The sequence below is a fragment of the Ceratotherium simum genome, chromosome 6 (genome assembly GCF_057802395.1).
Source record: "Ceratotherium simum simum isolate JZ-2026a chromosome 6, ASM5780239v1, whole genome shotgun sequence".
In the NCBI taxonomy this organism is placed as follows: Eukaryota; Metazoa; Chordata; class Mammalia; order Perissodactyla; family Rhinocerotidae; genus Ceratotherium; species Ceratotherium simum.
The window spans coordinates 76,990,242-77,134,420 of record NC_141905.1 but is presented as its reverse complement, the minus strand read 5'-3'; the positions used below and the strand labels follow the sequence as shown (position 1 = coordinate 77,134,420).

Sequence of the window (144,179 nt, the reverse complement as noted above, 5' to 3'; positions counted from 1 at the left end):
TGGGCTGGTGGTGCATGGGCACCGTGGGCTGTCCTGCAGCTCCTCTGCTCCCCCAACCCCTGCCCCCCATGGATGCGAGGGGAGGCTCCCCAGTCTGGCCTTCTGTCTGTAGCCTGATGGTATCGTTACTGTTTCCTCCTTGGCTGTTACTAGGGGAGGAGGGAGCAGAGGAGGAAGAGGGGGAAAAGGAAGGGGGGGGGTAGAAGGGAGGGAGGGGGAGGAGGAAGAGGTGAAGGAGAGGGAAGGGGAGGAGGGGAAGGGGAGGAGAAGGGGGAGGGAGAGGGGGGAGAGGGAGGAGTCACTGACTCCTGTGGAACACTGTGGTGGGAAAACTCCTCACTCACTGAGCTGTGACACTAGAGTGACTGTTTCAGTTTGCCTGGGACCAAGGGGATTCCAACAGGCAAGACCGTGAGTTCTAAAGCTGAGAAAGTCCCTGGCAGGCTGGGGTGAGTGGGTCAACCTACGTGGCAAGCTGGGTTCAATGGGGCTGCAGGCAGCACCTTCCTGTCCTGGAAGAACAGTGCTTGCCTCCCTGCTCCCCTGAGCTTCCCCAGAAGGCAGCTTTGCGGTCACCTGGCTGTGTGAGCCTGGGTGTGGCTCTTGGGGGATGAGCTCTCCTCTTCATTTGCCTCCACTCAGAGTCCCTCTGGTGAATTTCAAGTTCCAAGAACTGGCGCACTTGGAACCTTGGCAGTGCCCTGAGAACGAGATGGCCCCACTGCACTGGCACCTGCCCATCCCCGGGCTGGGGGCCCAGATCCTGTCCCTGAGAGCTGATGGTGTAAACTGGAGAAGCAGACGCACCGTCAAATCCAAGGGTGGGGGTGGGAAGGGAGGGCGTCAAGGACGTCTGGAGCGTGAGACAAAGCCAGGTCAGGAGGTGAGAAAATCCAGAAGCAAAACGGGTGAGTGGACCCTGTGGGCCATGAGAGGAGCAAGAGAGGACAGGCAGACGGCCCTGGCCAGACTTCACAAGTCACACTTTCACATATGGCTGGACTCGAGAGGACGCACGCAGGCTAGCAGACGGTGGTGAAGATCAGCTGTGTGCCAGCACTGTGCTAGACAATGTGTAGGATGCAGAGGAGGACTCCACGGATGCAGGCTTCACGAAGCAGAGAATCTGCCCATCTTTTTCATTCCTATTTTCCTAGCACCAAATAATACTAGCTAACACTTATTGAGGGCTTAATATGTGCCAGGCATTATTTGAAGCCATTTTAAAAACAGCTTTATTGAGATATAATTGACATACCATACAATTCACTGATTTAAAGCATACAATTCAACGGCTTTTAGTATATTCACAGAGTTGTGCAATCAACATCTCAATAAATTTTAGAACCTTTTCATTACTTCAGAAGAAAACCTTGTACCCATTAGCAGTCACTCCCATTTCCCCCTCCCCCAGCTCCAGGCAACTACTAATCTTTCTGTCTTTATAGATTTCCCTGCTCTGGATATTTCATATCAATGGAATCACACAATATGTGGTCCTTCATGACTGGCTTAGCATAATGTTCTCAAGGCGCATCCTTATTGTAGCGTGTGTCGGTACTTCATTCCTTTTCGTTGCTGAATAGTCTTCTATTGTATGGATGTACCACATTTTATTTATCCATTAGTTGATGGACATTTGGATTGTTTCTACTTTTTGGCTGTTATGAACCTTTCTGTACAAGTTTTGTGTGGACACATGTTCTCATAAATTTATATATATCATTTAATCCTCAAACCCCGATGAAGTAGGTAATATTATTATCCCCAAGGCTCAGAGATGCTAATTAACTTGCCCAAGGTCACACAACATGTAAGTGGCGGGTGGGGCGGAGAGAGGAATCCAGGCAGTCTTGCTCCAGAGCCGGTGCCCGTAACACCCTGCGACATTACCTAGAAGAATGCCTGGCACAATAAAAAGTATTTGTGGAGTGAGTGGCTGAATTAGACGGGCCCTGCTCTCAGGAGACTTATAATGTGGTTGCCTTCTTGCAGACAGCTTCTCTCTAATTAATCTCTGCGGTACTCTTGGGGCTGGAAACAGGGAGAGAAGGTTGGCTGGAATCAGCTATTAAAAAGCTGGATGTGGTGGGTGCTGATTGCTTAAAGGGACACTTTCAGCCGGGGGTGAGGCTGCAGGTTCCTAAGGGAGAGAAGAGCCAGCACTGGGGCCTGAAAGATTCGAGAAGTTACAGAAAACTTCCTCTTCAGAGAGGCAAGCAGGAAATCTGCTTTTTTGGTTTTTTTTCAAGTGAGTAACATTGAAGCTCTTTTGCGTGCCTGGTAACATCTCCGCCTGAGGTCCTGGACTGCCTTTTCCATGTTACCTGTCACAGGATGAGCAGAGGGCTGATTCAGGGGTGGGGTCTGGGGGCAGCTGAGCTGAGTCATCTAGGACAGCTACCCGTGGGCAAGTGCGGTGGTTCACGGCCAGAGAGATGGAAATCCTCCTCCTGGCTCCAGGTGAGCGGGGAGCTGATTCTCAGAGACAAAGGCCACGTCACACCCCAGCAGTCCACGTTCCCCGAGCCCAGCCCTGCCTCCCTGCTGCACCCTCTGCACTCCCACTGTCGACTTGGCTCCCCAGGCTCATCCCAGCACCTCCTCCATGGGCACTTCGATGTTTTTGGGAGGTGACGTTCACTTTTACAAACCAGACTGTCATCAACATGAGTCTCAAACACGGCTCTGACCCTTTTCTCCCAGACTCAAAAACTTTCAGGTTCGCAGAATTAAGTGCAAACCTCTCCGCCTGGCTCTCAGCACTCTCAGGCCCAGCTCGTCTCCGCTGTCAGCTCTAACCTCTCAGCTCTCTTGCCCACCTCTCCCTCCACCCATCCACCCCTTCACCTAGCCTTCTGGGTCTCAGACTCTCCACCCTCCTTGCACAAGCCTGTTTTTCTTCTGCTCCCCAATGTTTGCTCAAGCTGTTCTCCCGGTCTGGAAGAGCCCCTCTGGACTGCCCCAGATCATTCCCACCTCCTCCAGGAAGCCTTCTGTCCCTCTGGCCATAGAGAATCACTCCCTTCCTCCCTAACCATGTTACTCCCACCTTTCTTAGCACTTCCCTCTCGCCTGCAGTTGTGAGAGTTATTTATGTGTGTCCTGTTCCAGGGAGGCAGGGACAAAAGTGCATTTGTATCTGCTCTTTCCCCAGGCCTGTCACATGTAGGTCTTAGGAAGTGTTCCGTAGATGGGTTGTTGGACTGAATTGACGATCTCTAGTGTCGTGTAATCTTTGAAGTCTTTTACTTTCAGTCTGTATAGATCTACCTCCTTGTTTTTAATCACTGCAGAGTGGTCTATTGTATGGAGGGACCAAAATCCACTTGCCAGACTCCGCTGACTGAAAGTCATTTAGGTTGTTTCCAACTTTTGGGGGTTATAAAGGCCTGTGCTGTCTCAATGTACCTTGGTGAGTATACCCATAGCAGGGCAGCTAGCAGAACTCCTAAGTCAAAGGGATGTGCATAAAAGATGTCCACAGAGATCACTAGAAAGGTGGCACCTGTAACTCTCCCCCCAGCAGAGTAGGAAGGCGTGGCTGGTTTCCCAGCACAGGTGGGACTTGAAACACCGTAGCCCTTTTTCCTGGGCTGTCGGGGAGCTGTTCGCCTCAGCCCCCACTCATTCCTCCTGCCCTGCCTCGGGCTCCATCTCTGGTCAGGTCTCAGGGCTGCCAAGCCACCAAATGATAGGCGGCATATTCAGGCGAGCTCATTGTGTGGCATCAAAGACGCTCAAAATCGAATCAATTCAAAAGTTGCCTGAATTCATGTGTTCCTTTTAAGCTGATCTAATCAAGTCGATCTGGTGGGATTTATTCAAATTTCAATACCTTCTTAATCTCTGTGTAGAAAGGAGGAAGAGATACTCATTTGGAGAAATTTCTAGACTTTTAGGGGAAGATGTGACTCAGGGCCACTTATGCAAACATGGCAAGACTGCAATATGTAACGGAAGGTGGATGGGGCCAGGGTCAGAGGGCCATGAGAACACAGGGGCTTCTGTGGCCCTGCAGGGATAAGGCGACACCATGACACAAGGCTGTCCTGTGTGAGTGGCCCCTGTCCCCCTCGCCCACCACTGCCTCTCTTGGGCTCTCCCCCTCCCCTACATGCCCCAGACGAAGACATTCTCCCAGTCTTTGGTTAGACCTCCACCCACGCTGTGTCTCTCTCTGGACCTCTCTTGTCTGCTCTCCACATGGCTGACTCCTTCTCACCCTTCGGGGCTGGGCCTAGGGGTCATCTGCCCAGAGAGGCTGTCCCTGACTCTATGTAAGTATGCCCCTGCCCCCGTCTTCTGAAGAACTCTCTGTTTAATCTCTTCACACCACCAGTTGGTCATTATTCGTATATGTTTGTTTGTTGTCTACCTCCCCCACCTCAAGGGTGTCAGCTCCACGAATGTCAGTGCATTGCCCAGTGCCGAGCATGGGGTCCCAGTTGCTCAGCAAATGGTCGTGGAATAAGTGGATGCATCTACGAATGAATGACCAAATTAGGAAAAGTGGGAGGGAACAGGTTGTGGAGACCTGCAGGGAAAGTAAATGAGTCCCTTCACCAGGCAGCAACAGAGGGGGCTCTGCTCCTGCTGGGAACAGGCGACGTCAGCAACCGCCACTCCTAACCTAGGAGTTCCTCGTCCCTCTGGGAGGCAGAGCTGGCAGGAAGGCAGCTCCCATGGAGTCGGAGCTGAGAGGTGATTCCTGGCTGCTTCTAGATGATGCCAAGCAGGCATAGAGAAGTAGTAAGCATAGGAGATGGACACAGGAGTTCACAGGTGCCCAAGGCCTCCAGAACGGCCCGAGAAGTGAGCAAAGCATTACGGGTTGTGCCTGGGAGGAGGTTGCCAGGAATTCTCAGCATCAAGCAGGAGTCTACCCACCTAATGTTTGGTACAAGTGTTAGAGGGTGTCCTCAGCCAGACGACCAGAGAAGCGTTGTGTACACTGACACCCTAATCTGCCTTTCCTGGAACAAATTTAGACTGTCATGCACCAGCTACTGAAAAAACAATGTGAGCTCCCCCGAGATGGTGCTGCCCACCAGGCAAGAGTTCACTGTTAACGGTCACCATTTTTGTTCAACAGTACAGGTGCGACTCTTTCAAAATTTCATTGCATTTTGGCTGTGTTGTTTTAAAAGACGAGTGAAAGTAGAAAAAAGGAGAAAGTGCTAATATCAGAGATAGGCACCTATCGCTTGCTTCGAAGATGGAAATCATCGCCCAAAGTGGCCAGTCTATGGCTGCATTTACATGCTCATCCAATTTAAGTGGATCTACTATAGACTCAATAGTAAAGGAAAAGAACAACATGAAAGAAAATGCTATCAACATTTGATTGGAATTTTAAAACGGTTTTTAACCTCTCAGGATTAGGGCCACTACTAGCCGATATGGTGTCTTGTGCAAATCAGAAAAAGAGACTCCTTTTTTCCTGGATAAATACAGCTCTGCACCAGGGTACACAGCTGGATTTCAGTCCCCACTTATCCCCTAGGCGAGGTGCCCTTGTACAGTGCATAATCTGCCCAACTGTACAGTGCTGTTTGGGATGGATCAACCACTTGTAATGTGTAAGTCTTTTGCTTCACTTCTATACAGTTACTTTTATATACATTTTCACATTTATAAAAGCAGAGGACTGCCTATATATAGTATTTCCTGTTCATTTACTCTTTAAGTTACGCAACTTATTTCATATTCTAGACTTTCCCTAGGAAAGTCGAGAATGCAGGACCATGAAACTAACTATGAAAACTGCCTGAAGGGGGCTGCTCTACTGGGGTTCACGCTCCCCTCCTTCAGCAATACTACTGCCCTTTTTAATGCAGGAGCCACTCTTCACCTTGTTTCTTAGTTATTTGTATCATTTTTTCTTCCTTCTACGGATTGTCAACTCTCTGAGGACAAGAGCTATATGTCTTGTCTCTTTATGTTCAGCAAACAGCACAGAGACCTGTGAGAGTTTGCTGGTTGTGCCTTGACAGAAAATAAAAAGAATTGCTGGAATAATTATTGTTGTCATGCGGAAGAACTGGTATATTTTCTCTAGGTACTTGCACCTCTGGGCTCTTGGAGCCTTTTGAGAACACGTGACACTCGACAGATTGATTTGCTTCCATTTCTTCTTCCTTCCAGTGGCTGATGGGAAAACCTCTGCTGACACCAACAGGGCTTGTGGATCATGAAGATTGTTAAGTATCAGATCTTATTTAGGATTGAGTCATGCCTTCTCTAAAGGATTGCCTTCAGGGGCTGGTTGATTCTAGCACTTTCCTTGAAGAGGGGCGCTGTATATTTTCTTTAGTTGGTTCCTTTCTAGTTGCACCAACGAGTGTGGGCTGAGCTTTGGGATGAGCCGAATGAGGGAAAAGGTCAGGTGTGGGGAAAAAGTAGAAGCCACAGTGGCAGTAAATGTGATAGGCATGTGGGCAGTGCCACAGACAGTGGGATGCAATGGACACGCCCAATTAATTAAGGAATAACTCTGGGATACACTTGAGAAAGCTGCAGGACCCTCTCAGTTTGCCACACAGTGGAGCCGTACCAGCCCGGATGCCGCCCCAAAGAGGAGTGAGTTGTGTTGATTTCCCTCATGTTGGAAAAACAATGACTATTCCTGCACACTCTCCCAATTTCCTGAAAACTTTGATTTTTTTTAGGATATTATGAGAAGTGTAAAAACCCATAGCTGCTCCTTCCAAGCCTGTTTTATGCCACAGGCCCTGAGGTAATGTTTCCATTTCTCCCCCATAGAACACCACTCATTTTAGTTTAATGCCTTTGTTGTTGACATTGTCCATCTCTTCCTCCTGTCTCAGAGTCGGGGGAAAAAACTTACCTCATTCAGGAAATGGGGCGCTGGCTCTTGGGGTGGGGGAAACAAATTCGCAATGCATCGGTAAACTTCACGTGGTTGTTTTGGATGAGGATTTCTTTGAAAAGTGAATCTCTCATTGAACTCCACCGGGAGGACTGTGTTCTGTGTCGCCTTTCTCAGCAGCTGTCTGGATCTCTGTGGGCTAGGAGCAGCCCCTCCAGGACTCATCCTCCTCTTCTGTAAAGCAGGCAGGAGCTCCAAGTCTCCTATAGCCTTGCTATTCAGAGTGCGGTTCTGGGACCAGCTGTATCTGTAACACCATGGAACTTGTGAGAAACTCACAAAAATCTCAGGCTCCTTCCCAGAACTACTGAATCAGAGCCTGCATTTTGACACGATCCCAGGTGATCCATTTGTACAGTGAAGGTTCAGAAGATCTACTCTGAAGCCCTGTCTGGCTATAAAGCTTTATGATTCCATAGGAAGGTCTCCAGTAACAACAGCCCAAATATATTGAGCCCTTACTTGGTGCCAGGGCCTCTCACACGATCTCGCCTCATTCTTGGCACAAGCCCGAGGCAAGGGCGATCATGATGAGGATTTTACAGGAGAGGAGGCTGAGACTTGGCTCAGAAAAGCTGGGTACCTCAGCTGAGCTCACCTGGCTGACTAGGGACAGAGCTGGATCCCAAATCAGGTGGGCCTGGCTTCAACTACCCCTCGTGCAGTGTGGCCTTGTGGTCCAGGCAAGGCTTCAGAGAGGAATTGACATTGGAATTTTGCATTGCCAGAAGATGAGGAGTCTGCCAGGCAGTAAGTGGGAGAGAGAGATTCCAGGGGAAAAAAAAGAACAAGGGCAGTGGCCCAGGGATGGGAGAAAGTTTGGCAAGTCCGGAGAGTGGCCTGAAGTTTTGTTTTAACCAAACGAACGATAATTTGGCATGAGCTGGTTTCTGCTGAGTACAGTGTGGGAAGAGGAGGAGACAGTCAAGTTACCTAAGTTATCAGCAAGTTTAGATAAACCTAATGACATTTTAATGTGTTTCTGAAGGTACTGTCTACTGAAGTGAAATGTATCACACTAAGCAAATGTATTATATGCTCGTTGTGCCGGAGAAGGATCATTCTTGTGGGTTGAATTTGCTTTGTATAATTTAGCTGCCACTACTTAAAAAGGGTCAATTTCACCCTGGCCACATAAGGGTAATAGACCCTGGGAGTCCCTCTTTGGAAGGAGGGACTGTCACCAAGGAAACATGCTTGTTGAAATTCTTCCTACATTTACCTATCAGCCTAATGTTCTGAAGTTGTCCTCCAAGGGGTCCTCACATCACTGGGCAAAGCATCAGAGAGTCGCATGGTGAGGTCAGAGTCATTTCATGACATATTGTAGCTATGGTGAAAACCCTCCAAATCAAACTTCGGAAGCATCCACTGGAGCATTTTTTAAGCCCATCTTTAAAGATTTTGTTCGAGGCCTTGCCCCAATGATGAATCACTTGATAAAAACATAAGAAAGAAAAGAAAATCAACACACCCTTCTCTTTAACTTGGATTTTCCTCTTCTGAGGAAGGATCTGAATCAGTCAGGAAGAACTGCACTGTAAGGAACAGAAACTGTGAGGAGACACGGCCTAAACAACAAGGACACGCAACAAGAAGCCCTGAGTTAGGGCAGCTCCAAGGCTCGCCGTGGGCTGGCTCCTCAGTGACATCTGGGATGCAGGCTCTTCCCAGGCTCTGTCCTCCTCAGAATGTTAAATTTGTCCTGTTGTCAGCTCCCTTCATGGTCCTGGAATGGCAGCAGCAGTTCTAAAATTCTAGTGGCATAAAAAAAGGAAGCACCATCTCGTGAGTTTCTTTTCAAGAGGAGAGAAGCCTTTCCAGAAAGTGCGTAGCAGACTTCTCACATTTCCTTGGCCGTAACTGTTATATGCTCTCTCCTAAAGCAATCACCAGCAAACTACAGTTGGCTTAGGTTAATCAAGACTTGCTCCCTGTGGCTGAAGAGGACACCTTCCCTGAGCACTTGTCTGGGCTGGGCAGAGGGTGAACTCCTGAGAAAGTCAGGGCTCTCCAAGCAGGAAAGAATGGCAGGAGGTGTGGATTCAGGGAGGTAACTAATAGGTTATTGCTATTAATAATCACATATTCGTGGTAATGAAAACATTCTTGAAATGCTGAAAACAGGGGTTGTGATAGTCAAGTACTGGCACAAAAGTGCTGCTTAACAACCAACCACAACATTTCAGAGGCATCAAAAAATAACCATTTATTGAACTCATGCATCTGTGGGTCAGCTGGTGGTTGTCTGATCTAGACTGTGTGTGGCTCAGCTCCACCTGACTCTCATCCTCCTCCCGTGCCCAGCAGACTCTCCTGAGCATCTTCTTCTCGGCAGAGGTGCAGGAGCCCAAGCCCAGTGAATGAGCCTGTTTCAAGCCTCTGCTTGCATTGTATCTGCTCATCTCCCATTGGCCAAAGCAGGTCACGTGGCCAAATTCAACATCAAGGGGCTCCACCCATTTAGTGGGAGGTGCTGCAGAGTCCAATAGCTGAGAGCATGGGTACAGGGAAGGGTGACAAATTGGAGTCAATAATGCAATCTACCACAAGGGGAAACAAAATAATAAGTCAAAAAGAAAATTAAGGTAACTTTAAAAGTACTCCTGTTTTTAAACAGCACTTTAAATATTCAAAGCCTATCTTTAGAGAATAAAAGAATTTGGGGATGGTCAGGTGAATATAAACATTAAAAAATTGTGTGTGTGTGTGCATGAATTGTAAAGGGCCTCAAAAAGCGGGTTTTTCTAGCTCTGAATGCCACCACCATCTGTGGTTGTGTTAACACCATGTATCAAGGTATCAGTATCCACAGAGCGAACTACTCACATTGCCCCCCTCCCTCTCTTAAAAAGCAATACTATAGTCTGTACTAAGGCCTTAAATGAAGCCCACTTCATTTATGAGAACACCAGCTATTTATTTAGAGCAGAAATTCAAAGGCAGGCAGGGGAGTGGGAAAGCTTTACAGTGAAGAAAAAGGCAGACTTCAGCTGTGCCCTGCCTGGAGGCTGTTGGCCTGGGGCAGCTAGAGGCGAGTAACTGGAAATGGGGAATTTTATGTGCTTGGTCCTGATTTGGAAGCAGGGTGAAAAATAGAGAAGCTACAGGCATTGACGGAGTCCTGACCTCTCTGGGCAGGCTGCTTCAGAGGCTGTGGTCAGAGTTCTGCCGTCATCTCTGGCCTGGCCATTGTCCATTTGTATATTCAGTCTCTCAAGACCCATCGGAGAAAACTCCAACTTGACTCCAAACAACCTTTCTGCCCCGCCCCCCCCCGACATCAGCGCCACCAGCGCCCCCCATAGACACACACAGCTCCTCCCTCACCAACCCAGCCACAGCGGGACCCCCACGGTCCCAGGACAGAGAGTGTCTTCCTCATGCCATGCCTCCCATTGCTTCACACCTGTCCATCGGGGTCAGGCTCATGTGCCCCCTCCCCAAGCCTTTTCCCAAGCTCTTTTCCTCTTTTCCACCTCATCTGGCTCTGCCCCATGTGGAATTAATTGTTCCTTCCTCTCCATCCCCCAAACGATTCATCTGAGCATTTGTTAGGATGGGGATGGATCACACTGTGTGAAAGGCGTTGGTTACCAGTTTGTCTCCTGCCCTGTGCTGTGAATACCTTGAAGGAAAGCATTATGCTTGATTTGTTCCTAGTAAAGTACTCTGCAGAGAGTGGGCTCAAAACAAAGGCTTTTTGGAAGGAAGGAAGTAAATGAGGGAGGGAGGAAGGATACAGGAGAGGAAGAGAGGTAGGGAAGGTCATAGGTAGGGTTGACAGATAAAATGCAAGACATTCAGTTAAATTTGAATTTCAGATAAATGAATAATTTTTTAAATATAAGTATGTTCCATATATGGCATTTTAAGTAGATTTTAAAATATTGCTTGGGACATACTTATACTAAAAAACTACTCATTGTCTATCTGAAATCCAAATTCAACTGGGCTTCCTGAATTCTTATTTGCTAAATACAGCAACCCTGAGCATAGGGCCAACACCTGGTTAAACTTGAATGTGGTTTGACTCTGGGGCCAAGAGGAAATCTCCCCAGTCCACTCTTCCCTTCCCTGTCAGCCCAGATTTCTGCCCCTGGGGCTGGCCAGGCTTTGCTGCTGTTGTGCCCACTAATAAAACCCCAGATGTGTGGCTCCTTCCCTGGAGAGCAGAAACCAAGCTGCTAGTGTCCTAGAGAATGCTTTGAAGAGTCCTAGAGGAGAAGAAATACATGGAAATAGCAGTGGAAAGACAGGAGGAAGGAGCCTTGATGGTCCTTAAAGGGCAAGAAATTGCTTTTCTAAATTGCAGTCATTTCCTTCGCTTTGGAAAACATGAGTGAATTGTCAACAACAACTAGGATGTGCTTCGTTGCAGGGGGAAGCCTTCTGTGATGAAGTGTGGTGTTCAGAGAAGCCCTGCCTGGCCACGAGAGAGGAAAAGACAGAAGCTGGTCCATGCTGTGCCCCGACTCTCCTGGGCCCCACCTCATCTGTTAAAATCATGGGGAGGATGTGCGCAGTGGGTTGTCTGGGGACCCTCAAAACCTGCACACGTGACCTTATTTGGAGATAGAATCTTTTCAGATGTAACTAAGTTAAGGGTTTTGAGATGAGGAGATCATCCTGCACTATCTGGGTAGGCTCTAAATTCAATGACAAATGTCCAGGTAAAGGACACACAGAGGAGAGGACAGGCACATGGAGGAAATGGCAATGTGAAGACAGAGCAGAATGACACAAGCCGAGGATGCTGACAACACCAGAAGCTGGAAGAGTTGAGGAAGGATTCTCCCCTGGGGCATCCAGAGGGCCACACACTGATGCAAATACGAAGTAGCCTTTCTGTGGTTTTAAGCTGCCAAGTTTGTGGCGATTCGTTATGACAGCTGCAGGAAACCAATATCACACAGGACTGGAGTCCTAAAGCCCAGGGCATGGTCTCCGGGAGGGAGTTGAGAATGTCCTCCTGGAGGGCCAGACACTGATGCAAATATGAAATAGCCTTTCCAGTTTTTTGTGAGCAAATGGCCCACAATCCCATAGACTTTCAATTTTATGTGAGACCAAGCCCTACTCGCCAGATACTTTAAATTAGCTATTCAGTTGTTACTAACATTGGGCATAAGGCATTGTTTTAAATTTGAATATCACATGCAAAACCTCATATTTGTCTTTGACAAAGCAAATCAGTGGTCTCTAAATAAGAGCGCTCAACACAATCCACTGGGTTTTGGGAAAAATAGTGGAACTTTGGGGGAAAAAAATAAGAATGCAATTATACTTTCCTGATCTTTTAAGATTGGTACTAGTAGCTTCCTTCGGGATATGTCAGAGGGTCCTATGTCACCCACAGCACAGGTGGGCCCTTGAGGGCTCCACAATGTGGGGGCCACTGGTGGTTACCTCACCTATGCATGAACTCTCAGGGGAATTTGAGGTATTATGGTTTACATGCGCTTGGGTAGGTGGATTTATAAACTACACTATCTAGTTTTACCTAAACTAATCCCCACAAAATGGAAAAATGGTTTTAATAGATTATTGTAGACAGACTGAGGATTAAAGACAATGCTAATAGTAGAAGTCCAGGTGATAAACAAGAAATTAGCAGAACTGATGTAGCTGGTATGAACTCTGTATTAGCACATTATGAGGTAAAAATGAGATCTGTCAAGAAGTCAGTCCCCTTGCCCCCCAAAAGTAAAATTATCAAGAAGGTTTCTTGAAAGATGGATTTACATTCACCGTCATTAATGATAAAACTCACCCTTACTGTATGTTGTATCTTGGAATATTAGTTATTAATAGTAAAGTGTCATCAAAATTAACACAAAGTATTACTTTTCACATTTAATTTATCTACTTAAATTTTCTATTTAATGGAATGTATATGTAATGTATACATAAATATGCATATATTGCAGATTCAAAAGAAAAAAAAATTAGGGATTGCTATGGACTGAATTATGTCCCCCCCACCATGTGTTGAAGCTCTAATGCCCAGTGTGACTGTATCTGGGGTTAGGGCTTTTAGGAAGTGATTAAGCTTAAATGAGGTCATGAGGATGGGGTCCTAATCCAACAGCATTGGTGGCATTATAAGCAGAGGAAGAGAGAGAGAGAGAGCTCTCCATGCCCACACCGAGGAAAGGCCATGTGAGCCCATATCAAGAAGGCAGCCGTCTGCAAGCCAGTGAGAGAGCTCTCACCAGAACCCGATCATGCCTGCAGCCTGATCTTGGACTTCCAGCCTCCAGCACTATGAGAATAAATTCCTGTTGTTTAAGCCCCCTGGTCTGTGGTGTTCTGTTATGGCAGCCTGAGTCAACTAATACAGGGATATGTGATCAAAAACATTTGGGGACCACTGAAGTACATACTATGTACTTATTGTCAAATTCTTTTTCGTCTGGAAAGTGGGAATAGCTCAGCGTGGTTGACTGTGGCAGTGATGGCCCCATTTGTTTTTGCTTGTTCCATGCCCTTGGGTCCCCTCCTGTGCAGACTTTGGGCTTGGCCTTGTGACTGGCTTTGGCCAATGGAACCATAGCAAATGTGTCACAGGCAGAGGCTTGGAAAGTGCTTGTGAGTTGGAGGTTGCCTTCTCTCTTACCCTGGGACCTTCTGGCACCTAGTGAATAAGCCCACCATGGCCTCCTGGAGACTGAGAGGCCACAGGGAGAGTGGCTGCAGACATCCCAGCTGAGGCCTGGGACCTGTGCGTGGGGCTGTCCTGGACCACCCAGGCTGGCCCAGACCAGAAGTGCCCAGATAACCCACAGGTCATGAGAAAGTAGAAACGTTCATCGCTGGAAGTTTTGGGGTGGTTTATTACATGGCAAAAGCAAAGTGATACATTAAATCATAGGGTCCTTCACCCAGTTTAGAAGCACTGCACTCTAGAAACTGGATGGTCACCAGATGAGATGACTTTCAACAATCCTTCCACCTTTGTTATTTGTTTTTGCATTTCCAGATCCTAGAACAGGGCCTCCCTCATATTAGATGCTCCAAAACATTGGTTGAGTGAAGAAGATGCGTCATAGTGAACACACATGAACATTTCCTACATGTGTTTACACAGATGATTTTACTTATTCCTTCCCCCAGATATGAGGTAGGTACAATGATTGCCATGCCCATTTCAGATGAAGCAACCAAGGCTTAGGGAGGTGACATAACTTACCCAAGACCAGACAATTGGAAACAGCTGATCTCTCCCATGTCTGCCTTCAGAGTAGCTGCTTAAGTACCATGCAACACCACCGATTCTAGACTGCCTGCCTTGCTATACTGAATGAAATTCTAAGGATGAAAGCTAGGAATTTTCCGAGTCCCTCTGTTGCTTACATTGCCCTCAGTGCTCACATCCAGCCCCTTCAGGCACAATGGTGGATGGGGTTTGATCTCTTAGCTCTGAGCACCAGGTTTCTCATGATGGTGGCAGCTGTGGGCCTGGGGGGCCCTGCCTGATTGGGAAGAGGTCACCAATGGAGGTCTTTAGGAGTAAAAGACACACAGCCCAGGAGCTGGCGGCTTCCAATGCCATTACCTGGGAGGGAGCCAGGTGCCACTCCAGCTTGGGCTCAGTGAGAACTAATTGATGCCAGTTGCCTTCCCTGGGACCCAGGTGGTGCCCATTATGCAAAGGGACAAAGCCAGCTCCATGGAGGTTCTGTGCCAGGCAAGGTCTGCAGCCAATAGCTCTCCCTGCTGGCAGTCTGTATGAGGCCTGCTGTCTGTCCATCTCCCCTCCCTCCGTCCTCAGATGGATAGAAAAAGCACAGATTGGATTATCCTGGTAGACGCTATGCACAAGTGGCATAGCTAGGGGAGGGGGGACACCTGAGCTTTGTTAATGGCAGGCTTCCCTTTGAGGAGAGCGTGTCTGGCAGCTTCCAGGCGAGGACTATGATGGTAACTGGTGAATGTGCTCAGAGCTTTATATCAGGTTATTCTTTTAGTCGTTAGAGGGGTTGATTTCCTAGTTCCCAGTGCTCCCACACTCTGTTATTCTCTGTTACAGTAAACTGTTTACTGTGATTATCTTGTTTGCTCATTTGTTTGCTTTCTTTATCATCTCTCCATCACTGGACTTCAAGCCCCCTGAAGGTCGAGGTCTTGTGTGTCTTTTTCTCCATGTTTTCTCTAGCATAGTGTCATGCAGATAGGTATACAATAAAAATTTGTTAGGTGAACTCTTCAAGACAGACATTATTTCTCTTATTTATAAAACAGGAAATGAAAGTTCAGAAATGTTGGGTAATTTGCTCAAGGTTACACAGCTAGTGAATTTTAGAAACCAAATTCTAATCTAGGTTCAACTGATTTTTGAAACTTGTGAGGTTTCTCTAAAGCATGAGGCAGGTACCACCTGTGGTAGGAGAGAGAATTTAAGTAGTGCACAAACACATTTAAATGATATTGAATCATAATGTATAATTGGCTGTGAGAGGCAGAAAGCTTGAAAATATTGGTTGAATGAGTTAAGGTATCTTCCTTTCTCATGTAAATGAACCAGAGACAGACCAGCCAGGGTTAGAAAGGCAGTTCCATGATTGTCAGGAACCCAGGCTCCCACTCTGTTGCTCTGGCACCTTTATCATGTAAAGTCTACTTTATAGCCCAAGATAGTTGCTGCAGCTCCAGCCATCATATCCACCCTCTAGCCATCAGGAAGAAGGGAAGATCCTGTCCCTTTCTTTAAGGGCAACTTCCTGGAAGTCATGCACAGCAATTCAGTTTATATTCCCTCGGCCACTGGAGAACTGAAGAAGAAAGGAGGGGAGAAAGGAACCAATAATTTTATTCCTATTGTTCTGTTAGGAGCCTGACTTTCAAAATGTCCCTGAGCTCATTGCACTTGGCAGAGCCTCCAAGCCTGGAAGCTTTGATCAGAAAATCAAGCAGTGCTTGGTTGTTGGACAGGCTGTGGAGTGGGCCTTGCCCTATGGCTCTGGGCCCCAGGCTGACGAGGACGGGGAGTCACTCTGGTACTAGGCTGTGTGATGAGGGCCACTAGGGCAACTTCCTTTCCTCCTCAAGGTGTGTGGGGGGAGAGGGAGGGGCTGCTCCTTTGTGCTGCTTCCCTCATTGTGCCACCAAGCCCAGTGAAGGGGAAAGTTTGCAAAAGAATACCTTGTAGGGATTGGGGTGCCCACAGGAGGGGAAGCCTGTTACTCAGTCCGATCAGATAGAGCTCAGGCCCTGGACGTGCTGATCTCCAGACGAGCCTCACTGAGTGGGAGAGGAGAGGGCTGGAGAGAAAAGGCAGGGCGAGGGCAGGCACCTGTCTATCCACATGTGCCCTGAACAACCACCTGCGTGAGTTTCTCAGGTGTCCAGAGGATGTGGTGGGAGGTGGCTGCCTCTGGGCAAAAGGACCTCAGCAGCAAGAGGCTGTGGGTGTAGCTGCCAGTGGGGGCAGCTTAGGTGTGTGGTTGAGGGATCGCTCAGTCAGGGAACTGGCACGCGGAGGCCCCCTTGGATCCAGGGGACCTCCTGCCTGCCCCCACAAGGCACCAGCATACAAGCCCCCCATCTCCTCCCCTCAGTGAGGATTAGCCAGGCAAATAGCACCTATGAACTGAGAGAGAACTGCAATGCCCCAGCCACACCAGGAGACCTCTGTCCTCTCCCGGAATTGCTGACGGCTGGCCCCCATCCCCTGAGAAGCTGGAGAAGGCAGGGTTTTCTCAAAGACAGACCAAGCTCCCCTTCACTGCCAGGTGCGGGTGTGCGGAGGAGGGGGAAAGCAGACTGCCTATCCCCACTCAAGTCCCCAGAGCCCCAAGCCCAGTCATGGTGGGGAAGGAGTGACCTTGGAATCAGATAAGACATTAGCATTCTAAACCAGACTGGGCTGAGTTTTAGTAAGGAAAGGGATCCGAAAGCTCTGAAATATGCCCAAGATCTAGTTAAGGGATGGGAAAGGGAGATTTGGCAGAGGCTGGTTCATTCTTGTATTCACCGCATGGACCTTCCACCTACTGTGTGCTGCCGCTGCCGGTGCATAGGTCCTTGTGCTCATCAGGGAGTGCGGGAGACAGACGATGGAAAATAAACACACCCTCCCAGGTTGGGAGTGAAAAGTGAAAAGGGTTGTGAAGGACTAGGAAGGAGACGGAGGGAGCAGCACCTGTGAGGAGGGGCTCTTGAGCAAGGGCTTGAAGGAGCGAGGGCGGAACTCTCGCGACTGCAGGGGATGACAGCTTTAGGCCAAGATCGGCATTTTCTCCCTATTTTCTATTGGAGGTGGCCTAGCCAGCCTGGTGGGGTCTCCCCAAAGGTGTCAAAGCTGGCCGATTACTAGAATCTGATTCCCAAGCCCAACCCTGGGATTCTGATCAGTTGCATGGGGGAGGGGCCAGGGACCTTTCTGAAAGCTCCTCATCTGATTCTGAGCATCTGAAGGTCTGAGAACAGACTGACTCAACGATCTCATCTGCTACTCACCAAGCACCTGCTGGGCCGAGGAGGGGGTTAGAACCACAAGAAGTGAGAGCTTGCACTGTGTATCAGGAAACCTACTAAGCACTTAGCTTGCATTGTCTTTTTAAAAAATGTATAATATTTGCAAGAACTCTGAGGTAGGTACTATTATTCTACCTATTTTGTAGATGAGAAGACTGAGGCTCAGAGATATTAAATCACCTGCTTGAGATCACAAGATGACACCTGGGAGTGCTGGATTCCTACCCAGGTGTGAAACTGTGGCCCTGCCTTCTGCCTGCAGGGATAAGATAACACTCACTGAAAAGGGAACCGGCCACACAGGCAATAATTCCAGGAGACAGATGGACGTGGACCATGCGCAATTTAAGATTTCAGAGGTAACAAAGAAGCCAGTGAGGTCGGGATATTCTGGAATAAGGGCTGGACCACCTCCAGTGGGGAGTCAAGCCTGGGTGAAAAGAAGCAAGCAGAGGACGACAGTCTGCAGGACGGAGCATGGCACAGTCACACGGAGAGAAGCAGAGACCAGAGACCACATGGGCCCTGGATGAGGAAGTGGAGACAGCACTTGCCTTGGCTCCTTATGGCAATCTGGACCCTCATCCTAGCAGAGGGAGATAAATGGAGCCTGCGGGCCGGAGTTTGTCTGGAAACAAATGTCAAACACAGCGAAACTAGAGGTTTCGTGTTCAACATACCTAAAAATAGTAACTCAGTGCAAAACTGAAATAGGAAAGGTCCTCTACCTGCATCTTTGTGACACCCCCATTGACTGGCACTCGGGGACCTGTGTCCCCTCTGCCCTTCCCTCTTGCTATGTCTCTGATCATTTGCATGAGACTTGGCTGTACTTTGTTTTCTGTCTCCAAAGTCCATGAGATCTCAGTAGCCTTGTAATAAATCCTTCTTTTGCTTCAGCTAGTTTGAGTGGTCTCTGACCCTTGTAATCAACGTATCCCTGTCTAGACAGAAATGATGAATCTGGTTTCTAATACAGGCCAGTTGAGATGTGGGGGTGGATCATACAGGTTAAACTCTAACAGGAAGCTGGAAATTGAAAGATGGAACTTGAGTGATGTATTAGTTAAGATAATGCCAGCTGCTATGACAGATACACCCTGAAACCTGAGTGGCTTAACACAATAGAAGTTTATTTCTTGTTTATACCATGGTGACTTGGGGTTCCTGTTCAAGCAGCCTCCATCCAGGGACCCAGATCCCTCCACCTTGCGGCTCCTCCCACCCGTACAACCTTGGAGTCCCCTGTGGTCAGCCACAAGTGGTCCAAGACCATGGGGAAGCACTCCTTAACAGATATGACAAAGATCCTTCCACTCACTTGTCATTGGTGAGAATGAGTCATCAGTCACATGATCCCAACAAAATGCAAGGGGGATGATGCTATGGAAAATAGTATGGTGGTTCCTCAAAAGTTAAACATAGAATTACCATATGACCCAGCAATTCCACTGTTAGGTATATATCCAAGAGAAATGAAAACAGATGTTCAAACAAATACACGTACAGGAATGTTCATAGCGGCATTATTCACAATAGCCAAAAGGTGGAAACCGCCCAAATGTCCACCACAGGTGAATGGATAAATGAATTGTGGTATATCCATACAATAGAATATTATTCAGCTGTAAAAAGGAATGAAGTACTGCTAGATGCTACAACATGGATGAACCTGAAAACATTATGCTAGGTGAGAGAAGCCAAACACAAAACATTACATATTAAATTATTTCTTTTATAAGAAATACCCAGAATAGTAAATCTATAGAGATAGAAAGCAGATTGGTGGTGGGCAGGGGAGAGGGAGGAATGAGGAGTAATTGCTTAATAGGTACAGAGTTTTCTCTTGGGTGATAAAAATGTTTTGGAACTTGATATAGGGAGTGGCTGCACAACATTGTGAATGTATTAAGTGCCACTGAATGGTACACTTTAAAATGATAATTTTGTGTTATGTGAATTTCACCTCAATTAAAAAAATACAAGAGGGCTGGGAAACTCATCCCCGGCAGGGCAGCTGCTGCTCCCTAGTGACAGCTCCACACTCCAGAAGGAGTCACGTATCCTTGGTGACCAGCTAAATATCTGTGTGCACCTTTCTTTCTCCTTCCCCAGAATGCACTCAGCTCCTCCCCCGGGAGGTAATCCCAAGACCTCTCGGATCATTGTCTCCAGCTCAAAGCCAAGATGTACAGTCCTCTCTTGAGTGTAGATGTGACTCTCTTGCTTTGGTGACATGTAAACTAAAAGGACAAGTAATCTGAATCACCCCACCTCCACACCCAGCACACAGAGTGGAGCAGAAACAGCATGACAGCAATACAAACTTGTATTCAGAACGGGGAAGACTGGCAGATAGAGTGACCACTGTCCCCTGGCAGTTGTGAGCTCCTGCAGGGCAGGCACTGAGGAGCTGGGACCCATGAGTGGAGAAGTTCCTTTGCTAGATCCCATTCTGATTTCTGGGAGGAACTCCCTGGTGCATTATTCTTTATGGCCCTGAATCCACCCTCTGGGAGATTTCTCCTTGAACATTATCTCCTGGGCCACACCTAAAGCGAATGTTGGGGAGTTTGCCCTAGTTAGAGGTTGCCCAGCTTGTACAAGCCGACTTCCTGCCTGTGCAATCTCAGGGCCCCAAGGGTTGTTTAATGCTTGAAAGGTCAAAATCTTTGCCAGTCTGGGCTGGTCATTTCTTTGGCAATAAAATGGCCTAAAAATTGTAGTAGCCTTCTTACTAGACACAAAAAAAGTGCATTGTGTATGATTTTAGTTATACGATGTTCAAGAACGGGCAAAATGAATCAGTGATGACACTTGGTGTTTGATTGGAATCCTACAGACAAGAAGACTCAGAGGGGCTAAGTGCCTCACCTAAAGTCACACAGCCACTTTGAGCAGAGGCAGTACTAGAACCCAGGTCTCCAAATGTAAGGCCCAGGGGGCTCCCTTTCACATTTGGCTCTCATAAAGAGTGAACAGACACAGCAGTTTCCAAATGCAGCTTTTTCTCTTGGTGCTTTTAATTAGCATATATGAAATACACTGCCAATCTAATTTAATTATAATTGGGTAACCAGAAGTCTGATTACGTTGTAAATTTAGATTAAAGAGCTGTTGTTTTCAATTAGGTTTGATTGTAAAGTGCTTTGACACTTTACCCGGCCTCAAGGAGAGTTCATGATATAACTTCCCACTTACTCACTTGCATTTTGCCCACAGGTCTTGGGGGGTAATAACTGGACTAAAGTTCCCAGGGCACCCCCAGTCTGGTGCAAGTTTGACCTGATTCCTATCCCATTGGTGGCAACGGCCACCAGATGCTACTGGTCTGTCGTATCAGGGTGCTTTCAGCTGGGTGTAATAGAGGATCTGACTGAAAAAGGTTCAAACCTCAAGGGTCTTAAAGCCTCACACAACAAGAAGTATGGAGGTACGGTAGCTCCAGGGTTGGTCAATTTGCTTTCAAAACATCCTTGAGGATCCAGGCTCATTCCATCTTCCTGCTCCACCAACTTCAGCATGTTGGCTTCTGTCCTCAGGCTTGTTGCTCAGTGGTTGTGTGATGGTTGCTGCAGCTCCAAGCTTTCCCATGTCCCCAGAAGAAGACGTTCCTTGAGCCTCCAGTAGATTTCTCATGACTCCTTGGCCAATTCCTAAGTCAACCACTGTCATCATCTAAGGAATCACCATGATTGGCTTGGGCAAATCACGATTCCTCCTGTAGAGTCTTTCCCAGAGCCTGTGGTTGCCTGATGCCCGCCAGCACATTACTAGAGGCTAAAGGGACAGGGAGTGGCTGTTGCCTAGGCTACCAATGGTCCATATCTGGAGCCAGTGTGCCCACACCCTAGGCAGATCTGGCTGAACCCAGTTTGGGTCTGCAATATCATGACCCGAGGAATCCAGCTGCAAATAATTGCATTTTGACTCTCCATCAGATAGCTGCCATCCCTATGTTCCTGTCGTAAGCACAGAAAAAGGATGAAAAGAGAGGACCTTTTAGAAGATGATGAAGGAGGCAAGCTGACTGGAAGATGAGAGAGAAGGGCATGTGGCTGTGGGAGTGGCCAAGCCCGCCCAATTGTCTCTGGGGAATATTGAGAGATATGCCTTGGAAAGAGGGTGTCAGAGAGAATGGGCCAGGCCCTCTGCACCTCAGGTAATGCTCTCAGCAGTCTTCTGAGGTGGGTATTACTTGACTCAAACTCTACTGTTCTGTTGTACTAGGCTGCCTCCAGAAGTGACCATCTGCTTGCTGGCCAGCCACCTGAAGCTCCTGCTTCCCTCTGCTGCCTTGTGTGGCACTTCTGGACAATGGAGTTGGTGGATGGGTCCTGGAGTCAGACTTCCTGTGCTCACATTCCAGCTCCTCTCACCCCTGACCTTGGGAATTTCTTTACACTCTTTTAGCCTCAGTTTCCTCATCAGAAAAACTCTACCTCATAGGGTTCTTGTGAGGATTAAATGAGATAATCCATAGAAAATGCTTAGCACAGTATCTAGCAATTAGTTAACAGCCAATGAGTATTCACTATTATTATCACTTAATAATATTAATATTATTATTATTGATGGTATTCACGGGCCACATGGAAAAGCTGGCTAATGCTCTGGCCGTCACAACCCCTAGATTCCTTTTCAGCATTGGTTTTAAGGGTAGTTCTGAGGCCAGAGGAAAGGCAGCACGTGCAGGATGGAAGAAGCCCCTAGTATGGGCCTGGCACACAGGAGGTGCACAATGACTCTTAGTTGCCTCTCTGCCTTAGAATTATACTACCAGCTCAATGCCCTCCCGTTTTTCCTCCTGTCAAGCCTCCAGAGTGATGCTTAAACTGTCACCTTGGAGACACTGTGCTCCAGAGAGAGGTTTCCATTTTGGATCTCTGATGACTGCACAGGCAGCCTCCGCTTCCTTACAAAACGTGTTCATCAAAATGTTGGGAAAACTGAATGCATGAAAGTTGAACAACAGATCTATGTAGTTATAAGAGGCTGTTCCATTCTCAGACAGCTAAAAATATTATAAAATCCTCTATCATTGGGCCGGCCCCGTGGCTTAGCGGTTAAGTGCACGTGCTCCGCTGCTGGCAGCCCGGGTTCGGATTCTGGGCGCGCACCGAGGCATCGCTTCTCCCGCCATGCTGAGGCCGTGTCCCACATACAGCAACTAGAAGGACGTGCAACTATGACATACAACTATCTACTGGAGCTTTGGGGGAAAAAAAAGGAGGAGCATTGGCAATAGATGTTAGCTCAGAGCCAGTCTTCCTCAGCAAAAAGAGCAGGATCAGCATGGATGTTAGCTGAGGGCTGATCTTCCTCACACACACACACAAAAAATCCTCTATCACAATTGTTCTTTTCGACCGTCCTTGACAGTATTTTGTTGCCTAGTGAACTCAATTTTGTTCATTTATTTTGCAATTAAACACATGAGTACCTGGCTGAAGTCCAGTGAACGGCCGACAGAGAGTAGACTGTTTGCAGCACTCCTAATGGTTTCCATCTGCGTCTAAATGGGATTAACTTGACAGCTTTTTTTAAAATCACTGGTATCAGTTCACCCGATTTTCCATTTTCTACTCATTTTTACAAAAAAAGTAGGCAAAAACACGCAATTTTCATATAACAGATACTGTTGACCAGATGATGACAAGAAGCTGCCAAAACTGACCAATTGGCTGGCAGGAGGCACCGCTGCGCCAAGGCTGGAAGTGTTTGGGTGTAGCATATGACAGGCAATCTAGGGTTTAATGTATGAAAGTGCTGATTGTGTGTGAAGCAATGGGAGTTGTGACCCATTTGTATCTGCCCCTTTTTAAATATGATAAGATAGATACCAACTCCTACTAGATGATCAGTATCGCCTTTAAAAGGCTCTGGCCTCTGCCCAGGGCTAATCCATTGAGAGTGTTGCCCCAAGATCATGAAGCATCTTGGTCCAACCACCTGGAATGCCAATGAGAATTGCCTGGATTGACTGGCCATGAAAAACCAGGTGTTCTGTGCTCACTGCTGCCAACCACGGATATGCCCACGGCACCTGCCAATGCTGGCTGATGGCAGAAGGCCAGTCCTGAATTTCAACCCCAGGAAGGGCCTCACTTCCAGGCCACAGCTGACCTGTGTTAGGCCCAGGTGTTCCCTCCTCTAAGACTCCATTGGGATTGGTTGCTCTGGATCTTTCAATGCTGTTTGATCACTCAAAGTACAAATAATGACTTTTAATAAACTTCTGAATTCTCATCTCCAAACTTCTCTGTAACATTCTCCTCCGACACAATCCTTTACCCCTTTCCTCCTTCACAATCCCTTTCACTGCTCCGTGATTGGCACATTCTTTTATGCATGTTTTCTTCAAATATTCCCTGCAAGTCTTTGCCTTCACACAAATGTAGCTGTCCCCTGAGCACAGCTTCCTGTGACCTCGCAAGGGGACGTTATTTCTTATACTCTGTATTCCTCCGATAGGGAGGAGGTGGTCCTTGTTCCATTCCATTCCTTCCCTTCTCCCTTGTGAGCTCCATTGAGGCTCACACCATCAGAGTTGTCCACCTCACCTCCTCATAGTGACCATCTCCTTGTCATTACTACCCCCTCGCTTTCATCCCTGGATGAGCTTTATCTCCACATCAACTGCTGCCATCATTCGCAGGAGGGAAACTCCAACATCCACGTGGATGGCCCTTCCAGTCCTCTGAACTCTTGTGTCCCTGGCCTCCTCACCAGGTCCAATTCTAACATTTGCAGCAAGAGTGCAAATGGAGGCTAATCTGTATGTCCAAATATCTAAATGTTATACGTCTAGCTAACAAACTGTTAATAACACATATCCTCTCCCCCTTTCTTGATAAACATACCTCTATATGACGACAAAAGAAATATATGTAAAGTTATGGTAAAATATCAGAGATGACTGAATTTAACTATTTTTGTGTATATCTGGGTGCTCTTTCCATGAACTTATTTTAGATATGTAATAAAATAAAGCCATACATAATTCATAAATTATATTTATTCCATAAATGTTAATTTTCTTGCCTTCACTTAAGACAATTACTAGTTTTGTTGTTATAATCAAGACTTTCACATAATTTGTGTGCTATTGAGAGTAATGACTAACTAGACAACCTTCTGGGGACCTTGTGGTTCTTAGGGTGTTTTTCATTAATCTCAAAATGGAGAAACTATGTTTGGCTGAAGTGGAGCAACTAGGACTGTCAATTACATTCCTAAAGCAATACTTAGATTGGAAATGAACCATGAGTTTAATATATCATGTTCATACGATCATGACATATCATGAGTTTAATATATCGTTTTTATTATGTAGCATTTTGATGGGGTTAGGTTGTATATGATCAATTATTGTCACAGAAAATAGTACAAAATATTTTAATTTCATTACATAAATTGCTTTCACCAATATCATGAGTTTTACCTTAAAAGCAATTTCCTTTCCATTTCTTCAATGCTGAGATGTAATAAGAAAATTAACAACAGCAGCATGTTATCTAATTTCTTAAAATCTTCCTCCAGATTATATTTTGATCTATAATGGCCAAAAATAGTCTCTATAGAAATTAGTTTTGGGGAACTTTGTATGAGTCTCTTCATAGTAATGCAAACATTTTTGTTTCCTCTAAAATTTTCTTTAAAAATTAAAAAATTAATGCTTTAAGAAGTGAAATAGACAAACAACTCTGTATGGTTTTCTTTTGTAAGCAACAGTTCATACCAAATACCTATGGATAGTGCAAATACGGAAGTAATTTCATTTTCCAGTAAAGACTACAATTCACTCATATTTGAAGATCTTTATTGTTTTACTTAACTCTTCAAGTGCATCTCATCTATCTTGTCTAAATTAAGTCAAATTGCTTTAACACAGCAAGTAGATCCAAGACCACAAATTAGAACATGAAAATGGACACTTGGCACAACTGGACAATGATACTTGGTTATGCAAGACTCTATTGCATTCATGCCAAGTGGAAAGGATTTTAGAAGTTAATTAATTTGTCTTCTCTTTCAGTTAAGTGCTTCTGTTGCTCAAATCCTCCCCGTACTCTGATATATTGCTGTCTCGTATGTCAGTGGTGGACACCACCCAGAAACCTTCATGGCATCCAGAAGCAGTCACTTGTTGTTTTGAGGAAGTGGGGTGTAGAGAAGCAATATTGAACTGCTAATTCCAACATTCTACCTTTTAGTTATCACCTATCCTGCTGGTTTCTTGATTAAGGACAGACATCTTTGCAATAGCTCTTCAACCTTATGAAGACCTCTCATCCATAAACAACTTTACCTTCTCTCTAGCTGTCTGCCCCGTCTGTCTTTATTTTCTTGTCCAGCTTGGAGTCCATGGCTGATCCATGATTTCCACCGCTCACCCAACTCTCCTCCCATTGCATGCATCTGATAAAACGCCAGCTTTGGATGAATATGATCATCTATCCAGGTCTATATCAGAGCAGCTAAGTCATCCTTGAAAGCTTTCTTTCCCTCACCTTCAATATTGAATGCATCGTCTTGTCTATCCCAACTCCAAAATAAATCTGTCGTCTACCACTTCTTTCTACGCCCACTACCATCCCCCTAGTCCAAGCCACCATCATCACCTGCTTGAAGTGTTGCCAGAACTCTCTATTGGTCTCTCTGTTTACTTTCCTCTCCTACAGGCCACTCTCCTCAGGGCAGTTAGACGCCCTTATACAATGTAAGTCACATCTGACAGCACTTCCTTTACCTCTTTTCCATTCAAACAGAAACACAAAATCCTCAAAGGACTTACAAGGACCTGCATAACCTGGCTATTTCCTACCTTTCCTCCATATGCCATATCCCTTTCCCTCTCCTTCACTCCATTTGAGTCTCATTACTTTTTTCAGTTCCTAGATGATGTCAAATGCCTTCTGTCCTGTTGCTTCTTCTGCCTGGAATGTTCTGTCTCTAACTTGTTGACTGACTACCTTCTACCCATCCTTTCATCTTAGCAGAAATATGCTTTTTCAGAAAGATTCTCCTTGATGACTCAAAGTAAAATAATTTTCTCTGTTATGTCTTCTCATGGCATCTAGTATTTTCCTTCATACTGCTTGTCATGCTTGGCTCGTGCGGTTAAGTGTTTAATACTTAGCACCTCAGGGGAATGGAAACTTCATGAGAGGCAGAAACTCTTTTTGTCTGTTTACTCCTGTAGCCCCAGCACAGTGCCTGAACACAGAAATATCTGTGAATGACTGAGTGACAGGGACAGGCCTGCAACAGGGTGCTGGTAGGAAAACCTTTTTTTCTACAGCCTCCTTCAATCTAAAGTCATTTCATTCAGCTCCTAAATTCACCAGGTTTACAGAGAGAATCTGCATCATTATATCTGTTCCCTTCATAAGATGGAATTTAGGATTCAGATGCTAAGATGTAAAAGGAAAGAACAAAATCCAACATGGAAAGAAATACCGAATAGAGAACACTCCCCCGAGTGGCTACACATCTTCACTGTAAGCAGTAATCTCAATGTGCAAGTATTGAGGCTTGAGTTATTTACATGTCTCTAACCCTCTTACCTTCTAATCAAGATCATTCTAAGAGCTTTGCATTTAGACTTCCAATTGCGTTAAGCAGCCACAAGTCATTCCTTTGTCAAATGCTGTATTGGTACCATTATAATCTCCTAGGGATTAAAAATGCATTCATTCTTTTTTATCCTAATGTAGTTTATCTCTATCAAAGTTGTGTTTTTGTTTTCCATGCTAATGTCTTCACAAAATTGATAGTAAATTCACAATAAAATAGAAATTAAAATAAATCATCTATGTCTGTATGTTGTCTACCACAGTCTTCTTTTATTCAATTAGTTTTTGATTGACTACTTAGAGGAGGCATGTGTAGTTTGTGGATTTTTTTCATATAATTTTTCTTCTCTTCTTGCTCACCTCTGAGCAATTTTATCCTTTATTAACAATGCAAGAATTAAGAGGGTGGGATAGATGAAAAGATATAAAAATGGCAAGAATAAACTTTGCTTTCTCTTAGGGAAAAATGTATCTCACTGTACAGGTTATGTTTTAAGAGTTGACTAAAGAAACAAGGACTGTTGATGTGAAATAAAATTTCAAGTAGATTTAAGCTAGTCATGCATTTGTTCATTCAAAAATATTGAATAATTGCAATGAAGTATTATGTGGGAAAGGTGACATTAAGGCATTTAAAGCCATTCAAAGAGTAATTCTTAGTGACAAAGTCTCTGTGCCCCCACCCTCTCCAAGTTTTAACTATTTTAGACAATTAGTTACATATTTATTTTGTAATCAAATAAACACAAGTTATGTCTTTCTTGATTCTAATCAGTATATACACAATTTTGCATAAATACACTGATCAGGGAGGTATTTATGAAGTGGGGGAGTGGAGAGGTTGGGATGAGGTTATTTAAGGGATGGGTTTCAGAAGATTAGGTACTTGGGCCTATAATGGGCATTGTTGCCTATCCAGTACCCATTTAAACCTCCCAACTTGACCCCAATTTTGTTTTTGTATCCACCCTTCACTTCTCAGCCAGTGTACTTATGGAGAAACTGATCCCACTCTGAGTTCCAGGGGTGGGCCTTATTTTCCAGGAATAAATCTATACCTTTTCCAGTAAATGGCTCTGGAATGCATGCACATCAGTTCAGGAATGGGCCAATGAGACACTGAGAGGAAGTTTGCTGAGGGCTTCTGGGAAAGAACTTGCTTGCTCATAATAGCTACCCGAAGTCCTGGGCCTCTTCTTCTTGGCGTTGTCTGTGTATATGAGGCATGGGGCTGGGGCAGCCATTTTGCCAGCAGCCTGAGGATGAAGCTTGCAAAAGAGATCAGGTCAAAGAACATGGCAGAGAACAGAGCTGGAGCCCTGACTGAAGCACGCCTCACCTTTGCCCTTCCTAGACCCTACCAGTCTGTTAGTCAATGAATAGCCTTGATTGTTCAGCAATTTTTACTTGAGATTTCTGTTTCTGGAAGCCAAAACAAACATTTTAAAGTATAGAATCCCAATTTGTACTTCCTTTATCTTGTTTTTATTTTTTTAACCTTTAAGGTTTGGGTTTTTTTGGATTATGAAAATAATACATGCTCATTGTAGAGAATATAAAAAACATTGAAAGATACAAAGAAGATTAAAACCATCCACAAGCCCATTCTCCTTAGATAACTGCTACTAATGTTTTGAATTAGTCTTCACTTTACATATACAAACTTACATATATATATTTATCCTGCTTTAATGAAACTCATAGGCTGGTGGGAAATAGAAACAAAAAACCAGAGCCAGCCCTGATGGTCTAGTGGTTAAAGTTCAGCGTGCACTGAACGTACTTTGGTGGCCCGGGTTTGGTTCCCGGCCACAGACCCACACCACTCATCTGTCAGTAGCCACGCTGTGGTGGCGGCTCACATATAATAACTAGAAGGACTTACAACTACAATATACAACTATGTACTGGGGCATTGGGGAGGAAAAAAAAAAAAAAAGAGGAAGATTGGCGACAGATGTTACCTCAGAGCAAATCTTTCCTAGCAAAAAAAAAAAAAAGGGGAAAAAAAAAGAAACAAACCAAAAAGTCAAACAAACAGATTAGCATCTGAGACTACTGAAAGTTGTAGTAAATATTAACTTACACTATAACTGTCCAGTGTTGGGTCAATGGTTGCTAGTAATGTTATTCCCCATTTCCATATCCCAGAACAAATCATTAAAGATTTTAAGTTAATAACTATTACAATACAATATGCTTTTAAGTGTAATATAATAATGTCTCATAATGTCCATAAAATCAACCAGTTATCAACATGTTCATTTGGTTTCCCTTCAGTGGGTGGTGTTTCTTCTTATTTATGGCAAGTTGCACCCTGTCAGTGACTGCTTTGGCCCAATCATCATTAGGTTTTTCCATAACGGTGTGTCTAACCAATTACAGCTAAAATGAATGTCTTATATTGATCATTTTGTCAGTACACATGTGAAGGGTTGTGTTCACCAGTGTGTTGGGTAAAACTCCCTGGAGTAGGCCCTTACTAGGATGGATGTTATATTGCTATGATAGTACCAATCCCTTCAGTTCTAAATGTTTTCTAATTTCCTTTATGATTTTCTGACCCATGAGTTGATTGGAAGAGTAGAAATGTGGGGTTTACTAGACTTCTGTTGGTTATTGATTTCTAACTTAACTACATAATGGTCAGAGAATGTGGTTGCTATGATACCAATCTTTAGACATGTAGACAGACCTGCTTTATGACCTAGTATGTTCAATTTTTGTAAACGTTTCACATATTCTTGAAAGGGATGTATATTCTGCAATTGTTGAGCGCAATGTTCTACATGTATTCATTAAATCAAGCTTAGTAATTGTGTTATTCTAATCTTCTAGTCCCCTAAAGATTTTTTGGTCCCTTTGATCTATGTATTACCTTCCTGTGGCTGCTGTAACAACATATCACAAACTTGGTGGCTTTAAACAACAGAAATGTATTCTCTCACAGTTCTGGAAGCTAGAAGTTTGAATGAAATCAAGGCATTGGCGGGATTGCATTCTCTCTGGAGGCTCTAGGGGAGAATCTATTCTTTGTCTCGACCAATTTTGGGTTGCTGTTGGCACTGGGGTAGGCGTGTGGCTGCATCACTCCAATCTCCGCTTCTGTGGTCACATTGCCTCCTTCTCTTCTCTGCGTCTCCTCTTTTGTCTGTTTTCTCTTCTGTCTCAGCTCTTTCTCTGCCTTTCTTTTATGAGGACACTTGTCACCAATTTTATGGCCCACCTGGATAATCCAGGAAGATCTCATCTCAAGATCTTTAGCTTAATTACATCTGCAAAGACTCTGTTTCCAAATATAGTAACATTCACAGGTTCCAGGGATTAGGACACGGACATATCTTTTTGGGCGCTACCCTTCAACCCACTGCAGTCTATTAGAGAGAGGTGTGAAAATTACCAACTCTGATGGTAGATTTCTCTTCTTGTACTTCTGTCAACTTACGCTTCATTTATTTTGTGACCATGTTATTAAAAACACATTTATGACTCTTGTATCTTCCCTGTGTATTGAATCTTTTATGTAGAGATCTGTCTTTATGCCCAGTCACACTCACTCACCCACCTACCTAAAAAGTCTATTGATGACAAACTACCAGTTGTTGTTTGTCTAAAAAAGACTATAATTTGTCTTCCTTCTTCCATCCTTTCTTTTGCTGGGCATAGAATTCTAAGGTTACATTTTTCCCCCTTAGCATTTCACTCAATTGTCTTTTACTTAAAAAATTTTCTTTTTTTTATATTTCCAAAACATCCCAGGCCCAGAGAATTAAAAACGGGTGCTGAGTCAAAACATATATGCCATTAATTAACATGAGGGAGCATTTTCCAAAATGAAATCATTGTAAGTGACTGGTAAAAACGTTCCATTAAGTACAGTGCAGAATATTTTGGGAAAACACACGTAGAGAAGCTGAAACAAATGTGGACGCTGAAGTACATCAGAGAACAATTTCTCAGAAGCTGAAGTGATTCTCCACTCCACACTAATTACATATCTGTGGAAATAAAGATTCATTATCCGCTAGCTTAAATGTAATAAAGGGTTTTTCTACAAAGCTTTATCACTAGTAGCCAGAATGAGCTCCACAATAAACGATTATAACATATATTCTCATATAAAATACCACTGATACAATTTGAGAATGCAGAGGAATAAAAGAAATTATAATAGGCTTATACAGTCTTTCTTCTTTGCCTCTCAAGACTCTCACACATCATCTCCAGTTTGTAGTCAGTTTTGTGAAACAGTGCACAAAGCTTGGTATTTTTAAGTTTAAAATTTCTGGCCTCAGTGTATGGAGGAGCTAAGAAACTTAAAAAATCTATGAATAGATCAAATGCATTTATTTTTTTAGCCACCGTGCTATATTTCGGTTTTCATACTCGGTTTTCAGGGTTTGGGTCCTGTGGGCTGAGGCCCGCGAGCAGTCCCATCAAGGGCCGCCCAGAGCGGTCCCATCCGTTCACAACGTGCGACCCGGGCCTTTTGTGGTCCCCTGGTTCCATCCTCAAGCAGATGCCAGGGATGCGAGGCGCTCTGTGGTGCGAAAGCCCGGCAAACCCCGCGAGCGCAAGAAGACCACCACCAAAACGGGTGGCTTGCGACACAGCCACCGCCAGCCCAGCTTTCAGCGCATCTTCAAGAGACTGCCCCGTTCCCCGTCGCCCTGGTAACCTGACTGAAAACGCGCCTGCGCAGGTAACTCCCTTATCACGTGAGGCCGCCAGGGGGCGGGGCCGATGAATGCTCGTCCGGACCTGTCGCCCCTCCCCTCTCAGCGCGAGGCCAGCCGAGGCGGGGCGCACCTGCCCAATTGCGCAAGGGTGACTCAAGCTCCCGCCCCTTTTCGCTTTGCTTTCTCGCGGCTGGTGCCTCGCACCACGTGCCCTCCTGGCCGCTCCCCCTGCTGCCCTTTCCAACTGCCTGTTGGAAGCTGCTGTAAAATGTCGTGAGGGGAGCTTCCGCTTTACGGCTGCCTCTCCCAGACTTGAGCCCGGGAGCGCCCACCGCCGTCAGCCCCGTCTCTGAGAGTCGGCCCCACGGAGAGTGACAGACCCGGCGCGCTGCTGCCCTCCCCGCCGCGTCCGAGCTGGCCTCCGGCAATGTGAGCTCGAGGAGACTGCGGTGCCCCCTGGCCCGGGGTTGAGACGGGCGGCAGGTGCCTGTGAGGCGGGCGGGTCCTGGGGGCCTGCAGGATGGAGGAAAGCATGGAAGAGGAGGAGGGGGGCAGCTACGAGGCGATGATGGACGACCAGAACCACAACAACTGGGAGGCCGCGGTGGACGGCTTCCGGCAGCCCCCGCCACCCCCGCCGCCCCCCTCGTCGATCCCAGCCCCGGCCCGAGAGCCTCCGGGGGGGCAGCTGCTGGCGGTGCCCGCGGTCTCTGTGGACAGGAAAGGCCCCAAGGAGGGGCTCCCGATGGGGCCGCCGCCACCGCCCGAGGCCAATGGGGTGATCATGATGTTGAAGAGCTGCGACGCGGCCGCCGCCGTGGCCAAGGCGGCCCCCGCCCCCACCCCCAGCTCCACCATCAACATCAACACCTCAACCTCCAAGTTCTGTGAGTCCAGCCTTTCCCCAGCAGCCTGGGCTTTTCTTCTCCCCACCCGGACGCCGAATCCACCCGCTCGGCCAGCCCCGCTTCCTTTGTTTCAGGCCTGGGTCTCTCCTCCCCTCCCCGTCTCCCTCCTCCCTCGTTTGGCGTCTGCGGCCAGCTCCGGGGCGGCCCTGGCTTCTAGTGTTACCTGGCCTAGAGAAGCAGCCAGGGACGCACACAGCCCCAAGTTCTGCAAACGCGATTGTTATCACAACTGTCTCTCTCTCAACAGTAGGAAGCTCTTTTCTTCTCCGTTCCCCGTTAAAGTTTCACCCTCGAACGTGAGGGGAAAAGAAAGCTGCCTGAGTTTGGTTAGGGAGAGGCCTTCAGTCTTTCTTTTGCAGCCAGAGAGAAAAGAAATCTGCCAACTTGTGTTCTTGTGCTTTTAGCCAGGCTGCGTTAAACAAGTCAGGAATTAGAAAGTTGACCTGTGTCTACACCTCGGTCTTTCCCTTCTCCACTGTACATCTTCTGCATCCTGATAGCGAAGTGTATGAGTGGCTTCTTGAGTAACACCAATGCAGTGGGAGCTGCGACATCCGTTTTGAAGCTAATAATGTATAAAATTACTTTTCAAAGCCTACACTCATAAGAGTAAGCCATTCAGCATGTGTCCAAATCCAAGATTCTGTTGAATGTTGAACTTTATGTTAGTGATCATCCTTAACGCTCAATTGCAGGCAGAAAGATGTAAGACCATAGTCTGTTTTGGAATCTGAAACTGTTCCCAACCAGGATGTATGCTTCCATAGCTAGGAAAAAAAGTGCTTTTGCTCTGAGTGGGTTTTTTGGCAAGTGGTGGTGGTGAAAATTGACCATCACAGCCAGATTTTTCTCCCCTATTAATAACTGGCAAGTTTTGAATGGCATGTGGTAAACCAACTGCAGATGTCATTTGTAGTTACTAATTTTATCAAGCTGTACCAGTAATTGTCCAATTAGCTGTGCAGAGAAAATATCTTCCTTGATTCAGATATATAGTCACAGCCTTACACTTCTTTTTGTGTGGGAACAAGCACATTACCTTATTTGCCTTCGAGATAACTGCTTTAGTCAAAGACGTTCATATGTAGGTATGGTTGGTAAGATTTGTATATGATTTTTTCCTTGTTATGCATACATAAGAATAATGTTTATATTGTATAGTTTGTGTGTTGAAGTCTATGTAGTGAAACCAGACTTTGGACAGAGTGGCAGGGTGACTTACCTAATGCTGAAGGAAACTTGCTTTAGTGCTTAGACAAAATTCATTTGAAGAGTTCAGAAAAGATCGTAAATTTAAGAGCAGAAATCAGTGAAATTAGGAACAAAAGGAAGATTTGCCCAACCAAAAGATTATTCTTTGAAGATTAGTAAGCTAGACGGACCTCTAAGATTGATCAAGAAAAAAAGATGCAAATAAGTGAGAATGGGAAATAACTACAAACATGAGATTTTTAAAAAAGAATTTTGTGAATTGCTATAGGTTAATAAATTGGAAAGCCTAGATGAAATGTATAATTTCTTAGAAGACTACAAACTGAAAGTTGGTATCAGAAGTAGATAACTTGAATTGACTAATAAATATTTAATAAACTAAAATGGTAAAGACCTCCCATTGCAAAAACTGGACTGAGATAATCTAATAAGTGAGCTGCATCGAACTTTTAAATAACACTTAATTCCTTTTTACAAGTTGTTCTGGGAAATAGGGGAGAAAAAAAAGATGCCAAGCTCATTTTATGAGGTTAGTTAAATCTTGATTCTAAAACTAGATAAGGACAATATGAGAAAATTATAGATCTGTTTCAGTTACTAATATAGATATGAAAATCCTACACAAAATACTCATCAAATCCAACAAGGTGTTAAAAGAATCGTGATCCAGAGTTTGTTTTAGGAATGTAAGTATGGTTGAACATCTATCTATTAATGTAATTTATCTCATTAATAGACTAAAGGAGAAAAATCATGATTATCTCGATACCGTAAAATCGCTCAATAAGGTCCCGCACCTATATATGGTAGAAACTCTTAGCAAACTTGGAATACAAGATAACTAGATAAAGGTCATTACCAAAAACCTACAGCAAATAATAATACTTAATGGAGAAATTTTAGATACATTTGCTTTAAGATTGGTAAACAAGATAAGGATGCCCTCTATCACTATTACTGTTTAACATGATAAGAAAAGTCCTGGTTAACACTACAAAGGGAAAAAATAAGAAGTATTAGAATACGAAGGGAAGCAATAAAACTCATTATTTGCAGATAATACCCCTTACCTAGAAGAACTATTAGAATCTAAAGAGAAGGTATTAGAACTAGTCAGAGTTTAGCAAGGTTACTGGATTTAAGATCAACCTACAAAAATTAACAGCATTTACTACACTAGCAATAACCAAGTAGTAAAGGTAATCAAAAGGAAATACTATGTACAATGATAGTAACAAAACTATAAAAACTCTAGGAATTAACACAAGAATACACAAGACCTTTAAGGAGAAAACTTTAATAAGGAACTAGAAGACGATCTAAATAAATGGAAAAACTTTGCACGCTCTTGGGATAAGACTACTTATTATAAGAATGTCAGTTTTCTCCATTTTAATCTATAAATTTGATTCAACTGCCGTTACAATTCCTGTTGGTTTGTCTGACAAACTCAATAATCTAAATCTAAAATTTATATGGCAGATAGGATAAAGTTTGTGAATAGCTAAATCAATGTTAAAGATTTGTTTTCGTGGGGGCTTGCCTTAGCAGAAGTTAAGATACTGTTTCAGGGCTGTAGTAATAAAAACTGTAGTATAAGTGCAGGAACAGAAACATAGACCGGGGGAACAAATTAGAGAGCAGAGACTTACCTGTATATGTTCAGGAACTTAAGATAAAGGTGGCATCATAAGTCAGTGGAGAAAGGAGGCAGGCATGTTTTTAGGAAGAGTGGCTCACTATATGGAGAAAAAACAAACCTAACAGGGTGGACAATCGATAAATTAAAGACCTAAATGTGAAAGGGAAAATGATAAAAATTAATGGAAGACAACGTTGAAGAAGCTTTTTCCCTAGGGGCAGAGAAGGACTTCTTAAAGGTTCAAAAACTTATAACGGTGAAAAAGTAATGACTTTGATTATATAAAAATTAAAGATTTTCATTCAGTGAAAGAATGAGAGAAAATATTTGCAGTGCCTAAAATTGACCAGGGCTTAATATCTAGAGTAGAGAAGGAACTACACATCAATAAAAAGAAGGCAGCAACCCCTGTAGAAAAATAGGCAAAGAATATTAATAAGTAATTTACACAGTAGAAAATCCTAACAAGCCTAGAAAGAGATGTTTGAAATTACTAAATAATCAGAGACATGCAAATTAAGAGAGTAATGCAATGTGTTTTTCCGCCTATTAGGTTGGCAAAAAGTAGAAAGCTGGATGGTACCAAATGTGGGTGGGGATATGGGGATACAGGATTCGCTGGTAGGACTCACAGTGTAGTGGACCTGTGAGGTGTTGAGATGCCAATCTCTCTGGACCAGATAATGAAAGATAGCTGTAGTGTTGATGAAGCCCTGAGCTGTGATGGGGAAGGTGTACTTCTGGACTGTTAAGATGAAAACAGCTTTTGGTGGTCTGTTTTTGGAAGAGATTAAAAAAAAAACATTTGTTATCTTAAGGGATGCATACTAGGTGCCAGGGACTGTTAATTTGTCCCAGTGAAGAGACTGTATCTGGAACAGCAGCTACAGTTGTAGTCGCCACTTGATTTGATTTACTATGTACTCTACGCTTCTTCTCCAAGACCCATCTCCTCTGCACTGGCCACAGAGGCTAGTGAGATGGGAATGTCCTAACAGTCACTGTCCCTGTATCTTTTAAGTCTTTGCAGTTGGCGCCATCCCCGGCTGTTTCCACAGGGCTGTGCTATTGTTTTGGGTTTATTGTTTTGGTAGGAAGGGGCACATCTAGGGGATCTTACTTGACCCTTCCTACACTGATAACCCTTACTGAGTAGTTTAGGGAGGCTTTAACTGCATTCAGCAACTAGGGAAGTTACAGGATGGGTCCATGGATCCACTGGGCCCACTATGAGATGGATTGAGGCCGAAACACGATTGATCAATGTGACATCTATAGCTCCTGATCTGACTAGTTTACCACAGTGACATTCTGGTCCCTAAGAGTTAGTATTGGCTTAGAGTCAGTGTTGATTAACCCCTAAAAAGCCTGAGTGATTCTCTTTCTCAAATGCACCGTCTCCTTGTTTCATAGCTGCACGCTCTATTGGAAAAGGCTAGGAGGAAGCTTTAAGTATGCTCTTGATGCAATTTTATAGGATCCTTCCTCAGTGGAACCCATTTTCTCCTTTATTCCAGGAATTCTGTATCTGTGAACAGGCTCAGTCTGGGTATTAGGTGAGGTGCCATAACTCTCCATTGTGGCCACTTAAGTCAGGCCTCTGTTTGATATACCTGGAGTTTTTTGTTTTTTTTCTTTTTTCTTCTCATTATACAGATCAAGTAATACCTTAGTATACTGCCCATCTGTTTTTCCTAAAGACACCGTGGTGAGCCACCACCAGAGATCCAAGTCATTCTGATAACTGGTTTGGCCCTGCTGCCTATTATAATAACCATTCCCACTTTATATCTGAGGAGTTAGTGTTTCTGCTTACCCTTTGCCACTCTGTGAATCCCATTATCCCACTGAAATCAGGGAGCCCCTTTTAATGGCAGTATTGCCTGTCTTTAACCCAGAACTACAGAGGACAGCCATCACAGCATTTTGTTTTTATTTTATTTTTTTGGTGAGGAAGATTCGCCATGAGCTAACATCAGTTGCCAGCCTTCCTTTTTTTTTTTTTTTTTTGCTTGAGGAAGATTAGCCCTGAGCTAACATCTGTGCTAGTCTTCCTCTATTTTGTATGTGAGTCATCACCTCAGCATGGCTGAGGAGTGGTGTAGGTCTGTGCCTGGGATCTGAACCTGCAAACCCGGGTGCACCAAACTTAACAACCACTATACCATGGGGTCAGCCCCAGCCACAGCATTTTATAAGGATATTAATGCATCCTTCACCGATATATTTCTCAATTCCTTGGTGAAGGGTCTTCTCAGAGGGCAGTTTTAAGAGTGTGTGTGTGTGAGTGGGCTGGATATGATAAAAATACTCTAATATTTGTGTATTCATAAGTCTGGATTCATTCCTCTGCATATTAAGGAATTTCTGCTGTCTTGACCTCCTCCTCCCTCCTTCCTCTTCTTCCTTACTCTCCTTCCCTTCCTCCTCTTTTTCCTCCTTGTCCGTTTCCTTCTTTCTTTTACATTTTTTCTCTTCTCCTTCTTCCTCCATTTATAGTCAATGAAGTTTACCCATTTTAGGTATGTAGTTTGATGGGTTTTGACCCATGTAACGGTTTGATCTGGGATTTGAGCAAGCTAAAAGCTAGCCAATTATTGTTATTACTGGATGCTGGCAGAAGCCAGGAGACTTCTGGGTCAGAGAAAGAAATATATTGTTCCTGGCACAGCAAATAGCATGAGAATCAGCAAATTTCCATAGGTTCCCTCTCCCCTTAAGTCCTCCAGGGGCGACATAGTATGGCCAAGATGGATGCTCCCTCAGTGGGTTTGTGTTGCAGCTGAAGAATATTGAACTTGGGGAATCCACTGTTGTTATAGAAAGCAGTAAGCAAGCCTGCTGCTCTTTGTCCAGGGGAAGATACCACCTCATCTTTCAAGGTTACCAGCTGTAGAATGGCCCAGGTTCAAGGGTGATTGGTCTGGCCTTGCAGTCTTTGCTCACTCAGCAAGACATGTAGGAGTGTAAGAGGCCCAAGGAGAAGGACTGTTTCTCTAACAGTAACCACTACAACAATCAAGTGATAGAGCATTTCCGTTACTGAAATACTTATGCTTCTTTGCAGTCAGTATCGCTGCCACTAGCCCCAGGCATCCAATGATCTGCTTTTTGTCGCTAGGTTTTCATATAAATGGTATCATACAATCTGTATTATTTCATGCTTGGCTTTTTACCTTCACCCTGTTTTTCAGATTTATCCATATTCTTGCATGTATCAGTTGTTAGTTTTTATGGCTGAGTACTATTCTCTTTTGGGATATACCACAAATTGTATATCTATTCATCTGTTCATGATCATTTGGGATGTCTCCAGTTTGAGTTATTATGAATAAAGCTGCTATGAACAATCATGTGGAAGGTTATCCTTTCCTCACTGAGTTACTTTGGCAACTTTGTTGAAAATACTGACCATATATATATATGGGTCTAAGTTCTGTTTCATTAATCTGTTGTTTGGTGTATCATATTTAGGATTGGTATATCTTCTTCTTTTTTTTTTTTGTGAGGAAGATCAGCCCTGGGCTAACAACTATGCCAATCCTCCTCTTTTTGCTGAGGAAGACTGGCTCTGGGCTAACATCTGTGCCTGTCTTCCTCCACTTTATTTGGGACGCCGCCACAGCATGGCCTGACAAGCGGTGCATCATTGCGCACCTGGGATCCGAACCTGGGCCGCCAGTAGTGGAGCGCGAACTGCTACGCCACGGTGCTGGCCCCTGTATCTTCTTGATGAATGGGCTGTTTTATCATTATGGAATGTCTATCTTTATCCTTGGTAATATTCCTTACTCTGAAGACTGCCTTTTCTGATGGCCGTTCCAGTTTTTTCAGAGTTATTGTTGCACGGGATATCTTTTCCTGTCATTTTATTTTTAACCTATTTGTAGTGCATTTTATTTTTAACCTATTTTAAAGTGCATTTCTTGTATACAGCATATGGTTATGTCTTGCTTTTTTTAATCTAGTCTGACAACCTCTCCCTTTTAATTGGTGTATTTAGACCATTTACATTTAATGTAATTAGTAATATGGTAGGGTTTCAGGCTATCGTTTTCCTATTTGTTTTCTCTTTGTCCCCTGTTCTTTTTTAATTTCCTTTTTTCCTGTCTTCTTTTTGATTATTTTTTATGATTCAGTTTTGTCTCCAGTTTGGCTTATTAGCTTGCTTTTTTTTTTTTTTTAGCACTTACTCTAGGGTTTACAATGTGAAAATTTAACTTATCACAATCTGTCTTCAAATAATAGACCACATATAGTGTAACAATCAGTATACTTCCATTTCTTCCCTCCTATCCTGTATGCTATTGTTGCCATACATTGTCATAATTTTACTTCAATGTGTCATAACCCCCCAAATATACAGTTGTTAATTTTGCTTAAGATAGTCATTTATCTTTTAAAAAAAAATTTGAGGTGAAAATTCATGTAACATAAAATTCACCATTTTAAAGTGAATCCTTCAGGGGCATTTAATACATTCAGTATTGTGCAACCACCTCTCTATCTAGTTCCAAAACATTTTTTATCACCCCAAGATAACATCTGTTACCCATTAAGCAGTTACTCCCCATTCCTCCCTCCCCCAGTCTCTGGCATCCACCAATCTGTTTTCTGTCTCTGTGGGTCTTCTTATTATGGATATTTCATGTCTGGCTTTGAATTATTTTTATATGGTAATTCTATAAGTTGCAGGATCATTCTCTTTCAGATTTTGGGCTATATCAACCCTGTACCTGTAAGAATTAAGAGATTCTTTTATGGCAGTCATGGATGCTCTTTGGCCCTCTGTTCATTGAGTTAATAATTTTTTAAAGCTTTTAGCTGTTATCAGAATCAGACAGCCTGCTCAGTCTTTGTATTTCTCGTTTCATCATAACTGCCAAAGCAGTCTGCCATGTTGTTTTCTCCAAGAAGAGCTTTATTCCAGGTTTCTACAAGTGATATTTTAAGTGACTTTGTGCTGCTACATGCCATGTATTATTAGTATTATACTATCTAATGGTGGTAATGTCATCATTGCCTTTAAATCCAACGAGATTGTAAAACCGAAGCCAGCTTCCTAGCTTTTGAGAGTCTGTATCCTATAACTACTGTGGTACCAAATACTTTATCAGTCACAGTTCAGTGCAAGAAACCACTCTAAGTATCCAAAGGGAGAAGAGATTTAATACTGGAAATTAGGTCCTTTTTAAATTGTTGGAAAGGTTGGAAGTAGTGGGAGTCAGTGAGGCTGCTCCACTACAGCTGCATTCCAGAGGGCAGGCAGCTGCTGCTGCTGCTGCTGTCACTGCCATTCTTACATCATCACAGCTGCCTCCCTCATCCCTGAAGTTGGTGACCAGACACTGGAACTTGGAGTTTGGCTGCCACAAACTCAACGTCTCTAACCTTACTTGCCAGAACCACCAGCGGCAGTAATATGTCCTTTGCCTCACCTTGGCCTTCCAAATCGCAGTCATATGTATCTCATTGGTAGAATCTAATTTGGAAAATGTAGTTATTTAGTTCAACTTTCCATTCTACATTAGTCAACTTTCTATGATAATAATCTCCAAATCTCAGGAGCTTAAGGCACAACAAAGGTTTATTTCTTGCTCGTGTTATCTTAGTGGCTGACAGTTGGCTGTGGCTCTTAAAATGTCATCTCATTCTGAAGACAGAGGATGAGACAGAAGCTCTTTTCTGGGTCCTGTCACTCTTGGCAGAGGCAAAGAGAAGAGAGTGGACAGAAACAGAAAATGGCTTTTAAAGCTTCTGCTCAGATGTGGCATATGTCACATCTGCTCATATTGCAAATTTATTAAAATAGAATGGTTGCCTGTCTGAATGTGTTGGGGATGGGGGCAGGTGGGACTGGGGTATGAGGATAAAAGGCAATGATAGATGGGTGGAGAGAGGGAGGGATCTTGCATTGACTGATAATACTGTGCCATGATCGCAGGAGAATTATTAACCCAGTGCACCACAAGGTTCTCTCCTCCAGATGAACAAAAGCTTCACAATAGTTTATTTTATTTTATTGTTTTAATTTTTTGTTTATTGCAGTAACATTGGTTTATAACATTGTATAAATTTCAGGTGTACATCATTAGACTTCTATTTCTGCATAGATTACAATCATGTTCACCACCCAAATGCTAATTACAACCCATCACCACACACATGTACCGAATTATCCCTTTCACCCTCCTCCCTCCCCCCTTCCCCTCTGGTAACCACCAATCCAATCTCTGTCTCTATGTGTTTGTTTATTATTATTATTATCTACTACTTAATGAAGGAAATCATACGGTATGTGACCTTCTCCCTCTGACTTATTTCACTTTGCATAATACTCTCAATGTCCATCCATGTTGTCACAAATGGCTGGATTTCATCATTTCTTATGGCTGAGTAGTATTCCATTGTGTATATATACCACATCTTCTTTATCCATTCATCCCTTGATGGGCACTTAGGTTGCTTCCAAGTCTTGGCTATTGTGAATAACGCTGCACTGAACACAGGGGTGCATGTATCTTTATGCATTGGTGTTTTCAAGTTCTTTGGATAAATACCCAGCAGTGGAATAGCTGGATCATATGGTAGTTCTATCCTTGATTTTTTGAGGAATCTCCATACTGTTTTCCATAGTGGCTGCACCAGTTTGCACTCCCACCAGCAGTGTAGGAGAGTTCCCATCTCTCCACATCCTCTCCAACACGTTTCCTGTCTTGTTAATTATAGCCATTCTGAGGGGTGTGAAGTGATATCTCATTGTAGTTTTGATTTGCATTTCCCTGATAGTTAATGATTTTGAACATCTTTTCATGTGTCTGTTGGCTATCTGTATATCTTCTTTGGAGAAATGTCTGTTCAGGTCTTTTGCCCATTTTTAATTGGGTTGGTGGTTTTTTTGTTTTTGAGATGCATGAGTTCTTTATATATTTTGGAGATTAAGCCCTTATCAGATGTATGGTTTGCAAATATCTTCTCCCAGTTGTTAGGTTGTCTTTTCATTTTGTTGATGGTTTCCTTGGCTGTGCAGAAGCTTTTTAGTTTGATGTAGTCCCATTTGTTTATTTTTTCTATTGTTTCTCTTGCCCGGTCAGACATGGTGCTTGAAAATATGTTGCTAAGACCGATGTCAAAGAGCGTACTGCCTATGTTTTCTTCTAGAAGTTTCATAGTTTCAGGTCTTACATTCAAGTCTTTAATCCATTTGGAGTTAATTTTTGTGTATGGTGTAAGGTAAGGGTCTACTTTCATTTTTTTACATGTGGCTATCCAGTTTTCCCAACACCATTTGTTGAAGAGACTTTCTTTTCTCCATTGTATGTTCTGGCTCCTTTGTCACAGATTAGCTGTCCATAGATGTGTGGGTTTATTTCTGGACTTTCGATTCTATTCCGTTGATCTGTGTGTCTGTTTTTGTGCCAGTACCATGCTGTTTTGGTTACTATAGCTTTGTAGTACATTTTGAAATCAGGGAGTGTGATACCTCCAGCTTTGTTCTTTTTTCTCAGGATTCCTTTACCTATTCGGGGTCTTTTATTGTTCCATATAAATTTTAGGATTCTTTGTTCTATTTCTGTGAAAAATGTTGTTGGAACTTTGATAGGGATTGCATTGAATCTATAGATGGCTTTAGGAAGTATGAACATCTTAACTATGTTAATTCTTCCAATCCAAGAGCACGGAATATCTTTCCACTTCTTTGTGTCTTCTTCAATTTCTTTCAGCAATGTTTTATAGTTTTCCGTGTACAGCTCTTTCACCTCTTTGGTTAAGTTTATTCCTAGGTATTTTATTCTTTTTGTTGCAGTTGTAAATGGGATGGTATTCTTAATTTCTCTTTCTGCTACTTCGTTGTTAGTGTATAGAAATGCAACTGATTTTTGTATGTTGATTTTGTATCCTGCAACTTTACCATATTCGTTTATTACTTCTAAAAGTTTTCTGTTGGATTCTTTAGGGTTTTCTATATATAAAATCATGTCATCTGCAAATAGTGACAGTTTCACTTCTTCCTTTCCAATTTGGATCCCTTTTATTTCTTTCTCCTGCCTGATTGCTCTGACTAGGACTTTCAGTACTATGTTAAATAGGAGTGGTGACAGTGGGCATCCTTGTCTGGTTCCTGTTCTTAGAGGGATAGCTTTCAGTTTTTCACCATTGAGGATGATATTAGCTGTGGGTTTCTCATATATGGTCTTTATTATGTTGAGGTAGTTTCCTTCTATACCCATTTTATTCAGAGTTTTTTATCATAAATGGATGCTGTATCTTGTCACATGCTGTCTCTGCATCTATTGAGATGATCATGTGATTTTTATTCTTCATTTTATTAATGTGGTGTATCACGTTAATTGATTTGCGAATGTTAAACCATCCCTGCATACCTGGAATAAATCCCACTTGATCATGGTGTATAATCTTTTTAACGTATTGTTGTATGCGATTTGCTAGTATTTTGTTGAGGATTTTTGCATCGATGTTCATCAGTGATATTGGCCTGTAATTTTCTTTTTTTGTGTTGTCCTTGTCTGGTTTTGGTATCAGGGTAATGTCGGCTTCGTAGAGTGAGTTAGGGAGCTTCCCCCCCTCCTCAATTTTTTGGAAGAGTTTGAGAAGGATAGGTATTAAGTCTTCTTTGAATGTTTGGTAGAATTCTCCAGGGAAGCCGTCTGGTCCTGGACTTTTATTTTTGGGGAGGTTTTTGATTACTGTTTAGATCTCCTTACTGGTGATTGGTCTATTCAAATTCTCTACTTCTTCTTGATCCAGTTTTGGAAGGTTGTATGATTCTAAGAATTTATCCATTTCTTCCAGATTGTCGAATTGGTTGGCATATAGCTTTTCATAGTATTCTCTTATAATCTTTTGTATTTCTGAGGTGTCTGTTGTAATTTCTCCTCTTTCATTTCTGATTTTACTTATTTGTGCCTTCTCTCTTTTTTTCTTGGTGAGTCTAGCTAAAGGTTTGTCAATTTTGTTTATCTTTTCAAAGACCAGCTCTTGGTTTTATTAATTTTTTCTATTGTTTTTTTGGTCTCTATCTCATTTATTTCAGCTCTGATTTTTATTATTTCCCGTCTTCTACTGATTTCGGGCTTTGTTCTTCTTTTTCCAGTTCCTTTTGGTGCATTGTTAGATTGTTTATTGAGATTTTTCTTGTTTGTTGAGATAGGCCTGTATTGCTATAAACTTCCCTCTTAGACCCGCTTTTGCTGTATCCCATAAATTTTGGCATGTCATATTTTCATTTTCATTTGTCTCCAGGTATTTTTTGATTTCTTCTTTGATTTCTTCGTTGACCCAGTCGTTGTTCAGTAGCATTTTGTTTAATCTCCACGTATTTGTGGCTTTTCTGATTTTCTTCCTATAGTTGATTTCTAGTTTCATACCGTTGTGGTCAGAAAAGATGCTTGGTATTATTTCAATCTTCTTAAATTTATGGAGACTTGTTTTGTGTCCTAATATGTGATCAATCCTGGAGAATGTTCCATGTGCATTTGAAAAGAATGTGTATTCTTCGGTTTTTGGATGGAATGCTCTGTATATATCTACTAGGTCCATCTGTTCTAGTGTATCATTTAAGGCCAATGTTTCCTTATTGATCTTCTGTTTGGATGATTTATCCATTGGTGTAAGTGGAGTGTTAAAGTCCCCTACTATTATTGTGTCACTGTCTATTTCTGTTTTTATGTCTGTTATAATTGCTTTATATATTTAGGTGCACCTACATTGGGTGCGTAGATATTTACAAGTGTTATATCCTCTTGTTGGATTGTTCCCTTGACATTATGTAATGTCCTTCTTTGTCTCTTTTTACAGTTTTTGTTTTAAAGTCTATTTTGTCTGATATGAGTACTGCTACCCCAGCTTTCTTTTCATTGCCATTTGCATGGAGTATCTTTTTCCATCCCTTCACTTGGAGTTTGTGAGTGTCTTTAGGTCTGAAGTGTGTCTCTTGTATGCAGCATATATATGGGTCTTGTTTTTTTATCCAATCAGCCACCCTATGCCTTTTACTTGGAGCATTTAGTCCACTGACGTTTAAAGTAGCTATTGATAAGTATGTACTTACTGCCATTTTTTAACTTTTTTTTTCTCAGTGTTTTAGTAGTCCTTCTCTGTTCCTTTCTTCTTCTATACAGAATTGATGGTCTCTTTAGTTTGACCTCTGTCTGAAAGCTCTACTCTTTAACTCCCCTCCTCCTTCCTTTTATGTTTTTGATATCATATCTAACCTTTTTTTTGTGCATTTGTATCCATTACCCTCTTATCATGGAAACAGATAATTTTTCCTATTTGTGGTCTTCTCTTTTCCCCTTAAATCAGTCCCTTTAACATTTCTTGTAGCACTGGTTTCTTGGTGACAAACTCCTTTAATTTTTGCTTGTCTGGGAAATTTTTGATTTCTCCTTCCATTTTGAATGATAACCTTGCTGGGTAGAGTATTCTTGGCTGTAAGTTTTTCCCTTTTAGCACTTTAAATGTATCATGCCATAGCCTGTAAGGTTTCTGCTGAAAAGTCAGCTGATAGCCTTATGGGGTTTCCTTTGTATGTAACTTGGACTTTCTCTTGTGGCTTTTAGGATTCTGTCTTTATCTTTAATTCTGGACATTTTGATTATGATGCATCTTGGTGTGGGCCTCTTTGGGTTTATCTTGTTTGGGGCTCTCTGTGCTTCCTGTACCTGGATGTCTGTTTCCTTCCTTAGGTTAGGGAAGTTTTCATCTATTATTTCTTGAAATAGATTCTCTGCCCCTTTGTCTCACTCTTCTCCTTCCAGGACACCTATAACACGGATGTTAGTGCGCTTGATGTTGTCCCAGAGGTCCCTTAGACTGTCCTCACTCTTTTTAATTCTTGTCTCTTTTACCTGTTCAGCTTGGGTAATTTCTTCTAGTCTTTGGTCCAGCTGACAGATCCGTTCTTCTGTATCCTCTCCTCTGCTTTTGAGTCCCTCTAGTGAATTTTTCATTTCCAGTATTGTATTCGTCATTTCTGATTGGTTCTTTTTTATATCTTCCATTTCTTTTTTGACATTCTCACTGTGTTCATCTACTCTTCTCCCCAGATCAGTGAGCATCCTTAACACTCTTTGTTTGAACTCTCTGTCAGGTAGGTTGCTCATTTCTGTTTCACTTAGTTCCTTTTCTGGGGTTTTGTCCTGTTCCCTTACTTGGAATGTATTCCTTTGCCTCCTCATTTTGCCTCTTTCCCTGTGCTTGTGTCTACGTATTAGGTAGGTCAGCTACGTCTCCTGCTCTTGGATAGGTGGCCTTATGTAACTGATGGCTTAGGAGGCTTCCAGTGTGCTTCCCTCAGTTCTCAGGGGTGACCCCTATGTGGGCTACGTGTATCCTTCTGTTGTGGCCTGTTTGCTCTCCCTGTAGGCGCCCAGGGAGGCCGAATTATGCTCCCAGCCAGCTGTTGTAATGCTCAGCTGCTTGTAGTTGTCGTGGGCCCTTCAGTCTCTTTATCAGGTGTGGGGAGCCCCAGCACAGTTGGCTGCAAGTTCTAATACCACATTTGTGTTGCAGTATTTCTTTTAAGTGAGTAGGCCCCCAGCGTGGCAGGTTGTTAGGCTCAGGGCCTTACAATTGCTATAAGCCTCCAGCCTTTAGGTCTCTTGTCAGCTCTCTCAGGATTGCAGCTGGGTGGGGCTGGCCTCAGGCACAGGAGCACCCAATTGTTTCAGGCTTTGGAAGGTGGGGCAAACCCCCTATGTGGGTCTTTGAGAAGCACAAGTCTTCTGCAGCTGACAAGCCCTGCCACCCAGAGGTCCACACACACAGTCAACACAGTCCTGCCCTGTGTGCGCGCCCCGACCTCCCGAAGCAGACCCAGTCTTCTCCATGGCGGGAGCCCCACGCTCTCCACCCGCTCCTTGTGTCCGCCCTGCCCCACTGAAGTCGGCTCAATTGCCAGGCTGCAGAGAATCCAGTCACCAATCTATGCAGGCCCACAAGTTGCCTGAGGGCTTGTTGTTGGGTGGGGCCAGTCTCTAGGGTGGTCTGCCTGCCCTGGCTGAGCTGGATTAAATCGGTGCTCTAGCGAGTGGGGCAGACCCTGGGCTAGCAGGCCTCAGGGGGAACTCCAATGGCATCTGTGTCAGCATGCCCACACCAGGCCACAACAATGGCCGCCGCCAATGTCCCAGTCCCTGGAGAGGTCTTACCTCTCACCGAGATGCACACAGGGCCTATTAGGTGAGTCTCTTTTCACCAAAGCACTGTGCACCTTTCTCTCGGGTGATTTTAGGATGCTTTCTGAAACAGCTGCGTTTGCGCGTGGGCCCTTTAAGAGCCGGTTTTAATTTCTTTGTGAACCAGGTTTTCTGGGGGTGCTCCCCAATGCTTTAGTAGCAGGCAAAGTCAGATATTATGCCACTCGTCTCGATTGTGCTGGGTCCACAAAATGCCGACAGCGGGGGCGCTCCCGGCTCGGGGACCCGCTCCTCCAGGGAGGCTGCGTACCTTTGGGCTGCTCCTGGGCAGCTGTGAGGCGCTGTGGCTTGTGAAGGCGGTGCTTTTCCTCTCCAGAAGGAAGTTTCTGCCTCTTCTACCTCAGTTAGGATTGTCCCTTGTTGCAGGAGTTCCTCTTATCCAGTTTTCAGTTCTGTCTCAGGGGTAATTTTTCCATGAGTAGTTGTAAATTGGCTGTGTCCACGGGAAGAGGTGAGTTCAGAGTCTGCCTACGCCACCATCTTGACTTTCTCTCGCTTCACAGTATTTTAAATTGAACTCAGTGAAATTATTCTGTTTTTTAAATTAATGATTCAAAAGTGTGTTAAAATTGACTTGAAGTGAATGAAAGTGTTAACTGTTTTTAGTAAATCTTGATAAAGTTGCCCTTTACTTGATCAGATCCTATCTGCCAGTTTCCAGATTGATTGATTGTTTTACAAGTGGATCAGTTAATGTATTCAGGTCTTAAAATATGCACTTTTTGCAGAATCTGTGGTGGTGATTTGGTATCTTTTTGCCTTCCGGCTTAGTGGAGTCGTGTTGCAGCCAGCATCACTGTGATATTGATTGATTGGCCGAATTCTCTCACTGGGGATCTTATCTTGCTATCTTTTGACATGTATTGCTCAAAGTGACATTGACGAAACTGTAAGAGACAACCATTGTAACGTTTATGTAAGGCTCAGTCCCAAATTCCTAAAGAAGATGAATGCTGTTTCCTTCCTCTTTAAACTGTAACTCTATAAGCTGTAGACCATATGTAATCACTTTGTAAACTGTTAAATAGTATATAAGAAATTAATGATATCCTTTTGTAATGTCTTGGCAGCACAAACTGGGCTTCCATTTTTCTTCCTACTTTTTTAGTCATTTGGCTATTAGCTGCTGTAGATAGAGTTATAGATCTGTAATTTGTAGTTGCAGGTGTGCTGACTAGACATCGGAATGGCATTTTATTCAACAAATATTTATTGAGTGTCTTCTGTTTACCAAGGTAATATTTTAGCCTCTGGTGGTGAATGAGACAGAGTTTAGTGTGGGAGATGATGGACAGATCATTATGATACATTATGATTAAATGCTGTAATAAAGTTATGTGTATACATGGTAGCATAGAGGAAAAAGAGAATCTTTATGAAAATGAATAAAACTTTGTCCGGAGGATTGAGGAGGCAGGGTGGGGCTCAAAGAGACCTCGTTTACAGAGGGGGCAGCCTGTTCTAAAGACCCAGAGTTGAAATTATTATTGGAACACAGGGTGTGAGGAGGGTGTGGCCCACATTAAACCTAGATAGATAGAAAGGTCTAGATATGAGGGGCATGCCATGTTAGAGGTAGGATTTTCTTCTGTAGGAGTAGGAGCCACTGAAGTGTGTTAAGGGTCTCAACTTAGTAAAATTGGTCTTAGTGTGTTCAGATTAGAAGAGAGAGAGAATGGAGGCTTAGAGACTAGTTAGGGGGTTGTAATTATTGTAGTCTAGACAAGAGATGATGACCTGAACAAATAAAGCATTGAAAGAGAGGTTCAGGTTTTGGAAATATTTGGAGAATAGATACAAAATGTGGGAGTGAAGGAGGAAGGATATGGATATGGGAGGAGTATAGGTGTGTGTGTATGCACATGTGGTGTCTGTCTTTTTTGAGGTGTCTGTGGAACATTGAGGTAGAGAGGTTCAATAGGCGTTGGTAAACTCTGAGCTTTCTTATTCCCTGTGCTTTAGAATATTGGAAATACTGAAACAAAAATTGAATTTCACTAGATTTGTTTTTCCCTTTCTGAGGATTTGAGATTCACCAAACTCTTGGGCCTTAAAACAAAACAACACAAAACTTTACTCTTATTAAAATACAGGTTTATAATTTAAAAACTCAAAGTATGAAAAGACACATAATGAAAATCAGTGATCCCCTCCCTTGCTCCTTCTCATTCCTAGACATGTGACCCAGAGTCAGTCACTTTTAATTTACTTAGCTGTTTCTGCTGGTATTACCTGCACATTTTAATGTTAACATTGTTATTCCTTAATTTATCACTTTTATATTGTCTGTTGACTTCCTGTTATTAACATGAGGTTTTAGTTCTCTTATACTTCTAAACACCTTACCTCTTCAATTCTTGTAATACTATAATTTTTGGTTCAATTAATAAGCCATATTTACCTTATGTTACTATGTAATATTCACTGAAGGACCAGGAGTGTCTCAGATTACATTTTCTTTCACATAGAACTTTGTTATTAGTTGCACTGTTTATACTTGTATAATTTTTGTTAAAGTTATTTTTAAAACTTTTTTTTAAAACAACAGCTTCATCATATCCACCATATACCTGTCACTGGTATTTTTGAAATGCTCAGTTAATTAGTATTTTCTTTTTGTCTGCTTGTAAAGCTGTTAGACTTCTTGTTCCTATTTATTCTTTAGGGCCACTGCATAGTTGCCACTCAGGGACTTCCCAGATTGTTGGAATGATTGTTACTTGATGTCTTCCTTTTTATTGGTGTAGTCCCATGCACGCTCACGTGCGTGTGTGTGTGTCTTTGTGTGTGTGTGTGTGTAGAACATATCTTCTTGTAGCCTCCTGAGAAAATGTGTGTGGATAGTAGTGTCAGCTCTTGCATATTTAAGAATGGTGCTTTCACACTTGATTGACAGTTTGACTGGATATAGAATTCTTAACGGAAAATTTTTCTTCCTTGAAATTTTTCAAGTATTGCTTCATTGACTTTAAGCTTGCAGTGGAGAATTCAGCTGGATTTTAATTCTTGTTCTTTTGTGTGTGGCCTTTTTTCCCCGGGAGAAAATTTCTGGGATATTTTCTTATATTATTGTGTCAATATTTTTCTCCCTTTACATTTTCTCTATTCTCCCTTTTCTCTGGAATTATTGGTAATCAAATGTTGAATTTCCTCTTTTGATCTTCTAAGTCTGCTAACTATTTTTTGCTATTTTCTTTTTCTCTTGATGTTCTGGGAAAGTTCCTTGATGTTTTCTTCTTTCTTCTATTGGATTTTAAACAATGGCTCTATTTTTAATTTTAAGAGCATTTGGATTGCTTTTTCTTCATGACTGTTTTTAATTTTTATCTTATGTCTCTGAGGATGGTAATTATAGGGTTTTTTGTTTTGTTTTCTTCTTTTAATTATCTTTGTTTTTATCTTTTCAATTTTTGTTTTGATCTCATGTCTGAGACTTTGCAAATCTTGGTGATCCTTAGCTGTCTATTCATATTTAAAAGTGAAAAAGGCTAATGTTAGCTCTATGTTTACAAGGGGCCTTGCCAAGTGTAAGTGTTGGGTTTCACTTCAGGCTAATTGGATGCAGAGCTGCTATTTTGTTGGGGAACTGCCAAATATTAGTATGTGGATGGCTTTTCTCTGGGACCTTTCAGTTTCTCTGGGGAAGGATCTTCCATTCTAGGTGGAGCAGGAAGTAAAGTGCATTTCTGCTGGCTGATGGCATTCCGGAATTCAAGAGAAGGAACCAGGTTAGATGTTTGAGCATTCCTTATGTTGATTTTTGACTGTTACTTAATCCACCAGCCCTGTGCTTCGCACACACACACACCGTGTGTCTGTGTGTCAAGAGTCCCAAGCTTTTATTTTTCAGTTTCTGTGCAAAATAACCCTTTTTTACTGTTTACTCTACAGTCTTGCATCCACCCCCTACCCCCACCTCCCCACCCACTGACACTGCTTCTAATCCACACTGGTTGTATCCTGTCCTCAAGTCCTGGAGGTCTCAGGGTCCTGCAGGGCACAAGATGAGCTCACTTGTTGGTCTTTCCCCTTCAGGACACGTTGCCTTGTGCTACCACCTCAGAGTTACTTTCCTGGTCTTAATGCCATGGAGAGATCGACCTGTTTAAATCTTGCAGGAAGTCACAGAGTTTTAAAACTATGGCAGATCTGCCATTAGCATGGTTTACACCTATGTAATCTCAATTGAGCAGACACTTTATATTTGAATATTGTGCAATTTTGGATTGGTTGGAGCCACAATGGATGTTTTGATAGCTCTTGACCTTTTCATGTACGTGCTGTCATGACATGTTCATTTAGGAACTGTGTCACAGGCTCAAGTGTGATGTTGTAATTGTCGAATAATGTTGTGCAGTAACTTCCACAGGAGTATAGATTTCAGTCTTGCTGGTAGGCCACTGCAGCTAATTTTCATTTTTTTAAGGTAGCAGATGAAGGAAGTTTCTACTATTCTATTACATTTCCTCAAGCTGAGAAATGTGTGGATTTCTAAGCAGTAAAACACCAATGGAATGTATTTTCTATACAAGTTTTACAGTGTTTTGGGGAAAGAATGTTATTTGAAGCAAGGCAAAGCAGGTTATATAGTTTCATGTAGTTAATATGTTACAAGCCTTATCTGGACCAAAATGTTTTCTTTTTGTAGGGGAGAGGATAAGGTGGGGTGGGAAGCACAGAACCGTTAAAGAATATGTTAATGAGAACTTATATAAAACAAAAATAAGACATCGGTGTTATCTGGTTAGTTGAGTGTAACTTCATGTTTACATGGTTGCGACATTATATTCACAGTAGACATTTTAAATTGTACATAGTGTTTAAATTGAATTATGCGAACCACAAACCCTGAAACTTAGAAACTCCCCAAACAGACACCTAAAGCGTGCAGCTTTAAAAAGTTTTAGCCTACTTGAGAAGCAATTGCTTCATTAGGCCTTAACAGTAGCTACCCTCTTCTATTGGCAAATCAAAATATATGAGTAGGTGCTGCAGGTTTTGTTTTTTTCTACTTATAAGAAAAAGGATATTTAAAAGTATTTGGTAACTCACTTTACTATTTTTTTTTTAACTGGGCAGTTCTCTTAGGAGCAGCTAAGTATCACTATCTCTTTTGCTGGTATCAAGTTATTTTCCTTTTGAGAGAAATGAATAACTGGGATTTTTTTTTAAATAAAGATTAAAACCCCGTTTATTTACACTACCTTGTTCTGATTCTCCTCTTCACTCTGACTATTCCTTGTCTTTATCCCCAAAGGCTTCCCACCTTCTACAGGCTTTGATCTTGGTCTTCAGCTTATCTGTCTGTTACTTGAAAGATTTCAGTCATCGCCTTATGCTGGAGGGAGCAGAAAGTTCTACCATGTGGTAGTTTGGAACCACACAGATTTGCTAGATTGTTGTTGATAGATGGGCACACTGTGGCAACAAGAAGTCATAATTTTTCTCTTAGATCACATACACTAGCCAAAGTTAAATAGAAAATCCAGAGCTTTTTTCTCCTAGTCCATTTTAGCAGATTATCTAGTTGTAGTTAATAATAGTTCATCTGAAAAGTCATTATTTTGAGACATACTTGAGCCTGTTAAATTTGGCTTAATCATTTATTTCATAATTGCTATCACTATATTCTTAAGGAATCAATTCTAAGTGAAGGTGGCTTTTTTGGTGGGGAGAAGGGATATGAAAGAGTGGAACCTTAATGAGTCTTTTATATGAAAACAGTTCCTAGCTGCCCTTTAAAAATTTTTCTTTGCTACATTTACTCCTGTATTTGACTCCAATTCAAGTTGTTTAGAACAGGAAAACCATGTGCTGGCAATCGAGAACAGAGGAACACCTGTGACCCCTGAAGTAGTAGTATTAGGCAATGGTTCTCAAACTTTAGCAGGCATAAGGATCACCTGGAGCGCTTGGTAAACAGATTCCTGTATCATGTGGTGGGCAGACCTCCCCCCGGCCCCAGCCTTATAGGCATTTGAGTTTGTAATGCCTTCTTTAAACAGTTTAAAAAGTAGTGCATGGGCCGGTCCCGTGGCTTAAGTGGTTAAGTGAGCGCGCTCCGCTGCTGGCGACCTGGGTTCGGATTCCGGCCTCGCACCGACGCGCCGCTTCTCCGGCCATGCTGGGGCCGCGTCCCACGTGCAGCAACTGGAAGGATGTGCAGCTATGACACACAACTATCTACTGGGGCTTTGGGGGGAAAAAATAAATAAATAAAATCTTAAAAAAAAAAAAAAAGTAGTGCATTATTTTCAAGCTGGAAAATCTAACCTAGATAAAATTTAGTAATTTAATGGTAATTTCATTTTTGTTTCGGTTCCATACTTTGTATTTCTTTTGGTCAGTCAGAACTGTTTTGTGGGCAAAGTTGAGAGCAGTAGATTGCATTTCTTTAATGAGAGGATCTAGTTTTAAAATTCAGGACTACATACATACACTGACTTTGAGGCTATGTATGTCAAATGTTAAATAAAACAAACAGCTAATTTGTTTGTTTTGTTTTTAAATCAGGGATTAGGTTGAAATTAGCGAGGAAGTAACAAATATTGTAGAGGTTCCTGGATTGTCATTTTAAGAGTTGACCACAGGGGCTGGCCTGGTGGCGGAGCGGTTAAGTTTGCGCTTCCGCTTTGGTGGCCCGGGGTTCGTGGGTTCAGATCCTGGGCACGGACCTATGCACTGCTCTCAAGCCATGTTGAAGTGGAGTCCCGCGTAGAAGAACTAGAAGGATGTACAGCTACGACGTACATCTATCCACTGGGGCTTTGGGGAGGAGAAAAAAGGGAAAAGAGGAAGATTGGCAACAGATGTTAGTGCAGGGCCACTCTTACTCAAAAAAAAAGAAAAAAAATGCATTAAGGGGGGAAAAAAAGAGTTGACCACAGATTGGTATGAAAAACCTTCCTGATCTTTGGCTCAGAGTATATACCAACTAGTGCTCATTCTTCAGACTACCTCCAGCTCTGCAGATGCTTGTCTCTGTTCTGCTATTTTGCTACTATGGCAAAGATTGGCTGGTCTCCTGAGAAGAAAATTATGTTAGCTAGTGTCTTAGTCTGTTCAGGCTGCTATAACAGAACACCATAGACTGGGTGGCTTTTTTATGTCTCACAATTCTGGAGGCTGGGAAGATCAAGATTAAGGTACTGGCAGATTCGGAGTCTGGTGAGAGCCTGCCTCCTGGTTCATAGAAGGCCATCTTCTCACTGTGTCCTCACATGGCGGAAGGGGTGAGGGAGCTCTCTGGAGGCACTGATCCCCCTCATGAGGACTCCACCCCGTGACCTAATCACCTCCCAAAGGCTCTACCTCATAATACCACCACACTGGGGGTTAAGATTTCAACATATGAATCTTGGACACAAACATTCAGTCCATAACAGCTATAATGTATAGTCACCTGAATTAGCAAAATATATGTGGAAATAGATGTATATTATATACGTGTGGAAGTAGATAAAGCTTTTTTTGGATGTGGAAATAGGCTTTAAGATTCTCTACTGTGATTCATGCCTTTTTCATTTTGGTTTTAAAGTCTCTTTTCAAAGATATTTAAAAGCAGAGCATAAAAAAAAAATACCATGTGAAAGACACCTGAGAGGCACTAGAAATCACTGCTTCTGTAGTGGGACTTCGTTCTGTACTTCCAGCCGCAGGACTTCACATTTTAGGTTCTTTTCCCCCTTCGTGTCTTTGACTTGGTGATGTGCTAACGTGTGAAGCCTGTGCTTGAGAAATAGTCATGCTCCCCCACTGCAGCCACAGGGTGTAATTCATTGAACAGAGTGAGCATCGAGGAGCCCATGGGATTGGTGTGTTAATTCTTGGCTTTCCGGTAGTTGGAGTTTTCTTTCTGAGCATATCACTTACCTTCTTTAAGAGTCAACTTCTGGTGTAGAGCAGGTGTATGAGGTGGTTTAGGTGATACATCTATAGGGAGGTTTAATAACCTAGAATCACATAGTGAAAAAGTTATTTCTTTTTCAGTTATTTTCAATTTTTTTTCCAGTTTTTTTAATCCTTCTGAAAGCAGAATGGTAGTATTTTGGAGCTAATGTGTAACACTGCTCAACATCTGCCCATCTCCCTTTTTCTTAAGGAAAGAAAGCAAGCTTCAGGCTCAGGACCTTTAAAGGCGGTAGGACTTAGCTAGAATTTAATAACATTGTCTTTATATCTGTATTGCTTTCTGTTTAATGGCCGATGACACTGCTTTTCTATTTTTGATCAATTCCTTTTTTTTTTAAGCCCAAGTAGTTTTAATTAAGCACAAGGGGTGATTCTAGGAAGCACCTGCAGGGAAGAGGAGACGTGAGACAGAGGCAATAAGGAAGCTAGTGAAGAAGTCACCCCTGTGGTCACCTGGAGCATGATTCCAGTGGGGAACTGTGGGAGACAGTGTAGCACACGTGCCTCAGCCTTATCTCACCCGAGAGTAAAGGGAGATACCAGGGTATTGACACCAAATTCTCATTAGTCATTACCTGGAGGCGGCTTCCTGGGGGTGTTAATTGTCCAGAACTTCCAACTTGCCCGTCCTTTAGGCAGAGCAGCTCTGACAGCCAGAGGGAACACTGAGGCCAATAATGGTAGATGTTGACAGTGGCCTTTTTGGACAGAGTAAGTGGATGGGGTACCAACAGTTTCTGCTACACTTCCAAACATGCTAAGCTTCTCCTACATCTTCCTCATCTTATTAAACAGCAACCCCAACTTTGGTGCTCAGGCCAGAAACTTTGGAGTCCTCCTTGACCCTTCTCTCACATCTCACCTCCAAACCATTAGCAAATCTTGTTGGCTCTCCCTTAAAGTATATTCAGAATCTGACCTCTCCTTTCGCCCTCAGTGCCACCACCTGGTTCAACCCCCCGGCATCTCACGGCCTCCTAACTTAGATAATGCCTAACGCAGCCTCTACAATGATCCATAGAAAACTTAAATCAGATCATGTCATTTCTCTGCTCAAAACCCTCCAGAAGCCCCTCTCTTACTCAGAGTAAAAGCTCAAGTCTTTACAATGGCCCATAAGGCCCTCCTCGACCTGGCCTCCTCCTGCCTTTTGGGTGTGTATGCGTGCACGTGTGTGTACACTTCTTTTTGTTTTTAGCCGTATATGTGGTCAAATGTTCCTTTCTTCCCCATTCCCTTTAGTGCAGGTTATGTGATTCATTTGCAAATTAGATTCATTTGTCTCAGTTTGCATTCCATCTTTACCACTACATTCTGGTTGATTTTTTTTTTTTAAATTTTCATACAGTAAATTTGCTTTTTTGGTGTATAGTTCTGTTGGTTTTGACAAATGCATGGCATGGTGTATCTACTCCCACAGCTCTGTACAAAACTGTTCATTGTCCTAAAAATTCCCCCGTGCTGTACGTTTGTAGACTGTCCTCCCCACCTTCCAGCCCCTGGCAACCACTGATCTGTGTTCCTCCCCATAGTTTTGCCTTTATTGGTGTCATATAAGTGAGAATCTTACAATGTGTAGCCTTTTTGGTCTGATTCTTCCACTTAGCAAAATGCATTTAAGATTATTCCATGTTGTGTAAACAATGGTTCATTCCTCCAGTGTCCTTTAAAATAAATTTATTTAAATTGTTCAGTATTTTCTTTAAAAGTGATTTGATTTAAAGAAAATACTGAACAAAAATGATAGAGGTGATACATAGATATGAGAAACATCTTGAACCCAAATTACTAAGATTTGGAAATCAGTAATGTGATAGAAAGATGCTAGGTAAAGGCTTTGCTTTACTTGGTACCTCTGCTGGTAATTAGCCATGTACTCTTGGGGAAGTCAACCCTTTGTTCCCCAGTTTCTGGTAAAATAAACAGTAAAATACCTGATCTAGTAGTTGTTAGGCCCATCATGGTTCATAAGACATAAGACGTATCTTAGGTGCTTCGGGTAGCTCTTTTTAACATTAGCATTTCATTCTTGTGAAGCACCTGTCACCCCTGGATTTCCGAGTTGTTAGGACCAGCTGTTATAAATACTTTATTAACCCTATAGTGAAGGAATAGGAGCCAGCCATGAGGAATGACGTAAGCCTTCAATGTAAGGCTCCAGTTCATCGACATTTTTTCTGTTGGGCTTATCTAAAGTGTAAGATAGTGAGAGCCTTAGAGCTGTAGTAATGTCCAGGAGGTACTGGTGCTGCCATAAATCTCTGCAAGTTTCTAGCAACCTCTTTTGTTACTGTAGCATTTGAACTTTAATCCCCACAGTTTTATCCTTAGGTAGATTTTCCCAGGGGTATCTATAAAGATTGATTGTTGGAAGTCATAGTTTCCCAGAACTTTATTGTGGTTCACGGATAGGCCATCTTGTCACATCATTGACAATGTGTATTTGAGGGTCAGTGCATGTTTGAGAACGCTCCACTGAAAGCTTACAGAATCCAGGAAAGGAAACCGGTGTATTTGCTTGTTTTGTTTTATTTTTATTTTTAAAGATGGACAGATTCATAGTAATTCCTTTTTAAATCTTAATTAACGGCTGCTTAAAATTCCTGACCAGGTTGCTTTTTTAAAAATTGGAAATGGGATAGTGATTGAGTTGTATTTAGGTGATAGAGTCTCAATGTGAAATCGGAGAGTAAGTGAGAGGAGTTTGAGTGCAACATTGCTGTGATTTGTGTTTGTTTTACATGTGGCACATAGTAATATTAATTTTACTTTTTACTTTTAGTAATGAATGTTATAACTATTGAAGATTATAAGAGCACATACTGGCCAAAATTGGATGGTGCCATAGATCAGCTTTTAACTCAGAGTCCTGGTGACTATATCCCCATATCCTATGAACAGATATACAGGTAAGTCAAGATTTAATTTGCCTGGGTTTGAGAAGGTAAATTGAGGTTCACGGCAACTTGAATTATGATAGTATGTATGTATATGATATATAATACATAAGATGAGGCTCTGTAAGTTATTTGTATGTTACACACTTGTGGATTGGAGATTGCCTTTATACTTTTTGCTTCAGAATTGGTTTTCAAATCAAGATAGTGTTAACCCCACTCGATTAGACTTCTCTCTCCTCAGCCTGCCACCCCCACCATACATAATGCAGAAATTATGGAGGTCAGTGAAAAAGGCGAGAAAATATGTATTTTTAGTCTCACAGGAAGGCTCTAGCTTAATCTGTTGATGTTTATTGACATAGTTCTATCTTTGGTTATTTTGTTTCCCAGCTCCTGGTAAATGGAAGCAGCGAATTAGTGAGGAACTGGGTTGGGATATGAGATCAGCCTGGTCACAAGAGGAGGAAGTGACAGCTGTGTTGTTCCTTCCACACAAGTGATGCATAAAGGGATTACATTGCAAATGTTTTTGTGAGAAACTTTCTGCTAATTTTCACTCTCTCTTCCTTATTTTGACATCCATTAAAATGAGAGTGAGAGAGAAGCTGGTTTATAAGTGGTTATCATAGTCAGACTCTCAGATTATTACCCAATATTAGATTATCTAGTACTGATAAAATGTGTAATAGAGTACTCAAAAAGCTTATTTGTAACTGGTAGTAATGTCTCTTCCATCTGAACACTGATTGGGGCAGGATACATTTTTTATTTAAAAGTTCTGATTGGTCACTTTTTTTTAGGCCTGAATGAATTATTTGGCCAGTGGCTGTATGCTTTAACCTTAGGTTGAATTAAGTGCTTCATTGTTAACTTGTTTTTTCTGTTTTTTTTTCCCCCCACAGTTGTGTGTATAAATGTGTGTGCCAGCAGCACTCGGAACAGATGTATAGTGATCTGATTAAAAAGATAACTAATCACCTAGAGAGAGTCTCAAAGGAGCTGCAGGTAAGGAACTGATTGTACTGATTTTTGCTTCTTTGGGATTTTCTAACTGATTAGAATTAGTCTGTATGATATACATTTGGAGGGTTGTTAATTTGCTTATGATATAAATTTATAAATATTTTCTAGATGAATATTGACCAAGTCATCTAATCTTTGGAATAGATTGTTAATTTGAAAACTTGGCGTAAATTGTAGAATTTTTTTTTTTTTTTTTTTTTTTTGCTGAGGAAGATTTGCCCTGGGCTAACATCTGCTGTCTATCTTCCTCTTGTTTTGCTTGAGGAAGGTTAGCCTTGAGCTAACATCTGTGACAGTCTTCCTCTGTTCTGTATGTGGGATGCCGCCACAGCATGGCTGATGAGTGATGTAGCTCTGCGCCCGGGATCCGAACCTGCGAACCGCGGGCCGCTGAAGCGGAGCGCGTGGAACTTGAACCACTTGGCTGTGGGGCTGATGATCCCTGGAAATTTTTAGATAGAATTTATTTTAGACTTTTAACTGATTCCATTTATTACCATGTCAACATTTCTTTTATTTCAAACTTTTTTTTTCTGTTAAGCTTCAGTATTTGGTGACTTTTATTATATAAACGTGTATATTTTAATTTTTTTCTGGAACTTTTTTTAAAATTATCTTTGAATTGTGGTTTGTCTACCAGTTTCTAATAGTTGCTAATATAAGCGTCTGAAGTCAGCATTTTGTTGATAATCCCTCTGTAGATGAACATCATCCCAACTGTAGAATCTGGGGCCTAAGTTTTGGGAAATGTTCTATGTGAGGAAGCACTTGGCCTCTTGCTCCCCACCCCGCCCCTCCCACCTCAGCAGAGTTTCCAGTGGTTGAAGGTCAGGTGCTATCTTTATGCCAGGGCCAGATTGAATTTTAGTTCTGGTGTAGAAGTTACACGATGTGTAGAAAGGGCACTCAGCAATAGATCACCAGGGTCCACCCACAATCACGAAGTGCTCCAGCAGTTCTGAAATATCCACAGTTTCTAGCAAGTGCTGGGGTGTGTTTTGGATATCGTTCCTCACTAACTTTGTGGGCCGAAGTATCTTAGTCTTGTTTACCCCAAACAGTTGTGGCACTAAGTAGCTTTTTTTTTCTTTTTTTTAATTATAGCCAGAGCTATGTTTATCATAGCTAAATATGTACTTTTCCTGTTGTTAGCGTAAATTGTTTTCTTCATCTTTTTGCCACTAAATACAAAATCTTTATTCATTTAACGAGTATGTTTAGTGCCTAGGCATTGTGTATAAATTGTAGATGAAACTTAAGATCTGTGCATTATAGCTTTGAATGATTTGCTTACTAATTCTTGATTCTACCCTCTCCATGAATTTCCACATCCAATTTATTACCAAATCCTATTTACTTCCTCTTTCTCTCTTGGCTTTTATCCACTTCTGTTTAGTAGCCACTGCTCAGTCCAGGCCACCATGGTCTGCAGTGTTTTAATGAAATGCTCATCTTGGCTTGTTGTTCTGCCTGTAGTCTTAACACCTCTAACTTATTCTTGCATTTCAGTCAGAGTGACTGTTTCTGAAGCACAAATCTGATTATCATATTCCTGTTAGAATAAAGTCTAAACTTCTTAATGTGGTTTAGGAACCCTTTTGTTATCTGACTCCTGCTTATTTCTATGTCCTGATATCTTACCTCTCTGCTCCTGCATACTGAACTTATTTTAGTTCCTTGGACATTTTGTGTACTGTCTCACCTCTTGACTTTTGCTGTGATAACTTGACCACCTGCAACATGCTTCCTTTTCCTCTGCCCTCTTATATTTTTGGTCAATGTGAACTTAACATTTAGGCTGCGGCTTAGGCATCATTTGTTTTGGGAAGCATTCTCTGATACCTTGTTCCCCCAAGTCTGGGTTTGGGGGCCCTTCATCTGTGCTTCTGTAACACCCAGTACATTATCGTAGTTCATTATGTATTATAATTTCTTGTTTAGCTGTTCCCCTTCCCCACAACCCCTGCCCCACACTGTGTTCTGAGAGGGCAGAGGGTCTTTGGGGTGCAGGGAGTACCAGAGATTTCATTAGATCAACAAAGAACTCAGTGACCTCAAAAAGGATTGTTTTGCTATTATTGAAATAATGCTCAATGTTCTTCTAAAACAGAAAGCAAACCATTTCAGTTCAAATTGTAAATACAAAATATATTTCTTGTCTTGCTTATAAAAATGATCTAGGAGCCAGCCCGTGGCGTAGCGGTTAAGTGCGTGCGCTCCGCTGCTGGCAGCCTAGGTTTGGATCCCGGGTGTGCATCGATGCACCGCTTGTCAGGCCATGCTGTGGCGGTGTCCCATGTAAAGTGGAGGAAGATGGGCACGGATGTTAGCCCAGGGCCAGTCTTCCTCAGCTAAAAAAGAGGAGGATTGGCATGGATGTTAGCTCAGGGCTGATCTTCCTCACACACACACAAAAAATTATCTACGAAATGTGAATTAGAAATGTTATAATATGTATTACACTTGTGCTCTGCCTTCACATGTAGATCATTAATTTGACTGATAGAATTGTGATTTGCTAAATTCATTGTCATATTGCAATTTCTGCTTGTGTAGATTTTTCTTGTATTTAGTTTTGTAAGCACTGTAAGAGCTCTTTTCATTCTTACAGTTAGGATATTATCATAAAATATTTTTAAAGTTAGAGGGCACTATAGTACTGTATTATCAAGCTCAGTCTAATTGGTAGTTTTGGAAGGCCACTTGGCTGCATTTTCTGGCATGAGTTTGCTTGACCAATTATCAGTAATGTGAGGGTACCTGTTACTTGCCCAGGCTGGGCTGCACAGGGTACTAATACTTGGAGTCACTGAGGTGCAGAGAGTAAGTTTGAGGTTTTGGAGAGTGGTCTCTGTCAGTGTATAGAGCTCCTTTATTCGTTATCATGAATGCATAATAGTTCACTGTACCTTACTTCACTGATGTACCTTAATTTATTTAACCATTTTTTGACTGGTGAATATTTAGGTTGCGTCCAATCTTTGGCTGTTACTAACAGTGCTACAGTGAATAATCAGTCTTGTGAGTAATGTCATTTACTACGTCCATGTTGTGGTTCACAAAAGTTGTACCACCTTACATTCCCACCAGTTCTGCATGTATCTGAGTGCTTGTTTCCTCTCATCCTTACTAATATAGTGTATTAGAAGACTAAAGAATTTTTGCGAGGCTGGCCTGGTGGCGTAGCAGTTACGTTTGTGCATTCAGCTTTGGTGGCCTGGGCTTCACGGGTTCGGATTCTGGGCATGGATCTGCTCACCGCTCATCAAGCCGTGCTGAGGTGGCATCCCACATAGAGGAACTAGAAGGACCTACAACTAGGATATACAACTATGTACTAGGGCTTTGGTGATAAAAAAAAAAAGGAAAAAGAGGAGGAGTGGCAACAGGTGTTAGCTCAGGGCCAATCTTCCTCAAAAAAGAAGAAAAAAAACTTGCAATCAATATTCAAAGTTGGATTTGGAAAAAAAAAGAATTTTTGCTTTATCTTAGTATAGGGATAATTCTTTTAAAAATTAAAACATAAATAAGGATGATATCTCTTTTGATGTTAGTATTTAAAAAAACCATATCGATAGATGTAAAGGTAATATATAAAAGCAGGGAGTTTAGTTTATTTTTAGAATCAATACATGTCCTACTTTGAGTTCAGCAGTATGGGCGTATAAAAAAAAATCTCACTCTGAAAAGATCTCTCTTGTAGGATGGTAAAGTCTAACCATTGTTAAATCGCAGGGTGGAGTTGGTAAAAATAAGGGAACCTGGACCTGGTCTCAGCTCTGCCGCACCAGCTTCTTGATGAAACATGCTACTACCATCTTGTAAATTTTCTCCATATTAAAATGAAGTGGCTTTACTAAAATATCTCATTCCTTTAAGTTAAATTCTAAGATATTTTTTCTTCTGCTTCCAGCGTGGCAAATGCTTCTTCATTCTTTTCTCAGGCTTAAACTCATTTGTGGCCACCTGTGTAAAATCTTCCTGGCATCCTCGAACTCCCCTCAAAACAAAACAGACCACTGGAATTCCTTCTGTATACTCATTGCATCTTGGCAATAACAACTCTGTTAGAGCAGTGATTGTGTTATATTGTTTCTGCTTCCATGTCTGGCCACTTCGCAGGTCCTCCTTTGAGGGCAGGGACTCTGTCTTGCTTGTCTTTTTATCCTTAGTGCCTGCGACAATTACAACTCAGCAAATGCTTGTTGAGTGAATGCTCAGTAACTAAATTTGACCTATACCAGCGGGACGAGTAGCATAATTAGCCTCGTATGACCACTAATCTTTGTTATCTAGACGCTTAGGCATTTTATTAATTTATTCAGTGTTCAATTAATTCAGTTTATACAAGTGTGTGGCGTAATCCTGGTGTGATGTCTACTTTATAGAGACTTTAAAGGCAGTTTTCTTGAGGGACAGAATGAGAGTATATGCCAGGCCCGATGAGCCAGAACAGTTTTATTTGGGTCTGTTTTGTTGGCAGCTCTGATTTTAGTAATGAAATATTGTTATTATGAGCTAAAGCAAGAATGTGGGATGAGTTGCATTTTGTATATAATCAGAAATTTAGTGTTGGGGTTGATAAATCAATGAGTTGGACCTTCAGGGCATCAGCCTTTATCTTTCAAGGGCATCGTGAAATAGCTTCTGGTTTGTGTAGTTTACATATCAGAGTGACTTATTTAGCTCTATTAAAAGGCATATCCTGGTGAGGAGACTGAAGAGTATATGAAATAATGTTCCATATTCCCCAGTTATTCACTTAAAAGCTAGAGAATACTGTTTTCAGAGATTTTAAAAGCTTATTTTAAATTTTTGAACCTAAATGTTTTTATATAACAACATAATCTAACTTGCTGCCCCTTTAAAATAAAACATTATTTCTTTTATTTTGGAAACAGTGACTTTTCCACTACAGTAACTTTAAAAAGTTTTTTTGTTGTTAAATTAATAAAACCACTTAATAGCTAAACTCAGTATTCTTCTTACTGTTGTATTTTATTGCATGTACATCTATACTTTTTTTACTTACTACTAGATTGTTTGAACTGTGACAGCATATTTTGCCTTAGGTTTTTTAAACCACTCTCCCCCCTTGTCCTTAACTCTTCTCTTCTTTAAATGTGATAATGAAAGTCTCTATTTTATTTTCCTTTTTCCATGTCTCCAAAGCCTCAAAATGTGAATTTCCAATTCTGACTTTTTGATATGCCAATGAATGGATATAGATGACTATAGAGATAAAATTGGTTTACTAGTTTAGTAAATGATACTCTAGTTAGTTCTGGAAAATTCTGTTGAAACTTTTAGCAGTCACCATACTTTTGGTGAGGGCTCAGACCAGGTGCTCAAAATGCTTATTGAACATTTCAACTTGGATTTCTTCTTATAGATACCTCATATTCTTGTCTAAATCTGAATTCCTCTTCACCCAAATCATTTTTACTCTCAGACTTGTGATTTAATATCCATCTTTGATTCCTTTTTTCTCTCTTTCCTCTTGTTTCCAGGTGATAGTCAGAGTTGATGGAATACTATAATTTCACTTGCTTCTATCCCCTTTCATTCCCATTTTTTTTGTCCTCTTCCGTGTCCTTATTGGCTCATGCCTGTACTAGTGCAGTATTCTCCTAACTGGTTTGCCTTTCTATAGTCTATTCTTTTGGCTGAATAATCTTCTAAAAATGCTAATTTGATGGGCATACTTTCTTTTTCAAAAACCTTAAAGACTCCCTGTTGCTTGTCTCAATTGATCATAGTTGATTTCTTGGTCAGTATAAAAAACTGAGCTGGTTGCTTGGTTGCAGGGCTAGTGGGAAACCTGATATAGCAAGCACTTTCCTATGCAAGTATGCAAGGTACTTTATTAGGTATAGTAGTAGACATATGATTGATAAGACTAGATAATTTTGGATCAACCTTTCTACTGAGAACAGTTTAAAAAATGGACCAGGGAGCTAATAAAAAGTGAAGAATTAGAAGACCAAGATATGGGAGAAAAAGGAAATCCAGAGAGGAGCGCTAGCATTTGAGCCATTTCTCTACTAGGGGCACCTATTTATTCTGGAAGAGGAGGCTAATAGGCTGCGAGGCTAATAGGTGGGGATAGGGTGATAAAAATTGAAGTTTAGGTCTCACCAAACCTGAAGGATCACCTCCCAGGAGTAGTAAGAGTAACAAGTTACAGACTAGCCTGTTGTAGCTGGCACCTGAGTCCTGACTGGATTCAGATGGTCTGGGTTTGCTAGCACCTCGAGTTGCTTACCAGGAGCAAAAGTAAATTCTCTCTGGAGAAAGATAACACTATCCTAGGAATCAGATTACTTCCATAATTTTTCATAAACGGTATCTGGCACTCAATCAGAAAAAACTAGTCATATTAGGAGATGAGGTGATCATAAAACCAAGAAAAATGGAGAAATACTTTTTAGACAGCAATTGAGAGAATTTATCAGCAGAAGTAAAAAATGAAGAATGTTCTTTGGATAGAAAGAAAATGTTCCTAGATGAAAATTTGGAGAATCAGGTAGGAATGAAGGACAACAGAGAAGACAAATATGTGAGTGTAGAATAATAATGATGATAATGTCTTATAGGGTATAAAAATATATATAATCAAAACCATGACAATTGCATATAAGGTGAAAAGGAGTAAATGGATTTAAAATGTCCTAATGCCTTTCCATTGTCTAGGAAGAGGTAAAAGTACTAATTTATTTTAGACTATGATAAGACAAGGATGCAGTCTGTAATCTTAGGGTAACCACTAAAAGAATAGTAAAAGAAAGTGTAATTAACAGGATAATAGAGAAAATGGAATAATTTTAAAATAATCAAAGAAGTCAAGAAAGGATAGAAAAAGATACAAAGAACAGATGGGACAAATAGAAAACAAATAGTAAGATAATAAATTTAAACTTCCGTGTATTGGTTGTTACATGAAATGTAAAAGACTAAATACTGCATTAAAAAAGTAAACAATTATAAGACTGAATGAAATTCTGCAACCTTACTAAATGCTGCCAACATGAGATACATCTAAAATATAAAGAGACAGATTGCAAGCAAATGATGGAAAAAGATATACCATACAAACATTAGCCAAAAAGAAAGATGATATAGCTACATTGATATCATAAAAAGTAGATTCAGAGCAAGAGGTGGTATTGAGTATAAAGAGAACTTATTATTATGACAGAAAGTTCTTACTTACTAGGAAGATTACAATTCTAAATTTGTATGCATCCAATAACACAGCCACAAAAATTAACAGACCCAAAAGGAGAAACAGAGAAATCCACGATCATAGTGAGAAATTAACACATCAGTGGCTTTAACATTTATCTCAAGAAGTTAGAAAAATAATAACAAATGAAACCCAAAGAAAAAAGTCACAATCTCTGCTAGTAGACCTTTGGAACAATAAATACTAAGAGAGCTAAGGTACGAAGCAGAATAAGGAAAGTGCCATCTCACACTGAAGGTGAAGTGATCACAGTCAGATGGAGGAATGAAGAGGAAGGTGTCATTAAAAATATGTCAGCAAGAATGGGTAGATGTGTGGGGAGGGGGTGTTTCGGGCTGAGAGAATTTTGTAAGCAAAGGCAGTTCTTTGGAGAGGTTTGGGTAACAAGGAGTGGTCCTAGGAGGATACAGTGTAAAGTAGATGAGAGACATTGGGAGGAGATAAGGCTGAAAAAGGCAGATTGGAGCCAAATTTTAGAAGCCCTTCAATGCCAGGAGTTGCATCTGAGAAAGATCGATGTGGATTAGAGTAGGAAAGAATGAGATGTGATTGCAGTAGACTAGGTCAGTTACAGGTCCACAGTCCTTTATCTGCAATTCCAAAATCCAAAAAATCCTTTGAAAATGGAATTTTTTTCCTGGTTGATTTGGTGTCAAAACTCATTTGTTAGTAAAACTTGATCTTAACTCATTGAGGAACATAGTGGGAACATTCATACATTTTCTCCCAGAAATAACAATGTGTTGATATTCCCAGTCTCTACTGGGTATTTTACATAATATATGGTATGTGCGATAATACCTTTCAAATCTGAAAAGTTATGAATTATGGCATACATCTGGCCCCAAGACGCTTGGATAGGAAATTGTGGACCTGTTGGTAATGAAAAAGGAGAAAGAAATACCTGGGGCCCAATGCAGAGATCAAAGGAACAGTATAGATAAGACAATAACTAGTTGGAAGAGAGAGGTAGGGTGAGAGGATTCGAAGGTCATTTTGGTTTCCGTAGAAATGTTAGAGGGGACTTGAGAGAGGGAAGGAGAATAATAGGGTTTTAGAATGTTTAGTTCAACACACATTTAGTGTCCATGTGCCAGGCAATGTGCTAGATGCTAAGGGTACAGAGGTAAACAAGGTATGGGTTTATTCTTTATACTGTTTAGGGGAAAGGTGTAGTGATCATTTTAATATGCTGGGATGTGATGAGTAATAGCATAGAGACATGAAATGAGTCACGGGTCTTGTTAATTTTCTCCTTTAAAATGTCTCAAATTTATCCCCTGCCACCTCCCTACTTTAGATCCTCATTGGTACTTGCCTGAACCATAGAAAAAGATTTCTAGTTTGTATCTGGGCCCTGCACCTTCCCTCAATCTATTTTGTTTATTTTTCAGACTTATCACGTCATCTGTTTACTTAACCTTTTGACTCTCTATTTACCTAAGGAGCAAAGACCATACTCCTTAACAAGAATTTCAAGGCCCTTCACACTCTGAAGGCAGCAAGATAGTGTAATAATATTTTGCTTATAAAATTTAACCGGGCTGTGTCCTTTCATAGTTGTGTTATTTTCTCATTTGGTTTCTTTTGCGGCTGCTTCTTTCCTCCCTTCCCTTTCTGCAAAGGGGGCATTCTACTTGTCTATTAGAGTTTGCTCAGCTTTTAACTTCACTATTCTAGGCAGGCTTAATTAATCACTTTCTCTTCTTGGCTGTAGCACTTTCTTTGTATTGATACTATGGTCCTTAGTTTAGTTTGGCGTATATTTAGTTACCAAACAGGTTGTCACCTTTGCAACATTGTGAGCTTCTTTAGGGCAAGAATCCTGATTTACTGGTACTGGTTTCTCTTGGCCTGTTGTAGTCTTGAACTAAGTTAAGTACTGATTAGATAAATGTGCTACTGGTAATGCTGTTGACCAGATGTTTCCAATTCTCTTCCTTCTGGTTACCTGGTAGGAGGGCGCTTCTCTAGCCCACTAAAGTTAGACTTGACCAGGTGCTTTGGCCCGTGAATTGTGATGAAAGTGAAGTGTATTTGGTGAGATGTGTACCCAAAGATATGAAGCCTTTAAGATCAGCTGTGCAATTTTCCAAATTTCCCTTTTCCTGCTAAGTGTTCCAGATGGTAGAGGCTCCCTTGACCTGGGTCTCTGAGTAAGTATGATGTGGAGCAGACCCTCAAGATAGGCATGTAACATGAGTGAGAAAGAAAGTGTTGCTATATATATATTTTTTCATATTTTTAACCCATTTTTAAAAAATCTGTTTTTTTATTGCAATACAATTCATATATCCTAACATTCACTTTTTAATTTATTTATCTTTTTTTATTTTTTTGTGGGGAAGATCGGCCCTGTGCTAACATCTGCCAATCTTCCTCTTTTTTTCTGAGGAAGACTGGCCTTGGGCTAACATCTGTGCCCATCTTCCTCCACTTTATATGGGACTCTGCCACAGCGTGGCCCGACAAGCAGTGCGTCGGTGCGCGCCAGGGATCTGAACCGGTGAACCCCGGGCCGCCGAAGCGGAGCGTGCGCACTTAACCGCTGCAGCACCGGGCAGCCCCACATTCACCTTTTTAAAGTGTACAACTCAGTGGTTTTTAGTAGAGTCACAAAGTTGTGTACCCATCACTACTAATTTCACAACATTTTAGTCACCCCAGAAAGAAACCCAGGACTCATTAGCACTCACTCCCTATTCTCCTCTCATCTCAGGTGCTGGCAACAACTAATCTACTTTCTGTCTCTGTGGATTTGCCTATTCTGGCCATTTCTTAGAAATGGAATTAGACAATATGTGGCACTTTGTGTCTGGCTTAATTAACTTAGCATAATGTTTTCAAGGTTCATTCATATTTATAGCATGATTAATACTTCATTCCTTTTTGTGGCTGAATAACATTCCATCATATGGTTTTACCACATTTTGTTTATCCAAGCTCTGTTAAGTCGCTGAGATTTGGGGTGTTATTTTTTGACTGACACAATACGTATTTGAATTGACAATGTTTGAAATATCTTGTTTTGCCCCACTACCATTTTGCTAATTGAATTTAATGGATATGACATCCTTTACTCTTAAAACTAACTTAAATGACACTTGCACATTTTGATTATTTTTGTGTATGTCTGAATCCAGAATCCACTAGAGCAGTTGTAAGGCATTTTCTCCCCATATAAAGGTGATAAATTTATTGTATGCTAACATGCTGTATCGAATTGAGAGTATATTTCACTTTCACCCAATAAAAATATTCTGATGTTTTGATCTAGTAGTTTTATAGTCTGTAACCCACTAGCAAGTGTGTTCCAACAGTGTTTTTGTCAGTGGTTTGGAACTTACACTGTACCTAACCCACAGTAAGCAGTGTTTAAACAGAGATCTGGTTCCCAGGCGGGGACAGTAAAAGTGTTAGGAATAGCACCAGTAATACTAACCTGAGTTCAGGGTCCTGAAGAGGAGAGACTGCAAAGACAGAGGCGGAGAAGGAAAATGTTAGAATTTTTATTCTCAAATAGGGCTGAATTTAAAATAGTTTAAATGAATATTTGTCAACTGTTTTAATTAAAAGGAAGTTAACTAATTATATTTAAACCATTCATTTTAATAAAATTAGTTTTGATGTCTTTTAAGCTAAATATATCCTGATTGAGTTAAATATAATTTGACTCTCAAACCAATTAATAAGAGAAACTAAACCATAATCAGTCCATATTACTTAACTGATTCACTCTTCACAGACACCAGATTACATATAAAAGCTTTGTTGCCAAACTGCCAACAAACTGAGGCAGATTCATGTTTAAAGTGAGAACAAGGGTTGTTTTGCTTTTTGTGTTCTGCCCGGTGGGGGGCAGCATAGCTCAACTAGTTGTATGTGGTCATTTGAAATTCTATATATTTTTTAAAGGCTATAATTTCTATATCTCTTGAACCATAAAGTGTGTTTAAGAAAAAAAAACAACCTTTCATTCCCCCAAATATGCTGTTTACTCCTTGCCAGAGTGAGGAAGATTTTAGATAATAAAAAAATTGCCTCTCCGTTCTACATAGATTTCAAGTAAAAAATAAATATCATGGCCAACTGGTAATGGCTCCTCACATGTGTATTCTACTGAAAGTTTTTCTGAATAAGTTATTCTGAGATCTATTTTTTAATCCAAACTAGACCTTAAAGCGGTTGTTAATAGCAAAGTTGTTCTTGTCTCAGAGAATTTGCCGAAGAGACACCCTAACCCTCAATCAGTCTTTAGGCTTCCATTCAGACCATAATTCTAATAAGTTTACTATCATTCTTTGAAGGCAGGGACTGTGTTTTCTTTTCATGTATCCTCATATGGCTTAACATAATGCCAGGCCCCAAAGAGAGATCCAGTAAAAATATTTACTAGTTGATAAAAAACATGCTTGCTTTACAGCTGAGATTACTAGAACCATCTACTAGTCCCAGTTAAAACAGCATCCTGAACTTGGAAGATGGAATTTGTGATGAGCAGGAGAGTAAAATCACTTAAGTAATGAACAGTTATTTGCAGTTGTTTATTATCACAGTGTACAGAGTACAATTATGAGTTGTACTCTTTTTAAAATAAACTTTTGTTTTGAGACATTTATGTGCTTAAACTGGAAAAAATAAGGAAAAAGGTTTCCTTTAAAAAATAAGCAAATAGGAATAAATGGTAATTTTTGCTAAGTGTTAAAAGAGATGAGGTATATAGGAAAGTGAGAAGTCATCCTAATCCATCTGACTTCTTTAGATATTTTCTCTATTAAGTAATCTTGAACCTTTTGTAACTAATCAGTTTAAAAGCTAGGATTAGAACCTAGATTTATCTCATTGTTATGTGGACAAGCTAAAGGAATCCAGGATCACAGAGGCTGTTCATGCCCAAATAGTATTTGGAAAATGAAGAAAGTCTTATTTTAGAAATAAATCAAGAAGAAATTTCCATATAATAGTAGTAGTAATAATAGTAGCAGTTAACTTTGAGAGTTGAGAGACCTAAGAGAGAAATATCTTCTACTGTCTTATGTTAGACTCACTTTGACTTCTTTATTGTGCTTTTAATTAGAAAATCATTCTTACAGTTTATGTTAGGAGCATCTAATATGTATAGTATAGCTCTTAATAGCTCCTAAGGTTCATTTACCTTCTATGTAACTTACCTTTTTTGGATATTCCACTATGGAAACAATATCTGCACAGTAGGAATGAGAATGGAATGTCAGATGTATTTGTCTATTTGGGAAGAAATTCCATTTTTATGTAGCATCTTTGTCAGCCTCAGGTGTAATTGGTGTTGCTTCTGGAGCCTTAACAAATCTGTCAGTTGGCAGTATGGTGTTGCTCTGGAAAGTCTTGGAATAAGGTAGTTAGACTAAAAGCATATAACGCACTATTAGTTTTTGCTAAAGTTAGTCATGTAGAGGCAGAGTTTTTAAAAAAGGTATTTCTAGTTTGAGTCAGAAAATAATATTAAGGATCCTTGAGAGAGCATTAGGTCTATTTGTATGGTATCCAAAGTCATACTTGGTAATACAGAAATAAATGTTAAAAGATTATGAAGGAACTGTTTGAGAATTTTTAGCATTTCCATTTGACTTAAAAAAAATATATTCCATTTGTCTGCTGAGATTCCCCATCTTTTTATATGTATTTATGTGTATTATGTCCACTGTTTCTATTAGGTCATTACATATATTAATCATAGTTATTTTAAAGTCTGTATGATCATTCCAGCTTGTGAGCATCTCTGCATCTAGGCCTGTTGACTATTTAACTCTTCAAAAGGGTTGTGTTTTCTTGCTTTTTTGGTGTTTCTTTGTTTTTAATTGAATGCTGGACATTGCTATTAAAAACAACAGTAAAGACTGACATAAATAATATTTATGCCTAGAAATGGACATGCCTCTCTTCTGTCAGGCTGTTAGTATGAGGAGTTGAGTCAGTCCTATCAGGAGTTGAGTTGGGTTTGAGTTTTATTGTTACTCCAGGCTTCAGATTGTCTACTAATGGACTATGGCTACCCTGTCCCTAGTGCGAATCAGGAGTATTTTTTTAGTGCCCTGCTCTACCCTCAGCTCTTAGCAGGCCGTTCCTCACTGAGGTGGCTTTTCTTTGCACTATTGCTCCTCTCCCAGCAGTGAGTGGATGGCTGTTTATTGCTTGGCGGTGGGGGATAGGTTTTCTGTTTGTTTTTTCTGATTCTCTTGCTCCTGCCTTAGTCATAGGTAGCCCCTGTGCACCTGAGCCCTCGGAGGTGGGGCTTTCTCAGTGTTCTCATCTCCCTCTTCCTCACCCCAGTTGCAGATAGCCTTTTCCTCCTCAGCTCAAGGTCTAGAGCAGGGGTCAGTAAACTTTTTCTGCCGATGGCCAGGTAGTAAATATCTTCACGGGCCTTATGGTCTCTGTTGCGCGTCTTCAGCTCTGCTGTTGCAGCGTGAAAGCAGCCATAGACAATTCATAAATGAGTCGGCATGACTGTTCCAACAAAACTTTCTTTATAAAAACAGGTGGTGGACCAAATTTGGCCTGCAGGCTCTAGTTTGTTGACCTCTGGTCTAGCTTTGGAGAGTTTCCTGCTCTTCTCCTACCCCTGTACCTCTTGTCTCCTGCACCCTGTGGCAGCCAAATTTTGCCTTGCGTCCCCAGGGGTCTGGGGAATGAGCAAGTTTCCTGCGCTTCCCTCAGCAGCGGTATACTTTTCCTTTGTAATAGTGCAGAAACCTGGGCATGAGTGGAGTTTCTACCCCCTCCCCAGTGGTAGCTGACCTTTAGCTGTGACAGGAGGGCTGGATTACCTGCCCATCCCCCAGTGATAGACAGTTTTTGCCTCAGGTCAGAGGGTCAGCAGGGTGTGCAGGTAGGTCTCTTACGTCTTCCCTTCAGCAAGTGGCTTTTGCTGTGTATCTGAGTCGGGTCCAGCACACAGACAGTTTTTGTTCATGTCTTCCATTGGCAGCTAATCACCACCTTTTTGCTCATAGAGGGCCTGGAGTGTGCACGGACTTCTTCAGGTACTCCTGTCCCATCCTCAGACCTTGATAGGCCTCGCACATCTGTGCCATAGAGGGTGGCTCTCAGATTTCTTTCACTGTTCTCAGTCATTCTCTCAAAGACCCACTGGAAACCCATGGAAAAGAGCTGGAGAGTAGATGTGGACTTCCATTATGTTGAGGCTCCCAGGGATTCTCTACTGTTAGTTCACACTTGGCCTTTAATGATTCATTACATCTTCTCTTGTTTTCTTACTGGGGTTTATGGCTGCCTCACCAAAGGAGAAACAGTTCACGTGTCCTTTCTTTCCCTAGAGGAGCTTGTCACTCTTTGTAATTCATTTCACCTGGTTGGACATTGCAGCTGTAAAATACAGTCACCTCAGGAATCTGATGAGCTCAAAAAATTGGTTATGTAGGTTAACCAACTTTTTCTTATCATAATGAGGGGACTGATGTTCTCTGGTGGCTTTCTAGTTTACAGCTAAATTGTCACTGGTGTCATGCAGTAGATGCCTTGTGTTGCATGGGTAATTGCTGCTCAACCTTCTCTTAATCCTCTAGACTTCCTTCCCATGGAGCTCCTCTCTTTCCTTTGAAGTGGTCCAAGGTAGAGGTTTCTAAATGCTTAACAGCTTCTGGGCCAGCTGTTTAAAGAATCCTCTGAAGTTCTCATTAAAAATATACACTTCTGGAAAGTTTGAGTTAGGACGTTGGAGTGTGACAAAGGAATCTACATCATTAACAAGCCCTTCAGGTGATTTGGAGAGCACCATTCTTTGAGATTCACTGGCCTGTGGAAATGTACCATTGTTCCTGAACCTGGTTGGTCTCTAAGCAAGGAGTGGTGTCATTTTATGTTTAAATATAGGATAGCATTATTGCTGAAACCACTCAACACATTTGCACCACTGAAGTGCTAGTCTGGATTAGAAGTATCTGCGTAAACCTGGATAATAGAAACAGCAAAACACAGTTTAAGTATCTAATGAAGGGGGATTGATGAAATAGACAATGGTGTGTGCAGACAGTCATTAAAATTAGATTGTATAATGATAAAGGGAACAATCCAACAAGAGGATATAACACTTGTAAATATCTATGCACCTGACATAGGAGCACCTAAATATATAAGGCAGTTATTAGCAAACATAAAAGGAGAAAGACAGCAACACAATAAAAGTAGGGGACTTGAATGCTCCACTTACACCAATGGATAGATCATCCAAACAGAAGATCAGTAAGGAAACATTGGCCTTAACTGACACATTAGACCTGTTGGACTTAGTAGATATATATGGAACATTCCATCCAAAAACCACAGAATACGCATTCTTTTCAAATGCACGTGGAACATTCTCCAGGATAGATCACATATTAGGCCACAAAACAAGTCTCCATAAATTTAAGAAGATTGAAATAATACCAAACATCTTTTCTGACCACGACGGTATGAAACTAGAAATCAGCTACAGGAAGAAAATTGGAAAAGCCACAAATATGTGAGATTAAACAAAATGCTACTGAACAATGATTGGGTCAATGAAGAAATCAAAGGAGAAATCAAAAAATACCTGGAGACAAATGAAAATGAAAATACAACATGCCAAAATTTATGGGATACAGCTAAAGTGGTTCTAAGAGGGAAGTTTATAGCAGTACAGGCCTACATCAACAAAAAGAAAAATCTCAAATAAACGATCTAACAGTGCACCTAAAGGAACGGGAAAAAGAAGAACAAACAAAGCCCTAAATCAGTAGAAGGAAGGAAATAATAAAAATCAGAGCAGAAATAAATGATATAGAAAAAGAAAAAAGAAAAAAATCAATGAAACTAAGAGCTGGTTCTTTGAAAAGATAAACAAAATTGATAAGCCTTTAGCCAGACTCACCAAGAAAAAAAGAAGGCTCAAATAAAATCAGAAATGAAAGAGGAGAAATTACAACGGACACCTCAGAAATATAAAAGATTATAAGAGAATACTGTGAAAAGCCGTATGCCAACAAATTGGATAATCTAGAAGAAATGGATAAATTCTTAGAATTATATTACCTTCCAAAACTAAATCAAGAAAAAAGAGAGAATTTGAATAGACCAATCACCAGTAAGGAGACTGAAACAGTAATCAAAAACCTCCCAAAAAACAAAAGTCCAGGACCAGATGGTGAATTCTACCAAACATTCAAAGAAGACTTAATACCTATCCTTCCCAAACTCTTCCAAAAAAATTGAAGAGGAGGGGAAGCTTCCTAACTCATTCGACGAAGCCAACATTACCCTGATACCAAAACCAGATGAGGACATCACAAAAAAAGAAAATTACAGGGGCTGGCCCAGTGGTGTAGTGGTTAAGTTCACATGCTCTGCTTTGGCGGCCCAGGGTTTGCAGGTTCAGATCCCAGGAATGGACCTATGCACCGCTCATCAAGCCATGCTGTGGTGGCATGCCATATACAAAACAGAGGAAGATGGGCACAGATGTAAGCTCAGGGCTAATCTTCCTCAGTGAAAAAAGGAAGATTGGCAATGGATGTTAGCTCAGGGCTGATCTTCCTCACACACACACACACACACAAAATTACAGGCCAATGTCACTGATGAATATCAATGCAAAAATCCTCAACAAAATACTAGCAAATTGAATACAACAATACATTAAAAAGATCATACACCAGGATCAAGTGGGATTTATTCCAGGGATGCAGGGATGGTTCAACATTCGCAGATCAATCAACGTGATACACCACATTAACAAAATGAAGAATAAAAATCACATGATCATCTCAATAGATGCAGAAGAAGCATTTGACAAGATACACATCCATTTATGATAAAAACCCTGAATAAAATGGGTACAGAAGGAAAGTACCTCAACACAATAGAGGCCATATATGACAAACCCACAGCTAATATCATTCTCAATGGAGAATACCTGAAAGCTGTTCCTTTAAGAACAGAAACCAGACAAGGATGCCCACTTTCACCACTCTTATTTAACATAGTATTGGAAGTCCTAGCCAGAGCAATCAGGCAAAAAAAGAAATAAAAGGGATCCAAATTGGAAAGGAAGAAGTGAAACTGTCACTATTTGCTGGTGACATGATTTTATATATAGAAAACCCTAAAGAATCCACCCAAAAACTCTTTGGAAATAATAAAAGAATACAGTAAAGTTGCAGGATACAAAACCAACATACAAAAATCAATTGCATTTCTATATACTAACAACGAAGTAGCAGAAAGAGAAATTAAGAATACAATCTGATTTATGACTGCAACAAAAAGAATAAAATACCTAGGAATAAATTTAACCAAAGAAGTGAAAGGCCTGTACACTGAAAACTGTAAAACATTGTTAAAAGAAATAGAAGATGACACAAAGAAATGGAAAGATATTATGGAAAGATATTCTGTGCTCTTTGACTGGAAGAATTGACATAGCTAAAATGTCCATACTTCTGAAAGCAATCTACAGATTCAATGTGATCCCTTTCAAAGTTCCACCAACATTTTCCACAGAAATAGAAGAGAGAAACCTAAAATTTATATGGAACATCAGAAGACCCTGAATAGCCAAAGGAATCCTGAGAAAAAAGAACAAAGCTGGAGGTATCATACTTCCTGACTTCAAAATATACTATAAAGCTGTAGTAATCAAAACAGCATGGTACTGGCACAAAAACAGACACACAGATCAATGGAACAGAATTGAGAGCCCAGAAATAAACCCACATGTCTATCGACAGCTAATTTTCGACAAGGGAGCCAAGAACATACAATGGAGAAAGGAAAGTCTCTTCAATAAATAGTATTGGGGGGCCGGCCCCGTGGCTTAGCGGTTAAGTGCGTGCACCACTTCTCCGGCCATGCTGAGGCGGCGTCCCATGTACAGCAACTAGGAGGATGTGCAACTATGATGTACAACTATCTACTGGGGCTTTGGGGGAAAAAAAGAGGAGGATTGGCAATAGATGTTAGCTCAGAGCTGGTCTTTGTCAGCAAAAAGAGGAGGATTAGCATGGATGTTAGCTCAGGGCTGATCTTGCTCACAAAAAAAAAAAAAAAGAATAAAGGTGGAATCAACACATGGGATTTAAAAAAATAAATAAATAAGTAGTGTTGGGAAAACTGGTAAGCCACATGCGTAAGAATGAAAGTGGACCATTATCTTACACCATACACAAAAATTAACTGAACATGGATTAAAGACTTGAATGTAAGACCTGAAGCCATGAAAGTTAGGCTCTTCGACATTGATCTTAGCAGCATATTTTCAAGTACTGTGCCTGACCGGGCAAGGGAAACAAAAGAAAAAATAAAGAAATGGGACTATATCAAACTAAAAAGATTCTGCACAGCAAAGGAAACCATCAACAAAACGAAAAGACAACCTAACAATTGGGAGAAGATGTTTGCAAACCATATATCTGATAAGGGGTTAACCTCCAAAATATATAAAGAACTCATACATCTCAACAAGAAAAAATCTAACAACCCAGTTAAAACATGGGCAAAAGATCTGAACAGACATTTCTCCAAAGAAGATATACAAATGGCCAACAGACATGTGAAAAGATGTTCAACATCACTAATTATCAGGGAAATGAAAATCAAAACTACGAGATATGACCTCATGCCTGTCAGAATGGCTGTAATTAACAAGACAGGAAATAAGTGTTGGAGAGGATGTGGGGAAAAGGAAACTCTCGTACACTGCTGGTGGAAGTGCAAACTGGTGCAGTCACTATGGAAAACAGTATGGAGATTCCTCAAAAAATTAAGAATAGAACTACCATAAGATCCAGCTATTCCACTGCTGGGTGTTTATCCAAAGAACATGAAAACATGAATGCGTAAAGATACATGCACCCCTACATTCATTGCAGCGTTATTCATAATAGCCAAGACTTGGAAGCAACCTAGGTGCCCATCAAGGGATGAATTGATAAAGAAGATGTGGTATGTACACACAATAGAATACTACTCAGCCGTAAAAAACGATGCACTCTGGCCATTTGTGACAACGTGGATGGACGTTGAGGGTATTATGCTAAGTGAAATAAGTAAGAGAGAGAAAATCAAATACCGTATTATCTTACTCATAAATAGAAGATAAAAACAACAACAAACAAACACACAGAGACAGAAATTGGATTGATGGTTACCATAGGAGAAAGGAGGAGGGAGGAGAGTGAAAGGGGTGATTAGGCACATGTGTGTGGTGATGGATTGTAATTAGTCTTTGGGCCATGAACATGATGAAATCTACACAGAAATCGAAATATAATGATGTACACCTGAAATTTATATAATGTTATAAACCAGTGTTACCACAATAAAAAAATAATAAAATCAAATAAAATTAGGTGGTAGAAATATATTTGACCTGGGAAATGTTGATGATTATAGCTGAACAATAAAACCAGATTACAAAATGTAATTCCATATTTGTTAAAACATACACACACACACACACACACACACACACACACAAAGAGAAGAAAATGTTAACGGTAGTTATTTACCAATGTTGGTACCAATGTTGGTAGTGGTTTTTTTTTCTATAGTTGCATTTTAAATTTTTTAAAATGTCAGTGAACATGTGTTACTTCTGTAAAGATATGTTAGTGGGCTTGTTATGTTTATTAGATCCTTCCCTCCCTTCCTTTCTTCTTCTCTATTTCATTTTAACATGCAAAAGTCATTTCTTTGTTTGAAGACAACCAAAATGTCTTTGTGAACATAAAAGCACATATTCTTAAATACTGTTCAGATTTTGTTTTGGTGGGATGGGGATGGGGCATAGGTAGAAGAGAAGGGATATAAATATGAAATTGTGGAACTTGTTTGTATTTTACATCTGCAGTGTCTGATTTGGCTGCCACTAGCCACATGTAACTATTAAAATTAAAATGAAATAAATACTCAATTCCTTATTTTCTTTCTTTTTTTAAAAAAAAAATGATATTGTGGTACCTTAATTAATTAATTAATTTTGCTGGGAAAGATTCTCCCTGAGCTAACATCTGTTGCCAGTCTTCCTCTGTCTCTCTCTTTTTTTCTTTTCCTCCCCAAAGCCCCAGTACATAGTTGTATATTCTAGTTGTAAGTCCTTCTAGTTCTTCTATGTGAGCTGCCGCCACAGCACAGCTACTGACAGACAGGTGGTGTGGTTGTGCGCCCAGGGACTGAACCCCGGCCGCCGAAAGAGAGTGTGCCGAACTTTAACCACTAGGCCATCAGGGCTGGCTCCCTTATTTTCATTAAATACATTTCAAGTGTCCAGTAGCCACACATGGCTAGTGGCCAATTGAACAGTGCAGATATAGCACATTTCCATCATTGTAGGAAGTTCTGTTGGGTAATACTGACCTAGATCATAGTATATTTAAGTTTCTTGTCTAGTAAAATTATTTAAACAAATCATGCTCTTCTAAAATTAATATACATCTAATTAGAGTAACTGACCAAGCTTCTTTATCTGGCTTTCAAAATTAAAGATAACAAGCTTCTGTTCTCCTTCCTTCCTGTGAAGGTTTGGTATGTGTATCAAATCTGACCCTTCTTTTGTTGCTGTAAGGCATTTCTCACAATTTACTAACTAAGAAATATATTACACTTACTAAGGAATATACTCAGTAAGTAGGTAAATATATATATATATATTATATATATTTAGATAAATATATAATTTATAAATTTATCTAAATATATATTTATAAAATAAATTTATCTAAATATATATTTATTTAGTGATAGTTAGCTGGTTGGGTCTATAAAACTAGGTGCAAAAATTATTTTGTTTTTAAATAATGATACATAAGAATATTGTCTAGTTCTACCTTGTTTTAACTTTAGAATTTTTCTTTAAAGCTACCGTCTACAAAATAACATCTGTATGAAGTTATTCATTGCGACATTGTTTGTGGTAACAAAAGATTAGCAACAAGCTATTAATATGGGGACTAATTAAATAACTAATACATTCGAACACTGTACTTAAAGAAAAGATTTCTAAAAGAGTGGTTTGAGGAGCTCTGAGAGTCCCTGAAATTCTTTCAGGGGGTCTGCAAAATCAACACTGTTTTTCTAATACTATTAAGATGTTATTTGCCCTTTTCAACTATGTTGGTATTTGTTCTGATGGTGCAAAAGCAATGGTGGGTAAAACTAGTGGTGCCTTAGCACGAATCTTCACTTCCACACACTTGCGATAGAAAACAAAAGCATTTCACTCAAGAATCTCCTAGATGAAGCAGTGAAAATTATTAATTTTATTAAATTCTGACTTTGAGTTGGCCCCAGTTGTGTGGTTTTGAGCTAAACTAGCTGGGTTCCACCCCGCCCCGCCCCATAGAACACTATTTTTATTTGACAGAATGAATGACTGACAAACTATGGTTATTTGGACTTTGTTGTTTGACCCATATTTTCTCAAAAATGAATGAAGTGTGTCACTTCAAGGAAAACAACTAACAGTGTTTGTTGCCAATGATAAAATTCAAGCGTTGAAGTGAAAATTAGAATTTTGGAAAACCTGTATCTACCACGATGACCTTGATAGCTTCCCGATACTTAAAAAGACTCTTCTGATGAGATGGGTGGTGGTATTAACAAATGTAATTTTTTTAGTGGTGTGTAGTGAATTGTGTCAACATTTGGAACTTCTGTGTAACTCAGTGAGTCAGTATGTTCCAAATGACCAATTCGTGATGTTATAAAACGTCTGTGTAAAAGATCAATTCAAAGTAGAAGATAGAACAATCGGTTTTAACGTAGTAGACTACAAAGAATTCATTGATAGTTTCAGATTTCATATTGCAACTCACCTTTAAGAAATGACCAGTTACCAAGTTTCAGAGAAAAATATCCACAATTATCTGAAAAGGCTATTAAAATACACTTTCCTTTTCTGTCTACATATCTGTGTGAGGGAAGATTTTCTTCATTTACTTCAACCAAAACAACACATCACAGCTGATTCAATACAGAAGCAGATATGAGAATCCAACTGTCTTCTATTAAGCCAGACTCTAAAGAGACTTGCAGAAATGTAAAAACAATACCACTTTTCTTACCATTTTTTTTTGAAAATTATTTACATATGACTGTAGTTTATAATATAAAATATGTAATTGGATTTTAACATTAAAATATGTTAAAATGCAATGAGTTTATTGTCATTTTAGAATGAATTAATACATATTTTTAAAACCCAGTTTTAATTTCTAATATGGTAATTATTGATAGATATAACCCACATTATAAGCAAAAGCTTTTTGGAATCTTCAATTATTTTTAAGAATTTAAAGAGTTCCTGAGACCAAAATACTTGAGAATCACTGTAATAAAACAGTCTCCAAGATACATTGTTAGGGAAAGTGCAGATCAGTGTGGTTGTATGTTAGCATTTGTGTGCAAAGGGATATAAATGGGATACTTATTTTCTTGTCTATACATAAAATTCTTCTGGAAGGATGTAGAGGAATTAAGTGTTGGTTGGTTCAAGGAGGAAAGAATAAAGGGTAAACTCTACTCTAAACACTTTTGAACTCATTTGAATTTTAAACCAGATGAATGCATTACTCATTAAAAAAAGAAGAAATGAAAACATTCCTACCAGCTATATTACAAATTGCAGGGAATCTAGGTCTGTTATGAAAAGTTGGAGCAAGTTTGGAGTTATGGTTATTTTTCTGGCAGCTTGCTTTTTCTTATTTTGTTTGAGAAGAAAATGAAGCTTGCTTATTTTAAGGGTAAAAAAATTTCATTTACTGTCCAAGCCAAATACATTCATTTTGAAAGAATGTAAATCAAATAGGTTGCAATTTCCCCAATGGCCCAAAGTATACTGGACTTAAGTTTTAAAGAGGAACAATTTGATTAGTTTTTTTTTTTTTAACAGCAGTTATTTCTAAGTTCCTGGTAAAGAGATTGGATTTAGTTTAGAAGGCTGTTATAATTTATAGTCCTGTCATTTAAAAGGTTTTGAATAAGTGGTGCATGAGATGTGGAAGTAAAAAGCTAAGTAAATGTTCTGACATTTGATTCTTTACAAAAAGTGCTTTTTAATACTCATAACCTTTGAGGCTTTGGGAATTCTTGATTTCAGAATAAAGAATTCAATTTTATTTATTCTGTCTGCTATTAAGTGTGCCTTTTGATCAATGTTCGTACTTTTAACTTTGGGATAGATAGTGTCCTTTTTATGAAAAGGGAAAATTATTTTAGTGCAAAAACTCTTCAGATTTTCTTTTTTTTCATATAATACTTCTAAAATTTATTTTTTTGAATACTGAAATATCATTTCCAGAGTTCTTTGAAGCAGTTTAGAGAAAGATATTACAAGTGATTCTGTTCATTAGTTATAATTAAAATTTTGCTCATAATGTGGAACCATTTTCTCCAATTTCTTTAGTTAACAAAGAATGCCTTTGGTAATGTTAATGGATTTTTCTGAAGTATTAGACAAGTGGGAAGTTAATTCAGAAAGAAGGTTACTTACTCTTACTAGTTGCATATACATGTATAATATTTGACATTTTCAAAACACACATTGTTTTCTTTGATTCTCAGCACATCTTGGAAGTAGCACAGTTAGTTGTTTTTCCTATTTTATATATATGGAAATTGAAATTCAGAGGGCTAGATGAATTGCCTAATGTCATACAGCCTTGTGAAATAGTAAATTAGCAATTTAGATTTAAACAAGGCTAGATTAGATTTAGATTTAAGCAAGTTTAGATTTAAGCAAGACTGTCCTTGCAAAAAATGCATTTATCTATACCTACTATGTTCCAGGTTCTGTGATCAGCACTGGTGATGTCAAGACAAGACACAGATCTTGCCCTCCAGGGGCTTAGAGTTTAGTGGCAGAGACTACCCAGTAGGAGACGTGAATAAGTGCGATGGTGTCCCATTGAAGGGCCATATATCTCAGGTAGTTTTGAGGAACTGACACAAATCTTGAAGGATGAATAGAAGAAGTTAGCCAGGGTGAGTCAGGTTAGGGAGTGGTGATAAAGGCGTTCAGGTAGAAAATTAGTCAAAGAGGCCTGAAACAGCACACTAATGTTGTTTGGGAACTGTTACTAGTTCCATATGATCACTGTGCTGGATTACATGTAAGAAGGAGCAGGATGTGAAAGCAGAGAGGTAGACAGTGTGCCCTAAATTGGAAGTTTGAACTTTTTTCTCAAGGTTTCAGGGTGCTTAAAAAGGAATGTAACTAGATGGAAGGACTGAGATGGGCCAAGGTTTGAGTCTTGGTTCTTGGGCTCAATAGCTGTGGGACTGCAGTCAAGTGACTAAATATTTCTGAGCCCCAGTTGACTCATATGTAAAATGGAAGTAACATTCAATTTGCAGGCAGTTAGGAGGACTAAGAAAAATAAATGTAAAAATAGCACCTAGATGCACCAAACCTGTAGATAAATACTCAAGAATGGAAGATGAATTAAAAGTAAGGACAGTTCACAACACATATTCTAAGCTTCTAAGTAGAGTTGAAAAAAATATGAATTAAATCTTATTTTAAAATAGTATTGGAACATTTAGACATTTCTAAAATAGCTTAGCTGAAATGGTTTTATAATTTTAATGTTTAAGTTTAATATTTAGGAATCTTTCAGTGTGGCATTTCTTTGTATCCTTGTTTGAAAGCAAGACTTTCTGTATATGATGTGGTTGTCAGGTTAGGAGACTGCCACGAGTAAGGCCTTGTGTAGAATCTGTTTGGTTTGCGTGATGTTTTGTGCCATGCCCACCCCCCCAACTCCCTGGCTCAGGAATAAATTCTTAGCTGGAAGACCTGGATCTGTCACCTTCTTACACTCTAATTTTAGGCAAATTACTTGCCTATTTGTATGTTTCTTCAATATTAAAATGGTACCTAATTAATTTAGCTCTAGAGAATAAAATGAAATAGCCCATGGATACGTGTTTTGTAAAACACAGTATGTTAGTCTGCTTGGGCTGCCATAACAAAATATCACAGACTGGGTGGTTTACACAACAGAAATTTATTTCTCACCATTCTGGAGTCTGGATGTCCAAGATTAAGGTGCCAGCTGATTTGGTGCCTGATGAGAGCTCTCTTCCTGGCTTGTAGACGGCCACCCTCTTGCTGTGTGCTCACATGGTGGTTCCTCTGAGTGTGCAGAGAGAGAGACCAAGTTAATACAACCGAGTTAGTATAGAACTCAGAATGTTACTGTGCCTAAGATAATTATTAAGTCTGTGCCACTTGCTTGAGTTTCTCCCCCCCCCCCCGCCCCATTCCAGGCCCAAATATAGTTTGGTTCCTATAGAAAATGTCCATATAGTTCAGTGATAATTTTTAAAATCATATTGTTTACCTTACTTGTGAATGCACCTTTTTACTCACTAATAGAGCAAGCATTTTAAGTAACATGGTAAGGTTACACAGTTTTTAAAGACAGCTAAACGAAACCTCAGTTTTGCATAGTAGATTTTGGAGCAGAGATAGAAGTCTTAACTAAACTTCAGGATATAAGCCTCCTCCTTTTCTTTATTGTAATTTCAATATGAATTTTAGACTGCTGTTTGCATTTTAGATTGTGGGGGAAGGTCTTTATACTTGGTTTCCCAGAATGATAACATTTATATTCTTTCTTACAGGCCAGCCCTCCAGATCTCTATATTGAAAGGTTTAATATAGCTCTTGGACAATATATGGGAGCATTGCAGAGCATTGTGCCTCTTTTCATATATATGGTAAGTTAGAGCTGTTTCCTCCTTCCAAATACTTTACTTTATTGGTCTGAGCACAGATAGATGCAGAGTTAAGCATGTTCTATTTTTATTTTACTATATGTTATGTTAGAAATGGAAATTAATCTATTTCAGTAATGTTTGATAGTGTTGACTTCGAAGAATTATTTACCCTTTTACTGTTTTAAAATTTCACGAATAACATTGCTGAATAGACAATTAGGCATAAATAATCAGCAGTTACCCAGTTAGCATTTATGTTATTTCTGCCATATGGAAGATACTGTGCTTAGAAAATAAAGATATATAAGAAAGATTCCTTGTCTTCAGAAAGTAGAGAGTTAAGACACGTATGTAAAAACATGATGTATGATAAATACCACGTAAGTCATTCCATAAAAAAGTAGAACAGTGAAATGTGCTTCCATTCTGATTTCTCTTTCATTTGGAGAATTATGCTGTGAGTGTAATTTGTAGTCTGTTGACTTTGTTGATTGGCCCCCTCCTCCTTTTAAATATATAAACTCATAGAATCTTAATGTTAGTGTTCCTGTTGACCAGAGGGACCCTTAGAAACCATTATCCCAATTCCTCTTTGTTTATTAGACTAGGGAATGGGATGTTTAGGTTGATCCTAGCTTGTGTAGCGTAGAGATTGCTAATGTGGAATACCAATTTTCAAAATGATTTATTCTCCATAAGATATACTTTATTGAAAAAACAAAACAGAACATTAGGAGAAATCTGTATTATCAGCAGGGGACTGTTATTTAAATAATTTATGGAAGATACTTGAGTAGAAAAATACTCAGTTAAAAATAATGACATGTCTGTAGGTTATTTTAGAGAAAAATCTTCCCAAGTTACAACATAAGGTCAAAAAGCAAGGAGCAAAGCAATGTGTAATATTTTTTCATTAGCAAGTGTTTTTTTCTTTGTTGGGGGGGAAAAAAAAGCATATCCATGTATATGCAAGCAATGTTTTAGAAAGAATATTCAGAAATTTTCCCAGTGTAGAATGGGACCTTTGGGAATGGGACAGAGGGTGTGCTCTGGAAGGCTTCTTGTTATTGCATACCCTTTTGCATGATTTTATTTTGTAACCATGTGCATGTTATTTTTATAATTTTTTAAAGAGAAAAATAAACTTGTGTTTAAGAATTGGGGGAATTGGGGGGCCGGCCCTGTGGCTTAGCGGTTGGGTGCGTGTGCTCTGCTACTGGCGGCCCGGGTTCAGATCCCAGGCGCACACCAACGCACTGCTTGTCTGGCCATGCTGAGGTGGCGTCCCGCATACAGCAATTAGAAGGATGTGCAACTATGACATACAACTATCTACTGGGGCTTTGGGGAGAAAAAGGGAAAAAAAAGGAGGAGGATTGGCAATAGATGTTAGCTCAGGGCCAGTCTTCCTCAGCAAAAAGAGGAGACTTGGCATGGATGTTAGCTCAGGGCTGATCTTCCTCACAAAAAAAAAAAAAAAGAATTGAGAGAATCAGTGAGCAACTTGTTAACATTCCTCTTTGTATTTTCCACCCCTGTACATTGAGTTATTAACATTTAAACATGAACAAATCCAATCTTTTTTGGCTTGCTAGTCGTTCTAATCAGGATGCTTTTGGCTGCAAGAAACAGAAAACCTGATTCAAAGTGATTTAAGTAAATAAGGAAAAGTATTATCTCTTGTAATAAAACTCCAGAAGTAAGGCAGTCTCCCGGGTTGGCTGAGTCTGTGGTTCAACAGTGTTACCAAGGATTCAGGTTCTTTTTTGTCTCTTTGCTGTATACAACGTCTGTTTCATCTTGTTCTCCTCATGATTGTAAGATACTTTTCACTCAACCTGGGTTTCTCTCAGTCTGATTGGGCTACCTTGGGTCACATGTCTACCTTTGAACCAAAGACCATGTGTAGGGAATGCCATAAGCTGAATGCCTTAGACTAATCATTGAAGTGGAGTGTATGTTGGGGAGTCAGCCAGCATATGTCCACTGTCTGCTTTCAGCCTAAATCATTGATAAATCGTGTACTTTTCATTAGTGTTTCCCGATATTGCCTTTACATGTTGATGATGTATTTTTAAAGGGCATGGTAAGTGCATGTCACACAGTGTGGTTCATAGGTCTATACATCCCTGTCTAGTTAATGTTGGGTATCCTCCTGTGTTCTTTTGAAGGTGTATGGTTCATAGCATTTTATCATTATGTGCTTTTAACCTCATGCCAGAAAGACATATAACTAATAGTGGCAGGGTTTTTGTTTTTTGATGTTGGGTTTTTATGTTTTAATTAATGCCTTCATGAATTGTTTCCTAAAATAATTTATTTTTTAGTGCTTCAGTTCATTAGACTAGTCATTTCCCTCTAATTGATGCACTGAAAAATAATTTATTTCCTTTTTCAGAATAAGTTTTACATCGAAACCAAGCTTAACAGAGACTTAAAAGATGACCTTATAAAGCTGTTTACGGAACATGTTGCAGAAAAGCACATTTACAGCCTAATGCGTAAGTAATTCAACTTACAGGGGTGAGATAACACTAGCAATGATCTTTTTTTTTTGATCAGAGAGCATTGGCATATAAACCCCAATGTTAACGTCTTCTGAATCACATAGCAGGAAGTGTTGAAGCCCAGTTCTGCAGAGAGAGACACTGAGAAACTGAAAACGTGACTTGAAGGTCACCCAGTGAGCTGGGAGCAGCTTTGCCAGGTCATTGGACAATGCCTTTTATCTGGCCTAATGCTGGCTGCCTTTTTTTTTTCCTGACAGGTGGGGGAAATATTATTAAGGGATTCGCCCCCTATTTTGTTACTGGTCACTGTAGACGGAGTGCAGTGTTATATCTTTGAAATGGTAGTGCAGAATCCTCTCTGATTTTTACTCTTTAGTGTAGAAACTCTTCTCTAGTCTGGCTCTATATTATTGACTGTGTCTTTGGTAAGCTTCTTAGCCTCTGATACTGCGTTTTCTCTTCTGTGAATTGGGATTTGTAAAATGTTTAACGTGGCTATGTAGATGATTAAGTAAGCCGGTCAAAGTGCCAAGTTCAGTTAGTTTTTCCTCTTCCCCTGTTCTCAGGCCCCTGCCACCTCACAGAGGTGGCATCTTATCCAACCTTTCCACAAAGAATATACCTCTCCAAGTGGAGTTTAGGATGTGGCTACAACCTACTGTCACAGCATCCTTTAAAAGCTTATGTTTTATGCAGTATATCATCAAGTCATTTTTTAGAATGTGGCACATATTTGGATGTACAGTATGTATTTTTTACTTTCCTAATAGTCATAATTAATTCCTACCACAATGAACTTTTCCGCAATTGACAAAAGGATTGTTCTAAGCCTTACCACAAACTCTTTTTCGTTTTTGATTTTTAAATTAAGAGAAGGAATTGTTAAAATTGGGCCAGTTTATTTTAGAAAGGCAAGGTTTTCAAATAATATTGTAGATGAAAATAATATGGTCATTATTGTGCCCCGAGGAAATTCCAGAATCAGAATAGAGGCCTAGAATCTTGGGAGTGTGACATTTTTTTTTAAAGCCTGGCCAAATGTTTACAAATATCTTTTAAACATTATCTCATGAGATATTTCAGGCTATTAATTATAACCATTTGAGTATTATCTCTGATGTTAATATTGTCTTTCGCTTTTATTGTAAAATAGAGACCAGCATTTTAGAGTCTTTCCTGTTAAAATTCTGTAGAGAAATGCTGCTATTTGGTGGAGAAGCTTGTTTACTATGTAAATATGTTTTTATATTTGTCATAAATTTGGAAATCAATTTTATTGGGCATATACAAAGAGAATATTCGAAGAGAATATAGTAGTCCAAATCTGGTGAGAGAAAACAAACACAGAAACATACTTCTTCCTTTCGTTTTTTTATAAGGTCTGATTTTCAATAAAAATTACACTTAAAGGTGGATGTGCCTGTTCTTTTCCAAGTAAACCGAAAAGGCCGTTAAGCTTTTGTAAATGAGAGAAAACTGAGTTATCAGATATTTATTGAGCAATTACCAGGCATTGTGCTTAGAGTAAGGGACACAAAAAGTGACCGCTGGCCTCTCTACCAGGAAGGAGTTGGTTTGGGCTCTGTAACAGCAAGGGACTCTGTAAGTGTTTAATAATGTTATGTGGATGATCATCAAAAGGATTTTTTTTAAACGCACACACACAGTGCTTACTCTGTGGTGTAGGACCTGTTCTAGGTAGTTTACAAATATTAACTTATGTCTTTATTATAACTCTATAAGGTAGGTACAGTCATTACCTCCATTTTATAGGTGGGGAAACTAAGGCATGGGGAGGTTAAAATTAATTTAAACCAGAAAAGCACAACAGTTAAGGATTGATGTCTTGTCTCTAGTTACATATTTTCCGGTACTCACCCCCACACTCCAACAAAACAAATAACTACTCTCAATTTCTATGATTTTTAAAAATCTGATCAGTAATTTCCTTCTTGTGGCTTCAGATACATTTGGAAATGCTAGTGTTTCATTTACTATTACCATGTAACAAATCACTCCAAAACGTAGTGGCTTAAAATAACAGCTGTCTTTTATTTTGCTCACAAATCTACAGTTTGGGCAGGGGTTGGTGGGTTAGTTTATCTCTGCTCTACTCTGCATTGGCTGATGCAACTTAACCAGGAGTTGGGGACTTTCAAGATGGCACACTCAAATGGCTGGCAAGTTGTGCTGGATTTTGTTTCCTCTCTTGTGTCCTCCAAGAGTGAGCGTCCAAAGATAGAGGAAATGGAAACTACCCGTTTCCTAAGTCTTGGGCTGGAAACTGGCACCGTGTCACTTGCTGTATTCTGTTAGGCAGGCAGTTATAGAGCCCAGATTCTAGGGGAGCGGATCTGGACACACCTCTCATTGCCAAAAGAATTTGTGGGCCATGTTTTAAAACCAGTACAGCAGGGCAAAATGAACACCCTCTCTGCTGATAAATAATTGGTACTTGAAAGCGCCGTACTAGCAACTGTTTCATGAATGAAGACAGTGACTTCTCACTGCAGATAAAGCTAGTTTTCTGTCATCTCTCCATGGTATAATCATTTTTTCATACATATAAGCTTATAAAATGGCGTCTACTTTTTGCTGGTAGTAAACTTGTTTTCCTTTGAAATGAATTTTTACTTTGCATTAAACTTTGAAAACAGCAGAAATACTAAAATCTACATTAATCCAGGTTTCTACATTATGTGGTATTGTTGTGTTGATGATTCTGAGCAAATACGACAAAATAGGTTAGTTAATGGTAGAACTTTCCTGAGAAAATGTACTATGTTGAGTTGCAGTAGAAGATTTATAGTTCAGTTTGCACGGAGGGTTTTAAATAATTACATTTCAGTTATTATCCTTAGGAGTTATCTTTTGTGTTTTAGTTCAGACCCTTGTAGTTTGAGATTTTTTGAAGTCAAGAGTATTTTTAGTTTTAGTTTTGATTTTAAGAATTGCTTCTCAAATTAATAAAGGAGAGAAGGCCCTGGGCAAGCTTGTAGCTCAGGAATAATTGAAAGAGCAGAGGAACTTGGTTCTGGTCCCAGTTCAGCTATTAAAAGCCGTGTGACTTTCAAGAGGGCACTTAACCTCTGTAGACTTTAATGTCATAATCTGTAAAGGAAGAGATTAGCACTAGAAGTTCTCTAAGGTCCTATTCTAGTTTTAAAACTATTGACTTACTGACAGTTGACCCTCAGTGGATTGTTGGAAGGTCCTTGTTTCTTTTAAATTATATAATTTTTGGAAGAAAACTGTTACTACGGGTAAAACTTGATTAGTACCAGTTTGCATATAAGATCAGCATTTCAGTGATGGCGTGGTGAAGTAGAAAGAATACAGAATTTAGAATGAAACACAAGTTCTTGGGCCTCTTCTGCCACCTGTTAGTTCTGTGACTTTAGATGAATTATTCAGTGTTTTTTGTTTTGTTTTTAGCCTCAGTTTCCTTATCTGTAAAAAAAAAAAAAAAAAAAGGGTAGATGATGATAAAGCTTGTGAGAAAGTAAATTCTAAATTAAATAAAGTATATGAGAGTTAAACATAAGGTAAAGTACCTAGGACCTGTTAAATACTCAATAAATATTTTTTTTCCTCTCTCATGCTACTGTTTCCCCCAGAGTCCCACTTCTTTTTCCTTAAAAGGGGAGATCAATTAGAAAATCTTTTAAACACTGTTTTCCTCAAAAGAGTTTAGGTAGACAGGATTTTAGTGAAATGTTATCCTTCTCAACTTTAATAATCTTTTGTTATTGGATATAATTATTTCCAATTAATTCATCCCAAATTAATTTATATACATTTTATGTATAATTTAACCTGTGAATTTATCATTGCTTCATAGCTGTCAAATTTGACGTAGGTGATTATAGTTATGTAGGGGTTGTTGGCAAATGTATATATTTGACCACATGATGAATGTGTGGTTGAACGTGAAGAGTTGGTGAGAACAAGACTTACTGAAGGCCGGAACGACTGTCAAAAAGTACGACAGTGGATTAATAGAGCCTGGGTTTTGGGTACATGTTGAAATTAGAGAGAACCTCGAGTAGAAGAGAGTCTCTGAACCTCAAATTTAGAATTTCAGTTTTTAAACATTGCATTTTAAAACAAGATTTTCTGCAGTGCTTAACATTTGTTATTCTTAAAATTTATCTATGCCATTCAAAATTATAACTATCTACTGATGATAAAATCAGAAGGATAAACTTGAACAGTGCACCTCTGGCCTTCATCATACCAAGTCAAATGTAGCTCACGTTGTATGTTTGAAACCGTAAAATCATTATAGGCCAAGTGAGAGGGCGTTCCCATTTTTAAAAAGGCATGGACAGAAAAAAAACAGGTTACACGATTTTATAAGCCTAGCTTAGAGTAAAATTATGCCAAGTTTTATGGGTTTTTGGTTAGTAAATTACAGGTCTTTGAGAGAGAAATTAAAAATGAACTTTTGAGTCAGTAATATCTGTTATGTCCACTGAATAATGGAATTTATTTGTATCTGTTAATGATGTTGTCTAGAGGAATTATTCCTATCCATTTAAAAATGTTGTAGTAAAATTTTTTTGTGGCAGTAGATAACCTGAAAGAAAACTGACTCTCTTGTCACGTTCTGTCTGGGCCACGTGGTCGCCAGAGTCAGGAAGGTGAGAAGGATGAGCTGGTGTGATGTGTTGCCTTTACCTTTAGTGAGAAAAGAAAAGGACGTGCAGCTGTAGCATTTGGGAAAGTGAGTTTCTGACTCTGATCGCAGTTACTGAAACTACTAATAACGTGTGTTTCAGAAAACTTCCAAGAGCCTCAAATATGGTGATTGGGGGAAAGAGAAATGATTGAGTGAGTTAGAGAACATTCTATTCCCCAAATGTGTAAATCTTTTGAGTCATGAACTTAGTGGGAAGCACTTTCAGTGCACTCGCTGAGTACCAGGAGTACTCGTGCTTTTAGAGAACTTTACTTACTTACTTATTTTCAGAACCTCCATGAATTGAGTCATTTCCATTAGTGTGTCAACAGCCGTGCTCGTATTTACTTGTTAGATCGAGCTACTGCATTGGATTTTTAAAAAAAGTCTTTAGTGTGTGATCTCTGGTTTGTTCTCTCGGGCTGTTCTTTTCTTGTACTTGTTGACCCTTCAGTCTTTGGGAGAAATAGTAATAGGAAGCCAAACCTTGACAATCAGAGTTACATCATTTTTATAACCCACTTTCTCATCTTATTTCAGCTTTACTTTTAGAAGCCCAGTCAACACCATTTCAGGTCACACCTTCAACTATGGCAAATATTGTGAAAGGCCTGTACACTCTCAGACCAGGTAAACATTCATCATTTATTTTTGGGTGGGACTTGTTTGTTTCTTTATGACAGTTCCAGCCTTATCCAAGAGAACATTGTTTCTCTGTGTGTTTTCTGATGCCTAATGGTATTTGGATTTGCTATAGCAAAAAAGTTGAGTAGAAACTCATCGTTGTGAAATGTAAACTCAGGACTCACTTGGAATCCTTTCTCTACTAGTGAAAACCGACTACTTTGGGAAATACAAGAAATAATTTATAGGAGACACTTTAGATAAAATTGAATCTCATGTCTGGCCTTAATCTCTGTCTTTTTTGTTACGGGGTTTCTCTTTCACTTTTACCCCACACTGCAAATATGCACAGGCATGCACATTCACAACTCCATCTTAGGCCTGTTATGTAACTTGCAGGGAATCTAGAAGTGCTGGTAAAGTTACGGTCATTTCATAAGGATATTTCGAGGAGAGATACAGTCAGGATGGCAGAACCAAAAAATCAAAGGTCTGTGTTCAAAGGCTTGGTTTGTAAATTATCTTAATGTATCAATCTTAGACTAAAAACATTGTGAATTTAAAGGAATTCCAAGATACTTTTGTGTATATCTTCCTATTGTAAGCTAGAACCTCAAACTTGTCATACAGTTGTCAAGCCAATTAAAAAATGTTCATGGGAGAGAGATTGTACAAGTTCTCGAAATAGAACATTGTTCTAATCCGGAAACACAAGAGATGGTTTTTTGACAGTAATTACCTTTTTGTGAAATTCTTTTGTCATTTGAGGATTAAATGAAATAAAATGTGATCTAAAGAGCTTAACACAGTACCTGATGGTATAATAAGCATGCTAACATTAAGTGTTGTTATTACTGGCTATTTGGGTCCAACGGTTATTTTATTTTAAGTAATTGATGGCTTGATCATTTGCTTAGATAGATATGTCAGAATTTAGCTTGCTAAATAGAAACCTAGTGAAAACGGTGGTACTTGAGATAGACTGTGATGTCAGAGATACTTTTTTTCTCATGCTACTTTAAACAATTAGTGACTTCTAGAGTATTCAGATTTAATGTTAAATTTGGATCAGGTCTTGCTCTTGTTATAACTTTTTACCAAATTATTCATATTAAGTAGTTACTTATATAAAAAATATTCTATTGCATGTGTCCAATAAACCAGTGTTTTTCTAGCATCTCAGAATTTTGAATTTTATTTTACTAAATGTGTTGAAAATGGCTCATAAATTTTTCTTTTAGTGCTAGGTTATGAATGATTTTTTTTTCTTTTATTAGGCATCCAAGTGCAGTATGACAAATTTCTAAATTCTGCCTTCCAAGCAGGCAACTTTATCATAAGCTCTGGCTTTTATTATAAGTAACAAAATTGCAGAATAAAACTAATCAGTGAGGGTGGAAAAACCTATAGATACATGTTTATCTAAATGCTGTTTATCCAGGTTTGAGCTCTTTTGTAATAAGATTCATACTACCTGTGAGGAGAATTCTGTATTTGAGGATTGTCCTTTTAAAAGGTGAATTTTTGTCACAGACTAACCTTTTGCTACCTGAGGCGTTTTCTGAGATACTATTGAACGGATTTTTACATTTACATGTCTTGCCAGTACCCATTATATTCCTGGTTTATTAAAGCAGTTTTATTCATCTGATAAATTTAGGTTAAGGTATTTTAAAAGTAAAAGTTTCTTTCATTGCAGTGGTTCTCAAGTGCTGATTTTTGTATAATGAATGCATCTGAATCACCCAAGAAAGTTTTTTAAACTCTAGATTCCTGAGCCCTAATCCTTGGAGATTCTGATGGCTATTACCATTTTTGGTGTGTTTCCTTCCATTCTTGAGAAGCTCATTTTAGAAATAGTTCCAGTCATCCCATCCTGCCCTTTTTAGTTTAATACTCATGCTTTTCTTTGTTTCTTCTTCTTTATTTAATGACTGTCTGGGGTTCCATAAAATGGCAGATCGCTTTGACTCCTGCCGGCTCTGATTGGTTAGTGGTTAGTGGTTCCCTGGAGCGCTGTATTGAGACTCTTTCTAAAGCCATATTTGAGCTGAGCTGGAAGGAGGGACACTGTTGAGAACATGTTGCCATGAGTTTGTACAAGGGGTGAGTGGATGGCCTTGTGTCGTTTTCCGTGCTTGTTTTTTTGCCATCTCTAACTTGGCTATTCTCCTGTTGGACATTTTTTTACCTACCAATGACCCAGCATTGCACCACAGCATTTAACATGTTTTTTTCAGATTTAGAATTATTTACTCATATTACAGTTTTTAAAGTGAACTCACTGGATTAGATAGAGCATTGACATTTTATGGTTTTTGATATATACAGTCAAGATATTTTCCAAAAGGGAAAATTTAAGAGGGCTAGATTAAAAGAATCCAGAAGGGATAACAGTGCTGTATTAGGCCGACCAACAGGGAGGGCGATGCTGGTTTCCTCACACCCCTGCCACAAGTGAGCAGTGTGTATGTTCAGTGTCCAATGAGGAGGGGGAAGGGAGTGCGTTTATTTTAGCCTGAGTTTTTCTGAATATTAACAAGGCTGTTATGTATTTTTTCTTGTGAATTATTTAGTCCTATCTTTTACTTATTTATTTGGTCTTACTGATTTGTAAAAATGCTTTATAATAAAAATACTAATTAATCTCTGTCATGTCTGCTACAAATATTTTCCTTAGACTTCTCTTTGCCTTTTTATTTATGAATGTTTATTTTTCTTTAGATTATTCTCTTGATCTTTTATATTTTTCTTAATAACCATTTAATTCTCTTTTCTTTTACTGTTATATATAATTTGCTGTGTGATTTAACATGGGTCAAAATAGGTTTTTATTTCAAAAGTACTTCCCAGTTATCTGCAGCATTATTAAATGGTCAACCCCCCATTTTTGTGGTACTTCTTTTTTTATATCTCTACTTATTACTACCTGTACTATTCTATTCTTGGGCCAGGATATTGTTTTAATTAATGCTTAATAGGGCTAGTATTTCCACCAGGCGCCTTCCCTCCAAGTCCCCTCCCACTCTGAATTCTTTGGTTATCTCATTCATGTTTTTCTCTGTATTTAGAATTTTTGATAAGGTCCATTCAAAAATTCTCTGGGAATTTTCATTAAATTTTGTTAAATCAGTAAAATGTAAAAATATCTGCTTTCTTTATACTGTAAATTCTTTTTAGAAAGGAAATCTAATCTCTTTGTATGTTCTTTATCAGAATGGGATTGCACTAATTTTTTCCCCATTTTGTTTGGTTTAATATATTATTATTATTCTTTGAACAAAAGAAAACTTTGCCTTTTCCATTTAATTAACTTTGTCTATATGATTTCCTTAATGAATCTTTTCCTTCCCTCACAGAGTGGGTTCAAATGGCTCCAACTCTATTTTCTAAATTTATTCCAAACATTCTCCCTCCGGCCGTAGAATCTGAACTTTCTGAATATGCTGCTCAAGATCAGAAACTTCAAAGAGAACTTATACAGAACGGTTTTACCAGGCAAGTTTTTTTTCCTTTTGTGACGATATATGTCCATTTCCTTGGGCTAGTTGGGCTTGGCGGGGGAGGGAATTCCAGGGTTCTCAGACCAGGAAATAACTGTCCCAGAATCAGGGGCCACTGCTGGGAGGGGTAGTTAGGTCGCTGTCTCGGGAAACGTTGAAGCTGGGTTTTGATTTTATGGAAGCTGCTCTTCACTAAATGGACTTGAAGAAGGGACTTTTTTCAATTGGGTGGGCGGTTAGGCTGGGCAACCTCCAATAGCTCTTGCAACTTACTAGTTCTGAACATTTGGAAAAACAATGTAGAAATTTTATGATTAGTTATAATGTACTTTTATGACTAAACTAGTGAAGAGGCTTTAGATTCTGTTTTTCATAATTTCACTTTTGCCCTAAATTCTAGTTGTTTCTTCTTAAAAAGTAAGATTTCTCTTTATATGTGTCCAGAAAATTTGCCTCACTTGACTTCGCTAATTTTTCTAAAATTTGCAATTCAATATCATGGCTGTATCCTGGAAAATTTTGTGAAGTGCATATTTTCAGCTAAAATTATATAAAAATTTTGTGATTCCCTATGGGAAAACAGCTGTGTCACCAGATCATTGAAGGGTACAGTAATACCTTATATTTTCATGATCCATACTCTTTACTTAGCACTTTTACATATCTTTTCTTATTGGAATCCCTGGCATTAAAAGAAGACAGACACCTGGCCTCCTCACTTAGGCATGGTTGTGACCACTGGAGATGGATATTCTCTTTCATAGGTTCTGAGGCCAAAGTCCCAGAATATGAGTCATAACCAAGATCACTGTTACTAAGTCTTTAGTTTCAGCACAGGTTAGGAAAGAAAGCAGATAATTTGTTCTTTGTTGGCCGATGGGTTGGCATTTATTCCAGTCTTGTCCCTGCGGCGTCTGTTTTCGTGTGCTGGTGGTGGTAGTGAGTAATCCACTGGTCATTTGCCCCACTGACTGGCAGCTCGCACTGGAAAGGCTCAGTGAAGCCGTGTAGATAGACCTGGTAAACCCGACTTTATTGTGTCAGGTTAGGGGAAGGAAAGGCCAGTGGGAAACGATAGAATGTAAACAGCTGGTTTTTCTCCCTGATGCCCAGTGGTCAGGTGTTTCCTGACGTTAACTGAAGTATTTCTAATAGTGGTATTATTTTCATACATAGAATGAGGCCATTTAATGCCATAGTCGTCTTACTTATTCATTTTTGAAGAGCTAATGTATTTATATGGTTCAAAAATCAAAATGATACAAAAAGTATACATTGAGAAGTTTTGTTTCCATCTGTCTCTTCATCTTACTCCCACCCTATTAGGTAACCATTTTTATTAGTTTCTTATGATTCCCTTCACTGTTTTTTTATATACAGATAAAAGCAAATACAATATATGTTCTTATTTTTAATTCTTTCTTACGCATTCCATCGTGTAGATATACTACAAGTTACTTTACTAGTCCCCTGTAGATGGCAACGTGAATTATTTCCATCTTTTGCTATTACAGAGAGTGCCACAATGAATAACCTTGTACATGTGTAATTTTGTACCTGTTGCTGGTATATCTGGAGAGTAAATTTCCACAAGTGGGATTGCTGGGTCAAGAGGAAATGCAGTTAGAATTTTGATTAATATTGCCAAATTGCCCTCCACAGGGATTGTGCCATTTTGCATATCCACCAACAGAGTTTGACAGTGCCTGTTCTTCATGGCCTTGCCTCTGGGGTGTGGTGCTACCCTTTTGGATTTTTGCCAATCTGGCAGGTGAAAAATAATTACTCAGAGTTGGTTTAATTTGCATTTCTCTTATTATGAGTGAGGCTGAGCGTGTTTTCATGTGTTTACTTTTTCTGTAAATGGCCTGTTTTTGTCCTTTGTTCACTCTTCTCTTTGATTGTTGGTCTTTCTCTCTTAGTTTCTAGGAGCTCTTTCTGTAGTGAAGAGATCGATTCTTTGCCCAAGATGAAACAGTTATTTTTTTGTTTGTCTTTTGACTTTGCTTATGGTGGTGTGTTTTTATTTTTATTTTTTAGTTTAAGTCATGCAGAAGTTTTTTATTTTCGTGTAACTAACTTTATCAAGTTTTTTCTTTATGGCTTATGTATTTTGAATTATAGTTAAAAGTTTTTCCTTAAATGTTTTTATTCATGTTTTATTTGAATGTTTGCTTTTAATTTTAGAGATGAGCTTATTGATGCCTTTAAAAAATAAAGTCTTCTGAAAACTTTTATTTCTGTGAAACAGTTTAGGAAGAAGCTTTTGTGGATTTTTCTGAACACCTTGAATTCACCTTCCAGAACAGTTTGTGGGACTTTTTAAACACATCCAGAGACATTTTCCTGATGCTAATTTTGGAACTAGAATAAGAGAACAGGGTGCAGGAGTGCTTGGTGTGTAGTAGCTGTTATGTCAGATTTGCTTGGGATGAGATGAGTAACCGACTCCATAAATAGCTGCTTGTAACATTGCCTTTGTACGTGAAGGACTGACAGCCAAGGCCAGGTTGGTCACATTCAGGGCAGTGCCTTGGATTTTTGATGTAAATTGGAATTTTTGTTTCTCTTAGTGGAATTCTTTCATACAACTTTTGCCTGAAATTTAAATGTTAGAATTCCAAGTGGTGATAAAATTAAAATGTTTTAGTTTATAAACATTCATGAATTGGGCCATTTCTAGAATTAAGTTAACAATTCATTAGATATTTACTATGAGGACTAAAGTCTGCCTCATAAATTATCCTGATGGCGCTTTGCACAAAGTAGGCCCTGCCTAAGCTGACGTTCTCAGACTCACTCTGCCCACTGCCGAGCTGCCCAGACCACTCAGAGAGGGTGTGCACACACCGTCTTCTAGCAGCTGAGAGAAAATCTGCCTGTATTTCCAGCTCTTGTGCTTGCAGCTCTTGTTCCACATTCTGCCCTGCCTGGCTTGATACCTTCTTTGATCATTATTTGGCTAGGATTGTTTTGGAAGAAATGCTGTCCACTGATGCAAAAAAATTTGAGAATATAGTACAGCTATCTAATAAGAATTCTGTTACTGGCTGTTCTGATATGAAGAGTCTTTTTATGGTTTATGCCTAACCAACCACGTGATTCCTGTTTGGCTGTGCAAACTATTTTTTCATTTAAGATTATGTTCCGCTTAGATGATGTGGGGAGTCCTGAATAGGCAGTACACAGCTTTAATATGGATGGCACAGAGTAAGTCTTTGAAATGTTTTGAAATAATGTGTAAGTGTTGTCAAATATATACTCTTGCAGTTAATGGACAGATTCTCATTTGAGCTGGAGTTTATGTGAAAGATTTTTAGGTGCCTGGAAATATAGTATGGATGTATTTCAAAGCTAGAATTAACATATAAGCTAAAAGCAACATTTTCTTTTTATCTGTTACCTGCATAATTGAATTGATTATTGTGGGGTTGAGCAGGTTAGTGTCTGTTGTTGTCAAAGATTACATTATGGAAGATAAGCTCATTTGGGAACTTCGAACATGCACGTCCTCACGTGGAGCATCCTCATTCACACAAGCCTGCGGTCCTCCACCAAGCGTCTACCAAACAGCTTTTAAAGGCAAATAAAATGTTGTTTCTGAGTAATTGTTACTTGAATTTCTGAAATGAAATAAAACTTTATAGAAGTATTGTTGGTCTTCTAGCCGAGAGGGTTACTCTAGAATTGGGGCTTTTCCATTTAGTAGCAGGGATCTTGTTTCGAGCGCAGCTTGTAGCCTTCCGGACCTTGGCAGCCTCTTGCATACATCACATTTACACTCTCTCTTCCCTACTCCTGTTGTTCTCACATCTGTATTTTTCTCCTGTTATTTTTGCACGTTCAGTTTTTATTTAAGCTTTGAGGGGTGGGACTGAAGGTTGTCTGTAGAAATTGAGGTTCCAGATATAAGATCTTGTATCTTTCTTTTGATCAGCACTAACTTAATTATTTCAGAATATTTGATCAATGCTACTGTGATGATACTAGTGTAAATAATAATGTAAGACACTCAGCTGGCTTTGGGTAGGTGTAGTGTTAACAATAGAGCTGTTGAGAAGGGACATTAGAATGTCTGTCCCGAGCTCTTTAAGCTGCCTGAGGCTTGTTCATGCTACATGTTGTGGATGTTTTTTTCTCTAAATGCTCAGCCTAGAGGAAAACCCTTCAAAGGCCATTAAGTTTGTTCTCTTTCTGCCAGTCATTAAGACTCCTCCCAACCCAAGCAAGAGGTTTCTGTCCCGGTCTTGATCATGACCAGAGAAAGAAAGTGGGAAACTTTGGCAATCTGGAAGATGAGCAGGAAGTAATTATTTGGACTAGCATTTTAATAATCCATCTATAGAGCCATTTATGAGTTATTCACTAATTCGTTAATTCAGCAAATGTTTATTTTTTACAGTGGACACCGTTCTAGGTACTGGGTGAACAAGACAGGCAGCGTTCCTGTTTTTATGGTGCTTATGCTCCAATGTCAGGAGATAGATAATAAACATGTAAACAAATTATTTCAAATAATAGTAAGTGCTGTGAAGAAAATGAAACAGAGTGTGGGATAGAGAGTGAGTGAGCAGGGTGTGTGTGTGGGGCTTTTCCATCTCACTTGGTAACGTGATGCCTTCTGAGGAGGGGACGTTGCAGCTCTGGTGCAGGTGATGATAAGGAGATAGCCAGGTGGCTTACTAGGGGGAAGAGTGTTGTAAGTACAATAGTGCTGACATGTCCAAGGGACAGAAGAAGCCAGAGTGGCTGCATTGTAGTGAACAGAGGTAGAAAATGAGGGTGGCAAGGTAGGCAGGAGCCATATCTCACAGGGCTGGGCAAATGAATTTGAATTGATTTTTACTCTAATGGAAAGCCACTGTGAAGGGCTTTAATCAGAGGCGTGAAGTAATCTTTTTTATGCTTTTACATGAGATCACTCTGGCTCTTGTCTGCACTAATAATAGGACTCTTGCAGTTGTGTAGGGGAGAGATGACGGTGTCTTGGACTGGGATTGTAGCCCTGGGGTTGATGAGGAGTGGCTAATTTTGGATTATGTTTTGGGATAGAATGCTACAGAGTGAGGGAAAGAGAGAAATCAAGAATGAGCTAGGATTTTGGCCTGAGGGATCGGGTGGAGAGTAGTGCAGTTTACTGAGGAAGACTGAGGAAGGAGTGGGTATGGAGTGGAGTCAGCAGTGCTTTCTGGCCAGGGAAGATTTGCGATATATATAAATCATCCAGGTGGCGATGGTGATGAGGCAGTTGGACCTACCCGGCTGAAGTGTAGGGAAGAAATCAGAGCTGGAGATAGAATAGTCTTTGACCCACTGGCATGTGGATAGTATTTCAAGTCACAGGACTGGTATGATCAACATCCTAGATGAAGGAGAATATACATGAAGAAAAAGCGGCCAGGACAGTGTTGGGCAGGGCCAAAAGTGTTCCAGGAAGGAGGAGAAAAGCTGTGTAAGTGCTGCTAAAGGACCGAGGAAGAAGAGCTAGTGAACTGGTCGTCATTACTCATTACTTGAGCATTTTAGTCATTTGTCTGGATTATTGTCTGAAAAACTGGAGAGACAAAGATAGAATTTACAGGTAGCATAGGACCTAATCAGAACCTCTATTTTCTTCTCTCTAAAGTGGAACTAGCACCTCTGCTGTAGGTGTTTGAGATGAGCTGGTTACTGTGTGTGAAGGTTCATGTCCTTCCACCCGCAAGAAGAGTATTCAGGTACATTAAGATTCTGAGAGTTTTCAAAAACTAAGCAGTTCTTGGTCTCATAATAGGGCTTTTAGGGAAGATTTTGAATTATTCTCTCTATCGCATATTTGAAATTTGCCCTAGTGTATGGAGGTCACCAGGGATGTTGATAACAGAACCCAGGTTAATCTTCAAAGACCATGCTAGTCTGAACCTATGTGGAACCCAGTGTAAATCATCTTTGTAGATAATCCTTCATTTAATAGCTTTCTGTATTTAAAAGACAGCACCCTTTAGCTACGAATATTCAGGTTATAAATGACTCAACTACTGTTTAAGTTTAATGTGTATTTTAAAATAGGTGGATGGGTTATAATTGAACTGTTTGCTATACTCCATTATCAGTTATGTCAGTTCATTTCTCCTGTTTTGGTATTTGAAGATGTCAGTCAGTTCTGTTGACTCTCTCTTCTTTTCTTATCCCCAGAGGCGACCAGTCCCGGAAGAGAGCTGGGGATGAGTTGGCTTATAGTAAGTAACAATATTCCGTACCATCTTTGGTGGGTTCGTGATGTAAGGCAGCCACTGGTGGGGACCATACAGTGAGTATGAGGATGTCCCTAGTTCTTGAGGGTGCTCTCATAAGGCAGTGTGTGTGATCAGGTCAGACTGTTCTGCAAGCTGTGGCAGCTCTGGGGTCCAGTTGGTGGTGGTGGTTCTCAGGCACTTGTCAAGGGGCTACCAGATTCTTTAGTCTCTGTGGGAATGGGATAATGACCCAGTCTCAGTCCTGATGATCTAGCCCCCTTTCACTTCACTCAGAACCGCATGGTTTTGAGTTTTTGGTTTTTTAAATCTCCTTTTGGGGGATTGGGAGAGGGGTGAGAAATATATGTTAAATACACAGATTGCTACCATTATCTAATGCTGTCTGCTGTTCATACTTTTTCCTGTTCTGATGTTTTCTTTCAGACAGCTCATCAGCATGCGCAAGTTCCAGAGGGTACAGATAGTGAATGCATTGAATGTACTTTCCTTCCTGAAAAGAGGACACTGGAGCTGCAGAGACTATTGAGAGCACAGCGGGGGTCCTGCGACACGCAGGAGCTCTGTCACAAAGCCCTTCTTGGAAGAAGATGTTGGACTTCTTACTTTGGTCTGTAATTTTAAAAAACAAAAAACTAACAAAAACAAAAAAACAGTCAGTTGCTGCTAGCTTGGGGATGATTTTGAAATGGGACAATCCTTTAATGAATTTATCTACAGATTCCGTGAGGAACAAGCGTCTTGAAAAGTGCCCATTGCTCAGTGAAATCGGGTAGCCCAAATCAGCAGCTTCCTCCAAAAATATAAGAGCAGAAGAATCGTTTTTTTTCCTAAAGCACTTGACTCGTTCATTTGTGGACTTGGCACTTCGGCATATTGGTTTTACACATCAAGATATCTTTTGCTTTAAAATCAAGCGGATCATTACAGTATTTTTCACCCATAACCAAAACAAGCCCCTTTAAAAGAGTTGGTCTTTATTTAGCATTAGAAAGTCTCATTAAGGGAAAATGCTAACTCTGCTTTCGCTATAACTCTCCCCCCATCAGTTCACAACTTTCTTCTACTCTGTGCCTTGAGCTTTGTGCACTTTGCAACTCTGTGACCATGTTGTCAGACTCACAAATGCTTCCTGAAAAAGTTTATGGTATTACAGACTAACCCACCAAGATGTCAGGTGTGACTTGGTAACAGGATGCGAAGTAAGTGGGAAAATAGAAACACGTGGGCACATTGGTCAGATTTCCCCCTACTTCACCTTGGCATCTTCATGTTAACGTTGGGGACCAACTCTCATAGAACATTTCCATTCCCTCTATCACTTACCATGATTTCACCAGCTGCTGTCATTGGCATTATGCTAGTTTGGGGGAGGCGGGACCTTAGTACTAGAGCTCCCTTTTTAATATTGTTGAGAATTATCCAACAGTGAGAGCTGGTTCCTGTGACGCTGCAGGAAGCAGATATGGTTATTAGATCCAAGTATAATCAATGGTCTGGGATTCCTGATCCATTTCATTTTAAATGGGTGAAATAAGTACTTAAAAAAACAGTCTGCAGTCTGCATCTTTTAAACCTTCTATTCGAGTATAATAGAGAAGCAGCCATGCTGTTTTAAGGCTCCCTTTCAGCTGTGGCAAAGCTATATTTTCTGTTTTTCTATACCCACAGTGCTATTTAGTTCCTTATGAAAGACTCTGAAGCTTATTCTAGTTGTTTTTGAAAGGCAAAGAAAAATAGAAAGATGTGGCAAGGGAAAAATATTTTTCTTCTCAATTTTGCTTGAATCTAAATTGAGCATATGCTTGACTCTATTTGGCTATGTCAGACTAATATTTACTCTTTAGAAAACCTAGGGCAGAAAAAGAAGACGTATCAGGGATGCTGTCACACTTGTGGTTTGCAGATTTTTCATAGGGTTGCCTCTGCCACTTCAGTTGATCCTTTTTTGGTGAGTGGCATGGGTGGGAGAGTTAGAAGTGTGATATTCAGAGCCAGTAAGTCATCTAATAGAAGTCCTCTATTTGTAAAATTATTATTCAAAGAAGTAGAAGTAAAGGTGGTCAGATTTATTTTTTTAAGTACTTATCAACCAGAGTTGTTGGATTTTGTGGAGGACTTCGAATTGGACACATTTAACTCTGTGAGCATCTTGGATTGTATTGATAAACACTGAATTACTGTAAGAATATATACAGGCTCTCACTATACCCTGTACAGTTTGATTTGCTGCACCAGTAACATTCTAATATCATGGAAGAATTCCATTTTATCATGTAGTGTCCAAATTTTCCTTTTCTCAGTGGAATGCTTGCTGCAGGCTTATAAAGAACACTTGTACCTGGAGGGTCTCCTGAGTGGTTTTAATAATATTTCTGAAAGGAGCAAAATTAGAGTGTTTCTTTAAATGTGGATGAATTCTTTAGTGTCCTAATAATATACCCAAACGCTTTTTATGGGAAAGACTGTTCTTCTTTGGCCAACAATGGAACTTTCCCTATAAAAGCATCGTATTGTGATATGAATTGGCATTAAAACCTTTGGATGCTTTTGCATTATTAAGTTAATGGAGAAATATTTTATATTGTCTTCTTTTTATTATTATGTTTGTGTTAAAAAAAAGTGGGCAGCATAAAGTTTGCAAAATTTAGTTTCTCTGAATTTTTGCACCGGGACCGTAGTCAGCTGTGGGTCAGGGCTTGGTTACTGCAAAGCCGTGATTGGAATGTGCTGTAGAGAGAATACACACGTTGTCCCAGTGCATGTGACCTGGTGGTTACTCTTCTTGGCCCCTTGAGGTACATTGCAGTATGAAAAACCTATTTCTTTATTTCAAGTCGAAATTGACCTTGCTTATTTAATTGGGGTTCATAACAAAATTCTTAGTTTGCAACATGAGAGGAAATCAGATTTGCCCTCCATTTTGTATTGACTAAGCACTGTTTGCCAGAAAGTATTTTCTTCTCGTGTTTACTTGCGTTCTTCTTGCCAGTACAGTATATAGTTTTTCCACTCCAGTTAAGTACTGGCTTTTGTGGGGCCCGGATCATTGAAGACAGAAGATGGCACATGCAGCGTTGGTTGTTTCATTAGTCAACGCATGCAGTTGATGTGGCTAAACTGACTAGCGTGTGTGTGCAGCCTGAAACTAGAGCCTCCAGAAGCAAGCCAGTTCGGTCTCCTGGAAATCATGACATGTAAAAGTAAATAGATGATCATTGTTTTCAGAGATAGTACTTATTTTAAAGATTGGCCTTAAGCTTCAATGACAGTGTCATCTCGTGTCCTCTGTTGTCACTGCTGCACCCTCACCTGACAGGAACTACTACTTTGTTTTCTCTGGGGCAGAAAGCAAAACCTGGTCTAGTGACTCTTAACCTAGTAGTTCTTAGGTGGAGGTAGTGAGAAGAGACACAAACCTGGGTGCATGAGTTGTGCATTATTAAATTTTGCAGAAAAGTTACTTGTATTTCCTGTCCCTTGTACAAGTTTGAGGCAGTTCCTCTCCCTTTCTTTGAGATACAGGATGAAAACTGATTTTTGAGTAAGCGAAATTGCAGAAGAATGGATGCCCGCGGCCATTAACGCCGCACACGCATCTGCAGCGCTGCAGCCCCGTGAAGCCGCCACTCCCCTTGCTATATGCCATGCTTTCTGTTGGGTTGCAAATTTGCACACGTAAAGAATTCCTCAGGAAGAGTTTGCACATGCATCACCTCACAATATTCTGTACTGACCGAACAAGGGATTTGAAAGTTTCTCAGCACAAAAGGAGAACTTCAGAGTGGTGATCTGTGCAAATGTACTAGCAAAGGTAATGGTAATCCAGCAAACACGGTTGGTTTCTGCAGTTACAAAGTGAACAGGAGCACTTGTATCATAGTATTTAAATAAGCCTGTTTAATCTCCCAGAGTAACCCTTCCAGACTTTGTCTTCTTCTTACTGAGGCTGGCTGTATTTTCTTCTGTTTTTTGTGTTTTATTGAAGTTAATTATTTCCATGATTATTATGCAAGAGGCGTTCCCCTTGAGCTAAAATTCAGTTGTTTAATAAGCACCTATTATTAAAAAAACTGAATATTGTTTTATGAATATACACTAATCTGAGATATTAAAAAACTTTACAACTAAAAAGCAAAACAAAAAACCTACATTAGCTATCCAGTCATTGTTTGGATGTTTTGAGTTGATTTTTGTATGGTGTCTCATTGAGCTTCTTAGCTCAGAGTATTGTGTTTACTTTAGTCCCGGTCTAGGCCTCTCAAGGGGACTTTAAATTTTAAGATCAGGTTGTGAATCCCTTGACTGACACCTATAAGAGGTTTATAAGACCTTTTTGGTTGTGATTACTATTTTCAATAAGATTACATGAGATGAAGTTCATGTTTATCAGAAGTTAAAATAGAGGTCGTAGGAGTTCATGGAGAAATGACTCTCCTGTTACTTTTATTACCTTGTTGAAATTTGCCCCCGTTTCTGGCCACCAGAATATGTGAAAGGACCCCTTTTCTTTTCCAAGGGAAATGATTCCTCTTCTGTCCCCACTGTTTATTAACTAAGTCATTGACACTTTCCCTCCTCTACTGGCCAAGACCTATTTTGACCCTCTTTTCAGAGCTGAGTGGCACAAGTACATACACTATTTCTGCTTATGTTGATGGAGTGCTATGGGAAAATGCTAATCAGAGGTACATTCTTATAGGACCCTAGCATATATTACACCCCTGCTGGTTGGAAATTATCTTCATTTCTGGTTGGACTGCATTGTTTAGAAGAATGTTAATGGCTTACAATTTTGGGAATTTATAGTGTGGCTCTGGGGTGAATTCTGTGGTTTGAAAAGAATAAATATTTTGTATTGATTCTCACATGTCATTTCAATGTTGTGACTATGTACTAAATGCAATAAGACTGTGGATATTCTTTTAGAAGGGTGTGTTTTGTTAAACAGATGGCAATTTAATTGCTGTCATTAGTCCTGTTTGTCAATATTACAGCCATGCTGTTCAGGAGAAATTATTCAAATGTGAAGTTGTGGGAAGCTATGGCTGGAAACAGAAATGCTTATGAGTAAATGGGAGGTCAAATGCAGACAAGAGGCTTTTGCCACCCACCAGCACAGCCAGAGCAAGGATGAAGCAGTGAAGTCTAGTCTGTTGGTGCTTGTTTGTTGGAAAGCGTGGTGGAGCTTAGAAGGGTGTTCTGTACATCAACTCTTTTATTAATCCAAGAAAAACAAAATGGTGGGTGAAACTCTTATTGACCGGGGATTCAAAGCTGACTTTGGCTCTGACCTTTAACTTTTGGTGGATTTTGAATCACTCTTTCTGTATTAGGGAGTATACCGTCACTCTCAAACACTGTGGTTAATGAAATAAATCTTGTACAGATGTCCTTGGCCTTGTTGTGTTGACACCTGGTTCGCTGGAACTTTGTTATAATACAGAACCTGTAATTTTGCTCACAGTGCATTCAAATGCCTCTTAAATGATAACCACACTCGGGCACATGTCTGTTCTGCCATGGTTACTTAGCCCGCAGGGTAGTGTCCATCTTGACCTCTGTACCAGTGATAACAAAACTGTGTGTGTATGTGAGTAAGTGTATACATATATTTACATGTTTTATATACATATATAATATATATGCATATGGACATATATATGTAGTTTTTTTTCTTTCAACACTTGACATGTTATGGACCTTTAATCAAAACTTCCTGACTTGGGGGTCTTTTGGTTATACTGTGCTTTTTTAAAATAACCCCTTGTGTTTTCTTGTGATGAAATTAGTAATATTCCTTAGGTTTTTTTAGTCATACTTTACAGTTTTAGTTTCCCTCTCTCTTTGTCCTCAGAATGCCTGTTGTCATCCTCTTTTTTATGACCTAAGCTTTGCTGTGATGGTATCTACTTTTTGATGACCACACACAGTAGGATTCAGTGACTATCTTTTCTTTTTCTCTGCGTTTAAATCACTTGACAGTTCCCTTCTTCAGCCTTTTTTCTCCCAGCCAAGTAGGGAGCTGTTTAAATCCTTTCCCTTCTCAGCAATTTTTTTTTTTACTGAGTATAAAACATTTCTCCTGTAGCCGGTTTTTTATATGTGTTTATGTGTGTTTAATTTATTTCCTTTATTGGTCTATTTCTCAATAATCCAAAATTCTAAAACATTCTCAATTTCCAAAAATTTGACATAGTAGAAAGAATATCATACATAGAATCTGAGAGCGAAAGTTTAAATATCAGCTTAACTAGTTGTGTGTTCTCGGGTAGGTTATTTTTCTGAACCTCAGTTTCTCTGTATTAATATTAAGCCCTTTTCCTTCCCCAAATTACTATTGATAGCCTCTACGTATGGCAGTGGGCTTAATTTGCCAGAAGGATATAATAATTCTAAACTAAATTATGCACCTAAGTGACTAATAATATGCCTCAAAATATATAAAGAAAAAACCTGGCCACAATTATAAGGAGAAATAGATTAATCTGCCAATATAATAGGCATTTCAACGTACCTCCCACATTAATTAATAGATCATGCAGAAGACAAAATCATGATCATTAGGAGCATAGAAGATTTAAATCGCACAGCTAATAAATTTGATCTGATGGAGAGTAAGAAAATAAGCACTTTTTGCAAACCAAATCTAATGTATTTAAAGTATAACGTGATGACCAAATTGGATTTATCTCAGGAATGCAAATTGGTTAATTTTCGGAAATTGATTGTGACTCATCCATTAATGGATTAACATTGTATGATCAGATTATCTATGAAAATCCAAAGAATCTACAAGGCAAATTAGAGGTTTAAGAGTTTATCAAGGTTGCTGGAACTAAATCAATATGCAAACGTCAATTACATTTCCCTGCATCAGCTACAAGCCGTAGTGGCTTTAAAATTTTTTGAATGTAATTAAATAAAATTTACAGTAGGAGCAAAAAAATATAAAGTACTTAAGAATCTTAATGAAAGGTATCTAAGGCTTTTAATGAGAAAATGGTAATAAAAAGCCTCCACCTTTATTGACCTAGATAAATGGAGAGACTGTGATGGATAAGATCATCTAGGTCTCAACCATTTCTCTGAATTGGTTAACAGATTAATGCAATTCCCACAAACAATTCTAATGGTTTTCACTGTGGTACTTGGCAAGCTGATCCTAGAATATGAACGGAAGAGCAGAGGGCCAAGGATATCCAAGATGCTCCTGAAAAAGAGTGAGGTGTGAGGGGAACTAGTGCTACCAGATTATAAAACTTACTCTCAAATACAGTGATTAAAACAATGTGAAATTGGTACAGAGATTACAAGTAGATGAACAGACAAGAATAAAGAGCTCAGAAACTGACCCACTCATGTACAGGAACCTAAGTTTTAAAAGGACAGTCATTGCATATCAGTGGGCAGAAAGATGGATTACTTAATAAATGGGGCTTCAGTAATTCTTCACAAAGGAAAAAAAATGAATTGGACCTCTACCTTGCACCCGGCACAAAAGTTAGTATCAGGTGGATTAAAGATTTACAGAGGAAAGTTAAAACTATAAAATTTTTAGAAGACAATATATAAGAATATTTTTATGACTTTGGGGAAGGGAAGGATTTTGTAAACAAGATAGAAAAGTGCAAACCATTAAATGATTTGGCTACCTTGATGGTAAGTACTTTTGTTTACTAAACATGCCATAGAGTGAAAATAAGCCCAAGAATAAAATACAGATAATCACAATAAATACATAACTGTTAAATAAGATACAGATAATCACAATGAATATATAACTGTTAAAGCACCTGAATGCAAATCAATAACAAAACAACTTGGGAGGGAAATGAGCAAAACACACAAGCAGGCATCTCACAGGAGAAGAAACAGAAATGGCCCATAAAAACGAAAAGATGTCCAACCTTATTAGTAATCAGGACATGCAACTGAAACCATAAATAAATACTATTTCCTAGCCACCAAATTGGCAGCAACTAAAAAGTCAGAAAATACCAATAATTGGAGAGATTATGACAACAGGAACTTTCATCTGCTACTGTTGGTGTGTACTGCCACTTTGGAAAACAGTATTATTTAGTGAAGTTGAACACAGGTATATCTTATACCTTATACTAGGATTTATGCTCTTAGAGAAATTCATGTGTGGGTGTATACACCCAGGAAACATGTACAGGAATGGTCACAGCATCATTATTTGTAATAACCAAAAAGAAGGAGGGAAGGAGACAGCCAAATGCCCAGCTACAGTATAATGAGTAAATGAAGTACGTGAGTGCAGTGGAATTCTGTAGAGCAGTAAGTGCTGTGTAGAGCTTTGCACATCAACATGGGTGAATCTCAGAAATGATGCTGAGTTAGAAGAAGCAAGTCAAAAGAATACAGTTAGCCTGGGTACCTTTATATAAAGTTCAAAAACAGGAAAAACTATAGGATTCATAAGTAGTAAAACTGTAAAGAAAAGAGAATTATTAATAACATTCAAGATCGTGGTTTCCTTGGTGGGGGTGGAGGGGCGGTGGAGGGGAATGAGAGGAGAGGAGCATGGGGGCTTATAAGCACTTGATAATAGGAATATTTTGATTACTGTAAACATTTTGGTTCTTGAGTTAATATGTAAATTCAGTGCACAGCCAATCCAAATGCCAGAGTATTTATTTTTAATATATATTAAAAATTCGTATGGAAGTATAAACATGAAAATAGGAAAATCTTCATTGAAAGGGGGGGAAAAGGAGGAACTTGCTGTGCCAAAAAAAAGGTTTTTTTAAAAAGTACAATTAAATTTTTACACTGTAACTTGTCTATAAAAATAGACAAGTTAGTGGAAAATAGTTTAGAAAATAGACTCAAATACTTTAAAGAATTTAGAGTACGTTAAAGGTGACATTTTGGAATAACTCCCACCAGGATGGATTATTCAATAAAAGATGCTGCTATAACAAAATTAAGTTGATTCCCATGATACCATTCACCAAAAGAAATTCCAGAGGAACTAAAAATTTAAAAAGAATAAGTTATAAAAACTAGAGGACAATATAGTTAATATTTTCTTGGGATTGGAGAAGTTTGTTCTAAGAATATAAACAAGGGCATGCAATAGAACCCCAGTAAACCAGTCACCTGTCTGCACGCTGCAGAGCACCACCCCAGCGTGTGTATATATACATGTATATTTTTAAATTAATGTTCATGTATTATACTAATACATGTAAGACAAAAAATAGAAAAGAAAAAAGATGAGGTGAAAATGTTTTAAAATATTTTTTGTGTGTATTGTGGTAAAAACACCTTTTTGCTCTAACAAAATTTCTTTTAGTGAGAGCTATATGATTAAAAATGCTTCATTATTTTTGGAACTCCTAGTTTTAACACTTTATAATAAAAACTACTTAATATCTGGTTCTAAGGTAAGTTTATTTTAATGCTAAGTTTTAATGGCTATCGTAGCTGAAGAAGCCACTTCATTAAGATCTGTGGATCCAAATGACTGTGCTTACTGAAAAACAATACTCATTTTTCAATTCCGTCCACTAGTCTTAAAAAGTGTTTGTTGAAATCTTTATAATAAATTTCCATCTTTCTCACTGTCGGTAACTTGTTCTTGCTCAATAATTGGACGTGTGGCATTTTTGTTACTGGTGACAAATGACTTCAAAACCTACTGAAACTCTTTTTTGGATTTCAATTCCCAAGTTTAAGTGTGCACTTAGAATTTTTATAGGTGACAGTTTTTGGCAACACATTTCATAAAGCTGTAGTCATTTTCAAAATCCTCTTAACATGAATGTCTTTTGGAAAAATAGCTACTTTCTTACTCATTGTTAGTATATCATCTTTAGCTTGAAGGGTCGGATAAAGTCTGTTGGTTTGTTTTTTTAAAATACCTTCTAGATTGCATATTACTGATAAGCACTTGTCACCACAAGAAATGTTGGCAAATTGCAAACATTTGTCTTTTTATCAATAAAAATATTAACATCTTAAGTTTGACAATACTTTAAGGAATGTTACTATGAGATAAGCAGCAAATCTCTTTTGGTGTTTAAATTTCCCCATCTCATGAAATATTGTGAAGATGCTCCTATGTAAGATAAAATCCGTATGTCCACTTGCCTTGTAGGGGCACACAAATGACCACATTCTGGAAGAGAACGGCACCATTGTCAGTCCCTCTGCATGTGGAGCTCTCACTGCTCCTTTCAGGCGGCCTCTATGTGCTACCTGACCACTTACGTGTGCACTGTGTATATTCAGTTTTTGTAAAGCTTCTTTACTCTGTGTGTGTGTGTGTGAGGAAGATTAGCCCTGAGCTAACGTCCATACCAATCCTCCTCTTTTTGCTGAGGAAGACTGGCCCTGAGCTAACATCCATGCCCATCTTCCTCTACTTTATATGGGACGCGGCCTCAGCATGGCCTGACAAGTGGTGCGTCGGTGCGCGCCCGGGATCCGAATCCGGGCGCCAGCAGCAGAGCGCGCGCACTTAACCGCTACGCCACGGGGCCGGCCCCAAAGCTTCTTTACTCTTAAAGACATGTGACTCATATTGTTTCCTTCCTGCACCTCTGTAAATCATCTTGTTTGCCTCAGAGACCACTAGCTTAAACAAGAAGGGAGATGATTATTTCACAGAAGTCCCGAGGTTGGGCAGTTCCAGGGTCGACAAACACAGCAGCTTATCAACATCATCAAGGACCCAGGTTTCTTCCAGCTTCCTGCTCTGCCAGCCTCAATATGTTGGTTTTGTTCTTGTATCGCTTCCTTCAGGGTCCCCACTTGGCTGCCTCAGTAGTCAGACATGACCCCAACCCGTTGAGAGGAAGGCCTCTTTGTTTCTCAGCATCTCTTTAAGAGCAAGGAAACTTCCCGGAAGCCCACCAGCATAGTGCCCCTCACTTTTTATTGGGGAAGTTGGGATACAAGAACATGTCCAAACTAATAACTGGGAAGGAGAATGGATCGCCATGGTAGACTTAGGCTAAATAGGTCTCACCTCTTGGGGCTGTGGCTGGGCTCCACCTCCCAATGGCCTCAGAAGGAGGAGATACTTGAATACAGCTGGGTCTCTGTGGGGAAGGTGGGAGGGAGGAATGGCTGTTGGCAACTGTCGGTGGCTTGAATCTACCACACAGGACTATGACTACTGCTAATTGGGAGCTTTGGGGCAAAAACAAACTCCTCTGATTCCACATCAACTTTATTTTCCACACATACGCAAATACCAGCTCTTTCCACCTCTCCTTCAGAGTGAACTGATGTGCTTTTGGTTGAAAGTCATGGAGGTAAAAATCTAGAATCCATAAACGACAAAGAATACAGTCACACCCCTGACTGAAATATCCAGGGGGCTATAAAGAAAGAAGACCAAAAGCTGGAAAGAGCTTGAGCTCACTGAACATAGGCCAAAGAAAACAAAGTCTCTGGCTGGAAAAGAAAATTCTCTCTTGAGTGAGTTTCACACACACCAAAGCCAAGTAGGGTGATGGTATGTAACAATGTAAAGGTGAGAGGGCATTGGGGAACAAAAATAGAACCATGCCAGTTGAGGTAGTTCTTGGTGAACATATCCTCTATCAATGAAAGAAGACAGCTCAGATAGCACAAGAGAGGGCAAGGGAGCAGATGAGAGGGGAACACCTACCATATGGTGATGGCTGCTATTTACTGGATACCTGCCTGTGTAGCAGATGCATTATGCAAGTCGTAAGAGCAATCTAGTGAGACGTTTATTAGCCCCACTCTACAGATGTGTGGTAGGCAGCTTCTGACATGGCCCTCAATGATCCCTGCCTCCTGGTATTCACACTCTTGTGTAATCTCCTCCCCTTGAGTGTGAGCTGGACCTAGTGACTCACTTCTTTTTTTTTTTTTTTTTTTAAAGATTTTATTTATTCATTTTTTTCCCCCCAAAGCCGCAGTAGATAGTTGTATGTCATAGGTTCACATCCTTCTAGTTGCTGTACGTGGGACTCGGCCTCGCGTTGGACGGAGAAGTGGTGCCTCGGGGCGCGCCCGGGATCCGAACCCGGGCCGCCAGCATCAGAGCGCGCGCACTTAACCGCTAAGCCACAGAGCCGGCCCGTGACTCACTTCTAATGAAAAGAATACAGCAAAAGTGATGGATGTCACTTCTGTGATTATATTAAGAAAGACTGTGGCACATCTTGCTGGTGTGCGCTCTCTGACTCGTCCCATGTACCTGCTCTAGTGGAGAGGGCCATCTGGCAAGGAACCGAGAGTAGCATCCAGCCAATGACCAGCAAGGAGCTGAGACTGTCAGTCTAACAGCCCACTAACAGTCTAACAGTTCCACGAGGAAATGAATCCTGCCAACACCCACTGAGTGAACTTGAAAGTGGATCTTGCCCCAGTCGAGCCTTGAAATGATTTCTACCCTGGCCAGCATCTTGACTGTAGTCTCATGAGAGATGCGGAAACAGAGAACTTAACTAAGCTGTGCCCAGATTCCTGACCCATGGAAACTAGGAGATAATATATGTGTGGCGTTTTAAGCCACTAAGTTTTGGAGTAATTTGTTACCCAGCAATAGGTAATTATTACAAGATAGTCACGATATCAGAGATTTAAATAATGTGCCCAAAGTCACACAGCAGTGGCAGATTTGAACCCTTGTCTGTCAGGGTGCTTTCATTTCCTGGCCCTGTCCTCTCTCCTGGCGGTGTCCAGTGTAGGTAAACACTGCCCCGTGGACCTCTGTTTTGTTAGAGGCTGTGCATTCTTAAGACCCTCTACTCATACCTCCCCAGCTGGGGCTGTTAAACCAGCCCATAATAACCTAAGGAGAGACAGCCTTCTCAACTAAGCTTCCATGAGAGAAGCCTTACAGAAAATGATGGGAATAATTTTTTTCACTTTTCCCAAAGATGGTACATAACTTCTAGATGCACAGAGAAAAGTTCCACACAATGGATTCCTTAGGGCATAAGGGCTTAATTCTCTCCAGGAACCCTAGTTGAGAAGGGCTGGGGGCAGAAGGAAGCAGAAAAGGGGAAAATCATGAGGTGTGTTGTGAGGAGAAAAATGGTGGTTCCATGCATTGAGTATCCTCTAGAAAAGAGATTTTCATCATGAAGCAGCCTAAAAAGCTACTGGTGGAGGCTAGGACCTCCTCGTATACCAGAGTCCTGCTAGGGCCAGCTCGAGGCCTAGCCTCTCTCTGCCCCTCCCCCAGCCCAGGGCTCTGCCCAGGTGAGAACAGGGTGAGGCCTTAGCTGGATTGGGTTCTAAGGTTTGCTGCATTTTCCAGAAGTTCCTGAGATGGGAGGAGGCGCATGAAAGGCTCTTCTGCTCAAGCAGAGCACTGCTGGGGCAGAAGCACTTGCCTCAGCCACGCCAAGGGCGGTCTGCAGCCCACGCCCTCCAGGACAAGGTATGGACGTGTCTCCAGCAGGCGCAGTTACTGGATCACTGCAAAATCCCCTCCCTGCATGCGTTAGATAGAGCTGAGGTCATCCTATAAAGAGTGATGTCGTCGGGTGTGGGCTTGTCGTGCAGGGGCCGGGTGAGGACGGTCAAAGCCCGCAGCCATGGGAGGATTCAATGCCAGGCAGGGTTGGAGGCTGGGGCTCCTGCGGGCGGTCTGGAGCCTGCCTCAACCTTCCCAGCTGCTGGCCGGAGCATGGACAGTGCAGAATCCCGCCCCTGCCCGCAAGTGGACCTGCATCCACTCTACTCTCACGCCTTCACTGCTCCCTCACGTCAGAAGTCCTGGGTTTCCCAAGTCTGTGTCTCCTTCTGGGGAAGGTTCCTCTCCATGGAGTTGCCAGCTCAGCTCCTGACCTCCTCAACCAGTAACTCATAGTCCTTACTGGGGCTAGCGGCTCAGCAGCGCCTGTCAAGTGGTGGGAAATGCAAGGGAGCTCCTGGAAAGTGAGATTTCAGGGAGTGTTTTCCAGCCGTGAGGTTCTTCAGTGTGATTGTGGTGTCCATACACCTGAGAACACCTCTCGGGACATTTGTCGAGTACTTCACGCTTCCCCAGGCCCTTCGTCTGTCACCCGGCCCTGCAGTTAGGCAGGCAGAAGGCATGACCTCTGGGTGTAGTGGCAAAACTTGGGCTTTGCAGGTATAACGAGCAGGGTTCAATCCCGGCTCTGCTCTTGGCTCAGAGTGATGTGCTTTGAGCCAGCCACCTGTCTGAGCCTCAATTTCCTCTATGTGACATGGGGATCATTCCACCCAGAATGCAAGGACACTCTGCGTGGAAGTCGCCACGCACAGTGCGTGCCCAGAGCAGGCACCCGGTCATGGTGCCTCAGCTTGCTCCCAAGTTGCCGAGACTCAGAGCTGAGCTCAAGCCCACAAGCTAGTTAGTCCAGAAAGCCACGTGGGGTCTCCAAAGTATCAGAGAGGCCTGGGTGGAGTTAGCAGAATCATTTCTCTAATCCTGGAGACCATCTGCCAAATACAATGACTCCTTTTAGGGAGTTGATTCCCAGATGTTCTTTCTGCCTGTGAACTGCCATCAAGACCAGTTAGGTTTTCAGGCGCTGTTTTGTGAAGATAAAGGCACGTCATAAGGGAAGGTGCTTAGCTTCCTATGTGCAATGGAGGTTGGATGTGTACCAAATTCATCCAACAGCTTTAACCAAAAAGAAGTTTAACAGAAGCAATTCAGGGCTGGAACTGAATTCTACTTGACAGTGTTTGAGTTTGAATTTTATTTCTCAAGAGCCTGGTGCCGCCCCTCTGATTTGGATGGTGAGAAGCACTTATGGCGTGGAGAGTAGATGGCCTGCTGATCAAAGACCAAAGGATGACACAGAATTCTACTGTTTTTACCAAACATCTTCTCCATGAGACGGAAAACATTAAAGCAGGAATCAGAAATATTTGGGTCTAAACCTTGCTTATCCTTCACACAAGATAATAAAGAGGAGATTCAGGGGCCGGCCCCGTGGCTTAGCGGTTAAGTGCGAGCGCTCCGCTACTGGTGGCCCAGGTTCGGATCCTTGGCGAGCACCGGGCCATGCTGTGGCCGCGTCCCACATACAGCAACTAGCAGGATGTGCAACTATAACATATAACTATCTACTGGGGCTTGGGGGAAAAAAAGGGGGAAAAAAAAGGAGGAGGATTGGCATGGATGTTAGCTCAGGGCTGATCTTCCTCACAAAAAAAAAAAAAAAAAAGGAGATTCAGGCCTCCAATATTGGAGGAAAGAAATGACATGGAGATTTGAAGACATGTCAAGCAGACCCATGAAATGTTTTATTTCAGGAAAAAGGGAAGTTTTTGTCCTTGTTTTTGTGTATTAAGATGAAGCGGTTTTAACTTCCTGGGCCTGTGGTGTTAATTAGGGTAAAAGTTTGGCAAAGATTGGGTTTCCCTACCCAGGGCAGAAGCTGGGACTCAGGAAGTGAGAGGGCTTCTCCTGAGAGCCTTTTTAGTGTTAGGTGAGCAATGAAGGAATTCCTGGATCTCACTGGAAAGAAGGTTGAAGCCTAAAGCCTTCAAAATCCCGTGGGCTTGGAGAATAAGGGATAAATCTTCCTAGCAGAAGAATTCCAAATAATAGGTTGAAAAGGAATGGGGGAAATAGAAAATCGTTTAGAACACCATGGTAATAATTGCTGTAGGCAAGACCTACTGATGACGCTAAATTAGTGGGCAAAATTTCAAGGAGAAACAGGATAATTGCATAGATTCAAAGTATCTATGGGAAAAATACTCCTTACCAAAATATTTATTAGTGTGGTGGTTTTAATACATGAATAGAAATTCTTTGATACTCCTTACCTCCAGGAGGTGAAGCTTAATTACCTCTCCATGAGTGTAGGCTTGACTGACTTAGTGACTGACTTCTAACAAATAGAGTAAGGAAAAGGGAAAATTCTAGCTTCACTGTAGAGAAACCTGAGGGCAGCCCCATAACCAAGTGATCAGGGTTCACATCCAGTGAGAAGTCATGTTGGTATCCTGCACCCCCAGATATGATGCACCGAGAAGGATACTTCTCTATGGTATTTTCCCCAAATCCAGAACCTCAGTCTACACATGAGAAAACAGACAAATCCAAAGTGAGGGATTTTCAGGACACTTGGCTGCTCCTCTTCAAAGGTGTCAAGGTCAGGAAAAACAAGGAAAGACCAAAAGCTGTCACAGGTTAAAGTGGCTATGGGAACATGATGACCAAAGGCAAGTGGGATCCTGGGATCGAGAAATGATGTGGAGAAACCGGAGAAATCCGAATAAAATCTGTGGCTGAGTTAATAGTGTTGTGCAAATGGTGATTTCCTAGTTTTGGTAAATGTACCATGGTTATGTAAGCTTTTCACACTCGAGGAAGCTGGGGGAAGGATTTACAGAAGTAGTGTACTAACTTCTCGACTCTTCCATAAATCCAAAACTATTTCCCTAAAAAAGTTTTAAAAAAATCCCTTGGGTTTCCCCGAGAGTTATAAAGGGGCACTAAATAACAGGTCTCATAGGGATCTGAGCTTCTAACTCCTCTTTCAGAGGCTGGACAGGGAGCCACGATAATTCCAACGCACGTGTGGCTGTTGAGTCTGATGGCTAATTTCCAAGCTCTGTCATAAAAAATATGTGTTTTGAGATAAATGTTTGTCTTCAAATTGAAGGGTCTGAACTTAACAAGCTGGCACGTGAATCACCTAACTTTTGTTCATAGCGTCCTCTCACTGGCTTTGACAGTACATTTTTGGCTTCCAATCAGGGATTAGAGAACTGGAATGACATTGGTGTTACCAGCCCAGCTTTAGCTAAAATGTCATTGCAGCCTATCAGAGGAATCTTTGAAAGAGGGGCAGTTGAAGTCCTTGGTGCCTGATCTCCCAGCTGGGGGTCTTCCCTGGGCACCAAGGGGGTCCCTCTCTTCTGAGTTCCTCACACTCCCTGCTCTCAGGCTTTCCAAGGATAACCTGGCTATCCTCAGATCCTCCCACAGACCTGGAGTTCTCGGATCTACTGAAAATGATGCTGAATCAAGCTCTTCCAAGCTGGCAGTGTGAAACGGGGACTGCTTCGGAGCTACAAGTACAGCAAGAAGACTTAAGGCGCCAGACCCCCCTGCTAGTATAGGAGAGGACATCAAAGGGAAGGGAGCAGGCATGAAAGAGCTTTCTCTGTGGGGTGTGATCTTATCAGAGGGCCTTGGAAAGAAAAATGAAAAAATTCGAGTGAGAGGCAGGTGCTCTGGGGAAGGTTGGGTGTAAAAAGCATTTGTAAGAGGCAAGACTGCCGCATCAGGCCCTGGCCATGTCCAGCTGGGAAGGCCGCCCTGGGTCAGGGCTGGGGTGAGCCCTCGTGGGCAGGAGACATGAGGGACCTGGAGAATCAGCGAGGCTCAGTGAGCAAGGGGCAGGGCTGGAACATTGACCAGGACTTCTGAGAGGCAGCGAGGTGCAGTTGAAAGAATCTATGATCTGGGCTCAGAGGTGGTTTGGGGTCAGCTGGGTCCCGGTCCTACGAGGGTGTGTCCCTGTGCAGGTCACTGTAATTTCTGAGCCTCAGTGTCTTCTGCTGTAAGAGTGTATTCCTGCCTTCACGTTTTCCATGGCTTAGACGTTTCTCAGCCTTCAGGTCTCAGAATAAGAACTACTACTACCACTACTGTTACCACTTCCGCTGCTGCATTTACCGAGTGTTTGCTGGGTGCCCAATACTGTGGGGAGCACACTCTGTCCTCTGTCTCAATCAACACTCATGACAGCTCTGTTTCCAGTGAGAAAGCTGGAGCTCACAGATGTGAAGTGACCAGTCCCATGTCACCCAGCCGTGACGTACGATCGCATGCTGTCAGGGGTTGGTGTAAAAGCTTCAAGATGTAACCACAGCACAGGGCCTGGTACAGAGCAGGCGCCCAGTAAATGCTTACTTCCTCCCTTCCTTGTGGCAGCTGGTCAGGCGTGCTCCTCCACGGCTCAGCCGCCCAGATGGCAGAGGTGTCCAGGGGCATGAATTCAGCCTCCTCGTGAACAAACAGCATCGTGTCATTGGTGCTGAGCCCTCAGGCTGTAGGCCGTCTCCATGTCAGCAGCATTATCTGTTGGGTAGTCCCCTCTAAGCTCTGGGTGGCCTCTGGGCCTGCAGATGGAGCCCCAGCTGAGTGCCCTTGAGTGCAGGAAGACCAGACTTTTGGGGCACATGGAGACAGAGGTGCCTGTCAGGTCTGTCAAGAGTGGGTTCTTTCAGGGGGACCAGAGAATCCCTGAGCTAAAATGACTGCCCTGCCAGCACAACCAGAAAACACAACTGAGTGGCTAATCATTATTTGCTGTTTGGAAGGAGGGAGATGCAAGCCAAGGTCAAACATACTCAGGTAAGGCTGAACCCTGTTGCAGGGAGAGCTCATCGTAGAATCTGGAGAAGATTGGGAATTTTGGCTCCACTGTTAATTCACTAGGTAAGTCACTGAACCACTCTGACCTCCAGTTTCCTCATCTATAAAACAAAGAAATTGGCGCATGGTGGTGAACACCAGTGTTTGGGTCTGCTCAGCCTCCATTGCCCTTCACGCAATCTACTTGGGAGACTTGCTCCTCCCCATTCAACATAGTTGGGGGCACCACTGGTGAAGGTGTCCTGCCTCCCTCAGCCATTGCATGGGCATGTAACCCAAGCCAATCAGGCTTTCTCCCCCCGAGTTGGAATTGTGTATGCAGCAACTTGAAGTCTGAAAAGGGCAGGAGCTGACACTTCCCAAAAGCGGAGACACCAGGGACTGGGCTGAGATCCCCAGAGCTGCCAGGTGCTTGTTCTCCAGAAGGCTGGCTCTTCAGCTCTGCCCTCGCTTGGTGACCACCCTCCCTTCTCCCACCACGGCCTTTCCTTCGCCTGCACTGGCAGCCAAGTGCCCTGGGACACTCAGAAGACACCCTTGGGTGCTCTTGCTTCAGTGTGATTCCTTCCCCATAAGTAGGGTCTTTGTTACCCATTTCGGAGCTTTTCAGAAATAAGGTGTTGAAAAAATTAATTAGTACATTTAAAAGATGGAAACGATTATTTCTTCCTCCTCAGCATTTTCTCTCTGGAAAGAAAAGGGAGACGATCCCAAACCCAAAGTTCCCAGGATGGAGTAACCAGGCAGGCCATCCCTAAGGGCCCCCCAGTCCTTGATCACCCACTGGCAGAGAAACCCCGGTGTCTGCTCCCTCAGCCCCTGTCCTGGCCCGGCCGGGCCTCTGCTCTGCGTGACTGAATGCCTCTGCCTGGTTGTTGGCGCCTCTCTCGACGCCGTCGTCGACACTGTGTAATGAACTGCAAAACACCTCCAGCCGCCGCTCTCCTCCGGCTGACCGACCATTTGTAAATTACTTTGCCGTGGAGCCTGACAGAGTGAATAGTGCATTTCCAATCTCCAGGCAGCAGTCGGGGTATCTCTGTCGCCGCAGCAGGAGCTCACAGGGACAACCTGACAGCCTGGGCCCCCATCCTTGGCACTGGGTCTCCTGGGCTTCCAGAGGACTGGTGACCTTCTGGGAGGGTGGGAGCCAGGCTGCCCCGGGGAGGGAGCGGGCAGGTGATGGGCACCATTTGGGGACACTTGGCCATATACACAGCGGGCTGTAATGGCTGGGGGTGAGCGGGGGCAAGAGCGGCCCTCTCGTTACCTGCCACGTAATATCTGGAAGGAGCCCCCACCGCCACCTGGCCTCCCTGTGTCCCGAGCAGCACCCCGAATCGCAGGCCTCAGTTTCTGTTCTCTAAACAAGGCCAGTCAGGAAAACTAGCCCCATTTGGCGAGCCCTTGCTTTGTGCCACATGCGGCACCAGCACTTTTCACACTTTGTGTCACATATCCTCATCCTCACCCCGCCTTTGTGAGGCTGGCACTACTGTTATTCATCCCATTTTCCATATGATGTTGGGTCCTGGGTCCCAACCAGAGCTGTCTGACTCCAGAGGGGCTTCTGTTATGCTGCGGCCCTGGGAGACCAGTGATACATCCAGGTCACCCCTCTTCCCCCGGGGCCATCACCACTCCCTGGCACTGCTCCATCCTTACAGCTGGGCACAGCCGGCGACCGGCATGGCAGCACCACGGGGTGCACACACTTGGAGGGATGATGATGGAGGGCTGCTTGGGGCCTCATCATCCGTCCCCTTCCACCTGGTGAGACAGGGAAGCGTGAGAGCTGGTGCTGCGTTAGCTGCTGTTGGGTTTTCATCCTGACGTTCCATCCAAGGTGCTGGTTAGGAGCTCAGTTCTTTGGAGGCAGGCAGATATCAGCTCTGCACTTGGGGCGCTGGACTCAGGCCCGTATCCCCCACCCATGCACTGGGGCTCATACTAGTCTTGGGGAAAATGATAGCAGCTACGACTCTAATGAGCTTAGATGATTTTTTTCTTTAAAGGAAAGCAGTCATCACACAGCACGTGCAGGAAAACGGCAGCCGTTATCAGCATACTGTCTCGCCAAAACCCATTATTCAAGTTGCCTTCTAACTTGCTCTTCTTTGGGCTAAAATTAGATTCCTGTTTTCTTTTAACTCAATAAACAGCCACTGAACAGCCTTCACGGATTAGATTAGACCATCTCCATGGTAATCGGAAGCATCTCCATCTTATTAGATCCGTAGCTATGCCTCCGTCCGAGACTGCATCCGGAGTGGAAGTCCCTGGGTAAAAACAGTAGCTTTCAATTATTGAGGGTGTCTGTTGTCAGGCTGTGAGCTAAGCACTTTATATACACGATGACATTTAATCCCCAAGACAGTTCCATAAGGGAGGCAGCTATTAACATTTTCAACCCCATTTTACAGAGGGAGTCAGTGGAGTTCAGAGAAATTCAGCAACTTATCCACAGTCCCTCAGCTACCAGAGGATAGAGCTGTGGTCCAAATAGGGCCTGTCCCCAAAGGTTGTGCTCTTAGTCCTGAGCCACACTGCAGACCCCGGAGTGGGAATGAGACTCTGACCTGCCTCAGCATTTCAGGACGCTTAATAGAAACCAATCATGTACCCCCAAACGCCGCTCAGACTGGCTCGTTCGGCAGCTGAAATGCTATTTACTCTTCACGGCCACCCTGGAAGTCTCATTCCTGTCTGATTGGCCTGATGGGCAGTTAAAAATGCGATCAATGAAACAGAGGCTGAGTTAGCACTTTGCACTGTGGGCAGGCAGCCCGGAGTCTGGTGGGGCCGGGAGCCGGGGAAGGAAGTGATGGGAAGGCTTGGGTGCTTAGGATGGGGAACAGAGTTGGAGATCCTGTTTTGCCCTCGTCCCCTTGTCCGCTCAGAAACAGGGAGGGAAGACTGTGGGTGTCAGGGAACCAGGAAGGACCTGAGAGGCAAACACAACTGAGCTGCCTGCACCATCTTATGCACTCCCACAGCTACTCCAGGAAGTAGGAACCCTGGTTATTCCCAGTTTTCAGATGAGGAGCTGAGGCTCAGAGAGGTACTCAGGGTCACACAGCCAGTAGGTGGCAGAGCCGAGATGGCCAGATCCAAATCAGAGCCCTACCTGAATTGTTGCCACCACATGGCAATGGACCCCAGACCAGTGGCTGTGTTTCTTCCTAAAGACCCTACTTCTCTGGCTGAGACTCTGCCTGCCTGGCATGCCCCTACTTCTCTGGCTAAAAGAGCTGCCAGAGCCTGGGTCCCCTTACTTGCAGCTGAGACCCATCTTGCTGCAAAAGTCCAGAGCCTTTTGTCTACATGCCTCCCAACAAATTGAGGCCTGGCCATTGCTCCGCTCCCCGCCCTCTCAGCCACAGCAGCATTTCTCAGAGCCGTGCCCCAGCCTCCTCCTGACGTTACCTTGCTGGGGGCCCTCCGCCAACCGGCTGCCCCTCTGTCTTCTCACTGGTAAGAAGAGGGGGTTCCTGAACGTCGGTGTGCAGAGCTCTCACCAGGGAGCCTGTTACCGGCCCCCTCCTCCCCGCACCCCCCAGCCCCGCTTCTGTTTCTGTAGGTCTGGAGCAGGGTCCAGAAACCTGCATGTCAGCCTCACCCTCCAGGTGACTTGCATGCCTGTGGGGCCCACCACACGTGGGGACACAGGCTAGATCAGGTCTAAGGTTCTAATTTCTGTGTTGTCTAATTGAAGACTAATTCTTAAGTCGTCTTTCAACTTTTCTCATCTAGGGCTAAGATTAGAATCCTGAATTTAGTTGACCTTTTCATCAATTCTGTCACTCTGCCCTGAACGCCCACTCTGGCACCAGGACCTGGGCTGGGGGGCTGATAGGGACACACAGCAGTCCCTGTGCTCCTGTTGTAGGTTCACATAACAGAGCCCTTGGCGGCAGCCGGGAGGAGCTGAGTGCTTCGATGGGGGCCCAGCATGCAGGGTACACAGGTCCGTTTTCTGGAATTCATGATGCCGTTCTCCCTGAGCATTCTCAGGGGTCCTGAGAGGGCCCTGGCCAGGCTCCCTCCTCTCCTACAAGCCCTGTGAGCCCTGCTGCAGCTCGGTGCACAGTCACCACATCTGGGTGGCTGTGTAGCCCTGAGGAGCCCGTCGTCTGCTGGCCTGGTTAGGGTGGAGTGATTACACAGCTAGCTGGGGACAGGACGGGACAGGGTGAGTGGCTTTGGAATGGAGCTCCCCAGGGCTCTCTGCAGTTGAGGGCTTTATTAATGTAGATTAATGGGCTTAAACAGGATTCTTGATTTCCTCAAATAAATGAATGGTTACTCTGGCAACCAGGCCTGGCTCCATCCATTATCCAAGGGAAGGAGATTGGGCCTGGTAGGATCTCTGTTCTTGCCCTTATATTTTGCAGTCTGTGAGTTTGGGGGTGGGGAGAGTGGGGGGTGGCGAGAGGAGGGGTTCATTCAAGGGGCTCTGCTGGCCTCTTGGTATGAGGCCAGGCCCTGAGGGGAAATGAGGTAGGTCTGGTGTGGACTCTTAGGCCCCTGAGTTCTGGGCCAGTGGGCTCATCCCCAGGGGCCTTGAATGCCAGCAGCAGTGTTCTGTTCTTCCAGGACAACATGGGGATGCCTATGGGGCACTGGCCCAGGATGCGTCCTGCTGAGAAGGTTTGCAGCCGCCCGGCATGGGGAAGGGCACTGGCTGGGATCAGTATCACCCTCTACCCTGCCTGTTCTTGGGGCTCCCTATTGTGAGGCTCTTGAAAAGAGAGGAGAGCAGGGGATAGGGGGTGTAGCCAGCACTCTACGGATATGCCAGGCAGGACCCCAGGAGCACGGGGAAGGGGCCCTCTGGCAAGCGGAGCTGGGAAGGCACCAAGCCACATCACCAGCTGCTCAGAATTCTCTGCAGGCTCACTCCGACCCAGCGTGGACAATGAGACCAGACTGGTGCTGAAACCCCGTCAGGCGGAAACCAGTCTCCCAGGGCCAGCTGGGACCCTCATCCTCACCATGCAGCCGCCATAGCTTGAGCACTATGCTTTGCCCTCTTTCTGCACGCGTCATCTCGTTTCATCCTCCCAGTAGCTCTGTGAGGCTCAGCGTTTCGGTCAAGGTGACATAGCCAGCAAACACAGTGCAGACCCGTGTGGTCTGGCTCCAGAACCCACACCCACTGAGTTGTTCACTCAGCAGTTCTTTGTTGAATGTCTGTTTCGTGCCCGGTTCTACCCTTAAAGCCAGCGGGAGTCCTAAAGCTTCCGTGTGCAGTTCTGGCACCCCGGCGTCAGATCAGTCCCACCCCGCTGACCCCAGTCCCTGGGGAGGCCGACAGTGTCCCTTTATTGGCATCACTCACCCACCTCAGCTTGTGGAATGCGATGGATGAATGGTCTTCAAAAGCCTCCTGTCAGGCTCAGATGGGAAAATTGCAAGGGAAGAGCTAATCGCCACCCATAGCTGCCCTCTGAGAGAGGCTGCCAGACTGTCAGGAAACCAACAGGGACAGGTTGGTCCCCTGCAGAGGGGACAGTGGGCTTCTCGCCCACCCTGGTAGAGATTCTGTCTTCCCCGCAGTATTTGTGCCCCTGCTAGTGGGGTTATGGAGGGGCTTTCATTGTCTTAATCTGACTCTTGTTCAGCTCTCCCCAGAACAGCCTCCCACTTGCCTCCCAGAAGCCTAGCTCACAAGGAGACACAGAAATGCTCGATCCACAGGCCCTGCAAGGAGACAGGTGCTCCCCAGAGCTAACTATTCCAGTTATCTCACGCCGCTTCCCCACTCCCTCCATTCTTCTCTTTCTTTAACTTTACTATCTTACCAAGAATTCTGTCTGAAGTACTTCTACACCTCATTAAACAGCACATCAGCTCCTATTGAGCACAGTTTAAGTTTGGCTTAATGATTCTTAGCCTCCATTTAGAACAGAAATTATTACGGAGCGACGAGCTAGATGCTGTTACAGCAGTGCTGTCCAATTCAGCAGCCACGAGGCACTGGCCCTATTTAATTAAAAGTAAATTAAACATTCAATTCCTCAGTCACATCAGCCACGTTTCACGTGGTCAACAGCTACAAGTCGCTTAGTGGCTTCCATCTTGCAGAAAGTTCTCTTGGACAGCACTGGGCTAGAAAGCGCCTGGGGTGGAGAAATGATGAAGCGGCTGAGGGAAGCCAGGTGCCCTACGGCCATTCAATTTTCGGATGTGAGGCCAAAGGAGCCCACTAGGGCAGTGCAGAGAGTGGGCATGGCTGCTGAGCCTGGTTGTGTGCGGAGCCTAGAGCCACGGAGGGCTTTTGAGCCCAGGCATCCCCATGGGAAGAACACCTGCCTCTCGGGATTGTCGGGAGAATCGCTAGTGCCAGTGCAGGCACCCACCACTCAGCACCTCTCCTTGTGTCCCTGACATCTGTCGGCTAGACCAGGAACCTGTGAGGATGAGGCGATGCTCCCTCTCTCTTTTTTTTTAAAAAAAGTTTAATTTTATTAAATTATGGTAAAATAAACATAACATAAAATTTACCACCTTAACCATTTTTAAGTGAACAGTCCAGTGGCATTAAGTATGTCTACATTGTGCAGCCATCACCACCATCCACCCGCAGAACTCTTCATCTTGCAAAACAGAAACTCTGCACCCATTAAACAACAGCTCTGCATTCCACCCCCCTGCAGGCCCTGGGAACCACATTCTACCTTCTGTCTCTATGAATTTGACTACTCTGGATGCTTCATGTAAGTGGAATCACACAGTATTTGTCTTTTTGTGCTGGGCTGATTTCACTCAGCATACTGTCCTCAAGGTTCACGCATGTGGTAGCATGTGTCAGAATTTCCTTCCCTTTTAAGGCCAAAAAATTCCATTGTGTGTGTATAACAAATTTGGTTTATCCTTTCATCTGTCAATGGACACTTCCGTAGCTTCCGCTTTCTTCCACCTAAAGTGAATAATGCTGCTATGAACATGGGTGCACAAATACCTCTTTGAGACCCTGCTTCCAATTCTTTTGGGTATTTAACTATGTCTTCTCTTATATATGCACAGTGTTTTTAGCATTGATGAGGAAATGGGACCTCAGGGATGGGAAGTAACTTGCCCTAGGTCACATAGCTGGACAGAGGTGTCCAGCTCAGGTGTCCTGATTTCCAGCCCAAATTTCTCTCATTGCATGATACATTTGGAGGCACATTATAGGAGAGGCAGTGTGTTCTGGTGGTTCACATCATCGTGGTTCAAATCCCAGTGCTACTACCTATTAGCTGTGTGGTCAGAGACAATTTACCTAACTTCTCTGTGTCTCAGTTTCCCCATTAGAAAAATGGGAGTCATGATAATACCAACCTCACTAGGTGATTAGGGATGAAGCGAAATAATCCATGTAGGACTGAGAACAGTACCTGCACACAGCAAGTTCTCAATAAGCACTTGGTCTTATTATGATCCAGTCCCTTGAGTCTTGTTCAGGACAAACTGGGCTCCACACTCATGGAGGGATGTTGATGGACCAAAGCACCCAGGACAGCAAGAGGGAGGGGGCACAGCATGGAAACCTACCAAAGGAGGAAACGAGTGGTTTAGCCTGGAATGTTAGGAGGAGGGTGCTTCTCATTCTGGGCGAGAAGAGATGTTAATCTGACTGATCAGAACTCTGCATTCACTCAGCTACGTTTTGCTAGCAGGCAGACTCATGCTCCCTTGGAAGAAAACACCCAGCTTTGGGCTATCTGCACCTATGTGGTAAGCTCACAGAGGCAGGGTCTGTCCTCCACATGCCTGCCACTGGTGGTCTCACTACTTCTAGGTCTGCTGTACAGAGCCAGCCAACTTTAGTTCACTTCCAGTTGGGAGGATTTAAGATAGACGGAGGCCTCCTGGGCAATCCAGTTTCTCCTTACTGGAGAACCATACTGGGGGTTGTTGGGTGCTAGCTCAAAGTACCAAGTGGTACTTTGACGTCCATCTTCTCTTGTTCTGAATGCGGCTCCCTGGGTGGGGGGCCCGTGGGAGAGAAGAGCAGGCAGCAGGACAGGACCTGGGCACTCCTGGGTCCCAACTGTTATGCCATCATCCTCGCGCCAAAACTTCCCTCCAACTTCTAACAAAGGGCAACTGATCATGTGAGAATTCTTGGATGCACAGCACACATGTATTTCTCAAAGGAAAACATTGGCCAGGGCTGCTAACAAATCTCTAGAGAAACTAGAAACATCAGTGGACCCCCGTTAGCCTGTGGCTGCCTGCATGTCTCTTATTTGGAGCCTTTTTGAAGGCCCAGGCCTGGCTGTTTGGGTCTTTCCTAGGTGGCTGATGCAAGTTGAGCCTACATGTCAGGAAGGCCCCTCAGCATCACACTGGCTAGACGTCAGCAGCCCCTACAAAGTGCTCTCACCCCTTGTCTTCAGTTGGGTTTCCTAGAAGCAGAGCCTGAGATAGGGATTCTGTGCACATGATTTGTTGAGGGAGTTCTCCAGGAGAAAGCTCTTGGGGAGTGAGGGAAGCAGGATAGGGCAGGAAGAGCCCAGCAAAGATGTGGTTTGGCTTAAGTCTGGCCTCGGCCCAATCCCAGGGGGAGCTGGAGCATGAATGGTTCCACAGAGGTGTCTTACCTGAGGCACAGGGGTCGGCCTTCTGTACCCCATCTTGGTCAATCCTTGGCCATCAGCTGCTCCCACCCAACCTGGAGTAGGGGGCATAACTGCCAAGGCCTTATTTGGTGAGGTGGCCCCCTCTCTGAGGGGAATTTTCTGAAGAAGTGTGCAGTGGGTGCACCAGCCTGGTAAAGGGGTCTGGATGGGGGACTCCAGTATCTGTTGCATCCCTCAACTGCACACTCCACCCATCCAGTATTTTGGGGAAACCCGGGAGAGTCTCCCAGGTGCTCACAAGTCTGACCCTATTGGGTACCAATGAGTCCTCTGGGTATAGGATGCCTCTGTTGAGCATCATGGCCTCCATCACATATCACTGTTTCCCTTCTAGGACCCACTTGAGCCCCCCTGGTGCCCAATGGGTGCGGGGCTTTTTGAAGAAGTGTGAAGAACACCCTTCTCCCCATTGGTGTTTCATCTTGTCACCTGGGCCCTAAGGCAGCATTGCGGGGGCATGCATGTCTCACGGGCCTTCACGATCTGCCTGCAGCATTGACTCCATGGGTCCCCTGTGAGAAGGATGGGTGAGTACATATATGTGTATATATACGTTATGTGTGTGTGTGTATGTATATATACACGTGTGTGTACATACATGTATTTTTTATTAACTGACACTAACAATTATATTTTTAAGAAGAATACCCCATGCAGATGGATTCCCTCCATGAGTTCATTAGGCCTGATCTCTCAGAGTGAGATCCTTACACATACAGATGAGGAAACTGAGGCCCAGAGGGGGAAAGTGACTAACCCAGGATCACACAGTAGCCTGGTGACAGGATCAGGCTTCCCAATTCCTTATCTAGAATGTTCTCTGGAACTCAAGGTGGAGATGATCTGAGGTTTGAGTTACTACCGGGACTGGGGAGATTCAGAGATTTGTTGGGAAGTCCACAGAACCTTGACATTGGAGAAAGTAGAGGAAACTGGTCAAGAGCAATCAGTTTCCACTGCTCAGCAACTGAAAGGCAAGGCGGACACTCCCAACTCTTGAAGCGATGAGGCCCTGCCCGCAAATCTATGGGTAGTTGAACACCACATCTCCAGCATAGTTTGCTATATGTCTTTTATTTAATCTTTTATATAGAAATCATTCACATGGTTCCAAAATTTTAAAATATTTTAAAAATTTAAAAATGAGGGAAAATTCTCATTCTTACACATATCTCTCATCCACTTAGAATTTCCCCGCCTTTCCTTTGTCCTCCAATAACCAGCCACATTAATTAGCTTCTTGTGTCCTTCCATATTAATGATATGCAAAGATAAGCAAATACAAATATATATTATAATTCATCCCCCTCTATACACTCTCCTTCATCTTGCTTGGACATCTCTTCCCTACCGTGCAGAGAGCATGTCCTCATTCTTCTTCACAGCTGCATAGTATTCCATTGCATGATGTATTCAGCTCATCCCCTACCCACAAACATTTGGGTTACTTCCAATCTTTGCCTAATACACACAGCAATGAAAATCCTGTGCATCTGCCATTTGGAACATGAACAAGTTCATCTCTAGAATTAATCCCGCAAGTGGAATCACTGAATAAAATGGTATATGGGTTTAAAATTTTGCTTGCTATTGCCAAATCACGCTTCTTAGAAGTGGTAACAATCAATTTAGACTCCTGCTATCATGTATGAGAGAGCCTGTCTACCTACGGTCCCACCAACAGGTGTGCTGCTCACCTTTTGGATTATTCCTGATCCATGAGACAAATTATCTCAGCACGGTTTAGTTTGCATTTCTCTAATATTGATTGAACTGGGCACCTTTTCACATGTTTAGGAGACATTCATGTTGCTTCATTTAATCAGCCCTGCCTTCTTCCTGATAATGGACCAAGGCTCTCTTTTCTCTTTTAATTTGGAAAAAAATAATTTCAGGAATGTACAGAGAGTAATTGGATCAAGGCTCTAGAGCAGCAGTGTTCAATAGAACTTTATGTGAAGATGGGAATGTTCTAGATCTGCAGTGTCCAATATGGTAGCCACTGGCCACTGTGGCTATTGAGCCCTTGAAATGTGGTTAGTGTAACTGAGGAACTGAATTTTTAATTTTATTTAATTTTAATGAATTTAAATTTAAATGTCAATAGCTACACGTGGCTCTAAGGCAATAAAACTGCTGATAGGTGGAGGGTCCCACATTCCAGGAGACTCTGAACTATCCTCAGTATTTCAAGACCCTGCTGGACACCACCCACAGTGAGGCTGCACAGGCTGAGGTCACATCAATTCAGTGGCTTTGAACAGAATGGTAGGAGGGCAATGGAGTCAGCAGCCAGGGTTCAAATACAGGCCCTGCCACTTCCGAGCTGTGTGACCTTGGACAAGTTACTTGACCTCTCCAAGAAGATTTCCTCATCTGTAAAATGGGGATATTACTAGCAGCTGCTCCAAAGTGTTGTTTCAGAGGTTAAAAAGAGATAATTGGGCAAAGTGCACTTGAACCTTGGAAGGGCCTGCAGAAGGTACAGACACACTCCTCCAGGCTCATTCCGACCACAGCTCAGTTAATGAGTGCTGAGGGGACTCCCAGTGCTCCAGGCACCTTGAAGGCATTCCCTCTTACTCCTCCCGCAACCCTAAGAGGTAGCTACTGTCCTTAGCTCCACTTGGCAAATGAGGGAAATAGGCACAGAGAGGTTAGGTAACTTGCCCCAGGCCACAGAGCTAGGAAGTGGCAGAGCTAGGCTTCTAACCTAGCTTTAGTGGACCCTTGAGACTGCTCCACTAACCATTATGCCAAACAGTCTGTGGTTGAGAGGCTGCTTTGAAGTATATGCCCAAAGGCAGTGGTTCTCGAAAAGTGGTCCCAGACCAGCAGCATCAACATCATCTTAGAACTTGTTAGAAATGCAAATTCTTGGGCGCCACCCAGAACAGCGGAATCAGAACCTCTGGGGGTGGGGCCAGCAGTCGGTGCTGTAACAAGCTGTCCAGGTGATTCTGGGGCAGGCTAGAGCTTGAGAAGCATAGCTTGCAGGGTCTTCTGAACCTTGGCTTTGAGCTCCACTGTGGTTCGCAGCTCCTGATCCCTCTCTTGGCCTCACACAACTCCCTCCCCAGCGCCAGCAGCCTCCCTTTCGCCCTGGCTGCCCTGTGATCTATGCCCCCCAGACAGGGCCCTCCCCTCCCGACCTGCTCATGGCCTGAGAGTAGGCCAAGAAGCAAGTGGTCAGCGAGGGCTGGCTGTGCCTCTGTCCCCTGCTGCTGGCCCGGCTCCCGTTTGGCTCCCATTAATCTGCAGTCTGCAGGGATGGCTTCTCAGACTGTTCTCCTCCTGGTAATCAGCCCCATGGAATGTGGTGTGGACAGGGATGCTGCTACCAATTGTTTTGACAGGGATGTATCTCCCTGGCGGATGGCTTGTTGTGACTGACTGTCAGCCTCAGATGACAGAAATCAGGCACCTGTGAGAGCATCTGTCACAGCTTGGAGCTCCCAGGTCCCCAAGAGAGTGAAAGGGGAAGGAGAAGATGGAGAAATGTAAGCCCCAAACAATCTGTGGAGGCCAAGGTGCAGACGACATGCAGGGCCCTGCTGCACGTTAGCACTGCCTGCGGAGCCTCACCACCCTAGGCCAACGAGATCGGACCCTCTGGGGCTGGCACCCGAATGCTCATCGTTTTTAAAAGCTCCTCGGATGATTCCCCACCCCGCCCCCGGTTTATTGTGATATATTTGACATACAACATTGTATAGGTTTAAGATGTACAACATGATGATTTGCTGCAGGTGTCTATTGCAAAGTGATTACCACAATAAGGTTAGTTTACACATCCATCACCTCACATAGCTATTTTTTTGTTGTGGTGGTGAGAACATTTGAGACTTACTCTCATAGCAACTTAACTATAGCCACCATGCTGTACATTACATCCCCATGACTTACTCATCTGATAACTGAAAGTTTGTATCCTTTGTCTTACATCTCTTTTCCCCCACCTTCTGTTACCACACAAAGGGCATGATCTGTTGGCTGTGAAACAAAAGCCGATTGTCAAGAGGCAAGATGGTGGCAGAGAGAAGGGCATTTTATTACAGCTTGCTAGCAAGGGGGAAGATGGCCGACTAATGTCCAAAAGAAGCATCTTAAGGGGGCATAGAATCCTGAAGCAGTTATATAGGCCCGTGGGTTACAGGGGAGGGGGTTAGGAATGTTGACCCTCTGGTGTTACAGACTGGGAGTGGCCACACCAGATAGACTCTCTGTCTGGGGGTCATCACATTCCTAAGGAACTCAAAAGAACAAAGTTATCATCTCATCTCAGCTGGGAGGTACATGCACAAGCAGGGGTCGTAAAATCTACAGAGCAGTTAGATCTCCCGAAGGGTGCAGATCCAGCTGGGTTAGCTAGTCAGAGGTCATTTGAAGTTACAACAGGGTTTCTTTTCTACAATATGGCTTCCCTTATGTCAACCTTGTGCTGAGCTGATATCACCTCCAGCCCCTAGCATCCACCAATCCACTCTGCTTGGGTGAGTTTAGCTTTTTCAGATTCCACATGGCAGGATTTTCCACTTTTCTATAGCTGAATAATATTTCACTGTGTATATATACCACATTTTCTTTATCCATTCACCCATCGACGGACGCTTAGTTTGTTTTCATGTCTTGGCTATTGCGAATAGTGCTTCAATGAACATTGGGGTGCAGACATCCCTTCGAGATAGTGATTTCGTGATTCTAACATGTAGTGTGTGCTGGGGAGCGGGGGTGCTGGGGGATTGCAAGCAGCCTGTCTGGGTGGCGGTGGGGAGGCTTTACCAACCCTAATTTGAAAAATTGAGCTGAAAAACAGTCAGCCCTCCTGTCTGACTCAGGCCATTATCCCTAATCACATTGAGACTGCGCTAACCTCTGCCTGGCGAGTTCCTATGGCAGCAACCCAAGAACGATCCACCTGCCGAGGGAAGGGGAGAAGCGGGCAGCAGAACTGCTCACTCCCGAGCAACTGGAGAAGGGGGCCCCTGCCCACTGGAAGGAGGCGCTGTGACAGGGGGTCTTGTGCCCAGTGGGGATGACCAGTGCCTTCCCTTCTCTGCCTGCAGAGCTGTTGAGGATGTGGGCTCTGCAGTGTGGGACCAGGATGGGGGCTGGGTCCTGGCCACTCCGAGGTCTCCCCTCAGCCAGGCTCTGGATGCTGCTCTCGGGGAGTCCCTGCTCCAAGACCGAAGGCGTTGCTTTGACATGTAAAAAGTCTCGATTTCAGAAACATTTAGCATAAGCTGAATGTAGGCATTAAAAATGATGAAGTAGCCGTTACAGGGAAGGACCCCAAAAGATGTCTACTATACACTATTAAATGAAGAAAACAGTTCAGAAAATAGTGTGTAAACTATGTCTTAGCGTGCTCAGTCTGCCATCACAGAACACCACACGCTGGGGGGCTTAATCAACAGACGATTCTTGTCTCACAGTTCTGAAGGCTGGAAGTACAAGACCAAGGTCCTGGCAGGGTTGGGTCCCGTGAGGACTCTCTTCCTGGTTTCCAGATGGCCACCTTCTCGCTGGGTCCTCACACGACCTTTCCTCAGTGTGTGCGCTGGAGGGGTTGGGGAGAGAGACGGTGGTGGTGCAGGAGCACATGCTCTCTGGGGTCTCTTCTCATTAGGACACCCATCCTATCAGAGCAGTGCCCCCATCACCTCATTTAACCTTAGTTACTTCTTTAGAGGCCACATCCCCAAACATAGCCACATTGGGGGCTGGGGCTGCAACATAGGAACTTCGGGGGGACACAAACATCCAGACCATCACAAGGAGCAAACCCTGACCAGGACTTTGGGCTCCAACCAGCTCCTCTGTTTACACACTGGGTCACTTAGATGAAGCGATGTGACTTCTTTGAGGTCCTCAGTTTCCCCTCCTGCACCCTGAGGGAGACTGTACCTCTGCCTCCCACCTTCTAGGACTGTTACAAAGATGAAGATGACTGTGAGACCACAAGAGAGACTTTTGTGAAATTGCGGAACCCCACAAAGAGAGGTCCCATATGAGAAGGGGGAGCTGGGAGTGGTACTGGGGAGCCCCTAACCCTCAGGCTCACCTCGGGTCTGGAGGGGGCGTTTACAGAGACGCCCAGTGCTTGAGGTTTCAGGTGCAGCATCTGCACCAGCCAGGGGCACAAACACAATGGCTTGAAGGCTGGGCTGGTCCTGTCAGTCAGGGGAGTGGAAGTGGGCATGGGCAAGACAGCAGGTTGCCATGGGACGAGGCACCGGAGCTGGCAGGCCACACCCTGCTCCAGCCAGGGAAGTCAGCTGCTGTCTCTCGCTTTCTGAATTGTCAGGACAAGACGGAACTTTGACTTGTTCTGCTGGTAAGTAGCTGATGAAAGCATTTAAAACACTAGCAAACCAACCAAAACAGGCCCAGTTTGGCCCACAGCCCAGGAGTTTCTGACCTAGGCTGTCAGAGTTGCTGGTGGGATGGGCTGGGTTGGGCTTGAGAAGGATAAAGGAGCTGGAGAGAGACCGGGGTGGTGGTGGTGGTGCTACTGGTATCTAGTGGGTAGAGGCCTGAGACACTGCTAAATATCCTCCAATACGAAGGACACTCCCCCCACCCGCACTCCCAGCCAAAGAATTAACCAGTCCCAAATGTCAATAGTGCTGAGGTTGAGAAACACTGGTGTATGTCAGGCTGGATGATTCCTTCTTGTCCAGGGCTGTCCTGTGCATTGTAGGACACACACACACACACACACACACAATCTTAACTGGGAGCTAGGCAGTAGGGGATTGTCCCTTAACATCCAGCCCGATGCCACCTCTTCATCCGAAATACATTCAGGCGGGTTCCAAGCTGCCCGCTCCTTGTTCAGAAGGCAATTCTCAGATAGAAGATGTTTCTACAAGTCTAGCCCGCCCTGCTTGTGCCCAGCCTCTCTGGGAGAAAAGCGCAGCCTAAATATTGGTTATTATCATGTTGACAAGATCGCATCTAAAATGTTTTACCCTAAGTATGATCAACTGGGCTTTTCAAGAGAGAAACAAACAAGCTCATTTCATTTACGCTGAAAGCTTCCCATTCAGAACCCAATTTCCTTCCCCCTCCCCACTCCCCACCGGGGTGAGGCGCCTTCTCACTCAGAGAGGGGAGGGCAGACAGGCAGGTGTGCAGGCCCCGCTGTCTCGCTCTCTCGCTGTCTCAAAGCCCTTAACAGCTTCCAGGGCTTCTTCTCCATGAACCAGCGCTCTCGGGAGTGTGTCTGCCGTTTATTATTTGATTAGTCTCTCCAAGGGCATCTTAATTTGTCCTTCCCAGACACGTACGGCAGCCAGACGGTGCAAGAAATTACGTCTCCGGGCCTGCTATAATAAGACAATTATTCCAGCCGCGTCCCACATCGTGGCGGAAAGTCCTGACCGTGGTCACGGCCCTAATTTCCTTCTGGGGTGAGAACGCACGGAAATTTTGAGAAGCTGTGGCTTTCAGATGACCAGTGTACAGAAGAAAAACTCAGGTAGGGCCTTGACTCTGGTAGCGATGTTTGTTCCCTTCACTCCGCTCATAGTCTCTGGAGACACAGGGACAGTGTAGGGGAAGCCATGGGCTTTGGAGCTCAAAGAATGGAGCTGGAATCCCAGTTCTGCACTATGTGTGTGGCCCTGGGAAAATGATTTAACCTCTCTGGGCCTCCATTTCCTCATCTGTAAAATGGAAGTGATTATAACAGTCCTATAGGACATTGGCTGTTTATTGGCTGCTCAACAGCTCTTCTCCCTCCTTTGGTAACTGCTCCTTGATTTCCTTTTGAGAAATTGCCTCCTCACCGTGTGCAATCTCAGAGGGACACAAATCAAGGTGTTCTGCTCTCCCTGGCCACTGAGTGATCACGTGACCAAACCAGGCCAATCAAAGTGACTCCAGGAGGGGACACCCTCAGAAGGACCGGTGCTCCTCATTCTGGCAGCTGAGCCCTGACGAGACTCCTGAGAGATGCTGCTTCTTAGATCCCCAGATCCTCCGGGGTTCCAGGGCCTCTTCTGATCCATTTCTCCAGGTTTCTCGTCGCTTCCATGAGCTAACCAATATCCTTCCAGTAGAATCCTTTTGGCTTACATTCTCTGGGGTTAGTTTCTCTTGCTTGTAACCAAGGAATCCTAAGTCAACCCCTGGTTGTTGGGAGATGAGAAAGCGGATCTCTTGTATAATTAAGTGCCTGCCTCAGAGCCTGGCACACATGGTACCCAGCCAGCGGGGCTCTCTCCAATCCCTGCCCAGGAGAGCAGAGTGTATTGAAGTGGAGGAGACAGCCTGAGGCGAGCAACCCGTGTGAGGTGGGGAGCGCCCCAGAGGGCTGAGCCTGTCTGCTGGAGGGCTCTTCATTTCCCCGCTTTGCTTCGTCTGTTCTCCTCAGATCCTTTTCTCACTCCCTTCTGACTCCTCAGGGTGAAGAGGAAAGCTCAAGAGAGGGACTGGAGAGGGACCCCAGATCCTGAGGCGTCCCTCCCTCCTGCTTTGGAGGAGGCAGCGGGCTCCAGGGGGTGGGCTGCCCATCCACCTCCCGCCTCTGGGTGGAGAGACGCACACTGCCGGGAATAGAAGCTGTTTGGATTTCAAACTGCATCTCCATATGCAGAGATGAGCTGCCTGAAGCCCCATCACTTTGCCTGAACCTCCGGAGAGGCAGGATTTGCTGGGCTCCACTGGACAGCAATCATCCGATCCAAATGTGTCAGCCAGAGGCAAATGTTCACCGAGTTGCACTAAACGAGCAAAACACTTCAGAATCAACTACTTCCTTTTCTTAAAAAAAATCTGTTTTGTGAGAAATTAAATTGCACAGAAAAGTAAGTACAAAAGGAATATAACCAACGTCCATATTGTCACCACTTAAATTAATAGCTGTTAACATCCTATTTTCTTCCAAGTTTTTTTTTTTTTTTAAATAGTAAACATTAGCAACGGAGCGCAAGTCCTTTTCGACTCTCTTGCCCGATCCCATTTCGCTCCGCCATTCCGCCAAGGTCACCTCGAGCCAGGTTGCTGGTGACCCTTCCGCCCCGCAGTGAGCACACGCTGTGTGTCCATGGCAGGATGAGTACTGTTTTTGTGTGCGTTTTTAAAAATGACGTAAATGGGATTGTTCTATTCATGTTATTTGTCTTCTTGCTTTTCTCATCCAACATTTTGTTTTTGAAATCTCTGTTGGGGTATATGACATAGATAACACACGTACTTCATGTTAACTTCTGTGAGGTACTCACTGTATGGACAGACGACCTCCTGCTGCCCCTCCTGCTGGACCTTCGGGTGTAATTTCCCCCAATTCTGTGTGCCCGTGCACGTTCCTGTCTCCCCGAGCGCGTGTGTTTCCCTCAGAAGGGTTCAGGGTGTGCATTTCCAGCTTTACGAGAACCTATCTCCCTCCGTACCACCCTCCCTCCCTCCGGGCTCTTCCCTGCTGCCCCCTCCTCCAGTCTTACAGGGGTCTCCTCTGGTCAAATCCAGGGGCCTCTGACCAGCCTGGCTCTGCTGATCGCTGACCACGCCCACCTGCCTGGTTTCTCTGCCCCTCTCACCGTCTCGTTTTTTCCTGCTTCATTTACAGGCTTCTCCTCCCCCACATCCACTCCTGCCCCCACCCCTCTACAATTTTGGGGCTCGGCCCAGCCTCTCCAATTTTTGTCTCTGTCAGGACTCGCACACTCCCAGAGAGAGGCAGATGTGGCTGAGATGTGCTCGTCTGGCCAGCACGATGTTCTTGAAGCTTTTAGAATCTGAACCCCCAGCCCGCAGGTACTTACACCAACCACTGAGGTTACCCACTTGGCACCTGTAGTGGAGACCGTAGGTTGGCTCACTCAGCTTCTGTTCCAACCTCCTTCTAAGATACTTCCTCCGTGGCAGAGGCTGGAAAGCTGCATTTCCCAAAGCCCCTGCTGGTGTGGCTACAGAAGTGATTCAGCTCTCTATCAGATGCTCTTGCTGGGACTCGACTTCTGAACTGGGTTAAGGGGGGGAGTCGCAGCACCTGTTTTGTGCGTGGATTCCAGCGGGCGTGGTACCTACTGCGCGACTCCGGAGCCAGCAGTTCTAGGGGCAGCTTCTTGACCCCCGACGGCCAGTCGTGTAGATGCGGAGCCAGCAGTTGCTTCCTGCATCTGCAGCTTCCTGATTATAGCAGAAGTAGCAATTGCCTTCCCTTGGTGGACCAGTTCTATGGGTTTTATTGGAATCTCTTCTCAGCCTAGAGATTATCTATTCCTCCAGTCCTTCCAATGACTGTGTAAGCACCTAATTCCTGGAATTAAATTTTCTGCTTAAACTAGGTAGAGTGGTTACTCTTATCTGCAACTGAACCCTGACTAATGGGTGCCCTGATGGAAAAGAATTTTTGACCCTGATTTATTCCTTCACTTTCTCTGAGAGCACATGCTGACTTCAGTTTTGTTCATTTATTCGTTGAATCATCCAAAAATGTGCATGAAGCATCTATTAGGTGCTTGTCACTGTGCTGAACACGGGGGATCCAATAGTGAACAAGATGGTGCCAACCAGCCCCCCCATTCCAGTCCTTGGGAGCACCATTCTCTCTGTCTCTTAAACCAAAGACCACACATGCCTTTGACTCTTCTCTTTTTACCCCCTCACGTCCCCAGGGCCCCTCTGTAAGGTCTGGCTTCACAGTGAGCTTCAATAAATCGTTGATTTGATTCCACAGGACTGCAAGGCCCTACCCTATCCAACTTATCCCTGTGCAGATGAAATGACAGACAAGCCACGAGGAAGGAGGTTGTTACCCGAGAAGGTCACCTGTGTTCCTGAGGTTTCCAAAGGGCAGCATTAGCATCTGCCTTGAAAAGCCCAGTGATTTGGGTCTAAGAGAACTGATAAACTGGTGCTTTTTCCCAAGACAAAGGGCCTTATCAGCCCAGCTGACAGAAACAGCTGCTTCCCCTGCAGCTGAATTGGAATCACATCTGGGAAGGTTTAAATCAAATAGACCATTTCTTTTTGTATAAATGGATGCTCCCAACGTTGATATCTGCTGTGATCCAAGAGAGGGAGTGAAAAAAGAATCACAGAATGTCTTTGACTTTAAATCACAGCAGCAGGGCTGCTGCAGGAACATGCATACTTTCTTGTCTTTTTCTTTTTTAGAGTTGAAAGGGAGCTTATGAATTATTTAATCTAGACTTCAAGATAAAGAATATTGCCAAAGATATTCATCGTGAGAGACCTTTCATAATGATGAAAAAGGCCATTTCGTCAGAAGACGTAACAGTTCCAAATGTATATGCACCCAATAACAGAGCTTCAAAATACAAGAAACAAACCTGACAGAACTCAAGGGAGAAACAGACATGTCTACTATCATAGTAGGAAATTTTATCACCCCCCCTTAGTAATTGATAGAGCAAGTAGACAAAGGATATGGAGGATTTGAACAAAACTACCAACCGGTTTGACCTGGTTGACATTTATAGAACCCTTCACCCAATAACAGCAGAACAATTTTTTCCCCTGCAAATGGAACATTCACCAAGATAGACTGTATGCTGGACCACAAAACAAGTCTCAATAAATTTCAAAAGGGTAAAATCATGTAAAGAATGCTCCCTAACCAAAATGGAATTACATTTAAAATAAAAAATTAAACCTCTAGAAAATCTCCAAATATTTGGAAATTAAGCAACACACTTTTAAATAATCCATTGATCAAAGAAGAAATCACAAGGAGAATCAGAAAGTATCACAAATTGAATGGATAATCATGTTCCATTTCACTCTCAAAAGCAGAGTGACCAAGAGTCCTGGTCTGCCAGGGCTGTCCCAGTTTTTTCCTGAAAGTCTCATGTTCTGAGAAACTCCTCAGTGCAGGGCAAACCGAGATAGTTGGTCGCTCAACGAAATGTTTGCATTCAGAGTGTAAGTTATGCGATCACCTTAGGTATAGGGCTTCTCTCTCTCTCTCTCTGCCCACTGCCCCCCACCCCAGCTTTATTGAAGTATAATTGACAAATAAAAATTGTGTATATTTAAGGTGTACGAATTGATGCTTTGATATATGTATATATTGTGAAATAATCACCACAATCAAGCTAATTAACATACCCATCACCTCACAAAGTTATCTTTTTTGGTGTGTGTGGTGAGAATACTTAAAACATACCTCTTAGCAAATTTCAAGTATACAGTACAGTATTGCTAGCTATAGTCACATTGCTGTACATTAGATTTCCAGAAATTATTCATCTTACAACTGAAAGTTGGTACCCTTTGACGAACATCTCCCCATTTTCCCTACCCCCCAACCTCTGGCAACCACTATTTTACTCTCTGCTTCTATGAGTTGGACTATTTTAGATTCCACATATAAGTGAAGTCATGCAGCATTGTGTTTCTGCATCTGGCTTATTTCACTTAGCATAATGTCTTCTAAGTTTATCCATGTTATTGCAAATGTCTTTTTATAGGCTGAATAATATTCCATTGTGTGTGTGTGTATACATCTGTATATACATATATATATATCAGGTTTTATTTGGTTGATGAACATTTGTTGTTGAGGGACATTTAGGTTGTTTCCATATCTTGGCTATTGTGAGTAATACTGCAATGAACATGAGAGTGCAGGATCTCTTTGAGATCCTGATTTCATCTCCTTTGGATAATCCCAGAGGTGGGATTGCTGGATCATACAGTAGTTTCATTTTTAATTTGTTGAGGAACCTCCATACTGTTCTTCATACCAGTTTAATTCCTGCCAACAGTATACAAGCGTTCCAATTTCTCCACATTTTCACCAACACTTATCTTTTGTCTTTTTGATAACAGCCATTCTAACAGGTGTGAGGTGAAATCTCACTGTGGTTTTGATTAGCATTTCCCTGATGATTAGTGATGCTGAGCACCCTTGCCTACACCTGTTGGCCATTTGTATTTCTCCTTTTGAGAAATGTCTATTCAGGTCCTTTGCCCCCCACCTCTTTTTTTTTGGTGAGGAAGTTTCACCCTGAGCTAACATCCATTGCCAATCCTCCTCTTTTTTTTTTTTTTTCGCTTGAGGAAGATTTGCCCTGAGCTAACATCTGTGCCAATCTTCCTCTATTTTGTATGTGGGATGCCTCAACAGCATGGCTGATGAGTGGAGTAGGTCTGCGCCTGAGACCAGAACCCATGAACCTGGGCCACTGCCAAAGCGGAGTGCACGGAGCTTTAACCATTCGGCCGCGGGGCCAGCCCCACTTTGCCCATTTTTTAATTGGGTTGTTTGGTTTTTTTTTTTTTTTTGCTATGGAATATGAATTCCTTATATATTTTGGATATTAACTCCTTATCAGATATATGGTTTGCAAACATCGTCTCCTATTGCATAGGTTGCCTTTTCACTCTGTTGATTGTTTCCTTTGCTGTGCAGAAGCTTTTCAGCTTGATACACTCCCATTTGTCTATATTTGCTTCTGTTGCCTATTCTATCCAAAAAAATCACTGCCCACACCAATATCAAGAAGACTTTCCCTTACATTTTCTTCTAGTAGTTTTACTATTTCAGATCTCATGTTTAAGTCTTTAATCCATTTTGAGTTGATTTTTGTATACTCTGGAGATAAAGGTCCAATCTCATTCTTTTGCATGTGGATATCCAGTTTTCCCAACACCAAGTATTGAAGAGACTATCCTTTCCCCAGTGTGTATTCTTGGGTCCCTTGTTGAAGATCAGTTGCTCATATATGCTTAGATTGATTTCTGGGCTCCCTCTTTTGTTCCATTGGTCTATATGTCTGGTTTTTTCCAGTACCACACTATTTTGATAGGGCTTCTCACTTTTTACAGAGATGACATCAGTGGTATAATGAAAAGACTTGGTTCCTAATTCAGGATCTATCATTTATTGGCTGTGTAACATTGGGCAAGTTACTTCACCTCTCTGGGCTCAGTTTTGTCATCTTCCAAATAGGGGCTAATATGACCTACCTTGCAAGGTGTTTACAAGAAGTAAGTGAAATGAAGTGACTATAGTGCCTGGCACATAAGTGCTTAGTAAACAGTGTCTATGATTATTATTACATCAGCCTGTTAAAAATAGATATTTTGCATGTTCAGCTACAAGGCAGGAAGGGGCCTTGGAGATGGGTCATTAGTCCAAATGCCCCATTTAACATTATCATTATCATCATCATAAAATAGCTAATATTCATGGAGAATTTGCCATAAGCCTCTCACTGTACTAACCGCCTTTTAGGAGTCTTATGAGGAAAGTAAGTCCCA

General features: G+C 42.0%; 1 protein-coding gene across 3 annotated transcripts; it reads left to right on the top strand.

Moving 5' to 3' along the window:
• Window positions 1–31,910: 31,910 nt before the first annotated feature.
• CACUL1 (CDK2 associated cullin domain 1) lies at window positions 31,911–103,660 on the top strand. Of its 3 annotated transcripts, none has more exons than XM_087432688.1 (9): window positions 31,916–32,515; window positions 58,305–58,431; window positions 59,325–59,427; window positions 85,334–85,429; window positions 87,828–87,930; window positions 93,161–93,250; window positions 96,670–96,742; window positions 102,922–102,965; window positions 103,407–103,660. In XM_087432688.1, the coding sequence occupies exons 1-9, from the start codon at window positions 32,149–32,151 to the stop codon at window positions 103,445–103,447; spliced, it is 1,044 nt and encodes a 347-aa protein (XP_087288814.1). In that variant the 5' UTR covers window positions 31,916–32,148; the 3' UTR covers window positions 103,448–103,660. The 3 variants fall into 3 exon arrangements, with proteins under 3 accessions (XP_087288815.1, XP_087288814.1, XP_004428179.1); XM_004428122.3 differs by having other exon boundaries at window positions 31,919–32,515; window positions 96,604–96,742; XM_087432689.1 differs by lacking the exon at window positions 93,161–93,250 and having other exon boundaries at window positions 31,911–32,515; window positions 96,604–96,742.
• Window positions 103,661–144,179: the final 40,519 nt, after the last annotated feature.

What these genes read in the sequence shown, in the direction of transcription:
- CACUL1 (XM_004428122.3), top strand. Translation starts at nt 32,149, where the DNA reads ATGGAGGAAAGCATGGAAGAGGAGGAGGGGGGCAGCTACGAGGCGATG. An exon ending in CACCTCAACCTCCAAGTTCT is followed by an intron (nt 32,516 to 58,304) that starts GTGAGTCCAGCC and finishes TTTTACTTTTAG; the next exon opens with TAATGAATGTTATAACTATT. An exon ending in GCACATTTACAGCCTAATGC is followed by an intron (nt 87,931 to 93,160) that starts GTAAGTAATTCA and finishes ATCTTATTTCAG; the next exon opens with CTTTACTTTTAGAAGCCCAG.